The sequence below is a fragment of the Hesperophylax consimilis genome, chromosome 20 (genome assembly GCF_061612785.1).
Source record: "Hesperophylax consimilis isolate HC1 chromosome 20, BYU_Hcon_1.0, whole genome shotgun sequence".
NCBI classification, from domain to species: Eukaryota; Metazoa; Arthropoda; class Insecta; order Trichoptera; family Limnephilidae; genus Hesperophylax; species Hesperophylax consimilis.
In genome coordinates, this window is record NC_142855.1 from 18,926,979 (window position 1) to 19,071,157 (window position 144,179).

Genomic DNA, 144,179 nt, shown 5'->3' on the forward strand with positions numbered 1-144,179 from the left:
TGCTTAAGGTAATCAGCTAAGGTAGCGTGACTCCTTTCTAACGCACCATTAGATTGTGGATGATATGCGCTTGTTTTAATTTGTTTGCTTATCGGAGATAAAGTGCTTAAGGTAATCAGCTAAGGTAGCGTGACTCCTTTCTAACGCACCATTAGATTGTGGATGATATACGCTTGTTTTAATTTGTTTGCTTATCGGAGATAAAGTGCTTAAGGTAATCAGCTAAGATAGCGTGACTCCTTTCTAACGCACCATTAGATTGTGGATGATATACGCTTGTTTGAATTTGTTTGCTTATCGGAGATAAAGTGCTTAAGGTAATCAGCTAAGGTAGCGTGACTCCTTTCTAACGCACCATTAGATTGTGGATGATATACGCTTGTTTGAATTTGTTTGCTTATCGGAGATAAAGTGCTTAAGGTAATCAGCTAAGGTAGCGTGACTCCTTTCTAACGCACCATTAGATTGTGGATGATATACGCTTGTTTTAATTTGTTTGCTTATCGGAGATAAAGTGCTTAAGGTAATCAGCTAAGGTAGCGTGACTCCTTTCTAACGCACCATTAGATTGTGGATGATATACGCTTGTTTGAATTTGTTTGCTTATCGGAGATAAAGTGCTTAAGGTAATCAGCTAAGGTAGCGTGACTCCTTTCTAACGCACCATTAGATTGTGGATGATATACGCTAGTTTGAATTTGTTTGCTTATCGGAGATAAAGTGCTTAACGTAATCAGCTAAGATAGCGTGACTCCTTTCTAACGCACCATTAGATTGTGGATGATATACGCTTGTTTGAATTTGTTTGCTTATCGGAGATAAAGTGCTTAAGGTAATCAGCTAAGGTAGCGTGACTCCTTTCTAACGCACCATTAGATTGTGGATGATATGCGTTTGTTTGAATTTGTTTGCTTATCGGAGAAAAAGTGCTTAAGGTAATCAGCTAAGGTAGCGTGACTCCTTTCTAACGCACCATTAGATTGTGGATGATATACGCTTGTTTGAATTTGTTTGCTTATCGGAGATAAAGTGCTTAAGGTAATCAGCTAAGGTAGCGTGACTCCTTTCTAACGCACCATTAGATTGTGGATGATATGCGCTTGTTTGAATTTGTTTGCTTATCGGAGATAAAGTGCTTAAGGTAATCAGCTAAGGTAGCGTCACTCCTTTCTAACGCACCATTAGATTGTGGATGATATACGCTTGTTTGAATTTGTTTGCTTATCGGAGATAAAGTGCTTAAGAGTGGGTTATAGGGCATAATGGTGATTTGCTGGAAAACAGCTCCCTAAAACGGCTTAATACTACCTTTCGTATGTCATTCTCAGACTTCATATTTTTTTATACCAATTAATGGACTATTATTTTTCAGTCTGCCTATTTTTTTTTGTAGTTGTTGTAGGCATTCGACTATAAAAAATAAAAACATTGATACACCATACAACCCACTTTTAAAACTTCGATCCATGATTATCGCATTAAAAACGCTTTTACACAATATTTTTAATTTAAAATATGTATATAATACACACATCTGTAGAAGTACGGCCTCTTATTATCGTTATGATATCTGTGGATATTAACAATTAAATAAATACTTCATCTTGCACCAAATTTTCAAGACATTTCACAGTATTTTACTTATTACGGGTGAGAAGCCCCCGTGAACGGTACTGAAGCTATCGCTCCCTGTTTCACGGCGTATATATTTCGAAAATGCCATCAAAATGTTTCATTAATGGGTCTAAAACTAGAATACCGACTCACTTGAAGCATTGCAATAATCTAATGAAGCTACAAAAACAGTAATTACTCACAAATTCTCTTTTTTCATGTAAATTTGACGTATTGTATTTTTTCAAGTGTCATATTTTAAAATCCAACATTTAATATGCGTTACCTTTTCCTAACGGTTAGCACTAACGTCATGTTGTTTACTGGCGGCATCTTTATGCAAGTGTGTGTGAGAGAATTCATTGTCTTTACGCGCTCTGACCAAGTGGGAGAGTGAACGTTTTATCATAGGGCACGTTTGGTAATTGAACCAAAAATTACCAATATTATTTTTCTCTTTGTAGATCAATATTATGATTTATCCATGGCAGCCGGAAAAAATACTCCAAACAAGGTATGCTTCAAGTAACGAATAAATGAAAAAAGATTATTGTTTAGTTGTACTAAATAACACAGAATAATTTAACAAATATATAAATAAAAAAATAAAATTTCTTTTATTTCTCGAGGTCAATTTATTAATGATGTTATTAATATGTATAGATATTCTATCAAATATAAAATTAAGAAATTCACCAAATAAATCCACCTTCGATTTTCTCGAAAACGAAAGCTCAAATAAAAAAAGTCATAACCCAAAATTGTCAATAAATGAAAGGTTATTCACAAGTTATCCCTTTATAGGACAACTTTTTTTAAACGATACGCCCTTAATGGTTTTATTTTTGGGTATTCTATATTCATTTTGATGAACAGAAAAAAACTTTTTTTTGCTTAGCTTTTTTGAAATTTTCGATTTTCCAGCGGGTTTTTTTCTGACCGGTGTCCATTTAAAAAAAATGATATAAAATTATTGTTTTCATTACAAAACGACAGGTTGGTAAGGAAAATGTACTTTTATTTATATGCGTTACAGGGGAATAACTGACTTGATAATTGTTCAATTTTGCAGGCTACCGACATCTGTAGTCTAGAAATGTGAAGTTACTATGTTTAACCAAAATGGTGTGAGTCCTTGCTTAGAAAATAGTGTCAATTTGGTCGGTATAGCAGGTTTCATTTTTACTGCTAGACATCACGATGACAAGTGTTTTATTTACATGTAGTGGGTTTTGAAGTCTTTAAAAAGGCTCGCATTATGTGTTTTTTCGTTCCTTTCTCAACAATAACTCGATAATAAACAAGCTCATAAGTCAGAGCGATCGTAGCAGTGTTATTCGCACAGTTCTGTATAAATATTATACCTGTTTTCAATAGTTTGAAATAAATGTAAAGTTGTGTTAAGAAAACCAGTTTTTATTCAAAAAGGATCACCCCCAATTTTTAACATTTGATCCTTCAACCGGATTACGATCAGGAGATTGTATAAAAAAAAAAAAACAAAGAACCAGCAGCCAAAAGGATACAAAATTGATTGAAACTGGAAATCATTAAGGAAAGTGGACCACATCGCAAATCTGAGATAAGTATTCAGTGCTTTCCTTCCTATCATCCATTTTATGTTTATTCAGGTCTCATGTAATTTAAACGAGATTAATCTTAAATAGAGTCAATATTATAAATAAAATCACTACCCACTTGAAAATAAGAATATAATATTATTGAATAGTGTTCTCAAATAGTATTGTCAAGATTGTCGTGGTATTCTTTCAAACGGGTGTTTGCTAAAATAAAATAATTGTCAACCGATATTAACAAAATATAATTAAAAATGGAAAATATGAAGTCATTAATAAACAAACGCGGCGTAATCAAAGGAAAACTAACCCGATTCGCGGATTCCTTAAATGCATTGTCGGTAAATTAAATTAAATTAAGATATGAGCGGGTGAAATCATTGTTAGATGAATTCGAAGCAGTTCAACAGAAAATTGAAATGTTACCGGATTCAGACGAAATTGAAAATTATAGTCAACGAGAAGCTTTCGAAAACCAATATTTCTCAGTTTTGGCAACGGCCAAAGGTGCGATCGAATCCGTCAATCAAAGTAAGGTGGAAATTAAACTACCCAACCTCCAATTACGGGAATTTCATGGCGATCAGAAAAATTGGGTTAATTTCGTCGAAACCTTCAAGACTTTAGTCCATAGCAATAGTAATTTAAGCAACGTACAAAAATTCTTTTATTTGCAATCAACTTTAAAGGGAAACGCATTAAAGATAATTGCTAATCTAGAAATTTCTGAATTAAATTACATTTCCGCTTGGGAATTATTAAATGAACGTTATGCAAATTTAAGAACTACCGTTCATAAACACATCCAAGCTCTATTTTCATTAAAAGACATGAAACAAGAAGAGCCTGTAGCATTGAGGTATCTAATTGATGAAACAAACGTTAGTTTAAAGGCATTACAAAATATCGGGGTCAAGGTAGATCAATGGGATCCATTGGTTATTTATATAATATCAAATAAATTAGACACAGCTACCCGAAAAAATTGGGAACAATATATATTACAAGACGAATTACCGACGTTAAAGGAATTCTTAAAATGTTTATCTGCTAGAGCCCAAGTATTGGAACTGATGAACGCTTCTGAGAAAAAATTTTCTAGCTTACATAAAACACAACTAGGCAACAATAATTGCAAAAAAGATTCATCGGTATTTTTAGCGGTAAAGGCTAACAACTGCATTTATTGTAACGAGAAAGGTCACCATATTTATTATTGTAAAAAATTTCTGAAATTAAAATTACATGAGAGGATTGATGCTACGAAATCAATCCAAGCTTGTTTTAAATGTTTAAAGGTGGGTCACCAGGCACAGAGTTGCAAGGCAACCTTTTCTTGCAGGCGTTGTGGCAAAGATAATCACAACACCTTACTACACAATGAGGTACCTCTGCGGGAGGCCTCCAATATGGATGCTGATAACGAGGTTTCAGTATCGAATTTTTCTGCATCGGATAAAGCAGAAAAAATAATATTATTGTCAACTGCCAACATAGGAGTTGTGGGTAGTAACAATAAAATTTTTAAAGCCCGCATTCTGATTGATTCAGGGGCCCAGTCAAATTTTATGAGAGCAGAATTTGCTAATAAATTAAATTTACCATGTGAATTGATAAACAAACCCGTTTCTGGGATCCATAATAACATCACTCACATAAAAAAGAGAATTTCAGTGGAGATGAATTCGCTTCATACTGATTATAAAAGTGAAATATCATGTCTGATTTTACAGGAGATTACAACAAATTTACCACAAGTGACAATGGCGAAAAAAGACTTCAAGTTACCACGAGGATTGGAGCTAGCTGACCCGAACTTCAATATAGCTGCACCCATCGACATCCTGTTGGGCGCGGAGAGCTTTTGGGAAATCCTAACCAACGATAGATTGAAACTCGAATCGGGACCAACACTTCAACGTACGCAACTGGGATGGATCATATCAGGACCAATCCACATGTACCCAAAGCAAAGGCCTGTATCAGATTGTTGTAATTTATCTATAAATAAAATAAGTCACCAAATAGAAAAATTTTGGAAATTGGAGGAGATTAATCCCACTAAGATTCTAAATCATGAAGAAAAGGCTTGTGAAGCCAGTTTTGCTAGTACTCATACTAGACAAGACGACGGTAGATACGTAGTAAGTTTACCGCGTCGAGCATGCATTGATCAGCTGGGAAGTTCATTGCTCACTGCTGAAAAAAGATTTAAAAATATAGAAAGAAAATTTGTGTCAAATCCCGAATTGAAGACACAATATATACAATTCATGCGTGAATATGAGGAATTAGGTCATATGGAGGTGTGTGACCAGTCAAAGGGGGATCGTGAATCCTATTTTTTACCTCATCACGCAAAAGAATCAAGCACTACTACTAAAGTGAGGGTCGTTTTTGACGGCTCCGCCAAAACTTCAAATGGAATTTCTCTCAATGACGCCTTGATGACAGGACCTGTTATACAAAAGGACTTATACACCCAACTATTGCATTTCAGGAAACATCAAGTAGTACTGACGGCTGACATCGAGAAGATGTACCGCCAGATTAATGTGTGTGAAGCGGACCGTGACCTGCAGAAGATAGTGTGGCGCGAGTCGCCGCAGGAGGTGCTCAAGCATTACCGTCTGAAGACAGTCACATATGGTCTGGGGCCTTCCTCTTTCTTAGCCACTAGAAGTCTACGGCAAATTGGTATGGATAACAATATAAAGTTTCCTAGAGCTAGTCAGGTCATAGAAAATGACTTCTATATGGATGACTTGTTAACCGGAGGAGATGACATGGAATCCTGTAGAGAGTTAAAAGAGCAATTAATCAACATCTTTTTGTCTGCGGGGATGACCTTGAGGAAATGGAGGTCCAATGTCTTGGAGTTGTCAGCCGAGTCGGGCCAAGCTAAGATTGCCGAATCAGGCAATTCTGAAAAAATTATTACTGACAATCCAAAGACTGAGAAAATATTAGGATTAATATGGAATAATGAATCTGATTATTTTTCTTATGTAATAATGAAACCATCAAGTCGAACCGAGAGTAAAAGACAGATATTATCTTGCATCGCATCAACCTTCGATCCATTAGGTCTTCTAGGACCGATTATAGTTGTAGCCAAATTGATAATGCAGAAGTTATGGCAGTCTAAAGCAGCGTGGGATGATCCATTGCCTAGTGAAATATTAGCACCCTGGAGGTCCTACCTTCAAGAATTAATTCAACTAAATGTGTTGAAAATACCAAGAAAAATTATTTGCAGGCAATCTACATATCTACAACTACACGGTTTTTGCGACTCATCTGAGAAAGCTTACGGAGCCTGCGTTTACATGGTGTCAGTGGACCATGTCGGTAAGCGGCATTCACATTTAATAACGTCCAAATCAAGAGTGGCGCCATTGAAGTGTATTTCCCTGCCCAAGTTAGAGCTTTGTAGTGCTGTGCTACTGGCGAAATTAATAAAAAATATAAAACATGCGCTAAATATAGTGGAGATCGACACACATTATTGGTGTGACTCCATGATAACGTTGTGCTGGCTGAAAGGTCAACCTACGAGATGGGCTACTTTCGTTGCAAACCGAGTAGCTGAAATACAAGAACTTAGTGATCCAGATCTATGGAGACATGTATCTTCAGCCGACAATGCAGCAGATATACTTTCAAGAGGAACCACTACAGATAAATTGATAAATTCTGCAATATGGTGGAATGGACCAAGTTGGTTGACCGAGGGAGTCAACGCTTGGCCTATATCAAATATTTCGTGTTCAAACCCTCCTGAACTCAAAGGCAAAAATATTCTATTATCCACAGATATTCAAGAATGGGAGATATTTGAAAAATTCTCATCATTTATTAAATTGAAAAGAGTTACTGCGTATGTATTGCGATTTGTCAATAACTGCAGAAGTGTTAAGGGTAAAATTTCAGACAATTTAAGTGTGGCGGAATTGGAATCAAGCTTGAAATGTCTATTGAGATCAGCTCAAATACACGCCTTTCAAAAGGAATTGAAAGAATTAAAAAACCATGGCATCGTCAACAAGAAAAGTAATTTAAAATCTCTTAATCCCTTCTTACATGATGGTCTAATATATGTAGGCGGTAGGTTGAATTTGGCTACACATTTATCTTACCAACAAAAACACCCAGTTATCTTGCCGGCTAAACATAAGCTAACTGAATTGATAATACGTCACTACCATTATGTAAACCTACACGCAGGACCTCAAGCTTTGTTAGCTGAAATACGATTAAAATTTTGGCCCATCTTTGGTAAAAATACTATTAAAAGGATATTACATAAATGTGTTGTATGTTTTAGATGTCGTCCCCGAACCGGTCATCAAATCATGGGAAATTTGCCACCCGAAAGAATTACGCCGAGTCGTCCTTTCGCTATCACCGGAATAGATTACGCCGGACCAATTCTAATTAAAAGTGGGACGCTGAGGAAGGCTTCCCTCGCAAAATCGTATTTATGTATCTTTATTTGCTTCTCAACCAAGGCCGTTCACTTGGAATTAGTTTCGGATTTATCTAGCAATGCTTTTTTGAACAGTTTAAAAAGGTTTATATCCCGTAGGGGACAACCTGAAAAGATCCTTTCCGACAATGCTAGTAATTTTAAAGGAGCTAGCAGCAGACTCAAAGAGCTGTACACCAGCTTGAGGGAAAACAACGACAATATTCAAAATTATTTAGTGAACAGAGGTATTGAGTGGAAGTTCATAACCCCTCGAGCCCCTAATCAGGGAGGTTTGTGGGAAGCAGCAGTAAAATCAGCAAAATTCCATTTATATAGAATCACTAACAATTCTTCATTAACATTTGAACTCTTATATACCTTAATTTGTCAGATTGAGGCCTGTTTGAACTCCCGTCCATTAACTTCCTTATCCGACGACATCCATGATTACCAACCTCTTACCCCAAACCATTTCCTTATAGGCACTGAATCCTGTATCATTCCTGAGAGAGACGTCCGGGCGATACCGGACAACAGACTAACTCAATATCAGAGGATCAGTTCGCTAATTCAATCTTTTTGGTCTAGATGGAAGCAAGATTACCTGATGGAACTACAAAAGAGAACTAAATGGCAGACCAGCACTCAACGGGCACTGCAAAAAGACGATCTGGTGATTTTAAAGGAAGATCATTTACCTCCACCTTTATGGAAAATGGCCCGAATTCTGCATACACACCCTGGAGCGGATGGAGTAGTACGAGTTGTTACCCTAAAAACACCTCAAGGAGTCTTTGTGAGGCCCATCACAAAGATATGTCTGATGCCCCTGGATTCAGACACTAAACCTGTAATTGACGTCCCGGACCTTACCAAGGATTGATTATGTACATTACACTATGATGCTTATCTTCTCGACTCCACCTTGGATGGATCAAGCAGAAGACCTGAGAAGAAAGAAGAAAAAAAAAGGAACAATAATTGTGTTGTGTTCAGTGTAAACTATATTATTTGTGTTATTGAACTATTTAAATATGTAAAAATTAGTATGCAGACGTGTGTAATTTAGTCATTTTTGAATTTTTTTTGGTTATTTAATAGGATTAATAATTTTCTAGTTATTTTTAGTTAATTAATAGAGTAATTCAACAGCATTTATACAGTTAAATTTATAAGTTTACCAGTAGGGCATAAAAAAAAGGGGGTTTTATTTTGTTAATTTCTGCTATTTTGAATTATTTTGTTAGTATTTTTGTGGTATATTTAGATTAAGAATTTTTAGTTTATTCTGTTTGTTTTATAGTTTATTTTTAAATAGATTATCATTCAAAAATTTAGTGCAATTTTTGAATCCCGCCCCCTGGCAATATGTTCAATTTTGCAGGCTACCGACATCTGTAGTCTAGAAATGTGAAGTTACTATGTTTAACCAAAATGGTGTGAGTCCTTGCTTAGAAAATAGTGTCAATTTGGTCGGTATAGCAGGTTTCATTTTTACTGCTAGACATCACGATGACAAGTGTTTTATTTACATGTAGTGGGTTTTGAAGTCTTTAAAAAGGCTCGCATTATGTGTTTTTTCGTTCCTTTCTCAACAATAACTCGATAATAAACAAGCTCATAAGTCAGAGCGATCGTAGCAGTGTTATTCGCACAGTTCTGTATAAATATTATACCTGTTTTCAATAGTTTGAAATAAATGTAAAGTTGTGTTAAGAAAACCAGTTTTTATTCAAAAAGGATCACCCCCAATTTTTAACAATAATGTTATGGAGAAACTGACCAGGACGCGATTTTCGTAAATTTACTCAACATGTGCGAACTTCGGGCGGTTGGTTCGATTCAAGACCTCTGTGCGTTACCTCAGAATGATTACAACCCAAGGGCTTATAACTTGGAAACATAAAGAAATATAAACCTTAATGTTGCAGGTCTCCCTATAAAGGGTTTTACCGTTTATACCACGAGTTTCCCAACACCGTGTAAAACAAACTATATGTATCGGAAATGTTCCTCAACACTAATGACAACAGCAAGTGAATGATGAAACATTTATAAAAAATGTCAAATTAAATGCTTTACCAAAATAGTAGGTTATGCAAATAAGTCATACCTTTTTACTAAGTTGTTTGTTTTACTTAATATTTCACATTCATATTATACGATCATTGCTTTGCGACAAACGCACATGTGATGTTATATTTTAACATGTTCATTAATGTACAACTACCGCCCTCTAGTGACAAAAAAATGAAGACATTTTGACAGTTTGCGAAATTTCGCTATCATATAACAAGCGCTTAAGGTAATCAGCTAAGGTAGCGTGACTCCTTTCTAACGCACCATTAGATTGTGGATGATATGCGCTTGTTTGAATTTGTTTGCTTATCGGAGATAAAGTGCTTAAGGTAATCAGCTAAGGTAGCGTGACTCCTTTCTAACGCACCATTAGATTGTGGATGATATGCGCTTGTTTGAATTTGTTTGCTTATCGGAGATAAAGTGCTTAAGGTAATCAGCTAAGGTAGCGTGACTCCTTTCTAACGCACTATTAGATTGTGGATGATATGCGCTTGTTTGAATTTGTTTGCTTATCGGAGATAAAGTGCTTAAGGTAATCAGCTAAGGTAGCGTGACTCCTTTCTAACGCACCATTAGATTGTGGATGATATGCGCTTGTTTGAATTTGTTTGATCTTGAAAATTTTTGCAACTTCTTTTAAAATTGAGGACGTAAAATCTTTACCTTGATCCGTGATTATTTGTTTAGGTATTCCAAATTTACAAATAAAATTGTTGACTAATTGATGAGCTATTGTGACGGCTTCGTGATTCGGAATTGCAAATGCTATTTACTGAGATCATCTTGTAACGTAAGGATGTACTTGTTACCGTTTTCAGTTAAAGGTAATGGACCTACGATGTCCAATGCTATTTACTGAGATCATCTTGTAACGTAAGGATGTACTTGTTACCGTTTTCAGTTAAAGGTAATGGACCTACGATGTCCAATGCTATTTACTGAGATCATCTTGTAACGTAAGGATGTACTTGTTACCGTTTTCAGTTAAAGGTAATGGACCTACGATGTCCAATGCTATTTACTGAGATCATCTTGTAACGTAAGGATGTACTTGTTACCGTTTTCAGTTAAAGGTAATGGACCTACGATGTCCAATGCTATTTACTGAGATCATCTTGTAACGTAAGGATGTACTTGTTACCGTTTTCAGTTAAAGGTAATGGACCTACGATGTCCAATGCTATTTACTGAGATCATCTTGTAACGTAAGGATGTACTTGTTACCGTTTTCAGTTAAAGGTAATGGACCTACGATATCCAATGCTATTTACTGAGATCATCTTGTAACGTAAGGATGTACTTGTTACCGTTTTCAGTTAAAGGTAATGGACCTACGATGTCCAATGCTATTTACTGAGATCATCTTGTAACGTAAGGATGTACTTGTTACCGTTTTAAGTTAAAGGTAATGGACCTACGATGTCCAATGCTATTTACTGAGATCATCTTGTAACGTAAGGATGTACTTGTTACCGTTTTCAGTTAAAGTTAATGGACCTACGATGTCCAATGCTATTTACTGAGATCATCTTGTAACGTAAAGATGTACGTAAACAAATACCTACTCCATATCAAGATAGATCCAGAACCAAACTCATATGAAGACTTTATTAAATCACACTATTTAAATAGAAATACAGACTGTCAGAATATCGTTGAAATCAATAATAATTTGCTAACTCGGAAGGATAATAATTGGTGTCATATAATTTCAAACGATAAAGAGATGTCTCAAGGAATCGCTTTTGAAATAAAAAACCTGATAACTAATTTTAATGAAATCGCTAAATCTAAAAGCGACTTAAATGATATATTATATTCTAAATATAATAATTTCAAAATATTCCATTTGATTGCAAAAGAACATTTTTGGGATAAACCCTCATATCAAGATGTATTCAACTGCTTCAGAAAATTAAAAGATATAGGTATTAATCTCTCAAAATATTAACTTTATATCGATCCCGACATTTGGAAATGATATAAATAATTTAAACTCAAATAAAATAAAATCTGTCATTTTTTACTTATTCGCTGGAACAATTTGTAATAATAAAATTTGAATTGAATTGATTCTAAAGTAACAATTTGTAATAATAAAATTTGTAATCCAAATATTGAAGATATACCGGATATCATTAAGGAAAATCATGATTCTCCCCATTCTGGACATTCAGGTACTTCTTAACCTTCCTCTTTCTCATCTCCTTCCCCTCCCCGTACCTGGTACTAGTAAACGTTCGTAACATAACTACATTCCAACAAATTGTCGTAAAATATATAATCTAAATCATGAAACAATCGGACCATGAGATATGCACCTATCAATAGGTACTTATGGTAATATAATATTATCATTTCTGTAATTTGGTAAAAATAATGTCCGATCCCGAATTTGTTTAGCATGAACTTGTCCCAACCAAATATGTAGGTACATGTAGATAGGTACTTTCAGCCAGCAATAGCGATCACGCGCCTAAAACGTGTTATAGGATGGTTCACATATTAACCTAGCTCACAAATAATAAAAATGTACATACTACGAGCTGATTTCTTTTGGGAACTTTCAAACATAATTTTCAAAAATTCTAATTTTAGCCACATAAAGATCGCGAGGGAATTGAACCCTTTTGATTTCAGGAATTACATTAAAATAAATTTTAAATGTTATCTTTTTTCCTTTCTCACATAACTTGAATGGTAAAGTTTCGAAAAATAAAAAAAAATCACTATTTCACCAACAATTATTTCTGGATATATTTAACTTTATTGATATGAAACGTCATCTGATTCTATTAAATTATTTAAAAATAATTCATTGCTTCTTATATCCTATCTACTAACTTTACTTCACCTCCCCGCAGTGTTAGAGCGAGGGTAAGTATTTTTTGCATTCAGATACGATATAGATTGTGTATTTGTTTGGTCCGTACAAATTTAGTATATAACATAGGTACTCTTTGCTATTTCTCTAAATTCCCATATCTTTCTGTACTTTGTATTTATGGAGTTTGTGTAAGTCGGGGGGTAAATGGATATAAAAAAACCATTCTAAGTATAGTTATTGTTATGGTCTAAAACATGAAGATCAAATTAGATTAAATCATGACATAACACCCTTACAACATACTGCAATCCGCCTCGGAACAAGAATACCCAGTGAGGAGGTCTTTGAATAAAATTCTTTGCCTTGTGTTTTTAATATAGCTATTACTAAAAATATAAAAAATAAAATAATAATGAAATGGATGCGACCACTTTTGGTAATAGGCCTAACCCCGAGGTTTGTAAGAAAGAAAAATATTTTAAATCTTGTTTTATTTGAATTTGGAACAAAAAATAAAATTTCCTGCTAAACCAGTGCATTTCTGAACATTTTAGAAGGATACAGAATCTGTTCTATTTGGCCCTTTTGTTATGATGTTTGAATTTTTATTATTTAGCCATGTAAACCTTTTTTACTGTTAACTTTTCGGCTTCGGCCAAATCTGAACTTGACTCGATGCTAGTTTCTTATTATATTTTAAATAAAAGTAAATATTGTCTACTAAAAAATATAAAATGAGGCTTTTATAATAATAATAATAAAAGAAATCATAAGAATTTATTTCATAAAAAATATTATTTGTTTCTGTTATCTCAATATTTCGTGAACATTTGTAAATGATTAAAACATTTCATTAGTAAAAGCTTAGTAAACTTTTTTAAATACTAATTAAATAATTAATTTTAATATTAAAATAAATGCAGAAAAAATCTAATAAAATTACATATTGAAGATCTCTTTGTATGTTTGGAAACACCCAGTGCAACAGTGCCGATGTAGAGAGGATTGCAAACACATCCTGGGTTGCAAACTCTTGGGTTTCTCAACTCAACTCAAGTTTTTTTCTGAATTGGTTATTTTGCGGGAAGGACTTATATTCTGTGTATAGAATGCGGTGGTCTAGACATTTCTCGATTATCCAACAACATTAAAAATACTATTTACAATAATTGTGAGAATGTACTATAATTTGGTTTTCTTTAGCAGTAAATATTCAACGAAATTTCTACTTTTAAAGCCTGAACGAAAGAAAAAAAGCTGAAAATGACTAGATAGTAAAAAAAACTAATTTCGTAGAATTTTGTTTAATTTTGTTTGTCAAATTATTTTATTTTAACATTTGAACTAATATTGTGGGTTTTTAATGCATTTGCATCGGCAACCCTGCACAAAGTATTATGTGCTATTATGCCAACATGGCCTTTTTAGGTTCATGTTCTGCGTGCACAAAGGTCATTGCCCATAAAACCGGCTTTATTATTAATTATTATTATATATTGATTATTATTAAAATTACATACCAAATGTAACCCGCGCAGTATGCATATGGCATACGCTCGTCGACGGTCGGCACGCTTCCATGCCATACCTCCATTTCTTCCATCGTATAAATACCTATAAAACAGCTAAATTACACTTAAGTGGAAACAAGAAAGATAGGCTATGAACCGTTGAAAAGTCGATGAATAGTTTGTGGGTCGTGTCTAGTACTGGGCGTTGACGATAATTCCATCCAACGCCAACGTCGTTAACGTTGGCGATTTTCAACTTTTGAAAATAACGCCGACGTAAACGCAACTATAATTGATTATTTGTAATGATTTATTAGCTCAGGTCTGTTTTCAGTGCTTAATTCTACATACTCGATGAAACCTCGTGCATCACATATGTTATTATATTTTTTTAGATAATTTAGTAATTACGGTTTTTAAATTATTTTAATTTAGAAACGGTTCCGTGTTGACCACATTTGCTGGATATATGTAATAAATATATATATATATATATATAATTGTTACCCTTTGTGCTATGCATAAAATATCTTGTCTTAAAAAAAAACATTAGTTTACCAAAAAAATAATAACTAATAATTATTCTTCACTTAGAAATTAGTTTAGTCATAAAATTTATATCAAAAACTTATGTATTTTTACTTCCTAAGTAAAACAATTAACAAAAACAGATTGAATAGACGCGCGACAAGCCAGTACAATTAAACTAAACGTATAGGAGATCGAAACGATACTAACAAAAAAACAAACAAAAAATAGATCAAAATCGTATTAGAATCCCTATTAACGGGTTGTTCCCCAGATAATTGATGTATTACGATTATTTCTATGCCCCACACACGTAATAATAATCCTATAATAAAGTTGAAAGTTGAAACTGTTGGAAGACGTTCATTTCGGTGTTGAAAACATTACCCTGTTGAAATATTAAAGATATTGAATATATATTTTGCTTGTCGTTGATAAATTTGACTGTCCCTTTGCGAAACGTATCGGCCATATTGGATGGAAAAATAAAAGTAAAACGTCTAGCAGGAGTTACGTAACCAAAAGACCATTTGAAATATCGAGTAATGTTGTTCACGAAGTGCAAACTCTAAATCTTTTTATTTATTAGGCAGTTGAATCTTTGACTGCGTTAAGTAATATTCGCAAGTAGGTATTATATTTCAACTATTGGCGCTAATTATTATCAACAGAGTTGGATGTTGAAACAATAAAACTATTGTTTCCAACGGCTAGTTATATTTTGATACAGTACTAGTCGTGTCGCCAACATAGTTCACCTATACATTTATTTGATGCCAATTGTATCTACGCCCATACATGCCAAACTTATAACCTGTGCAGTATGGACCAAGCTCGACGACGGTCGACACACTTCCACGCCATATCTCCATTAGTATATATGTAGTGACGCCAACATCTTTCACTTATATATTAATTCTATGCAAATCGCATCTTCGCCCCTATATACCAAACTTATAACCTATGCAGTAAGGACCAAGCTCGACGACGGTCGACACACTTCCACGCCATATCTCCATTAGTTTATATGTAGTGACGCCAACATCGTTCACTTATATATTAATTCTATGCAAATCGCATCTTCGCCCCTATATACCAAACTTATAACCTGTGCAGTAAGGACCAAGCTCGACGACGGTCGACACACTTCCACGCCATATCTCCATTAGTATATATGTAGTGACGCCAACATCGTTCACTTATATATTAATTCTATGCAAATCGCATCTTCGCCCCTATATACCAAACTTATAACCTATGCAGTAAGGACCAAGCTCGACGACGGTCGACACACTTCCACGCCATATCTCCATTAGTATATATGTAGTGACGCCAACATCGTTCACTTATATATTAATTCTATGCAAATCGCATCTTCGCCCCTATATACCAAACTTATAACCTGTGCAGTAAGGACCAAGCTCGACGACGGTCGACACACTTCCACGCCATATCTCCATTAGTATATATGTAGTGACGCCAACATCGTTCACTTATATATTAATTCTATGCAAATCGCATCTTCGCCCCTAAATACCAAACTTATAAGCTGTGCAGTAAGGACCAAGCTCGACGACGGTCGACACACTTCCACGCCATATCTCCATTAGTATATATGTAGTGACGCCAACATCGTTCACTTATATATTAATTCTATGCAAATCGCATCTTCGCCCCTATATACCAAACTTATAACCTGTGCAGTAAGGACCAAGCTCGACGACGGTCGACACACTTCCACGCCATATCTCCATTAGTATATATGTAGTGACGCCAACATCGTTCACTTATATATTAATTCTATGCAAATCGCATCTTCGCCCCTAAATACCAAACTTATAAGCTGTGCAGTAAGGACCAAGCTCGACGACGGTCGACACACTTCCACGCCATATCTCCATTAGTATATATGTAGTGACGCCAACATCGTTCACTTATATATTAATTCTATGCAAATCGCATCTTCGCCCCTAAATACCAAACTTATAAGCTGTGCAGTAAGGACCAAGCTCGACGACGGTCGACACACTTCCACGCCATATCTCCATTAGTATATATGTAGTGACGCCAACATCGTTCACTTATATATTAATTCTATGCAAATCGCATCTTCGCCCCTATATACCAAACTTATAACCTATGCAGTAAGGACCAAGCTCGACGACGGTCGACACACTTCCACGCCATATCTCCATTAGTATATATGTAGTGACGCCAACATCGTTCACTTATATATTAATTCTATGCAAATCGCATCTTCGCCCCTATATACCAAACTTATAACCTGTGCAGTAAGGACCAAGCTCGACGACGGTCGACACACTTCCACGCCATATCTCCATTAGTATATATGTAGTGACGCCAACATCGTTCACTTATATATTAATTCTATGCAAATCGCATCTTCGCCCCTAAATACCAAACTTATAAGCTGTGCAGTAAGGACCAAGCTCGACGACGGTCGACACACTTCCACGCCATATCTCCATTAGTATATATGTAGTGACGCCAACATCGTTCACTTATATATTAATTCTATGCAAATCGCATCTTCGCCCCTAAATACCAAACTTATAAGCTGTGCAGTAAGGACCAAGCTCGACGACGGTCGACACACTTCCACGCCATATCTCCATTAGTATATATGTAGTGACGCCAACATCGTTCACTTATATATTAATTCTATGCAAATCGCATCTTCGCCCCTAAATACCAAACTTATAACCTGTGCAGTAAGGACCAAGCTCGACGACGGTCGACACACTTCCACGCCATATCTCCATTAGTATATATGTAGTGACGCCAACATCGTTCACTTATATATTAATTCTATGCAAATCGCATCTTCGCCCCTAAATACCAAACTTATAAGCTGTGCAGTAAGGACCAAGCTCGACGACGGTCGACACACTTCCACGCCATATCTCCATTAGTATATATGTAGTGACGCCAACATCGTTCACTTATATATTAATTCTATGCAAATCGCATCTTCGCCCCTAAATACCAAACTTATAAGCTGTGCAGTAAGGACCAAGCTCGACGACGGTCGACACACTTCCACGCCATATCTCCATTAGTATATATGTAGTGACGCCAACATCGTTCACTTATATATTAATTCTATGCAAATCGCATCTTCGCCCCTATATACCAAACTTATAACCTATGCAGTAAGGACCAAGCTCGACGACGGTCGACACACTTCCACGCCATATCTCCATTAGTATATATGTAGTGACGCCAACATCGTTCACTTATATATTAATTCTATGCAAATCGCATCTTCGCCCCTAAATACCAAACTTATAAGCTGTGCAGTAAGGACCAAGCTCGACGACGGTCGACACACTTCCACGCCATATCTCCATTAGTATATATGTAGTGACGCCAACATCGTTCACTTATATATTAATTCTATGCAAATCGCATCTTCGCCCCTAAATACCAAACTTATAACCTATGCAGTAAGGACCAAGCTCGACGACGGTCGACACACTTCCACGCCATATCTCCATTAGTATATATGTAGTGACGCCAACATCGTTCACTTATATATTAATTCTATGCAAATCGCATCTTCGCCCCTAAATACCAAACTTATAAGCTGTGCAGTAAGGACCAAGCTCGACGACGGTCGACACACTTCCACGCCATATCTCCATTAGTATATATGTAGTGACGCCAACATCGTTCACTTATATATTAATTCTATGCAAATCGCATCTTCGCCCCTAAATACCAAACTTATAAGCTGTGCAGTATAGCCTATACTCGATGACAGTTATTCTAATGTTTCTAATATATATGAATAAAACCATGTAGGTACCTATAATAAAGCCAAATTAATCATGGACGGAAATAATGAAGATAGGTCACAAACTGTTTTTTCGTTTGTGTGTAGTGTCGCCAAAATCTAATATGTTGTTATAAAAATATTATGTTTATGTTTTATTTCTCAGTCAGATATAAAGCATCCTTAGAGTGGTGTACGCAAAATCGGCGCTATAAAAATACTGTTCACAAGAAATGACACAGTAAGTTTTCGAAGCGAAATTACAAACGCTACTGTTTAGATACTTTCTAATTCAGCCATCGGAAATATGAGAACGCAAAAGATGTTCCAAGCTCGTCTATGATAAAATTCTTGTGAAACCAACCGACACGCAAAATACGCGTGATTATTTTTTGCTACAGAAGGTGCTCACGGGCGCACAGTGATTTTATTTTGAAAATTACTGGCCTATACTTTCATGTCTTCATTTTTATGCTTACTATTATTATTGTTTACAAAGCAAATAAAATAAAATAAAAATGATTTGACAGACAAGGAAATAATTTTTATCGCATTTTAAATAAATAAAAAATATCATATTTTGTGAAATATGATATTAAAAAGTTAATGGCAAGAAATCTTGCATTAAAAAGTTTATGGCAAGATTTCAGTTTCTTTATAAAATTTTATCCAATGCAAATAAACCCAATTTAAAAAAATATATTCCGCATATTTTATTTGTAAAGATACATTTCAATAACGTATGTACAATACAACTGCGCATATAGTGTGCTTTGAAATGTCACCAATCGGATACTGATAAGATGCTAACTAATTTGTGAATTACCAATATCTATCATTATTATGGTCAGTTTGAATTATATGCCTGAACATTTTGTGACGGACATTATATTAATTTTAGTCTTCTATTTGTATAAGTAGGTCTACAAGAAAATATTTGAATAGGAAGCAGATACTTTGTGATGTGACATTATAATTCAAAATATAAAAAACAAACTCATTATTTATTGGTAATTATCACAATTCGCCAGTGAATACAGAGCCGCTCTGTGATTCAATCACCTCAATGGCGTATTATTTATTGGTAGCCTCTTCTAGTACTTTTATTATCTTTTTCAAACCAGATGGCTTCTGAACTTTCCAGAGTGGAAAATACTCTTAGTATCACCCTTGTGTAAGACCACCAGTCTTGAAACGTGGCTTGAAATGGCTTTAACTGTGTTTGGTTACCAGATCTGGATAGCCAAGTACTTCCCCACCTTCCTCTTCCCCTCCCCTTTCTTCTAAGCGATGCAATAAACAACATATTATTATAAAGCACTATACGAATATGTATCTTTAGAAATCCATTTTATATAAAAATAACAACAAATACCTACATAAATATTTGACAATAGATGGGAGCTATTTTTTTCACATAGATCCTATTGACAAAGGGGTTTCTCCGGGAATGCAGCTGGTTTTCAGCAGTGCCTTATTAAATGGTAAACAAAATATGAAATATTTAAAAGCCATCACCACATTATAATATATATTATAATGAGTAGATAATAATTATCATGTCATGCGAAATCAATAAATATACCTGCACAAAACTAGTGGTTATGGCGATATGTCAGATGGGTAGATACGCAATGATTATTATACTGTAAAAATGTATTATATTTATCGTAACGTACAAATGAACACAATTAATAATTTGATATACTTACTTGGAAGCTTTAACTCCACGACCGGCTGTGATTTGGCCCAAATAAACGTTTGGCCTATACACCTCTCTCATCTAAACCGACCATCTCTCATGTAATAGAAAGAGATGCACCATAGGTGATCCGTTGTACGTACAAGCCACGACACATGTGACGTCAGAATTCTTTCGACCAATCGTGGAGCCTATTCAGTTTATTGCTATTTAATGCTTTTTCAAGAACGTTTAACTAATTCTAAGAATAATAATATAGAAATATATTTATATATTTAGAATCGATATTTTTTGTTGTGCATGAACATATTTTTTATAAGTCAAAATATTTTTCACTCAACTTCCTTATTAGGGATTTCATAGTCTCACCGGCTACAGATGGTTTGGAGCAGTTGGGGCTCTTATGCGGGTTAATATTAACATAAATAAAAAATAAATTAAATGGCAGGTCATTTCAAGAATTTTAAAAACGTTAAAAATTAATGAAAAAATTAGTTACATCACACCAAGAAAAAAAGTTTCGATCTGCAGTTTACAGAAGTAAGTGGTAATTACTGCAAAAGATAAATTTAAAAAAAAAAATGCTTGGAAGCTACTGCTGCTGCAACAGAAATATAGCGAAGAAAGGAGTGTAAGGAGAATATATGATACAAATGTAGGGTTGCCATCCGTCCCGATATATCGGGACTGTCACCTTTATTGATAGCTATCTGTCCCGACGTCCCGACAAAAGCCTTAAATGTCCCGATTGAAATTACGCAATGCAAATTTTAATTTTCCGTGCGTCCCATACGTCCCCGTACGTGCCGTGAAGTGCCCATGAAGTGCCGTTGGACGCAGGCGGCACGTGGGTGGCAGGTAGGGGAGAGAGAGAGAGAGACGAGAACGCCGCTTCGCCGCTAGTTAGTCGCTCTTTGAATGCCAGCCGTATAGAAATAATTTAATAAATATCAAAATATTTAATTATTTTTCAATATACACTGTTAGGACGGAGAAGCTGAAAGAGTTCTGTTCGTATGTTAATATTAATCATCAGACTCTTTTGTCACACTCAAGAACAAGATGGTTATCATTAATGCCCGCGGTTGAAAGAATCCTGAAACTATGGACACCACTCACAAGTTTTTTGATTCGGAAGAAAATCCACCTAAAATTATTTCAGATTTCTTTAAAAGTCCGATCAGTGAAATTTATTTCCTCTTTCTGCATTCCAACTTGAGTTTGTTTAAAAAAAATACAGTGTGTGGCAAGCCTACGCACGACGGAAGTGAAACTTTTAGTATTCTTCTCTCTCTCTCTTTTCATTTCATATTATTATTCAGAATGCTGTACATTATAGTTTTAAAAAGCATAAATTTATTTATAGGCGTGTTGTTAACAAATGAACGTTTAACTAGATTCCTAATATTGACATATTTATAAGTAGCATGTGATAAAAAAAAATTAAAAGTTATAAAAATATGGGATTCGAACCCGGGTCCTGCATAACGAGTGTCGAACGTTCTGCCTCTAGACCGCGAGGAGAGGTATTTCGCGCGACGAGAACCGCGTATACAACGTGTACTCCTCAATTGACTTGTCCCGCGCAAATTTTCGTTTTCAAACACGGCAAATGAATAATATCACATAACGTCTCGTTAACGCTTTATATAGGGTCGAATCGAAGATATATCGGCAGTGTGAAGTCATATCTGTCGTTTTTAAAAATATTTCCGTATATTTGTCCGTTTTGGAAAAGATCTATCGTGTTTTAACAGTCTCATACCCGTATGGAGTCTGAATTTGAAAAACATTTCTAAATTTTGAAAAACTCACTTACGGCTGTGTTTCTTACTAAAAAAACTTGTCACGCACGTCTGCTTTTAACTGCCGATAATTCTCCAACTTTAAGGATTACTGATTAATATAATAACAAACTTTTTTTTATAAAATTAAATTTTTGTAATTTATTTTAATATGGAAAACCAACATTTATTATATTTTACAATGTATAGTAAAAGGGTGCGTATAAACAGGAAGGTTTTATCGAGTCGAACCACGAATTAGGGAAAGGAACGAAAATACCGCAATTAGCATCAATCTTATAATAGCTCTTTTTTATCTTATCTTCGGATAAATATTATGTTTTCTAAAATTTTGAAATAATATCTTATCTTTTTGAACCATACAACGGTTACAATTTTATTTATTGATGTTTAATTTAAAAGAAAGACGAACAGTAACTTAATTAAAACTGTTTGGCACCACTGTACGGCATACAAGTTCCATGTACCTACTGTGCTACCTTTATGTTAATGTATAGAAAATCTACCACCATAACACGGGCATGTGCCTAGCATGGTGGTCGAAAAATCCTAAATGCATGTAATAAATAATTTCAATGAATAAAGAAACATAAAAAATAAATAAAAAAATCAGGTAAAAAATGAAAACGGAGGTAGGTAGGTATCAAAGATATTAGAAACTCTACTATTAGAACTTATACTTACAAAGATATTAGAAACTCTACTATTAGAACTTATACTTACAAAGATATTAGAAATTCTACTATTTGAAATTATATTTACCAAAGATATTAGAAATTATACTTACCAAATATATTAGAAATTCTTATATCTTTGGTAAGTATAGTGTGGCTTCTGGAAATTAAAAAAAAATGCAATTTGATATTTTATTTGCGTAGTGCGGGCGCAACAACAATATTTAAATAAATGTTGTCAGCAAACTTTCATCAAATTAAATGAACTAGTTATTAAAAACTAAACAAAACCAAAAATGGGATTACACGCATATAACGCGGGTCTACTATTCCTTCGTATATTTTATCGTTTTCTTTCATGCTTACATGGATATTTGTTTTTGTTTTTACTATCTATCTCATTATACTATAAAAACTCATTATTAGACCATAAATGCAAACGTAAGGTATATTTTCTATAAGAAATAAATCATTAAATAGCTAATAAGCAATAAACCTAACGGTTCCGGTATTTTGAAATAGAAAAATCAACCCGTTAAAAGTTCGTCTACTAAATATATGAAACATCGGTTTTTATCAAAAGATGTATTTGAATATATATTTTTTGGTTTGATTAAGGATTGAATCTTCCTCTCCAAGGACTGGAATCAACCGCGCTAACTAACTGAGCCAAATCCCGATTTGGTATGACCGGCATTTATTTTTTATATTAACTGCTGTAATGTCATTCAATTTCAGAGAAATGCAAATATGTCCGCGTGTATTCACGTGATTGCCGCCAGTTCATTGTAATCAACAACGAGTCTATCTGCCGAATTTCAGCTTTATTGGATGTTGGAAAATGGGTGAATTTCCACTTCATTCATACATTCATTTAAGAAAACGCAAGTGAAATTCAAGAAGGTGTATTTAAAAGTATAAAAAAATAATATTTTAAAAAAACACACCCACGAACATATCTTCACAGTTTGAGAACTAATAATAATTGTAGCCAAAAAATGTGAACAACGAAAAAAACAGTAAAAAAAACATCTGCACATCCGGTCATCGTGCATCGGCAGTGTAGTGCCCAGTAGAGGTGGGTCCTGTGAGTACTTTTCGTTACTGGGTACAATGAGTACAGGTACAAAAAATACCGGTGACAAAATACTCAAAAGTATTGATTCAGAATCGCATAAATTCTGCCCACATATTCCCCACAAATATTCTACGGGAGCTTGCTTCCCCGTTTTATTATTCGAAATCCGTGGGGGGGGGGGGTTGTTACAGAATTTCTGGAAGACATTATATTCCCCACAAAAAAATTTCAAAATGAATACTCCCCACGAAATATTTAAAATCCATGGGGGGGGGGTTGTTACAGAACTTCGCTGAAAGAATTTTCCGCACAGGCAAAATCATCATATGTGGTTCCCCACAATAATTTTTCTTCAAAATCCATGGGGTAGCTACGGAATTCCATTTCGAAAAAATTCCCCACATTTTTCCCGTCGCATCAGATCAAATACCAGTCACAAATACTACCCATCAAGAAAATACCTATCATAAATACCTACTAAAAATAGCCAACAAAAATACTCATCAAAAATACGCATCGAAATTACCCATCCAAAATACCTATCAAAAATACCCATCAAAAATACCCATCAAAAATATCCATCCAAAATACCTATCAAAAATACCTACTGAAAATACCTATCAAAAATACCCACCGAAAATACCTATCAAAAATACCTACTGAAAATACCCATCAAAAATACCTACTAAAAATACCCATCAAAAATACCTATTACTTTACTTGTCAAAAATACCTACCAAAAATACCTGGTAAAAGTACCTATTAAAAATATTTAGTCCCAGTATAAAATACTCATGAGTATTTTGGAACCAGGTATTTTAGAGATCTGTCACAAGTACAAAGTATCGCATGGAAATACCCGGTACTTTTACTGGGTACGATAAATACGCCTCACCTCTAGTGCCCAGCCTCATATACTATCGTATTATTATTAAAACCCAGCCTCATATACTATCATATTATTATTAAAAAGGTAAAATTTACAATAATTATCTCATTTGGGTTTCTTTTGCGGCAATTTTTTGAAACAAATGTCTATTATTAAAGCCCGAACGAAACAGAAAATACAAAAATGACTGTTACCAGTTTCTACTTTGAGATTGAGATAACAATCCTTGGCTATAAATTCGGAGGTCGCGGGTCCAAATTACGGCGTGCGAATTTGAATTTTACTTGATAAATTTGTATAATTTCACAATATTTATTAGTTTAAAATAATACGTTAATAACTATATCATCATACATCATGTTTTTCAGATTTCACCAGCATTTTCCACGATGCTTGCTGACGACAAAGCTGTGGAAATTATTGCAAACCCTTGCAGGAGAATTTGAATAACTTCTAGTCCTGTGGCAATAATAATTAACATTTAAATTTGTTATTCAATAATATTTATAAGATAATATAAGATGTTGCAAGTCACCTACAGTAAGCTTTAACAGTGTGGAATTCTCATTTGAAGAAATATTCTGAACATCTAATTTATATTACAGTGAAACTCGCAAGGCGATGCACTATGTCGTGTAATATTTTAAATTGAGCCGCTATCAATAACAACCCTTACGTAGATGGCGATAAGGTTTAAATTCCCACTTAACACCATCCGCCTCTTTTGATTTATGCAAGAAAAAAACATGGCCAAAAAGTGCCTTTTGTTTTATTTTGTGGATGTTCAGGCATAAATATTTATTTTTTTTCGATCATTTTATAAATAACTTAATTTGCCACACTATTCAATAAAATCATAACCGAAAATGGGTTCGGAAGTAGGAGATTTTGAACTTTAAAGCAGTTTTCATAGGCCTTATACATTATTTTTTTCTGGGCTTATAAAAAGACTTATCTAAAAAATATTCGATTATTTCAAAGGCCAAAATGTATTCTACTCGCAGTATTTAATTAAAGCATCTGAAACATTTCTAGGTGACCAAATTTTCAAACCAAAAACACATGATTTTACATTACTACGTATGGCATCGCCTTAAGAAGTTTTGTTTTCGATCCTTACAAAAACTGCAAAAAACACGATTTTTTCCCATTTAAGAAGGTTCAAAAGTTCGGCAGTGAATCCATCACAAACAATAACTAGTGGTGAAATATAAATGTCCCCTTTTTCTTAAAATATTTTTAATTCATTTTCTCTATGAAATTTAATAATACTAATTTAATAACTATGTGTACAATACTAGAATAGTTTTTTCATTGTTTGGTATCTTTTGTTTGAATAGTGGCATTGGCCTCAAATATTGTCTTTTTCTAGATAATAGGAAGGGTATTTTGATCTACATTTGGCCGACGGCAGCCTTTTCTCCCAGGAAACAGAAGTCGCGCTGGGAGATTTTGGGAACCAGGCGGCAGCTGCCATATGTCAAAGGAAACAATTAACTCACTTCGGAAATAAGATACATAACAAGCCCAACAGAATTCAGATCAAAACTAAAAACTTACCTTTTTCAGCTGTTTACCCTTAAATTAAATATACCATTCCTGAGAGAAAGTCCAGTTATATCTAATTTTCCAATTTTGTGATAAATCCTGTATTTAAATTTCCCTAATAAACAATTAGTTAATGTCAATTACGTTTTAATCTCAAGTGACCTACCAGGTAAGTATGGTACTGTTTAATATCTCTATATATAGTCGGTGATAACATGGAACATTGTAGAAATGTATTACATATTTGTACAGCGCCCTTGAGGTGATTTTGCACAAAAATGGCGCTTTATAAGTCATTCAAATATTATTATTATTCTGTACTGAAGAGAAGAGGATACTTACAGTACTTTGCTCGATGTACAAAAATATAACGTGCTATGATTTTATTTATTAATTGTCTTGTACAGATTGCATTAAACTTTATTTCCTTGCGCATGGTTTTGTATCAGTCACCTCTCCGACCTCGAGCTCTGGGCCTGAGACAAGGAGGTTATCACTCATTTTATATTCGCATTGAAATAACAATATTTATTCCTCATGATTTTATTGCGTAAGATGTTAAAATAATAATAAGACACTTATCGGCAAAGTGTTTATTCTTAAATGGGAAAACCAATGCCATGTTATTTCTTTTTCAACACAGTCATATTTATCTCAAACTAACTAATCGCAATAGCAGCTGGGAAAACCAGTGCTTAGTTATCAGGTTAATTGGATTAATTCAAAATACAAAATGGACTAATACACACAAACAAAGGCGGGGAAGTACCTGGCTGTTCAGATCTGGTAGCCAAACACGGCCAAAGCCATTTCAAGCAACTTTTCAATTCTGAATGGTGGTTTTACTGCGAGTATCTTCCACTCTAGAACTAGCAGCACATATACTATTGATTAATTTAACACATTCTTTGTGGGAAACGAGAAAACTCGTCATACGCCTTTTTACAGTAAGACGCGGAGACGAGTTTACTCGTTTTGTTGCGCAAAGCGGTAAGGAGCGGGAAACTTGTAAACAAGGGGATCTAAATGGGTGTGGGGTCATGTGTTTTCTATTGTCGACGGTACCCGATAAAATAAAAAAAAATCGTTTTTTTATTTTTTTTTTAAAGTTGTTTGATAAGTATAGTATTAAAATAATAATGAAATAATAGGTATATGTAATTTTAACTGGTGCCCAAGCCTACTAATATATTTTTTATGAATATGAATAACAAAGAGAAGAAATAGAATAAAATAAAATATCCAATTAAACATAAGATCAACTGCTGCTTGGGTAGCATTCTAGTTTAAAAGTACTAGGTAGGTACATATATACACATAATGATAAAGATTAGAACATAAAGGTATCTTTTACATGTTTTTTTTTTTTGAGTTTTTGTTGTTGTTTTTGGTTTGTGTTTGATTTCATTTTTTGTGTAGTAAAAGTTCACTCTCATTTCTACCTAATTGATGAAACCAATTAGTGGTCAATTTATGGAGAATAGCTGTGTTTTCCTTATTCCAAGCATTAGGCATGAAGTTGTATAGTTTTAGACCTAAGAATGAGAAGTGTCTTTGAGCGAGAGATGTTTTAGTTGTGAGTGGTACAATTGGATTTCTCCGTGAGTGGCGGGTGTCGTGAGAGTGGTTAATAGATGGGTAGAGGTGGCGTTGTTGATGGGTGTTTAAAATTAATTTTCTCATGTATAGTTGTCTAACATTCAGAACTCGGAACTCTTCAAATAGTGCATCGCTATGATATCTAAATGGTTTTTGAGGATTACCCTTAGTAGTGATTTTTGAGCTTTTGCTAATTTGTCCAAAATAGTTTTTGCACACCCACCCCAACCTAAGGATGCATAGTCTAGAAGTGACCCACACATAACATCATAGATGAGTTTCAATTCTTTTTTACGTAAGATATTTCTGATTGTCATAAACATGTACGTAAGCTTTCTAACCTTTGTGGCAACTAGATCTATGTGTCCGTCCCATCTAAGATATTTGTCTAATATCTAATATAACACCAAGGTATTTTATACTGTCTACGCATTCCAATTTATAGCAATTACAGGTAGTGGAGTCAATGCATTTATGTATAATAATATTATATGCTTCCCTGGGTTGGCCCGCTTCTGTCGCACTAAATCGTATAAATTTAGTTTTTTCCGAATTGAGTGTCAACAGATTAAAGTCTAACCAAAGTTTAAGCTGTTTTATTCCACTTTCTGCTTTGTAGTGGACATCGTTCCATGTTTTTCCTTCAAATATTAAGACAGTATAATCTGCAAATGTTATAATATGATTAGAAAAATTGCTGTTACACAGATCATTGATATAAATACTGAACAAAATAGGTCCTAAGGTAATCCCTTGGGGTACACCAAATTCTACAAGGGCCGGATCGCTAACAGTATCATTATTTTTAACTTTTTGGTATCTGTTAGTTAAATAACTATCCATCCATTTGTATAGCAGTCCCTGAATACCTATAGCCTTAGTTTTTTTAGAAGTATTTTATGCGAGATGGTATCAAAAGCTTTGGCAAGTTCTAAAAAGAGAGCGATGGATTTATTACGCCGGTCAATATTATTGGAAATAATATCCGCCAGCTTAGCAATAGCATTTTCTATTCCTAGACCTGGTCTGGTTTTTTTTTAGAATGAGTTGAGTAGAGATATTGGTTGTCGCGTATGTTCCGCTCACAAACTACGCAGTGAAACGCGGTACATGTGCAAGTTTTGCAATGTGCCCCTGCATAAAGGAAAGTGTTTCGAACGCTATCACACATTGAAGCACTATTAGGTTATAGTTTTTTTTATATGTATTGAAAATTTCTAAATAATCTTGTAATTTTGTATGACTAAATTTCGATATGTTATTTCGATTGAGAAATACTGCTTTTTCTATGATTCCCAAGAAAGTAGAAAGTTTTTGTTCATAAAAAAAGGAATTACACATACATTGCTAAGTAAATAAATAGATACATCTTTTTAAAGTAAAACACTGAAAGTTTCATCGAAAAATATCAAATAGATCATAAGATATGAATATTTTGCGGAAAGTCTAATTTTGGCGCTAAAATTAAAAAAAACACCCCAATTTGGCGGTAAAATGCCCAACCATATAGTATTAAATGAGTAATTTATGAAATAACACAATTCAATCAAATGAAATTTACTTGCCACGCCGGGATTTGAACCTGCTACCTCCAGCTTGCTGTCGATATTTGCTTCTCGACCACGGAGCAGTAGTGGCTCGTGACTTTTGGGTGAACTAGGACTAAACAACATTAATAATGTAGAATATTTCTAACTTTGCATTCTATCACACTCAAAGTCAGAGATCTACAATGTCAGGCGAGTGTAAGTGAGACGGAGAGCTGGGCTATTGTGTTAAATGGAACATTTGTTTCAACTCAAATTTGTATGGAAGGCATTTGAGTGTTCTTAATTCTATGCAAACAGTACATCTTCATTGACTAGTTTCATTATACATATATTATGTACCTACCTCAAATGTAGATCTTATACAGGGTGTATCGGCACGTACCCGACAAACTTTAACCAGCTATTCCTTAGCATATTTGGAGTAAAAAATCTTATGTGCACTTTGCTGTCCGGTAACGTTTTTTTTAATAAAAAATTTATTATTCATATTTTCACCACATGTCACCACTGTTTTATCCTTTGTCAAAGTTTGAAAACCCATCTGGCAAATATTTTATTCGAATTCCGTTGAATAATGCACGTGTGTACCTATATTGGCGCACACTTACAATCACAACGAAATGGCACGGCACCATTCGTCTCATTTTTAACTATTATTATTTAGTGTGTGCGAAAGAGCGAAGACGCTTTTTGACATACTTGCTTATAACAGCTGTTGAACACGAAACGCAATGCCAATGACAGTGATGTAGTGTAGAAATTTTAAATTTTTTTGTTTTTAATTGAAAAAAAAATGCTACCGGACAGCAAAGTGCCCATAACATTTTTTACTCCAAATGTGCTAAGGAATAGCTGGTTAAAGTTTGTCGGGTTAGTGCCGATACACCCTGTATATTATAAAATAAAGTCGCTATCTGTATCTGTCTGTTTGTGCGCTTAGTTCTTCTAAACTACGCAACGGATTGAGATAGGGTTTTCAATATCGTTCAGAGAATTTCATCCGGAAGGTTTACATATATATATAATACATAAACCTTCTTATAGGATGTAAAGAATAGTCGATGTTAAGTATGCAAGTAGTAAAAAAAATATTTTCAAGCGTTTACATTGCTAACGCTGGCTAAACCTTAAGAGATACATCAAAATAATGTACTACGGAATTGTAGATCTTAAAAAGGCCTAAAGAAAAGTCCTGGATGGTATATGTCTATCTATTAAGGATAACCCCTAGCAACGCCGGGTAGGGTACACATCAGTTAGTATTCAATAAAAATGTATTAGTTTTCCCTCAAATTAGGAAAGTTTGCAGTACAACTTTTGATAAAATAAAAACATTTATTTGTAATTTTTTTATGTTAATAAATATAAGGTTTTTTTAATTTGTAAAATTCTAAACAGGGTGTCTGAGGGTAAAGTGCACAAACTTCGAGAGGTGATTCTAAATGATGGTACAAGTAAAAAATGTTCATTGTTATTTTCCCATACAAAAATATTGTCTCTTAGAAGAATGTTATTTTTTCCATACTAATAATTCAACTTTTGTAACTGAAAATTACCTTGAAACATTGCTGACATTTCGGAAAAAGTTATTTATCTCCGTGTAGAATCATCCCACAAATATAATATCCCGTGATTTTTCACGAGTGAATCGCTATTACCTAACTAATTTATTAAAAATAAATTAATTATTTAATGAGTAAAACCTCAAATTGTAATATTCAATAAAGACAATACATACTGCCACGATAAGTAAAAATACAGCATCTTCTCATTTGAGACGTTCATGGAAGATACTGCGGTTTTACTTACCATTGCAGAAAAGCCATTATCTCAAAAGCAGTATTTTTGACTTATAAGTATAAGTGTGTTGTGGAGGTGTTCGTCTACCTAAAGTAAGCTCAATTTTACCTGACTTCTGCTAATATTATTGAAATATTTTCTGCAAACAAACTTGAACAAATAGCATATTTTCGGGGACCAAGGAGTATCAAACATAGAATACATTGAAGACATAAAGATCACATTTCTAGGGATTATTCATCTGTTCAGTGCTTTTAACGCATGCCTCATTCATACTCTTATTCTGTCAGATGCTTTTAACTCACGCCTCATCCTAACTCATATTCTTTTAACTCATGCCTCATTCTAACTCATATTCTGTCAGATGCTTTTAAATCACGTCTCATCAAAACTCATATTCTGTCAGATGCTTTTAACTCATGCCTCATCCTAACTCATATTCTGTCAGATGCTTTTAACTCATGCCTCAATCCAACTCATATTCTGTCAGATGCTTTTAACTCACGCCTCATCCTAACTAATATTCTGTCAAATGCTTTTAAATCACGTCTCATCAAAACTCATATTCTGTCAGATGCTTTTAACTCACGGCCTCATCCTAACTCATATTCTGTCAGATGCTTTTAACTAATGCCTCATTCTAACTCATATTCTGTCAGATGCTTTTAACTCACGTCTCATCAAAACTCATATTCTGTCAGATGCTTTTAATTCACACCACATCCTAACTCATATTCTGTTAGATGCTTTTAACTCACGGCCTCATCCTAACTCATATTCTGTCAGATGCTTTTAACTCATGCCTCATTCCAACTCATATTCTGTCAGATGCTTTTAACTCAAGCCTCATCCTAACTAATATTCTGTCAAATGCTTTTAAATCACGTCTCATCAAAACTCATATTCTGTCAGATGCTTTTAACTCACACCACATCCTAACTCATATTCTGTCAGATGCTTTTAACTCACGGCCTCATCCTAACTCATATTCTGTCAGATGCTTTTAACTCACGTCTCATCAAAACTCATATTCTGTCAGATGCTTTTAACTCACGCCTCATCCTAACTAATATTCTGTCAAATGCTTTTAAATCACGTCTCATCAAAACTCATATTCTGTCAGATGCTTTTAACTCACACCACATCCTAACTCATATTCTGTCAGATGCTTTTAACTCACGGCCTCATCCTAACTCATATTCTGTCAGATGCTTTTAACTCACGTCTCATCAAAACTCATATTCTGTCAGATGCTTTTAATTCACACCACATCCTAACTCATATTCTGTTAGATGCTTTTAACTCACGGCCTCATCCTAACTCATATTCTGTCAGATGCTTTTAACTCATGCCTCATTCCAACTCATATTCTGTCAGATGCTTTTAACTCACGTCTCATCAAAACTCATATTCTGTCAGATGCTTTTAATTCACACCACATCCTAACTCATATTCTGTTAGATGCTTTTAACTCACGACCTCATCCTAACTCATATTCTGTCAGATGCTTTTAACTCATGCCTCATTCCAACTCATATTCTGTCAGATGCTTTTAACTAATGTCTCATTCTAACTCATATTCTGTCAGATGCTTTTAACTCACGCCTCATTCCAACTCATATTCTGTCAGATGCTTTTAAATCACGCCTTATCCTAACTCATATTCTGTCAGATACTTTGCAACCTGTTTTAGAAAGGTGATGATACTTTATTATAACTATAATTACTGATAATAAAAACTTATTTTACTACACAAATATATAACAAACATTATCGTCAACTCTTTTTTTTATTGTTTCATATAAAAATAATTAATAAAAGTCTCAAATTGCAGTCGATACCTTTGATTTAATAATCGCGCCCATTTTAATTATTCTGTAGTTAATTTCTAGATTTGAATATAAAGTGTGGTGTTTTCTCCTTCTTACACCGTTTAGTTCATATTACTCACCACAACAGTAAGGGACCATACAAGTTAATTATCCATAGGGTTTAGTGGATAAACTGAATGCGCCTTCTGAAATTAACAAAATAAATAAATAAAAAACCAATATATATACCAGAACATTTTTAATCAAATATTTTTATACATTTATTGAAACATCAGTCGTAATACGTACTAGAAGTATACAATTTTTTTAAATTAATCTTAAATATAAAACTACATAACCGATAAAAAAACAAATTAATTAATTTTATAACTTTATATACATTCATCAGGAAAGAATTTGTTAAGTCAGTTCAATCGACTCCAAACGTGATGTGGATTCTCAGGTTGTCCGGCACTGTGTGTCTACAAGTTTCCAGACACTCTGTATAACAGTTTTTTTTTCTATGCCCACCCTTGCGGAGAAATAGGGTGATAGTTAATTACAAGCAAGAGTTTACCAACTTGCACTCATAAGACTACAGAGTGATGTTTGCGTCCAGTGGTCGCCCACACCGGGGTCGACAGCCCGTAGAGAACTGCCGGCAATAAGTGATGTAATAAAACTGGTAACATTTGACCGGTCAGCGGCTGAGTTGGTATTGCGTCTGGGTCCCACCCAGGCGTCGTACGTTCAATTCCTCAACTGGCTATGTCCTCCGTTACGACGCAAGCAACATTTCTCGCTTATTGTGGTGGTAGTAGATTTTCGAATATTGTCAGGTTATTCGTAACCCGGGAATGTTTGTTTTTTCTTTAAAAAGGACCAAAAGAATGACTAGACGAATAATCAGCGCCATTTTGAATCTTTCACATTTAATCCCCGATAAACTTCAATTCTCGGTACATTTAATTGAGATCTAAGTGTGAAGATTGCCGTCTGACCGACCAACCAAATGTAACGGAATATCTCAACATAAGTATACAATATAAATAAAACCAAGCCTTCGTAGCTCAGTTGACATAGCATCTGCTGCCATGTTCAAATAAGGATTTTTGTGATACATTTTTTTAATAATTCATTTAACAAATAAATAAAATAAATAAGTGTAATTTGCAAAAAAAAAAACATTTGGCTTCCATTTTCTTCGAAATATGACATATATTTTGTACTAGCGTATTATAAATTAATTAATTAACTAAAAATTTACCATTTAAGTTATTAAAACTAAGAAAAGAAAAACATAAAACATTAATGGCAGAAACACTCTGCAAAATAATCACTCGTAATCATAGACATTCTAATTGATAAGACAAACCAATCGGGAAACGGGGAACAAACAAATTTGCACGGGGCGCGAGAGGCGACGTGACCGTTCCAATTTCGGTGATTTCTCAATAAATGAATCTGACAGTATACAGGCAACTCGAAAATAAAAACTGCTTAAGAATTACTAGTCCTTTTTACAAATACAAATTGCTGGCTGCGTAAAAAACTTACTAAAAAACTACATATACCAAATCGGGTATTCAAAAGTTAGGATTTGTTTCCAAAATTTTATAATTTGTTACACTATTTAGTTAAGGCGATGCACTACGTCGTGTAATATTTTAAATTGAGCCGCTATCAATAACAACCCTTACGTAGATGGCGATAAGGTTTAAATTCCCGCTTAACACCATCCGCCTGTTTTGATTTATGCAAGAAAAAAACATGTCCAAAAAGTGCCTTTTATTTTATTTTGTGGATGTTCAGGCATAAATATTTAATTTTTTTTCGATCCTTTTATAAATAACTTAATTTGCCACAATATACAATAAAATCATAACCGAAAATGGGTTCGTAAGTAGGAGATTTTGAACTTTAAAGCAGATTTCATAGGCCTTTACATTATTTTTTTCTGGGCTTATAAAAGTCTAAAAAATACTCGATTATTTCAAAGGCCAAGATGTATTCTACTCGCAGTATTTAATTAAAGCATCTGAAACATTTCTAGGCGACCAAATTTTCAAATCAAAAACACATGATTTTGCATTACTACGTAGTGCATCGCCTTAAGACACTCTTGAAAATGTGTTATAATTTACCCATCTCACTCAATTTTAGTGTCACTGATTCAAGGGAGTTCAACTTTTCCGCGCATGTTCTGATTATGTCAATGTCGTAGTTTATGGTACCAAAAATAATACGATCATATTTGCCAGTTTATTGAAATGATACCCAGATTTAATGTTATGGCAAGTCTTTTAATTCGGATGTCTATATTGTCTATGCTCTTAATTAATATTAAGCTAAGTAAATTAACCTGTTATTGTTACAAACCGATTTGCGACTGCTCAGCTATTGATTTAGCTTAAGCCACCTCGCTGTTTCCAACACCGTTTAGCGTTACTTACACATCGGTGCACGTAAGTTTTAGAAATCTAATAAAATGTAACTAAAAATCGCCATTACTGTGGCAACATCGGGTAACACAGATTTTAGAAGAAAATATAGTAGATTCAAATGTGGGGTTATGTTTGAGTGCCGAATCTGACATATTATCATTGACGGGAAAAATGGCATTTAAACTCAAATTTTAAATGCAAGGTAACTATTTTTTTTTTCATTTAGCGCCAAGATTGCTACGTAAAACAATATCAGGTCACAGATTGTTTCGCATTGCGCTGAATAACATTCGTAAGTAGTTATCATGTAATAATTTCCCCTGAAATCTAAGTAGGTATTTATTTGTAAGTACCTTTTAAGTTTCTTTGTAACTTTTTTAAAACCTTCTTCAGGCAGATAGGTACCGTAATACAGAAAAGCTCAGTCGAATTTAGCCATCTCGTCACAGTAAGACTTGCTTAAACAGAAAAAAATGAATGCCGCAGATTTTCGAAACCGGAAATGGAACGTACAAACAAATTTACTAGACGGTCCAGTTGCTCAGTTAATTATCTACAAGCACATAACAGGCCGTTGGACGTTGGAGTCATCTAGCTGTTGTGATGGTTAGTTGGACCACGTTATGCAGAAGCCATCTAACTCAAAAAATCCTAATTCGTTTACTTTAACCCTTTCAATACCAGTGTTTTTCCTGAGGAACATGAAAAAAAAAATTCTTTCGATTTTGTGAAAAAAATCGCCACATATTTTCCGTATCGCTTGTGAAGGATTAAAATTAAAAAAACTGTTGGTGTGATTGATTTTTTGTCCTTACTAATAAAAAATAACGCTTTGAGACCTAAAAATAATAAAAATCAAATTAGAAATATGTAATCTAAATTGGTTAAAAAAAAAAAAAAAATTCCTACACTAAAAATTTTGTGTTATCAAGCTTAAAATATGGTCTGAAAGGGTTAAGTGACATTTTCATTTACTGAATACACCTAACACAAAAAACTCCAAATTAGGAACATTCACGCGGGTTCACATTGTTATTTTTAAATAAAATATTGCAGAAAATATCCACGTCGTTTGGATGATGTGATATTTACAGTGAAACTTACAGTGAAACTGACAGTGAAACTTACAGTGTAACTGTCTTCAGAAGTTTTCCAAGGGACCAGGCGAAAAAAAAACTTCTCAAGTGGGTTCTAAATTTTGCAATATTTTTGATTTTTTTCTAGTTTTGTACACACGGTTATTTTTTGTGGATTTTTCAATTTCTTTAGTAAAATTAATTAAAAAGATTTAATTGTTTCCGGCTGCAACTACATCAATATTTAAGTATTTTTTCAATCGTGGCAAACACAAAAATGTCGAGCTGCCACTTTCACTGTATAGCTCTCGTAATCTGTAAAGTAGTACATTGTATGACTGCTGAAAAAGGGTTCATTTCAGGTACCTATGTTGTGACAAAGCATACAAACGCTTTGAAAAATTCCACAAACTTGCTTATTTATTGTAAACGTATAAAATCTAACCATTTAACACAGTGACGTAATATTTTTAAAATTCCGCAAGCATTCAATATGCTTATGCGATAATCTCAGGTTGCCAGTATGCGGGTTGGATGGTTTCTGCACAACGTGTTGTAGTAGTATGATATGAGCAGGAGAGCGCGAGTGCGAGTGAGCAGAGCAGTGGCCAGTGCGCGCAGTGTGTCAGTCCCCCAGCAGGCCGCGAGCCTTGGGCGTGAGGCGGCGCACCCTGCCCCGGCTACTGACGCTGAGGGGGGTGGAGGAGGTGGCGGGGTGGTCGGCCCATGGCGGCTGGGGCTCCGGCGGGGCGGGGGGCGCCAGGGGGCGCTCGTCCGAGCCGGGGTCGTCGCCCCACCACGGCTGCGGCGCCTGGGCCGGGGGACGCGCCCCTGCAGAAGGAGTGGACAGCCGGGACTGCAACATTCACCAAAACAAAAGTTACTATGGGTAGCGTGAAGAAAGTATAAACTATTAGTTGCGCTAACCCCAAGTGTGCCCGCCATGTGCCAGCTGACATTTCTTTCATAATAACTTACTTATTTTTTGCACAACAATGTTTTTGTAAATTATTATTATTATTTAATAAGTAGGTAGTCTTCTGCTGATGCGCTCTGACCAGATTTCAATCGATTGAGTTGTTTTAAATTAAAAAATAAGTTAATCCTTTCTTCTTTCTAAATAAGAATGCAATTGATCTTTAAAATAGGTTTACATTAGTAGAATGGATGATATGTTGTGGAAGTTAGTTCCACGCTTCGACTACTCTATAATGGATGACATGTTATGGAAGTTAGTTCCAAGCTTCTACTACTCTATGTAAGTAGAATGGATGACATGTTGTGGAAGTTAGTTCCAAGCTTCTACTACTCTATGTAAGTAGAATGGATGATATGTTGTGGAAGTTATTTTCATGCTTCCAATACTCTAGATTTATATAATTGTTGGTAGTGATATTTCTGGAATACATCATACTCAATCAAGTCACCTCTTGCACTTCTTTATTTTAACTTTGTTAATCTTAGTTCTTTGATTCTATCTGCATATTGCTGGTCTTCCGAAGATGTTGGTATTTTTGTAAAAGGTTTCTGTACTCTCTCTATTATATCTATACCATTTGCAAAATATGGACTCCATATTTGGAAAGCATATTCAGGGAGAGAATGTGTTGTACCGTCCTACCAAATAATGTGTTTAAATTTATAAAAATCCTAATCCTAAATGTAGTTTCCCCAAGACATTTATATTGAGATAAATATTTTTTTTTTCTCTAATATTATAAAAACAATATTATTTAATGAGGAAATATGACAGCATTTTTATGTTTTATTATATTTATCAGCTAATTAAGCATTCTTCACAATAAAATTAGGTCATATGAGACTTTTCTGTAAATAAATACAGTATTTTGACTTTGACATTTGACACGGACTTTGCATTGTGCTTTTTAAAAATCAATGTTTGCAAGTGACGAAACGATAAACTAGAATAATATTAAGATTCATCATTTCCATGCCAAGCGAATACAAGTTATTTAAGTATGCTGTCAGCAATTTTTAAGGTTCAAAATACCATAAAATCGAGGCTAATGCGGTAAGTTTCTAGCAAATTTGTCACGGATTAACTGACATTAAAACCGTTAATAAAGGGTTTAACAATAAGAGGTGTTATTTTGAATAGCCCGCTATTTCGGTAGATGTTACTTTTGAAGCTGTCATTTTTTGACATTTGACAAGTAGAAACTACGCCATTAATAAAAATGGAACGATACACGCTTCAACAACGCATTGAAATTATTAAAATTCACAATTATTAATTATTAAAATTCCATCGAAAAATCATCTTGAGTGATGAGGCCCATTTCCACCTCGTTGGCTTCGTCAACAAGCAAAATTGTCGCATCTGGGGCTCGGAAAACTCAAGACTTATTGTTGAAAAGCCTCTCTATCCTCAACGTGTGACTGTTTGGTGCGGTTTATGGTCCGGCGGAGTCATTGGACCTTACTTTTTCGAAAATGAGGCTGGAGCAACAGTAACGGTGAATGGATTGCGCTATCGAGAGATGATTAATGATTTTTTAGGGCCGGAATTGGATGGTATTGATCTGGACAACGTTTACTTTCAACAAGACGGCGCTACGTGCCACACAAGCAACGAAACCATTGATCTTTTACGGGAAAAGTTCCCGGACAGTGTTATCTCTCGAAGAGGTGATCACAATTGACCACTGAGATCTTGTGATTTAACACCTTGCGACTTCTTACTTTGGGGCCACGTGAAAGAGAAGGTCTACGCCAACAGCCCAGCGTCGATTCAAGACCTCAAAGATGGAATTCATGAGGCTATCGAGGACATAAGGCAGCCACAGCAGCGATTTGGTTATGGAAAATTTCATGAAAAGGATATGGTCCTGTAGGCGTGGTCGTGGTGGTCATTTGACTGATGTTATTTTTCATTATTAACGGCACACATTCCTCTTTATAATGAAATAAACATTCGATCATTTATATTAAAAAATGGCATTTTTCTTTGAAGATCAAAATAACACCTATTATTGGAAAACCCTATAAATCAAAACCAAAAGATTTGTAAAGTAGGTACTTAAATGCCTACTTACTTAACTATAAACCATATAATTTATGTAGGTTTCACTTATTCATTATTTCAAATGAGGAATTATACAATTTATCCAAAGAAGCGTCGCTATCTCAATGACAATTCTTTTTTTCAAACTTTCTTCCGGCAGGAAGATACCATCATATTGAAAAATGATAATTCTTTACTGAATCGTAGTCAAAAGGAAGGCTTGCTTGAATGATAAAGAGGATGCAGAAGATTTTCGGAAACGGATTGCTCAAATAAATTTACAGACAGATGCAATGCCAAACAAATTAAAACAGGACTCAGTCAACAAATTGTCGGTTTATGAAAGATCGCACATTACACAAAATGGATGGATGTTGTGTGGGCGTCCTTACCTGGACGGTGATTGGGTTTGCGCGGGGCCGCTGGTGCGCGCGCAGTCGCTTGCTGATGGCGGCGATGGAATCCTCCTCACTGTCCTCGTTGTAGCGCGGCCGCTTGGAGTTGTCGCGGGCGGGACGTCCACTCGACCCCGACGGACCCGCCTGCAAACCAAACAAAACTCAACAAGGGCAACAAGCATTACCCCTCCAGCTTTTTAGGACCATCCATCGTCCATATTTTATATTTTTTTTCACGTTTAACGGGACAATGATGCTCCATCTTTGCGTCACCCCGACAGCATGCTTGGTAATCCAGTGTAGTCTCCAAGGAATTACTCTTCAAAACACTCACAAATAAAACCATTTTTTAATCCAAATAACTGATTGTATATTTTTATCTCACCAAACAACAACACTCGAACAAAGAACAGGCCGATCTCACACAGGAGTCAAAACGTTAGTTTTATGTTTGGTTAGTCTATACGGAAAGGCTGTATCCTTCAACATTTCAATCTCACCGAACAACCACACTCGAACTAAGAACAGCTGATCTCGCGCAGGAGTCAAAACGTCTCTTTTATGTTTTGTTAATTTACACGGAAAGACTCCGAAGGATCGGTTCATGGTATCCGCGTGATCTTTTTCATTATTTTCAATATCCATTTTTTCTCGCGTATTGTTCCCGATCTGCCTAACCGCGTTATTTTTGCCCGCGCGTCCAACCGATCGCAGGGCAGCCACCCGAAAAACTCTCAACAAAACAATAATCGGGCACTGCCCTGGCAATCCAAACTTGCACAATTCTTTAACGTTACACACTCTAATATTAAAAATAAGAAGAAGATGGTTTGAAAGGGAGATATGTAAATACGAATGTTAGAGGGAGCACTCTAATATTAAAAATAAGAAGAAGATGGTTTGAAAGGGAGATATGTAAATACGAATGTTAGAGGGAGCACTCTAATATTAAAAATAAGAAGAAGATGGTTTGAAAGGGAGATATGTAAATACGAATGTTAGAGGGAGCACTCTAATATTAAAAATAAGAAGAAGATGATTTGAAAGGGAGATATGTAAATACGAATGTTAGAGGGAGCACTCTAATATTAAAAATAAGAAGAAGATGGTTTGAAAGGGAGATATGTAAATACGAATGTTAGAGGGAGCACTCTAATATTAAAAATAAGAAGAAGATGATTTGAAAGGGAGATATGTAAATACGAATGTTAGAGGGAGCACTCTAATATTAAAAATAAGAAGAAGATGGTTTGAAAGGGAGATATGTAAATACGAATGTTAGAGGGAGCACTCTAATATTAAAAATAAGAAGAAGATGATTTGAAAGGGAGATATGTAAATACGAATGTTAGAGGGAGCACTCTAATATTAAAAATAAGAAGAAGATGGTTTGAAAGGGAGATATGTAAATACGAATGTTAGAGGGAGCACTCTAATATTAAAAATAAGAAGAAGATGGTTTGAAAGGGAGATATGTAAATACGAATGTTAGAGGGAGCACTCTAATATTAAAAATAAGAAGAAGATGGTTTGAAAGGGAGATATGTAAATACGAATGTTAGAGGGAGCACTCTAATATTAAAAATAAGAAGAAGATGGTTTGAAAGGGAGATATGTAAATACGAATGTTAGAGGGAGCACTCTAATATTAAAAATAAGAAGAAGATGGTTTGAAAGGGAGATATGTAAATACGAATGTTAGAGGGAGCACTCTAATATTAAAAATAAGAAGAAGATGGTTTGAAAGGGAGATATGTAAATACGAATGTTAGAGGGAGCACTCTAATATTAAAAATAAGAAGAAGATGGTTTGAAAGGGAGATATGTAAATACGAATGTTAGAGGGAGCACTCTAATATTAAAAATAAGAAGAAGATGGTTTGAAAGGGAGATATGTAAATACGAATGTTAGAGGGAGCACTCTAATATTAAAAATAAGAAGAAGATGGTTTGAAAGGGAGATATGTAAATACGAATGTTAGAGGGAGCACTCTAATATTAAAAATAAGAAGAAGATGGTTTGAAAGGGAGATATGTAAATACGAATGTTAGAGGGAGCACTCTAATATTAAAAATAAGAAGAAGATGGTTTGAAAGGGAGATATGTAAATACGAATGTTAGAGGGAGCACTCTAATATTAAAAATAAGAAGAAGATGGTTTGAAAGGGAGATATGTAAATACGAATGTTAGAGGGAGCACTCTAATATTAAAAATAAGAAGAAGATGGTTTGAAAGAGAGATATGTAAAGATAAATACGAATCTTAGAGGGAGCTCTTTAGCTTTCGTAACCTCACCCACAATTGCCTTAGTTGACATTTTCTATTGACTGTCGGACGCATTGTCACGAAATGTCTGAAAGAAGTGACGACGAGATTATCATGATTAGATATTGTTATAAAGTTAACGGATGCACTAGAGTGAAAGGGTTACCCCGCTAAACAGATAAGGGAAATCATAAGAGCCAAATCTACCCCAAACGAAGACAGAATTGAACAAGAGCTAAAGCTAAAAGTCTGCGCTTTCTTGCCTTATGTTCGCAATGTGACGGATAGAATTGCCAAGCCAAAGGAAAGCATCAAGACCGTCTTCGGAACCACAATAAAAATACAAGACTTACTGAGGCCGCAAAAACCAAGTTTACGCTTGAGACGGCTGGAGTTAAAGTAAATAAACTCAGCTGTTCCGGTTATGACAAAGTTTATGTACACCAGACAGAACGGACAATCTCCATAAGGATTTTAGAACACTTTCGAGCATGTAAACTCGGCCAACCTGTTGAATTGGCATCTGCCGAGCATTTAATTGAAACCGGCCATTACTTTGGATTTGTTCTGTTATCGATGGTGAAGTCCTGCGAAGACCCAAAACGCATAGAGCGTGCCTAATTACGGAGGCAATTGAAATTCAAAAAAATTCCATGAATAAAGATGACTAAGCTTAATAGTTCTTGGTATCCGGTAATTAATGGCAAAAGAATGTTTAAAGTATTACTGTAATACCAGGTCTTGAAGGATTGAAGTTGGCAACACGGAATCACATCTACGTACATAAGAACAAACCCTCCACAATCTTCGATGAAACATCTGCCCTGATGATGGACACTGCGACGCTGTCCAAAACGTTGACTTAAGAAGGATGTAGTGCAACATGGCAAAATACCCCAAAAATAAATCACTATAATATCATATTGTTAATTGTTCCGTCATATTTCGACCAGTTGAGTGGTAACGACTTTGATGCAACCAACGAGTTTACAAACTGTGTACGTATCTTCGCGCAGATGTATGACAGTAGTCATATAGACAGTATCGGATACTTGGGTATCCCTGTAGAAGAAAGGCCTAACAATATCGTCAAATGGCCAATCATTAGAATTATAGTCTTTTTACATTTAAAGGTTCGCGTCAAACGTCGATTCCAGGTTCGTTTCCGCTTTTCAAAAGTGTAAACAGATTTAAATAGTTATGTTGGAAGTTTGGTTGGGAACAAGGTTGGTTGGCTAATGTTAGAGATATGGAAATGAGCAGGGATGATCGGCTTACCCTGGATTCATCAGAATGCATGTTGAACCGTCCGCTGTGCCGCTGCGAAGAGGTGGACGGAGCGTCATTGCCAGACCTCGACGTCTCCACTCGCCTGCAAATAAACAAACAAACAACATGACCAAAGAATCACTGACTAGATAATAATTACTTGCCGTAACTTCTGGGCATATCAGTCGTAAGTTGACCGCCGAAGAGCGAACATTAAAATAACCAGACCCTGCGCAGACAAGTAAAGATCACTAAATAAAGGCAATGGTTTGCAGCATAGTCCATTGTGGGATTTTTCTGCTCAGGTTCTGAATCTGTGGGTATATTGTAACACATTTGTAAAAGTAAATAGTAGTTGGAAACAAGCCCAAACATTTGTTGAAATTCGTAAGCAGACTAAATAGTGATAAGGCCTCTTCCCTCGTGGGACCCTCAGGGAACCAAGGAGGAGTGAAGAGGAGCGACGAGAACCTCTTCCCTCGTAGGGCTTTCAGGGAACCAAGCAGGAGTAGACTCCTCCGTTGTGGGGCCTACAGGGAACCAAGGAGGAGTGGAGAAGAGAAACGAAACCCTCTTCCATCGTGGGGCCTTCAGGGAACCAAGGAGGGATGGAGAGGAGAGACGAAGACCTCTTCCATTGTGGGGCCTTCAGGGAACCAAGGGGGATTGGAGAGGAGAGATGAGACCTGAGAAGACACATTCTGGAACCAGAAGACATAGCTACATATCCAATGACAACCCTGGTGAACTTAAAAGGGACCGGGTGACTTGTTAAAGGAGTGAGGTAAAATGGGGGATAGCGCATTGGGCCTATGGCCTAAGTGCTCACGGGAGCTATATGTAAACCGTCTCCGCTCTATAAATAAAATAAATAGTGATTATTACAATGCGAGTTGCCTGTATACTGTCAGATGCATTTATTTACAAATCACGGAAAGGGGGATGGTCACGCCACTTCCGTTCCCCTTTCCCCGATTTTTTGCCAGTGGCTACGAGTTCCTCCAGGTTTGAGTTGTTAGTTTGATATTTTAGGCAATGTTGTAGGCAGACAGTTAATTGATCAATTATTCAATCAATGTGAAATATAAATAAGGCGTAATGGTGTTTACCTTATGTTACCGAGTGGGGTATCACTGTCACTCTCACTAGGCGAGGGTTCGCGCAGCTGGAAGGAGTGGTCGCTCTCGTAGCGCCGCTTGGCGCTGCCGTTGCTCGCTACCGAAACCGCCGTGTCAGAGGAGCTGCCCGCCGTGCTGTTGGCACCACTGCCGCGCTTGCTGATGACAGAGACAATGTTACATAAAGGAATTTGTAACAAGTTGTGTGGATATGGCTTCAGTGTGTTGCACTTCTATCAATGAAGAATTACAATTGCGCATTGGTCATTTTTCCAACATGGTCGCAGTGGTTATGAATGGCTGCGAACTAGCCGCATTTCTCGCACGGTAGTCTAGAGATATGGGCCACCTCTAGATTGACGGATAATAATGCCATCATTATTTTGATCAAGTTTTGTGAGACTATGGCATCCCCAATTGGGGTATGTTGTGTGGCTGAAGGTGTTGGGGAGGGGAAGGATATGGGGAAGAGGAAGGTAAAAGAGTAAATATTAAATCTGGGTTAAAAATCTAAAATATGTTCAATTTTGCAGGCTACCGACATCTGTAGTCTAGAAATTTGAAGTTACTACGTTTAACCAAAATGGTGTGAGTCCTTGCTTAGAAAATAGTGTCAATTTGGTCGGTATAGCAGGTTTCATTTTTACTGCTAGACATCACAATGACAAGTGTTTTATTTACATGTAGTGGGTTTTGAAGTCTTTAAAAAGGCTCGCATTATGTATTTTTTCGTTCTTTTCTCAACAATAACTCGATAATAAACAAGCTCATAAGTCAGAGCGATCGTAGCAGTGTTATTCGCACAGTTTCTTTATAAATATTGTACCTGTTTCAATAGTTTGAAATAAATGTAAAGTGGTATCAAGAAAACCAGTTTTTATTCAAAAAGGATCATCCCCAATTTTTAACATTTGATCCTTCAACCGGATTACGATCAGGAGATTGTATGTAAAAAAAAAAAACAAAGAACCAGCAGCCAAAAGGATACAAAATTGATTGAAACTGGAAATCATTAAGGAAAGTGGACCACATCGCAAATCTGAGATAAGTATTCAGTGCTTTCCTTCCTATCATCCATTTTATGTTTATTCAGGTCTCATGTAATTTAAACGAGATTAATCTTAAATAGAGTCAATATTATAAATAAAATCACTACCCACTTGAAAATAAGAATATAATATTATTGAATAGTGTTCTCAAATAGTATTGTCAAGATTGTCGTGGTATTCTTTCAAACGGGTGTTTGCTAAAATAAAATAATTGTCAACCGATATTAACAAAATATAATTAAAAATGGAAAATATGAAGTCATTAATAAACAAACGCGGCGTAATCAAAGGAAAACTAACCCGATTCGCGGATTCCTTAAATGCATTGTCGGTAAATGAAATTAAATTAAGATATGAGCGGGTGAAATCATTGTTAGATGAATTCGAAGCAGTTCAACAGAAAATTGAAATGTTACCGGATTCAGACGAAATTGAAAATTATAGTCAACGAGAAGCTTTCGAAAACCAATATTTCTCAGTTTTGGCAACGGCCAAAGGCACGATCGAATCCGTCGATCAAAGTAAGGTGGAAATTAAACTACCCAACCTCCAATTACGGGAATTTCATGGCGATCAGAAAAATTGGGTTAATTTCGTCGAAACCTTCAAGACTTTAGTCCATAGCAATAGTAATTTAAGCAACGTACAAAAATTCTTTTATTTGCAATCAACTTTAAAGGGAAACGCATTAAAGATAATTGCTAATCTAGAAATTTCTGAATTGAATTACATTTCCGCTTGGGAATTATTAAATGAACGTTATGCAAATTTAAGAACTACCGTTCATAAACACATCCAAGCTCTATTTTCATTAAAAGACATGAAACAAGAAGAGCCTGTAGCATTGAGGTATCTAATTGATGAAACAAACGTTAGTTTAAAGGCATTACAAAATATCGGGGTCAAGGTAGATCAATGGGATCCATTGGTTATTTATATAATATCAAATAAATTAGACACAGCTACCCGAAAAAATTGGGAACAATATATATTACAAGACGAATTACCGACGTTAAAGGAATTCTTAAAATGTTTATCTGCTAGAGCCCAAGTATTGGAACTGATGAACGCTTCTGAGAAAAAATTTTCTAGCTTACATAAAACACAACTAGGCAACAATAATTGCAAAAAAGATTCATCAGTATTTTTAGCGGTAAAGGCTAACAACTGCATTTATTGTAACGAGAAAGGTCACCATATTTATTATTGTAAAAAATTTCTGAAATTAAAATTACATGAGAGGATTGATGCTACGAAATCAATCCAAGCTTGTTTTAAATGTTTAAAGGTGGGTCACCAGGCACAGAGTTGCAAGGCAACCTTTTCTTGCAGGCGTTGTGGCAAAGATAATCACAACACCTTGCTACACAATGAGGTACCTCTGCGGGAGGCCTCCAATATGGATGCTGATAACGAGGTTTCAGTATCGAATTTTTCTGCATCGGATAAAGCAGAAAAAATAATATTATTGTCAACTGCCAACATAGGAGTTGTGGGTAGTAACAATAAAATTTTTAAAGCCCGCATTCTGATTGATTCAGGGGCCCAGTCAAATTTTATGAGAGCAGAATTTGCTAATAAATTAAATTTACCATGTGAATTGATAAACAAACCCGTTTCTGGGATCCATAATAACATCACTCACATAAAAAAGAGAATTTCAGTGGAGATGAATTCGCTTCATACTGATTATAAAAGTGAAATATCATGTCTGATTTTACAGGAGATTACAACAAATTTACCACAAGTGACAATGGCGAAAAAAGACTTCAAGTTACCACGAGGATTGGAGCTAGCTGACCCGAACTTCAATATAGCTGCACCCATCGACATCCTGTTGGGCGCGGAGAGCTTTTGGGAAATCCTAACCAACGATAGATTGAAACTCGAATCGGGACCAACACTTCAACGTACGCAACTGGGATGGATCATATCAGGACCAATCCACATGTACCCAAAGCAAAGGCCTGTATCAGATTGTTGTAATTTATCTATAAATAAAATAAGTCACCAAATAGAAAAATTTTGGAAATTGGAGGAGATTAATCCCACTAAGATTCTAAATCATGAAGAAAAGGCTTGTGAAGCCAGTTTTGCTAGTACTCATACTAGACAAGACGACGGTAGATACGTAGTAAGTTTACCGCGTCGAGCATGCATTGATCAGCTGGGAAGTTCATTGCTCACTGCTGAAAAAAGATTTAAAAATATAGAAAGAAAATTTGTGTCAAATCCCGAATTGAAGACACAATATATACAATTCATGCGTGAATATGAGGAATTAGGTCATATGGAGGTGTGTGACCAGTCAAAGGGGGATCGTGAATCCTATTTTTTACCTCATCACGCTGTAATAAAAGAATCAAGCACTACTACTAAAGTGAGGGTCGTTTTTGACGGCTCCGCCAAAACTTCAAATGGAATTTCTCTCAATGACGCCTTGATGACAGGACCTGTTATACAAAAGGACTTATACACCCAACTATTGCATTTCAGGAAACATCAAGTAGTACTGACGGCTGACATCGAGAAGATGTACCGCCAGATTAATGTGTGTGAAGCGGACCGTGACCTGCAGAAGATAGTGTGGCGCGAGTCGCCGCAGGAGGTGCTCAAGCATTACCGTCTGAAGACAGTCACATATGGTCTGGGGCCTTCCTCTTTCTTAGCCACTAGAAGTCTACGGCAAATTGGTATGGATAACAATATAAATTTTCCTAGAGCTAGTCAGGTCATAGAAAATGACTTCTATATGGATGACTTGTTAACCGGAGGAGATGACATGGAATCCTGTAGAGAGTTAAAAGAGCAATTAATCAACATCTTTTTGTCTGCGGGGATGACCTTGAGGAAATGGAGGTCCAATGTCTTGGAGTTGTCAGCCGAGTCGGGCCAAGCTAAGATTGCCGAATCAGGCAATTCTGAAAAAATTATTACTGACAATCCAAAGACTGAGAAAATATTAGGATTAATATGGAATAATGAATCTGATTATTTTTCTTATGTAATAATGAAACCATCAAGTCGAACCGAGAGTAAAAGACAGATATTATCTTGCATCGCATCAACCTTCGATCCATTAGGTCTTCTAGGACCGATTATAGTTGTAGCCAAATTGATAATGCAGAAGTTATGGCAGTCTAAAGCAGCGTGGGATGATCCATTGCCTAATGAAATATTAGCACCCTGGAGGTCCTACCTTCAAGAATTAATTCAACTAAATGTGTTGAAAATACCAAGAAAAATTATTTGCAGGCAATCTACATATCTACAACTACACGGTTTTTGCGACTCATCTGAGAAAGCTTACGGAGCCTGCGTTTACATGGTGTCGGTGGACCATGTCGGTAAGCGGCATTCACATTTAATAACGTCCAAATCAAGAGTGGCGCCATTGAAGTGTATTTCCCTGCCCAAGTTGGAGCTTTGTAGTGCTGTGCTACTGGCTAAATTAATTAAAAACGTAAAACAAGCGTTAAATATAGTGGAGATCGACACACATTATTGGTGTGACTCCATGATAACGTTGTGCTGGCTGAAAGGTCAACCTACGAGATGGGCTACTTTCGTTGCAAACCGAGTAGCCGAAATACAAGAACTTAGTGATCCAGATCTATGGAGACATGTATCATCAGCCGACAATGCAGCAGATATACTTTCAAGAGGAACCACTACAGATAAATTGATAAATTCTGCAATATGGTGGAATGGACCAAGTTGGTTGACCGAGGGAGTCAACGCTTGGCCTATATCAAATATTTCGTGTTCAAACCCTCCTGAACTCAAAGGCAAAAATATTCTATTATCCACAGATATTCAAGAATGGGAGATATTTGAAAAATTCTCATCATTTATTAAATTGAAAAGAGTTACTGCGTATGTATTGCGATTTGTCAATAACTGCAGAAGTGTTAAGGGTAAAATTTCAGACAATTTAAGTGTGGCTGAATTGGAATCAAGCTTGAAATGTCTATTGAGATCAGCTCAAATACACGCCTTTCAAAAGGAATTGAAAGAATTAAAAAACCATGGCATCGTCAACAAGAAAAGTAATTTAAAATCTCTTAATCCCTTCTTACATGATGGTCTAATATATGTAGGCGGTAGGTTGAATTTGGCTACACATTTATCTTACCAACAAAAACACCCAGTTATCTTGCCGGCTAAACATAAGCTAACTGAATTGATAATACGTCACTACCATTATGTAAACCTACACGCAGGACCTCAAGCTTTGTTAGCTAAAATACGATTAAAATTTTGGCCCATCTTTGGTAAAAATACTATTAAAAAGATATTACATAAATGTGTTGTATGTTTTAGATGTCGTCCCCGAACCGGTCATCAAATCATGGGAAATTCGCCACCCGAAAGAATTACGCCGAGTCGTCCTTTCGCTATCACCGGAATAGATTACGCCGGACCAATTCTAATTAAAAGTGGGACGCTGAGGAAGGCTTCCCTCGCAAAATCGTATTTATGTATCTTTATTTGCTTCTCAACCAAGGCCGTTCACTTGGAATTAGTTTCGGATTTATCTAGCAATGCTTTTTTGAACAGTTTAAAAAGGTTTATATCCCGTAGGGGACAACCTGAAAAGATCTTTTCCGACAATGCTAGTAATTTTAAAGGAGCTAGCAGCAGACTCAAAGAGCTGTACACCAGCTTGAGGGAAAACAACGACAATATTCAAAATTATTTAGTGAACAGAGGTATTGAGTGGAAGTTCATAACCCCTCGAGCCCCTAATCAGGGAGGTTTGTGGGAAGCAGCAGTAAAATCAGCAAAATTCCATTTATATAGAATCACTAACAATTCTTCATTAACATTTGAACTCTTATATACCTTAATTTGTCAGATTGAGGCCTGTTTGAACTCCCGTCCATTAACTTCCTTATCCGACGACATCCATGATTACCAACCTCTTACCCCAAACCATTTCCTTATAGGCACTGAATCCTGTATCATTCCTGAGAGAGACGTCCGGGCGATACCGGACAACAGACTAACTCAATATCAGAGGATCAGTTCGCTAATTCAATCTTTTTGGTCTAGATGGAAGCAAGATTACCTGATGGAACTACAAAAGAGAACTAAATGGCAGACCAGCACTCAACGGGCACTGCAAAAAGACGATCTGGTGATTTTAAAGGAAGATCATTTACCTCCACCTTTATGGAAAATGGCCCGAATTCTGCATACACACCCTGGAGCGGATGGAGTAGTACGAGTTGTTACACTAAAAACACCTCAAGGAGTCTTTGTGAGGCCCATCACAAAGATATGTCTGATGCCCCTGGATTCAGACACTAAACCTGTAATTGACGTCCCGGACCTTACCAAGGATTGATTATGTACATTACACTATGATGCTTATCTTCTCGACTCCACCTTGGATGGATCAAGCAGAAGACCTGAGAAGAAAGAAGAAAAAAAAAGGAACAATAATTGTGTTGTGTTCAGTGTAAACTATATTATTTGTGTTATTGAACTATTTAAATATGTAAAAATTAGTATGCAGACGTGTGTAATTTAGTCATTTTTGAATTTTTTTTTTTGGTTATTTAATAGGATTAATAATTTTCTAGTTATTTTTAGTTTATTAATAGAGTAATTCAACAGCATTTATACAGTTAAATTTATAAGTTTACCAGTAGGGCATAAAAAAGGGAGTTTTATTTTGTTAATTTCTGCTATTTTGAATTATTTTGTTAGTATTTTTGTGGTATATTTAGATTAAGAATTTTTAGTTTATTCTGTTTGGTTTATAGTTTATTTTTAAATAGATTATCATTCAAAAATTTAGTGCAATTTTTGAATCCCGCCCCCTGGCAATATGTTCAATTTTGCAGGCTACCGACATCTGTAGTCTAGAAATTTGAAGTTACTACGTTTAACCAAAATGGTGTGAGTCCTTGCTTAGAAAATAGTGTCAATTTGGTCGGTATAGCAGGTTTCATTTTTACTGCTAGACATCACAATGACAAGTGTTTTATTTACATGTAGTGGGTTTTGAAGTCTTTAAAAAGGCTCGCATTATGTATTTTTTCGTTCTTTTCTCAACAATAACTCGATAATAAACAAGCTCATAAGTCAGAGCGATCGTAGCAGTGTTATTCGCACAGTTTCTTTATAAAATATTGTACCTGTTTCAATAGTTTGAAATAAATGTAAAGTGGTATCAAGAAAACCAGTTTTTATTCAAAAAGGATCATCCCCAATTTTTAACACCTGGCTAAAGCCATTTCAAGCAAAGTTTCAATTCTGAATGGTGGTCTTACACCAGGGTGATGCTGAGAGTATCTTCCTCTCTGGAACGTGCTGCAAGTTTACTATACATTATTTAAAATGGATAAATTGTAAAATAAAATTTACTTGCGCACCCCGCAATTTCAGCTTGCTAGACGAGAGCCTTGTCCCTCGACCACATAGGCTCTCGTCCGCAGGGGTATGCAGAGGGGATGGGCTGCCACAACAGCCTTATCACGATAATGAGGGCTCGCTATAGTTCAGGCACCGTGACTACGAGATGCCCCACTAATTGTGCCACTTTCTGTACATTATGAGGCCATTTCTATTCCAACTAACTAACCACCTAGCTATATGTCCGCAGGGGTATGCAGAGGGGATGGGCTGCCACAACAGCCTCACCTGCACACTCCTCACTTCAATCCACATTCACACATTCTAATTCCTACACTTTTATAAATACTTTGAGTTTTAATTTAATAAGAGTAATTGCAGAATCCTTACCGCGTCTTGGCCTTTGGGCGCCGCCTTTTGCTGTGTTTGGACTTCCCACTCCGACGTCTGCTTTTGGTTTCATGCTTTCGCTTGCCCTGAAACCAAAATGGCTACAAATTAGGATGCGCAAAACAACTGGAACCAAACAAACCACTTATTTCCGCTTTACAATTAAATCCAAATAAATGGAATATTTCTGAACTTATCCAAAAACTGAAAACAGTTTTTGAAAGGTGATGAAATACATAAATTATCATATTGTAAACATTAAATTTTTTTAATGGTTTTATGTTTTTTTGATAACGAAAAAATACATAAAAAACACCTATTTTATTTAATTTTTGGAATAACTTTTATTGAGTAATACCTCAAATTGTAATATTTAATTATTGAAGACAATATTAGCGATTTTTAAACGAAAATCTGAAACAGAAAAATCAGAAAAGGATACGGTCACATCTAGGACACGAACCCAGGACCCTTGTCTTTCCGGGACACCGCTCTACCAACTGAGCTTGAGCATGCGTGTGTTTCCCAAAGTAGTAACTGACAAAAAGGATGATGCGTGTGTTCCCCAGAGTAGTAACTGACAAAAAGTATGATGCGTGTGTTCCCCAGAGTAGTAACTGACAAAAAGCATGATGCGTGTATTTCCCAGAGTAGTAACTGACAAAAAGCTTGATGCGTGTGTTCCCCAGAGTAGTAACTGACAAAAAGCTTGATGCGTGTGTTCCCCAGAGTAGTAACTGACAAAAAGCATGATGCGTGTGTTTCCCAGAGTAGTAACTGACAAAAAGCATGATGCGTGTGTTTCCCAGAGTAGTAACTGACAAAAAGCATGATGCGTGAGTTCCCCAGAGTGGTAACTGACAAAAAGCATGATGCGTGTGTTCCCCAGAGTGGGAACTGACAAAAAGCATGATGCGTGAGTTTTCCAGAGTAGTAACTGACAACAACGTTTGACATACAACGGTTCAATCAACCAAATTGATTCGTCTGTGGAGAGGTAAAGAAATAAAGAAAGTTGAAGAGTCCAAATGCCATATATTCAGAACCAGTGGCGGCTCGTGACTTTTGGGTGTACTAATGTGCTAATATTACAAAAAATTGACATTTCTAAAATTGGATTTTTTGTATGAAGATTATCAGGAAATCCATGCGAAAATGCGAAATCCACGGCCAAACTGAACTTTCCTGAAAATTTACATACAAAAAAATCTAACTTTCGAGAAAAAAATAAAAATCAGTAATGTCGAATTTTTCAAACTTAGCACTCAAACACACGACATTTGGGATTGTGGCGTGCGATGGGCTGATTGACATGGGTGCGATGTACATATTGGAAATCAAAGTCACCTTCTTTTTCCTCCTGGGGTCGCGCCGCGCCCTCGACGGCTTGTAGCTGTCTCCGCTGTCGTCGTCCGTGCCCCCTCCTCCCTTGTGGCTGTGTCCGGACACGCTGCCGTCCGTGTCGCGCCCGCTGCCGCCGTACGCTGCTATCCCCCCCCGCTCGGGCAGCGAGGTAGTGAGGGGGCGGCGGCGAGAGAAGCGGGTGGGTGGGGCGGGGGTCGCCGCGCTCGGTGCGGAACGCTTGCCCTTGCCTTTGCCTGTAACATATCAACCAACCATTCATCACTTCTGACCTGCAGATGGTTCATTCCGAGCATGCCCAAGAGAAAGTCAGTCATTTCTTCTGGGAATACTGCAGTCTATCCTCTCTGCCTACCCCAGTGGATACATGGTGGTTAAGTAGTTAGTTATTTAGTGTAATGTAAAGTGTGAACGAGACAGTCTGTAAGGGATTGAATAAGACAGAATCTGTTAACCCTCTTGCATCTCAGTAGTCAGCCAGTATCCATTGAACATTCCTATAAATACATAGCATAGAATTAGTTAATCTTGCGTACCTTTATAGGGCGTGGGAGGTGCTCCCCTCAGGGGTGCGTCGCTGTCCCAACTGTCGTCGTCATCACCGTTGTCATTGTGGTGGGCGGCAAAACCGTTGCCACTAGCAGAAGCGGCAGTTGCGGCCGAGCCGTGGCCGTTCTGCATGGAACGGCGCGAGGACGGCCCGCCACCATCCTCCTCTGACTGACTGTCATCTGAAGAATCTGACGCTGAAACAATCAACGAAATACATTAAATAATAAAGGAAATAACACATTATAGTGAGGCCTTCGACAAGATCGACTACAGCGTCCTGCTTAGAAAACTAGCTATCCGTGGCATTTATTGAGAGATCTCCTTCGTTGGATAACTTCATATGAAACAAAACACCACTTCCGGTGTGCCTCAGGGGTCTATCTTGGGTCCGTTGCTTTTCTATATTTCCACAACATTTTCCATAAAGCTAAATAAGTGACATAAACAATAAAAATAAAGAAAACACTAACTACTGTGCGTTAGGCGGGCACGTTGAAGAATGACGCTAACTTAACTAACTTTGTTACTGTTTTAAAATGTCTGCCCTTGTGCCATATCTTTCAAGAATTACGGGTAATAAGGAATTAAGGACCATCTGGAGACGCCAAAGGGTCTCCCTAATCTGGCCTTTCCCGATCCTGCCGGTGGACGTAGGTACATCCACCGCCAAGACCTGAGGTGAATCCGGGCACCTTGCCAAAAATATGGGAAAAATTTACTTGCAAGAAATTTGAAATATGACGATTAATAATTATTAGGTCCCAATGATCGAGTGGTAAAGACGCCGGTCCCGGTAAGACAAGAGATTCTGGGTTTGATTTCTAGTTGTGACCGAGATCTTTTTTATTTTCTGTGTATTGTTCTGTTTCATGTATCTATTAGATTTGTTAAACATTGATGGCAAACAAATCAATGACATTGTTTATTTTGTTGCCAATCGAATAATATGTATTTATTTTACTAATTTACAAACATTTAATGTGCAAAAAATATCATGAAAAGAAGGCAAGTTTTGATGGAATCAGCTACTGCGCCGTTCAACGGGTACAAATATTGTGTGCCAATAGCCACTTCTGAATACTGTAGAAAAGAGATCCCTGAGGTGTATGTGTGGTAAAACCATATATGATCGTGTGAGAAATATGGAGATCCGCAAAGAGTGCAAGGCTGATGTAAGCGTAGTGAGCAAGATTAAGAAAGGAATGGAATAAAAGAGTATGTATGAATGTAAATGAGGCAACGAGTGTGTATCAAGACCGAGTTATTTGGCGGTCCGTCCTCTCTGCCTACCCCTGCGGAAACGGCGTGGTGGTTAGTTAGTTAGGCTCTTCTAACGTACAAAAGGTTTAAAAAATAACGAGTGTTTCATTATCTTCCTTTTTTGTAACAAATAGAGATAATGATATCCTCACTGGGATCTCCCGCGCTGAGGATTTCATTTACGTATTGTTCAAATTTAGTAGTGTGGATAATATAAAATTATTATAAATAGTATTTTTTCTGAAATAATCTATATACAGGGTGTATCGGCACGTACCCGACAAACTTTAACCAGCTATTCCTTAGCACATTTGGAGTAAAAAATGTTATGGGCACTTTGCTGTCCGGTAGCATTTTTTTTTCAATTAAAAACAAAAAAAATTTAAAATTTCCACACTACATCACTGTCATTGGCATTGCGTTTCGTGTTCAACAGCTGTTATAAGCAAGTATGTCAAAAAGCGTCTTCGCTCTTTCGCACACACTAAATGATAATAGTTAAAAATGAGACGAATGGTGCCGTGCCATTTCGTTGTGATTGTAAAAGTGCGCCAATATAGGTACACACGTGCATTATTCAACGGAATTCGAATAAAATATTTGCCAGATGGGTTTTCAAACTTTGACAAAGGATAAAACAGTGGTGACATGTGGTGAAAATATGAATAATAAATTATTTATTAAAAAAAAACGTTACCGGACAGCAAAGTGCACATAAGATTTTTTACTCCAAATATGCTAAGGAATAGCTGGTTAAAGTTTGTCGGGTACGTGCCGATACACCCTGTATGTAAGTATATATAAATAAAAATGTTAAATCTACGAAAGTTTTTCACAATTGAAATTTCAAATTTTGACACAATGTTGCATACAAATACTCATGTGTTTATATTTACCTATATTATATAAGACCCAAGAGAAATTATTTTCCCCAAGGCCTCCTGTGTGTGGGGGTTAATGTTGTGACAGTTAAAAACAGCGCCATCTGTAGGACGTAAAAGCAACACGCGCTATTGTTTCTCTATCTGCACAGACAGACTGAACCACAGCAACGCGTGGCGGGGTACAGCTAGTCTACATATATAAAAATTCAGCAAAACTCTAAAAGAAAAACTCGACCGATTTCGATGAAAATTTCAAAGTTTGTTCTTATTAGTGCCAGGAGTTTTTAGAGAGTGGTATGAATGGTAGAAGAATTCGGGGACGTCGGAATACTTGATGCAATATCTTTGCACTGGAATGAGATACGAAGTCAATGTAATGTACAAAATAACACGAACAGACCAGTTAGACAAGCGTACAAAGAAAACATAAAAACTCCGAGAGTAAATTCAAGCTTTGGACAAAGACACTACCAATACCATGCTATAAAAGCTTTCAACAGTCTAAAAATTGAAATTAACATTGAGGAAAATAAATATAAATTCACACACAAAATTACAAAATGGATTAAAGAACAAAAGAGACAATATTATCAAAATGTCATAGCATAAAATAAAAATAAAACCTACACGTAACACACAAAACCAATATAAACACACATCACTCACAAACACACAAGATTTTAAATGTTTTATTTTCTCTTTAACCACTCAGAACATTAGAACGTCAAAAGACGTAAATATGATAATAGCGGTCAAGACATTAGAACGTCTTTTCACGTAAACGCGCGAGATTTTACAAAAATCGATTTATTTCCATCACTAGTAGACCAAGGCTGCCCAACCCCAGTTTAATTATATTTCTTCAATAAAGAAAGTGTTATTTCTTTATGATACTCAGAAAAAAGTACATTTTTCACGGCTTTGAAATAATGGTTATCGATTCTTACATATTTTTGACGTTTTCATAAAATATATATTTAGAAACGCAAATATTTACTTATAACAACACAATGCGATAGTGGATTTCATAATCTTTCCAAAACATTTTTTAGAATGAGGCTACGTTTCCCAAGACGTGAGTTATGATGCTTTTAGCAAAACTCGTAAATAACACAAAAATTATCACGTTTTGACAGTTCTCAAAGAAACACATAGTATATAAATGTCTTTGTCTGAGAGGTTAAATGTATTATGTAGATTATATTTTCATATTATAAAATGAAGGCCCCAGCACGGGCAAGCCACCCAGTGACTCCAACATTACTGGAAAACTTTGAAATGTAAAAAAATATTGTACTAAATAAAAAAAAATTAAAAAAATGTAGTTTTTTTAACAGTAACATTGTGGCATACAGTAGTGAATGGTCGGTGAAGTTTGAGACACTATTGCGGGGTCTACTAGTTATATTATAAATATATTACATGGTATTGTTGAGTGGTTTAGGTTTCAGTCTGTATTTGTTGTCGGTATATTATCTATTTCTGATCTTCCTTCATTATTTATTTGAGATTTAAATGTTATAATATTGTTGCGAGTTTTGAATGAGAGTGGGATTTTGTTGTAATTTAAAAATTCAAAGCAAACCTTTAGCGCCATTCCTTCTCCTTGCAGACTTCCAATGTCTGTGCACCGGTCCGTAGAGCGTCTCAAACAAAGTCTCCAATCTCAGCGTCATGGCAAATATCTAAAACACAAACAAACTTCATATTGCGACATCGCCTCCTTTCCTATATAGATCCCGCCTATAGAGCTAACATTAGCATAACTATCTAACTTAACCTCAAATGTATACAGACTGTCAAGGGATGTACTCGACTCACTTTAAGAGGAAGCTACAAGCCAAAAATGTGTATATTCTTGGTGTACCTTATATTGTAGGTAATAGGCATTAAAATCACTTGACAAACTGAGGCTAGAAACGTTCGATTTCAAGCACAAAACTTGGTATAACTTATATTGTAGGTAATATGCATTAAAATCGCTTGACAAACTGAGTCTAGAAACGTTCAATTTCAAGCACAAAACTGGTTTTTATTTATTTTGTAAATAATTTTATAAGAAAGCAAAAAAGTTAATCAAGTGAAACTGTCACAGATAATCTTAGCTATAATACTGTATTTTTAAAAAGTTGTTTCCTTTACGCGTTCATACATTTCTATTGAAAAAAAAAAATTTTTTAGTAGTTTACATTTATTTTTTTATTTGTATTCTACTCAAGCAAAACGATAGGAAAACCTTCAATTTATCTAAATCATTTATCTGATATTCATAATGTACACCAATTCGTTATAAAGATTAATCAAAATAGTGATTTAGCATTAAGCTTCGCTTTAACCAGTGATTCCTGACATTATTTGGAGTAAAAAGAGATAAATGAAACATTGGTTTCCGGCGACATTTTTTTATGTTCGACCATCAAAAAAATCAGTAGTAATTGGAAAGGTAGGGTAAATGTGAGGGTTTAGGAGGATACTCGGCTGTCGATGACAAATGAAAAAAACATCAAAAAAGTCACCAAAGACCAAAGTTGAATTTACATTTTTTTACTCCAAATAATGTCACGGATCACTGGTTAAAATAAGTCAAGTATGGCCCTCAACACCCTGTGTATGGCATATATATTAATATATCTTTGCATTATAAATAAAATCTGTTTGTTTCTTAGACATATATAAATAATTCATTACTTTTTTAATTGTATGAAAATTTTATTAACTCCACGGGAGGTCATGTCTATGTCATCTTTGAGGATGCTGTTCGGCGGGTCTTTTGTGGGGAGGAAGGAGTGAACAACTAAAGAGTATGGAAACACAGATGCAGCAAATAGTTCCATAGTCACGCGGATTCCATTCTCATATGACAAATGTCAACCGTATACATATGTTGGGCGTGTTTACGCACCGGTGCTGATGGTATCAATGACGCCAGTTCCTTGGAGCATCTTCCATTGAAATACCGGTAGAACAAGGACAGAATTCCCACCTGACGCACACACTCTAAAGATTGCAATACGTTTGTTAAGATAGGGGTTTCTGCGCAAAGTCAAGGGGTACGTTGTAAGCTTGAAGGGAGTTGAGAGGAGAAGGAGAGGGAGAGGAGGAAGATTGCTATATTTCCCCTTCCGCTTCTACATCTCCGTTCATTTTTTTTTATCAGTAATGGTGGATGATTTAAAGCACGGTTTCGATTCTGATTGGCGGTCTTTCACCGGGGCGATGCTGGAAGTATCGAACACTCGCTAACGCATCGTAACACTGATGTGTTTTAGTGAATACCGCGCCGGGGTTCCAACTGCTCGGAGATAGCAGGACAAGGGCTCCCAACCACCTGGAACCAGTGAAACGACGGCATCCCTAATAGGGATATATTGCGAGGCTGAAGATAGTGGGGAGGGGAAAGAGATTAGGAAGAGGAAGGTGGGTAAGTATCTGGCCACTCCGATCTGGTTACCAAACACGGCTAAAGCAATTTCAAGCAACGTTTCGATTCTGAGTGTTGATTTTAAACCACGGTCATATTGAAAGTATCTAGCACTCTGAAACGTGCTGCAAACATACTACAAATTATTCTAACCTTTCAAGCCTCTGGCGCATTCTATCAGAAGAGTATTTCTGCTATTAAATAAAATTCAAATGAAAGTTATAATACTGGACTTATCCGAAAACTAAAAACTGCTTTTGAAAGGTGTGAAATATGCTTTCAAATTTTTCAAAATATTAAAATATTGAACGCAAAAAACTTTGAAAATGGCTTATGCTTATTTCATCTGAGTGCTTAACTAAAATTAATGATAAAGAAAAGCACACATTTTACTAGACAAATGTGTCATAAACATTACTGACGACTCATAATTCACTTAATTTTCTAAAATTGCCGTTCGAACCTTTGTTTCATAAAGGTGTACATTTAAATCATTCTCTGGTAACTTCTAGATTTGAATATAAAGCTTTGTGTTTTTTCTTTCTAACACCGTTTAGATCATATTTCTAACCACGACAGTAAGGGAGATGCAACGATTTCTCTACTGTTCTCAAATGCGAACAAATTATTCCGAGGAGTTTAAGGGACTGTAACGTTTCGTGCTGCTTACCATTGACCGTGTGACCGAGTCGAGGGTCTTCTTAAGGAAAGGAAGGAGAGGACATCTGGAAAGGAAAACAGTACAGCAGGAACCTAAGGGTCAGTGTGTCCAGGAGTGATGGACGAATGAATCCATCCCTCCCGCTGCGGTGCTATGATAGCTCGAGAGCGAGACCAGCAGGAGGGGTCAAAGGGTCTCCCCAAACCCGACGTCTCCTCATCCGGCCCGCCACGCAGCTGGTGGCCAAGACCTGAACACACCATGAACGCGGGCACCCTTTCAAAGTCACCAAACCAAAAGTGCAGGCTTCCTCAATATAATTAATTTTTATTTTGATTTAATATCTAATAAATGGCTTCTTTGATAATATGCAACATAATTAATGTACGTTAAAAAATAATAACATAGATTTAAATCCCTTTGTGAATTACCCCTAATATCTGAACACCATACAATGTCATCGTGAAAGGTATTACTTGAACCAAAGAGCTTTTTAAAAGTTACTATCTACTACTTGGCATAGTACATAAATGGCATTCAAATCATTTGTATAAAACATAAAAAATATTAATATATCGCTAAATAGTTGTGCAAAATAACGTAATGCGCGATTGACACTAGGCAATTTTTGATAAAAATAATTTGCCTAAATACATGGCAAATAGATGATTCGACAGACCGCAGGTGACTGAAAGCGCTAGCACCAAAGTAGACTAGCTATCGACTGTCGCCGTGCATGCGTCGGGAGAAAACAGTCAATCGCAGGCGACCGCACTCCACAATTTTTAAACAACTGCGATATTAATTGGCTGCGAAAATGGAGAGGCCGTGCGGTGAGTCGTTACGACGCGACTACATTAATTAACAACTTTCGTAATGTGCGGTGGATGGTACACAATAAAATACACTTAAATAGTCTTCTGTAAGATTTAGTTTTTGCCAGTTACCATTTGACTTAGCAGGGGTACCCAGGTGGTTCGTAGGGTGAGGTTTATCGAGGTCTTGGCGACGGATGAGTATGCCCACCCGCTGCGTGGCCATCGCCTTGGATTGCAGTGGGAGGGATGTGCATCCGTCACTCCTGAACACATTGAACGCCAGATTCCAACCCACCCTGATACCTTTTTCCTTCCCTGAACTTCTCCCTAAAAAGACCTTCCACATAGAAAAGATGACATAGGTCCTGAGGGAATGTATTCTTCCTTAGAACCTCCCGTGTGGAGCTAATGTAAAATAAATATAAATATATATATATTTGGTGCGATACAATGGGTGAGATGGGACTGGGGTAACTAGGTAACCCTCAACTGGTCTAGACTACTCTGCAATGAAGACGGTAAACTTACCCCGTTGGGTGTCTTCGGAAAGTAAGCAAGAACACGAGAAAGGGTTTATTCCAAAAACAGTAATACCAACATAACATGCAGACTGATTAATAATTATTCATGATAACACTTCAAGACACAGTTGGCAGACAACAGAAATATGTTTCCAATATTCTTTGGGAAGTAATAGTCACCCGTTAAATCAAATTTTATAAGTTATAAAACTATATTGACATTATAACATTGAAAATGTGTAAAGAAGGCACGAAGAGGAATAATAACAGAAAGTAATCAATCTACATTGAAATTGAGGGGAATCAACAGAAAGTTATAAAACTATATTGAAATTATAACATTGAAAATGTTTAAAGAAAGCAGGGAGAAGGGAGTTAACAGAAAATCATTAAAATATGTTGAAATGATTACATTGAAAATGTGGGAAATTAAGGGGAAATAAAAAAATATATAAAACTAAATTGAAAATGTGGGAAATTTAGGGGAATTAACGAAAAGTTAAAAAAACCCTACATGATATAAAGAACTGCGAAATGTAACAAATTGTCGTGATAATAACTATATTGAAATGATAACATTGAAACTGAGGGGAATTAATTTATAAAACTACGTTGAAAAATGTGAGTAATTGGGGGGAATTAATGGGAAGTTATAAAACTATATTGAAATGGTAACTATTTAAATGTGTAAAGGCAGGGAAAGGTATATTGACTTAAGAGGAACAGCTGTGCGGCCTTTTTCATACACAACTTAAATTTAGATTTGAGGCCAAAATACTAGACTAAATACAGATATGTGCTGCTTTAGTTATATGTATTTTAAATTAGAAAATATAGGCCTTTAGAATTCAATTTTTTAAATTATAAATATTTCCAAATTTGCCTCTAAATTGTGCAAAATCGATTTATTTAACTGCCCATATTTTATAATTTGAAACATAAATAAATAAAATAGCACATAACCGTACTAGATTTTTGATACACCCTTTGATTCAAAAAATTATTGTTCAGTTTGGTTGGGCATTTTGGCCTAAATTCTAAATTTAAGTTTTGTATGAAAAGGGCTGCGCAACCATTCCCCTTAAAGTTATCAAATAATATTGAAATGATAACAGCGAAAATGTGGGGAAATGAGGGAAAAGAATGGAAAGTTATAAAACTAGATTGAAATTATTACACTAAAAATGTGGATATAATGAAAAGTTGTCAAACTATATTGAAAATGTGGGGAATTTAGGGAAATGAATGGAAAGTTATAAAGATTGAAATTATAACACTGAAAATGTGGATATAATAATGGAAAGTTGTCAAACTATATTAAAAATGTGGGGAATTTAGGGAAATGATAGGAAAGTTATAAAGATTGAAATTATAACACTGAAAATGTGGATATAACAATGAGAAGTTGTCAAACAATATTGAAAATGTAAAGAAGGTAGGAATTATAATTGGAAAAGAAGGCAGGGAGAAAGACTCACCCGACTGCGTTTGTTGGTGTTGTAAGTTTTGGAGTTGCTGAAGACGAGGCGCACCTCCTGCGCAAAGTGGGCGGGGCCCGAGTAGTGCCCCGCCTCCAGGCGCTCGCGCACCGTGCCCAGGTCCATGGGCCGCGCCACCACCTGCCTGTACTCTGCAACACCCCACATTAACTACATTCAACTAGACCAGGCTTTTATCTTGTTCCTACATTGCTCTTAATTGCTACAATCTGGTCGGATTTGGAGAGACTGCTTGAGGGAGATCTTTTTTACCTCACCAGATTCCCATTACCCTCCACACAGCATCCACAAAGATGACATAGGCCCTGAGGGTAATTATTTTACTCAGGGCCTCCTGTGTGTAAGAGAATGTAAAAAAAAAATGCTCATGCCAGATGCAAAATGAGATGTTGCCAATCAAAAAAATAGAGTTGATTTTTTATTTTGTATTAAATCGAATCTGAGCTTGTTGTCTTTATTCAATATGTAAAACACCGTTTAGCGGTTGGGAACTGATTTTTTGTTAGTAAGACTGTTATTGTTTTATTCTGTCGTTGTATAGTTGAAGTTGACACAACTATGGTTGGAGATGGTGAACATGGAGTAAGGAAGGAATCCGACTTACCTCTTTGATGTTCTTCAAAGATAATGATGGTATGATTTCACTCACAGGAGATATGACTTCATGGACAAGCTTCCATAACATCCAGGTTGGATACGAAACACACTGAGGGAACCGAATATGTTCACTGCACAGGCCTTCTACCCTGAGTTGATATTAATAACAGCACTGATAACAGCAGTTGTTCAATGTCACACAAACACGTGGGTATGGTCAGATAACGATAGGTACTTGTAGGTAAATAGGATGGGCAAGGACAATGTTAAAGGAAGATTAATAGTTGTGTCAACAACACTATTATTGGACGGTTGGTAGTTATTCTTTATAATTAAATAAAAAAGCGGCTGAACCGGTTGTCGACTTACCGGGCAGCTGGTCGATGGGCACCGACTCCCGAAAGGGCGCCGAGTCGGATACGGCAAACAACCCGTTGAGCACGCGGCGGCAGCGTGACACCCAGTCCCGGGTGGACGCCTTGCCGAGAGACGTGCTCTGCAACCAACCGCAACATTCACATTCAAATTAGGGTTTGCAATTTTACATTTTGTAATACAGCATTCTGCAATCCCGCAGGATTCCAACAATATGTTATGCGGGATTTGCGGGATTGGAAAAAATTACACAAACAGATGGTGTTTTGATTGACATGCTTGCGATTAGCAAGTTAGGTTAGGTTAGGATTTCTAAATTCTATCCTACAATCTCGAGGGATTTATAATTTCTATTACGCAATCCTGCAGGATTTCTAAATTCTATCCCGCATTCTCGTGGGATTTCTAAATTCTATTATGCAATCATGCGGGATTCCTAAATTTTATCATGTAATCCCGCGAAATATATAAAAGAGAGCAGGAATTGCAAAACTTATTTACAACTATAAAAGCCAGTACAATAAGACTATACGCACAACGAATTCGAAATCTTTCTTGAACAGATAACAAGAACAATTTCACTAGCCTGTCTGACCAGAGAGGAGTGGGAAAGTTGTGACATCAGTTTTAATTTCAAATCAGATCACAGTTCTAAGTATTTTGTGTTGGGTGGTAAGGATGGTACTGACCTGTTTAGCCAGGGGGACATCAGAGTCAGAAGATTGGTAACTGTCCATCAGGCTGTGATAGGCACCCTGAACGTCAATTTCAAATGGGTCACTGAAACAAATAAACAATAAATTACATAAACTGATCACTCACAGAAAGCGTCCATTCAACAAACGGATCAGAATCAAACATAACTTTCATGACTGAGCACTTCTGGGAAGACCCAAAACGCATTGAACAGCAATAAGGCTACGACTAAAGAAGAAAAAACATAATTCAGAGCGTAGAATAAAGAATAACACCACAGGGACCTTCAATGTTAATTTGAAAGGAAACAAATGTTCCATTTATTCCAATAGCATACCCATATTACGAATACGGGTACCGCCAAGTGGTTCATTATTAATCATCAATGAAGTAAAATATATCAGGGACCTTGGGGTAACACTGGATGTTAAATTAAACTTTATCCAACACACTGATGACATCATACAAAGCCAATAATATGCTGGGATTTATAATTCGCATAGCAAAACCCTTCCACAACATAAACACTCTATATTCCCTTTACACCTCATATATTCGCCTGCACCTGGAACACTGTACACCGATTTGGTCTCCTTTATACCAAGCCCATATAGAAAGAATTCAAAAAAAAAATTTTAAACACATAAATTTAATTATAAACTAAACTTACACTTCTCAAATTATACCGAATCCATTAAATTTCATAATTTTAACTCCCTCCAAACACGACGTCTAATTTTTGATCAAATCTTATTATTTAAAATCCTAAATAATTGTCTGGACTCACCAGAACTTACCAATTTAATAAATGTTCATATTCCGTCTAGATCAACCCGACAATCTGATTTATTTTATCTACCCTCGTGTAGAACAAACATTCGAAATAATTCCCCAATTCCTCGTATATGTGCACAATATAATACAAAATTTTACAGCATTGACATTTTTGGTAATAACCTAAAGAAATATCGATATGAAGTAATGCGTACAATCGATTATTAATATGAGAGTATGGAATGTATCAGGAGCATCTCCTATCATCTTCCTATTTTCCTCTTCCCCTCCCCTTCCTTTAACACCAAATTAATTTAAAGATATTAAAACTTAATTTCCAATGAACTTTAGCATAAGAAACTTCTGTGGCTTGACTTCAGTTAACTTGTATATTTATATCTATCATTGTATATTTAAAAGCTGTTTGTTTCTTATGCCGGCGCCAGACATATTTTCAAATAAGTGAACACTTATTTGAAAACTTTGTGTGTCTCTGCCAGATATGTGTTCAAATATTTGATCACTTCTTTGAGCTCACAGTTTTCAAATAGACCTCACATAACATGGACGACGATTTGGTCGACACAGTTTGCTTATATTATTTATGTGCTAGTAATTTTGTCAGGCTCTCCTTGTAATAATTCAATGAATTCAAACACGCCCTCATTGTTCCACTCCATCGCTAGTTCGCTTGGTTATGGCTTGTTTGTGTACGCACGCGGCACGACAACTCTCCACGGCGACGCTCGCGCTACTGGGCTTCGCGCAGTGTGGCAGGCATGCAAACATTTTGACTTTGATCCCTTTGATGTGCGCCAAAGAAACCGACACGGAACGGCAAAGCGCACTTAAGTGCGCAAATAAGTGAACACAGTATCAAATGCCCGTGCAACACTTACATGTGAACACTTATGTGAACACTTCTTTGAACACATGTCTGGCGCCGGCTTTACAAAATAAATAACTTATCAGGGCTGTCCAGGTGCATGGGATGAGATGGATGCGTTTATATCGACTGATATAAACGCATGATATCGCCTTGCACCAGGTAGGGGGAGGGATGGATTCGTACATCCGTCACCCCTGGACACATTGACCCGAGATTCCTACGCACCCCTCAACCCTCATACCTTCCCAGAACTTTCTCTCCTTCCTAGCCCAGCGCTCCGTCACAATTACACTCGTCTGACATCATAGATCATAGAAAAGTTTTGTATTGGCTATTTAAATTGACATCGATCAGGCAAATATTTGGTTCATGAAACATGCTTCAGAGCAAAAGCTACTGAGGGTTGTTAGGTCTGATTATGTTTACCTGATGACCTGAAGACACAGGTCGGTGATGATGCGAGCCTGTTTGATGATGTGCGAGTGGGTCACGTTGAACTTCTCTGCGTTGGTGGCAAGGTAGCGAACGTCGAACTGTGCCGAGGTCACGCGTCGGTAGAAGTGGTTCTCGAAGCGCGCCTGAATCAAATACATAAATAGCACATTTCACAAACATAGTGGAATCTTTACACCATATTTTACCGATACAAACAGAACATCAAAGAACCCAACTTAATTCTGTTTTTACACGGCTCATTTAAAAAATCATGCCGCCTAATATTTATACGGAAACATACAAACTGCTAACTGTGGTTTAAAGTCAATGAATTTACTGACTTATACCGTTCATCCCATATTTTTAGGTTTTATAAATTTTAAAAAAAAATTCAATTTATAAATGCGTGACAATTCTGGATGTAATTTTACTAACTTGTACTTATTTTGGGCAATATTGAAGACTAGCAAATGTATACCCGGCGTTGCAGGGGGTTTATCCTTAGGAGATAGACATATACCATGGTGTACTTTTCTGTAGGCCTTTTTAAGATATACAATTCCGTAGTACATTATTTTGAAGTATCTCATAAGGTTTAGCCAGCGTTAGCAATGTGGTGCTCGAAAATATATTTTTACGACTCAATTGTAAAACATCGACTTTTCTCTACTTTCTATAAATATAATATGCATGTATCATATATGTGAACCTTCCGGAAGAAATGCTCTAAATGATAGTGAAAACCCTATTAAAATCCGCAGCGTAGTTTAGAAGAACTAAGCGCACAAACAGACAGACGCGGATGGCGACTTTATTTTATACTATTTAGGGATTACTATTCTGTACATTGTCTAGTCTGCTGGAAATGTCTGATCACAAAACACTTTTAAAGTACGCCCACAAACAGACTTCATAATAAGTACAATATTCCACAATAGGAAAATTAGTGACATCAATGGTATTCGATAAAAGCTAAATTCATAAAAACACCCAAATTTGGTAAAACGATAGTTACCTTCACAGTAGACAGGTCTATTGGATACTCGACGATGCGGGCGTAAGTAGGGTACACATTCAGGTCCACCGGCGCCACAAACGGTTCCGCTATCGCAAGCAACATAACCTGCAAACATACCAAAACATTATAGTATTATAAACTTCAGAAACCTCCACTTTCACAGTCGACGGCAATTTAAATTTAAAAAAAGCAAAAAAAAAAAATACTAAAAATAAAATAAAATAAATAATAATTAAAAATAAATAAATAAAAATGATAACAATTTGCAGGCTTTTTAAGACAGTTAAAATACAGTTAAATTCATATAAAAACTATAGCAGACTTATGCGATGACCAGTGTTTTTTGATATAGTGTCCTCTGCGTGCAGTTTCATCTTTTATAAGCATAAACTTTTTAATATAAGTGTGTTTGTTGGAAGTGACTTGCCAGGTAAGTATGTTTTGGTATCTTTTCTAAATAACAAATGTAGATCCTAGGAAATAAATTGTACAGCGCCCTTGAGGTGATTTTTCACAAAAACGGCGCTCTACAAATTATCCAATTATTATTATTATTATTATATGTCACCGAGGAAAAGCATTTCAAAATCCAGAGCTGTTTTGGAAAATTAGGATACACATTCAGAATTCTTCCCCTAAATGAATGAACTGCGCTATCACTCAAGCCAAATCCTAATTGGACAGTTTCGAGATTAATTTCTTAGATTATATTTCAGAGAAATGCGTGAGTGCCATTAAAAGCTGATAGAATGCAATGTCATTGACAACGAGCCTATCTGCCGAGTTTCAGCTCGATCAGATGTAGGGAAGTGGGTTAATTTTGACTTCCAAGATTCCATTTCAATCAACCATTAAAATATCCACATCAGGTTTGCCAATTCGTGGAGAATTTCCCGAATTTGAAAGATTTTGGGGTTTTTTATGGAGAAAATACGGGAATTCTGGGCATTTCTTGACCTAACCAACTGTATTGAAAAATAATTGTGAGAACTTAACAGATAATGTTTAATTTTTTTTTGGCAAAAAACGAAAGATAACAAATTTCAATAAAATTGTTTAATTTTGTAGGTAAAGGAATTTTGGGGATATTGTGGGGAATTTTAACATCTTTCATCTCTTGTAAATTGGCATCTCTGGTCCACATATACATTAGAACCGATGAAAATGTTCTAATGCAGGTTTTTAAATACCAGTTAATTGTTGATCAGGTGCAGTTGTGGATGTATTTTTGCACTTTGGTTAAATACAATAACATTAGTCACAAGATGCTAACATTTTACCCAATGTTCTTCAATGTTAAAAACGGGAAATCTTTAAAATAAAAAACGTCTCGCTCCCATTTTTTTTTTTTTTTTTATATTAACTCCACACAGGAGGCCCTGAAGAAAATAATTTCCCTCAGGGCCTATGTCATCTTTGGGGATGCTGTGTGGAGGGTCTTTTTGAGTCAAGGGTTTTTTTCAGGTATTTAGGGGCTCCGGACCAGAGATGGCTGCCAAATTCGACAGTAGGGCGCACTTGCGATTTGTACAGGGTCAGCAGTTGTGTACTATTAAAGTATCTGCGGGCCCTGTACAGTACGCCCAGCTTCTGAGAGGCCAACTTTACTCTGGCTTCGATGGAGCCCCCGTACCTGAGCTGGTCACTTATAGTTACACCAAGCATATCAATGGAAGGCCTGTTCGGAAGATTGCTTCCGTTGAAGGAGACTAGATTGTCATTTGGATCCCTTTTAGACGTAATCAGACAGGATTGGGTCTTTGAAACATTAAATTCGACGAGATTATTTTTACCCCAGGAGGAAATACTCTCGAGATAATCGTCCATTCTCTGCTTCAAAGCCCTCCGAGCCGTTGGAGTTTGTGTGCCCTTTGGGGGCTTGTCAAACAAGAAGCTATCATGAACTGTACTGTCATCTGCGTAACAATGAATCGGTGCACATGTCAAAAGGTCATTGATGTGCAACAAAAACAAAGTCGGAGACAGAACCGATCCCTGTGGGACGCCAGCATTTATGGAGTGTGAGGAAGAGGTGAAACCGTACAAACCATACAAAAAACATAGGTTTTTTGAGACTGGTGACATCAACACTACAGATATATCCCGTGAGGGCTCAGGCCTCAGGCCCATTGTGCTATCTCCCATTTCACCTCATTCCTTTGAGTTGAGTTTGTTTCCAGGTCCCACATTGCATTGCATTTTTCCGCATATGGATCCCCTGGAGGATCCTGTAGTGGTTAGAGTTTTCCCATTGGAAGTCCCTCCTTGTTTAGGTTTCCCGGGAAGAGTCCAGAGAGGTATAGTGGTCCTCAGCTCTCCTAGGTTTTTTTTTTGTTTGAATGTTCCGTTATTATTATTATTATTATTATTATAATGTGCAGAGCAGGCAGCATTCTGCTGATGCGCTCATATCTAATTTCACAACAAGTTTGACAGTAATTGAGTTGTTTTGAGTTTGAACTAAGTCCTTTCTTCTCTCCAAATGTGAATCCAATAGAGCTTTGATCGATGACATGTTGTGGGAGTTTGTTCCAAGCATCCACTACTCTATTTGCAAGGAAGTGTTTTCTAGGATTAGATGCAAAAGGCGTTTTGGTAATAGTGTCCACGGAGATTTATATTTTTATTAGTAGTGAAGATTTGTTGGATGCTAGGGCAACTGTAATGTCCAGATAAAAGTCTCCATCAAGTCACCCCTTTCTCTTCTTTCTTGTAAGGTTGGTAATCTTAGTTCCTTGAGTCTATCTTCGTATCGTAGATCTTTCAGAGCTCTTGGTATTTTGTCTCTGTACTCTCTCTAACAGATTTATATCCTTTGCGAAGTAAGGACTCCATATTTGGAAAGCATATTCCAGGAGAGGTCGCACATATTTTTTATATATTTTTAACATCATGTCCGGTGTTAGGTCAAGGAAGGTTTTCCTGATTAGATATGTTAGTGAATTTGCTCTTTTCACAATTCCAGCGATGTGTGGTTCCCATTTCAAGTCCTGTGATATGGTAACTCTAAGTCTTGTTGTAATGTCACTGCTTTTAGAGGTTTTAGATTTTTGGTCGCACAAGTATCTAGGGAAATAAACGGTTCACCCCAGCAGTGTCCCGAGTGCTCGGGTAAGGTATAAATACAGGGAGATGCGACCCTGTATCTCGGAAGCACCATTGGTGACACTGTTCCCCGTTGACATGCAGCCAGAGCACGGCTTGGTTGAATAAACACCGTGGATTAGGATGGCTATTGCAAGTAGCTCCCGGAGTGATGTGTTCACCACACTCCCTACGCAAGTCTATAAAATAATATTTAGCAAATGGGTCATGTCACCTGGTCCAGACCGCTGGCGATCATCTGGCAGGCGGCGGCGCGGTCTCCGCCGGGCCACTCCTCGCGGCGGGGTCGGTACAGCACGGCCTCCAGCTCCGCGGGAAGCACCGACACCCAGCCGCCCACTTCCGAAGGTAATCCTGCAATCATAATCAAATCACTGTGTCAACATAATCAATTAAAAGGCTTTTAAAAAAATATAAAAAATGTTATCAAGTTTAATTTGTAGAACTCCATTTTAATTTCAAGTTTTTCTCTAATACATTCAATAAAATTATTATTCAATGTATAAATAAACACCTTTTTTATAAATTGAATTGTAATATTATGTTATATAAGTTGATTATATAGTTTTTTAACAGAAAAAATGTGATACATAGTAGTGAATGATTAAGCTATTCAATCAATCAATCGGCAATATAAACCAACGAAGTGTGAGAAATATAAAAAGATTATTTACGTGTTCTGATCGTCGCACTAAAAACGTTCAATTACTGAGGTGGTAATAGGGCATTTTAAAATTACTGTCAGGTTATTCGTAGCCCAAGAATGTTTGATTTTAAAATGATGACATTGTGATGTTCATCAAGCGCGCCGACAAATTGAAATACTCCAACCTTGAATCGCATATTAGAGTGTATTGAAAAAAAAACTTTTTTTTTTGGTAATTCACAATTTTAAGTTGATTAGTTTTGAGGTATATCATACCCCAAAGAAAATTGGCCCCATTCAAAAACTTTAGGTCTCGCCCAAAAATTTTTGACATTGCAAAAAAAAAGAAAAGCACAGTTTATCACTAATTTAGATTCTGTTAGATTTGTCGTACCCAGCACCATTGCCACTAATTTGTGAAAATTAGCTAAACTTGTGAAAATTAGCTAAATTAGTGAAAATTGGCTAAATTAGAGAAAATTAGCTAAATTAGTGAAAATTAGCTAAATTAGTGAAAATTAGCTTAAATTGTGAAAATTAGAAAATTAGTGAAAAATAGCTAAATTTGCGAAAATTAATGAATTAGTGAAAAATAGCTAAATTTGCGAAAATTAGAGAATTAGTGAAAAATAGCTAAATTTGCGAAAATTAGCTTAAATTGTGAAAATTAGAGAATTAGTGAAAATTAGCTAAATATGTGAACATTAGCTAAATTTGTGAAAATTTGCTAAATTTGTTAAAATTGCCTGCTCAATTTTAGGCCAAATGCAAGAGATTTTGCTTAAATTTTGAATAATGTCAGTAGAGATAACTTCAACTAGATCAACTTGAAATCTTGAATTTCAAAAAAGAGTTTTCGATACACCCTGCGGAACATGGGGGTAAATGAAGTGGGGGAAGGAATAGGAAGTTAACGTTAAGTGATGTATGTACTCACGGGTGTCGTCGATGGGCTCCAGATCCCAGGGGCTCATGCGCTCGTACTCCCCGTTGTCCCAGCGCACCCGCAGGCTCAGGAACTGCTCCCCCGCTGCCCCCCCGCCACCCTCCACAACGCAGCCCGTCCACCAGCCGTCGTCTATCATGCAGCGGAACCTAATACATATAACAATGCACACACAATCACTTCCAGATACCGTTTAGAATCCAAACCATCTCTAAAAGCAGTGACGTTACAACAAGACCTAGAAGATATCATATCACAAGACATGAAATGGGAACAGCAAGTTAAAAATATACAAAACATTGTGCGACCTCTCCTGGAAAATGCTTTCTATATAAGATCTAATATGTTTTGTACAGAGACGATTTACAAAAACACCAAGAGCTTTGAAAGAACCAAAATATATACTAAGTTTGGTGATCGCGCTTTCGGAGTATCTGGGCCGAAGGCTTGGAATAAACTCCCCCCGGAACTAAGATCCATAACAAGTCCAACAGAATTCAGGTCTAAACTAAAAACTTACCCTTTTAAGCTGTCATAACCCTTAAATTAAATATACCATTCCTAAGAGAAAGTCCAGTTTTATTCAATTTTCCAATTAAGTCCGATATCCTGTATCTAAATTTGGCTAATAAACAATTAGATAATGTTAATTAAGTGTTAATCTCAAGTGACCTACCAGGTAAGTATTGTACTGTATATTATCTCCATAAATGGTTAAGTAATAACATAGATCACTGTAGAAATGTATGATAAGTTTGTACAGCGCCCTTGAGGTGATTTTGCACAAAAACAGCACTATACAAGTCATCCAATTATTTTTATTATTATTATTCCTAAGATAGAATCAAGTAACTAAGATTACCAACGTTAAAAGAAAAATAAGAAAGGGATGACGTGATTGAGACTTTTATCTGGACATTATAGTCTATGTATATTATGTCTGGTGTTCAAGAAATCGTCACCATCAACAAAAATGTAAATCTCACACTAAAAATATAAATCTACATAGACACCTTTTGCATCCAATCCTAGGAAACACTTCCTTGCAAATAGAGCAGTGGAAGCACGGAACTACCTTCCACAACATGTCATCCATTCTACTAACGTAGAGTAGTGGAAGCATGGAACTAACTTCCACAACATGTCATCCATTCTACTAACATAGAGTAGTGGAAGCATGGAACTAACTTCCACAACATGTCATCCATTCTACTAATATAAACCTAGCTTACAACTTAGTTCAACGTTTGTTTACCTGTCGCCGGGCGCCCACTGTCGTTCCTCGGCCGTGAGGTAGGTCTGGCGCAGCACCAGGAAGTCCAGAACGTCGGGCATGTCGTGGTAGCGAACCGTGAAGTGCGTGCCATTGTCCAGCAGCAGCTTCAGGCAGACGAGACGTGGCGGTCGGATCATGTACTTGATGCCCACTATTTTTACGCTCTCGCACTCCTGAAATACAGACAACACTTGATAATATATACTTTGTTACATAGAAAAGGAAATGATTAACATAGAATGAGATGTGAGGATTGCACAATTTAAGTAGAATTACGACAATAGCTTAATCCAAGTTGAATGACAAAAGTGGACAAGGATTGCAGTAAAATGGCGAAAATGGCTTATTTGAAGTAGAATGCAGTAAAATGAAATGAAGAATTGCAGTAAAATGACGAGAATGGCTAAATTGAAATAGAATTACAAAAGTGGACATGAATTGCAGTAAAATGACGAGAATGGCTAAATTGAAATAGAATGACAAAAGTGGACACGAATTGCAGTAAAATGATGAGAATGGCTTATTTGAAGTAGAATGACAAGAGTTGACAAGAATTGCAGTAAAATGAAGAGAATGGCTTAATTGAAATAGAATGACAAAAGTGGACAAGAATTGCAGTAAAATGACGAGAATGGCTTATTTGAAGTAGAATGACAAGAGTTGACAAGAATTGCAGTAAAATGACGAGAATGGCTTAATTGAAATAGAATGACAAAAGTGGACAAGAATTGCAGTAAAATGACGAGAATGGCTTATTTGAAGTAGAATGACAACAGTTGACAAGAATTGCAGTAAAATGACGAGAATGGCTTAATTGAAATAGAATGACAAAAGTGGACAAGAATTGCAGTAAAATGACGAGGAGAATGATCATAAAAACGGAATTAAAAGCGAACTAATAAATAATAAATTAGCTTCCATTGCGACTTACATTCAGGCTAAGTCTCTCCCAGGGTTTGTCCCTCACATTGACTTTGTACACGTTCTTATCTGTGACCGCATCCAGGTACCTCGAGTGACCCTGGAATAATCATTCATATCAGACCTTGCGGAATTTCCTGCTGTGGACATGGACGGAACATAAAACTCAATGTGGCCTTTGAAATCTTGCATTTATTCTAATTATTTCCAGTCAGTTGGCACTCTGGAGTCGGTATGGGGTATGTGTGATGCTGAAGGTAATGCGGAGGGGAAGAGGAAGGTGGGGAAGTACCTGGCTGTTCAGATCTGGTCACCAAACATAATCAAAGCCATTTCAAACTATCTTTTAATTATGAATGGTGGTCTCACACCAGGGCGATACTGAGAGTATCTTCCACTCTAGAAAGTGCGGCAAATATTTTTTTTTAAATTAGGCCCATGTTATCTTTGGGGATGATTTGTGGGGGGGTCTTTTTGAGGAGAGGAAGGAGTTATGGGTTTTGAAGAGACCTGTATTGTACGAGGGAGGGAACACAGAGGCTGGCAAAATGTTCCACAGCCGAGCTGTTGAACTCAAGAACGAATCGTAAACACAACGGGTTCTTTGGCGTTTGCCATATTTCCTGACTATAAATCAGTGCCAAAGGGATCAATAACGCTAGTTCATCCGATATGCATCTTCCATTGTAATATCGGTGGAACAAGGACAACATTCCCGCCTGACGCCTGTCGTCTAAAGATTGCGCTTGTTAAGATGGGGTGGTCTTCGTGAAGTTAGAGTACGCACCTGTTTAAAGTACACGCATTCGTCGCCCATCTGCGGATGGTACGGCGCCTTCCTGGGCTGCACGGCGCACAGCCAGTCCGAGGGGCGGTAGGCCTCGGGGATCTCGGCTGGCGGGGCACCGCTGTCCCCGCCTTCACCCCCCTCCTGCGCACGCCCCGCTGGGGATGCAGGTGAAGGGGAGGGGGGGGCGCGCGCGGCTGACTTGCGCGTGGGCGGGTGGGGACTATACCTGTAGAGTAAAGGTTCTTCTATGTAATCTTTTATGTTATTTGTAAAGTGTGTTTGAGAGACATACCCGACTTAATTTGATCAATGAATAGTGCTTATTTAGAGCAAGAAATGTGCATGACATTTTGGTGTCCGTTGACGTTGATAAAGAATCTTTTGTATTTGAAAAAAAAAAAAACATGGAAATAAAAAAATGTCACAGACGAGTCGTTTGTGAACGAGTCACAAAATTGAGTTAGCTCTTTTTGTTGAGCCATATTCGTACGACTTCCGATAAACTGTACAATGGCTTGAACGAATTAAATTCTTTTTTTTTCTAAAGAAATTTTAGAAATAGCGCAATTAAAATTATCCAAGTAAAAAATTTTACTACATACTCAAAGACGTGAATTTTGAGCTGGTACTGTTACTATTGCCACATTAGACCAAAATATTGAGCTGGTACCGTTACTATCGCCACATCAGACCAAAATATTGAGCTGGTACCGTTACTATCGCCACATCAGACCAAAATATTGAGCTGGTACCGTTACTATCGCCACATCATGACCAAAATATTGAGCTGGTACCGTTACTATTGCCACATTAGACCAAAATATTGAGCTGGTACCGTTACTATCGCCACATCAGACCAAAATATTGAGCTGGTACCGTTACTATCGCCACATCATGACCAAAATATTGAGCTGGTACCGTTACTATCGCCACATCAGACCAAAATTTCATTAACATATTGGTGGGTGAGTAACACAAAAGGCAACTACAAAAAATGTAATTTTTCAAATATGTATTCAAATTTTCAAACCAAAAACATATGATTTTGCATTACATCGTAGTGCTTGGCTTTAAGTAAGAATTGGCGATGTGGAAATTTGGTTTTTGAGTTCAGTGGATTTGAAATCAACAGTATCATGCATAGTATATTTATAGAAAGTAGAGAAAAGCCAATGTTTTGTAATCAAGTCACATAGCTAACGCTGGCTAAACCTTATGAGATACATCATACTTATAAGATACATGGGATGGTCCGATGCTCTGTAGGGAACCCGCTTGCACAGTGCGGGTGTAAACTGTGCACCCTAAAGTTTAAGTTTAGACTTACGGAATTCAATTCAATACATCATAATAATGTACTACATAATTGTATATCTTAAACAGGCCTGCAGAAAAGTCCACGATGGTACATGTCGTATACATGGTACAGACAGCTTGTTCTGTTATACAAAACCAATTATACTTATTAACAATTGTTGCCACCTGATCCACGGTGATCCCACAAATAAGAATTTTGTATTCAGTAACCATGTGTCAGAACTTACTTCTGTTTGGCGATGGGCTTTCTCTTGGAGCGCTTGGGCGGTCTGAGTGGCACGTTGGGCTGATCGGCCACCCAATCCGAATAGTCTGAGGAACTAGATCTGGAAAAGAGAGTTTACATTTCAATAAGTATATTTCTACCCCACACGGGAGGCCATCAAGAGAATAATTTCGCTCAGAGCCTCTGTCATATATGTCAGCTGTGTGGTGGGGAGTTCTGGGAAGGTTGGAGAGATGGGTAGGAATCTGGTGTCAGTGTGTCCAGGAGTGACTGGATCCATCCTTCACCAAGACCCGCCTGGGCAAACCTCACCCCATGAACTCGGGCACCCAGCTTGCTGACAGTGTCGGTTAGCCAAAGAATGGTTCCCAAGGCGGCGGCCCATACCTGCCTCCAAAATTATATTAATTTTTCTAAAATCTGCACATAATCTTTTTTTTAAATTACGGCTCATTGCAAATAGGCCATCTTATACAAAAACGAGTTGCACTGCACAACGAAGCCGACATCAACATCATGTGAATAAGTGTTGCGGCAATGGGTCCATTAATAAAAATAGATGTATTATAGTAAAATAACTTTGTTATTAACATTAGCGATAGCGAAGCATTGGAGGGTTCACTCGTAAATTATAAATGTTATAAAATGAAGTTTTAGGAAGGAAACATACCCGCCGGAATGGTCGTTCTCAAAGTGATTATCGCTTGACGAGGAGTTGGAGGCACTGTACTCCGTCACGGACATCCTCACCGAAGAGTCCGAGTCTGAGTGGTGCGACGAGGCGTCCTCCGGGGGCTCCTGAGACACACAGAAACACCAGAGATACAGTCAATCATAGAAACACCAGATTTAATAAAGTCAACTATGGAAACACCAGAGATACAGTCAATCATGGAAACATGAGAAATGATTAAGTCAAATATGGAAACACCAGAGATACAGACAATCATGGAAACATGAGAGATAATAAAGTCAACTATGGAAACACCAGAGATACAGTCAATCATGGAAACATGAGAGATAATGAAGTCAACTATGGAAACACCAAAGATACAGTCAATCATGGAAACATGAGGAATGATTAAATCAACTATGGAAACGTCAGAGATACAGTCAATCATGGAAACATGAGAGATAATAAAGTCAACTATGGAAACACCAAAGATACAGTCAATCATAGAAACACGAGAGATAATAAAGTCAACTATGGAAACACCAGAGATACAGTCAATCATGGAAACATGAGGAATGATTAAATCAACTATGGAAACGTCAGAGATACAGTCAATCATGGAAATATGAGAGATGATTAAGTCATCTGTGGAAACACCAAAGATACAGTCAATCATGGAAACACGAGAGATAATAAAGTCAAATACGGAAACACCAGAGTCAATCGCGGAAATACGAGAGACACAGCCAATAAAGGAAACATGTGTGATACTGTCATAATATGCAAACATGATAAATATCGGCAATCAATTAGATGCAAAAGGTGTTTTGTTAATTTGTTTGAGTGTCCACGGAGATTTACTTGTGTTGGTGGTGAAGATTTGTTGGATTCCAGACCAACTATAATGTGCAGATAAAATTTTGAAAGTCTCAATCAAGTCACGCCTTTCTCTTTCTTTTAATGTTGGTAATTTTAGTTCAATTTAGTAATAATTTTAGGTTATGTTTGTTTGTTTGTCTTTTGTCTTCACTTTTCTTCAATGTTCTGTTCCGTTTTGTCATGTATAAAGTTTGTATACTCACACTGTATACCCGTGTGCTGGGTGCGGGCCGGCGCACTGGGGCCCTGGGCCCGCCGCGCCGGCCGCGCGCTCCCTCCGGCGGCCCAGCCGTCCCCGCCGCCGCTGTGCAGATCATGACGGGGCGACGGCGCATCTCGCGGCGGTACCACGCCATCTCCAGCGCTGTCATCTCCTCCCTATACAATACAACATTACGACTATAATAATCAGAGGTCAGTTCGGTGCAACAATCTCTATTAGGCAAACCACAGCATGACCACGTTGTTGGTAATACAGTGTAACTGTCTTATATGAATGGTGTAACAAGACGTATCGAAGAGACATTAACCAGCGATTCTTGGTTTATATATCAAGTTAAAATTTAGATGGCATTTTACTCTCCAGTTTTTATTTATACTTAAAAAATAAAAGATCTCTAGTTATTGGAGTCTTAGGGTCAGGGCAGGAGGTAGAACAGATATTTTGATTCCGGTCGCTATTTGATAAATAATAATGGGCTTTGAATCAGCATTTGACCCCGACCGTTATAATGTGATTTGAGAGTGTCGAATGTGACAACATCAAATGCAACAAATCCTAAAATGTGATGACAATGTTAATTATGACAGTGTCAAATATGATAAACAAATGTTACAATGTCAGGTGTGACAATGTCAGGTGTGACAATGTCAGGTGTGACAATGTCAGGTGTGACAATGTCAGGTGTGACAATGTCAGGTGTGACAATGTCAGATTTGACAATGTCAGGTGTGAAAATGTCTGATGTGACAATGTCAGGTGTGACAATGTCAGGTGTGACAATGTCAAGTGTGTCAATGTCAGGTGTGACAATGTCAGATGTGACAATGTCAGATGTGACAATGTCAGATGTGACAATGTCAGATGTGACCATGTCAGATGTGAACATGTCAGATGTGACCATGTCAGATGTGACCATGTCAGATGTGACCATGTCAGATGTCACATCTTGATTGTTCTAATTTCAAATGTGTCAAACATGTGACAACGACGGATTTTGCAATGTGACAATGTCAGAAGTAATAACCGCAATAATTGCAATGTCATATGTGACAATGTCAAATGTGACAACATCGAATTGTGCTTACGTATAGAGACGACGGTGCAAACTCTCGGCGGGCGACAGCGGCTGCACCATGGCGCGACGGCTGCGCACCAGCTGTTCGCCGCGCTGCCACTCGCCTGCGCTGTGGCGCACGCCCTCCGTCCGCAGCCCCATCCTCAACGAACCCTTGAACACACAACAAACACTTATTGCATAATACATAACATTATGGAAACACTGGCTTCAATTTAAGGTGGGGGATCCAATAAAACTGTCGATGAGAGGTGGCCAGGTATTAAATAGAGGCGAAAGGGGACTCACGTCGTATCCCGGCAGCTCAAACTGGCCGCGGTAGTTATACTGCCGCGCCAGGGCCTCAATCATGTAGTCTATATGCGAACGGGGCTCCTCCCCATCCTGCATCAGCATTTCTCCTGCATCAATAATTATTACAAGCATAAATAAGTATTCTTTCTATTTGTACTATCTTCGACATTTCATTATACGACCCTAACCAGGAACACTCTTATCCGGTTGCGTCAGGTACACCAGACATGGAACACAAGCGATGGGAAGGACGTTAGAGTTATGCAACATAAATGGTGGCCGGAATTTGTAATACAAGCAGTGTAATGAATCTACATCACATTTGGTGTCAATTATGTGGTGCATATATGTAACATTGTTTTGATTTGACCTTTCGTTTTCGAGTAAATAGAGTCCAAAGTTTTTGGGATAATTTGAAAAAAAATCAGTCACTAGGAAGTTTAATCAGCTGTTTAACATAATGTGTTTTAAAATATGCCGAAGCGTAGATATTTTTTGAACAAAAAACAACATAAAAAAAATCAAAATGCTAAGATCGAAAAATAAGAAGTGTTAACCAGTTTTCCGCTTCTACTATGAGTTTTCAGACACCGTGTACACGAGTAACATGTCCAGGAAGACCACAGATCCACAAATGAGGTATAACTTTATCTAAAATTTATCTAAATTTATTTGTTAATGCCGGGATTCAAACCCATATCTGCATTCATAGTTGAGCATCTTAACCTTTATTAACCTGAAGGTAAAAATTATGTATCGCACCAAAGGGGGTTCACTAGGGTCCCCCATATATCGCGTCCATTAATACTCTTTTCATCCTTTCCAGTAACATGCAGATATTAGTCACTACTTTTTTTAAGACCTACTGTTTTAACCGGGCAATGCCCAGCAGTCAATCAAGGATTAACGTATTTTTAAAATTAAAACAACTTAATTACTGTTAAACCTATTGTGAAATCTGATATGAGCGCATCCTGATGATGTGAATTACTCCCCTCCGGCGCGGGAAGGTTAACCGCTCGAGCACGGAGGCGGTCAAAGAGAACACATACCGGCGGAATTGTCGGGCACCAGCTGGTCCATGGTGGCGTGCTCGCGGCCAGGCACCAGGCGCTGCAGGCGGGGCGAATGGGGCGCTCCCTCCACGTCCACCAGGAAGGGGGGCGGCATGAGGTGGGGCGGCGCTCCAGTCTGTTCGTCACACACTCCCCCCAGGGCGTCGCGAACCAGCGGCCGGTAGTCCGTGTGAAAGAACAGCTCCGTCGGCAGCTGAAACCACACAAATTTTTTTTTTACAAAACAGCTTTTGCATCCAATACCACGAAACACTTCCTTGCAAATGGAGTAGTGGAAGCATGCAACAAATGGGGGAGCGGAACCATCGAGTGTAATTACCGTCTGCAGCAGAGGATGCCCCCGGCCTAGGCCCAGCATGATGATGTGGCCGTGGGAGTCTGTGGCCGCCACCTTAGAGCCGTCTGGAGACCACTTGGCGTCAAACACAGCGCCATGTCCTTGCCCGTCTATGTGATTCTGGAAGGATCCCAGAGATATCTGGAAGATACAGATATTATAGTCTACTTGGCAATAAGTCAGTTGGTAAAAATTCATGAAATTGGGGGAAAAGATTTTCTCTTCACTTAAAGACGGAAAGAGACATTTGTGTATGAATGAGATGGCATGATTATGCTGAGGTATAAATGTATGTCTGCTTCATCTCTCGTCTTTTACATTATCACCTTCTCAGACAGAAATTGGCATCTAGTACAAATAATAAACAGTTTACATATATATACTACCCACATGAGTATTCACTGACTACTCATCAATAAGATATAAATTTACATGGTGATCCAGCTCATCGCAAAACCAGCCATCACCATAGTTGACAATGGAGGAAAAAATTCAACTGACACAAATTGATATAAATGGGACAAATAGACGAGAATGGGGGAAAATGGCTTCAACTGACACAAATTGATATAAATGGGACAAATAGACGAGAATGGGGGAAAATGGCTTCAACCAAAGATATTAGAAGAACGAGATATGCTATGTTGGCCGCCGGACCGTAGGCGGAGTACTACCTAATTAGGGTACTTTGAACGGTATCGGGACGTGTACGCACAGAAATCTGTTCTATGTATTAGTGCGGATACCTTAGCGTAAGCGAAGGTGTGCAGTAGTATTGGTGAACAAAACCGGCGACACTGGGCAAAACAATTACACACAGTATGAACTGCTCATAGCACATCTCGTTCTTCTAATATCTTTGGCTTCAACTGACACAAATTGATATAAATGGGACAAATAGACAAGAATGGGGGAAAATGGCTTCGACTGACACAAATTGATTAAATGGGGAGAAATGTTTTCAAATCATTCACATTCACAAGAATAGGGGAAAATGGCTTCAAATCATACACATTGACAACAACGGGAGAAAATGGCTTCAACCGACACAAATTAACATAAATGGGGGGAAATATCTTCAAATCATTCACATTCACTAAAATAGGGGAAAATGGCCTCAACTGACACAAATTACCATGAAAGTAGGAAATGTCATCAATTGACACAAAATGACATGAGGAAAATGGCTTCAACTATCCCCTAATTAGAATAAGTGAATGGAGTAAAATATTGTCCATTGATGTAAATTGAAAAAATCGTTAGGTTCCTGCTCTGGATCCAAATCCAAGGATCTTAAGGAGATTGTTTCAACTAGTTTCTTGGAGATGTAATAAAACAGGGAAAACTCACCCCCTTAAGTATGTCCCATATGAATATCTGTCCGTCGTGTCCGGCCGAAAGCAATACGGCCGGATGTTTGGGATGCGCCTCCAACACGTATATTTCATCGCTGTGCCCACGCAGAACGCGTACCAGTTTGCCGGAACTGCTGCACCACACCTGCAAATACATAAATAAATAATACGGTCACATCGCGGGGGCCGCTGCAGAAGCTATAACATAGCATTGTCTTCTGAAGAAATTGCACAGAAGAAATAAACCTATAGAATTGTTTTGTGGGCTTACTACATTCATATCGATGTTCTTTCTTGAACAATCAATTTCACTGGATTGTTTGGGGCCTAAATAGGAGTCGAAATATTTTATTCCTTTAAATCGGCATAGGAAATACCCATTATCGTATGCGTGAGGCTTTAGAGAAACAGTGAGATAGCAAGGAGAAAGACACAGTTATATTTTATTCCTTTAAATCGGCATAGGCAATACTTATTATCGTATGCGTGAGGCTTTAGAGAAACAGTAAGATAGCAAGGAGAAAGACACAGTTATATTTTATTCCTTTAAATCGGCATAGGCAATACTTATTATCGTATGCGTGAGGCTTTAGAGAAACAGTAAGATAGCAAGGAGAAAGACACAGTTATATTTTATTCCTTTAAATCGGCATAGGCAATACTTATTATCGTATGCGTGAGGCTTTAGAGAAACAGTAAGATAGCAAGGAGAAAGACACAGTTATATTTTATTCCTTTAAATCGGCATAGGCAATACTTATTATCGTATGCGTGAGGCTTTAGAGAAACAGTAAGATAGCAAGGAGAAAGACACAGTTATATTTTATTCCTTTAAATCGGCATAGGCAATACTTATTATCGTATGCGTGAGGCTTTAGAGAAACAGTAAGATAGCAAGGAGAAAGACACAGTTATATTTTATTCCTTTAAATCGGCATAGGCAATACTTATTATCGTATGCGTGAGGCTTTAGAGAAACAGTAAGATAGCAAGGAGAAAGACACAGTTATATTTTATTCCTTTAAATCGGCATAGGCAATACTTATTATCGTATGCGTGAGGCTTTAGAGAAACAGTAAGATAGCAAGGAGAAAGACACAGTTATATTTTATTCCTTTAAATCGGCATAGGCAATACTTATTATCGTATGCGTGAGGCTTTAGAGAAACAGTAAGATAGCAAGGAGAAAGACACAGTTATATTTTATTCCTTTAAATCGGCATAGGCAATACTTATTATCGTATGCGTGAGGCTTTAGAGAAACAGTAAGATAGCAAGGAGAAAGACACAGTTATATTTTATTCCTTTAAATCGGCATAGGCAATACTTATTATCGTATGCGTGAGGCTTTAGAGAAACAGTAAGATAGCAAGGAGAAAGACACAGTTATATTTTATTCCTTTAAATCGGCATAGGCAATACTTATTATCGTATGCGTGAGGCTTTAGAGAAACAGTGAGATAGCAAGGAGAAAAACACAGTTATATTTTGTTTATTTAATTACTAGCTTTACCCCGCCATGCGTTGCTGTCGCTCAGTCTTTCTGTGCAGATAGAGAAACAGCAGCGCGTGTTGCTTTTACATCTAACAGATGATGCTGTTTTTCAAAAAAACATGTTTGTCCAACAGATGGCGCTGTTTTATATTTTATATATAATAAAAACTTTTACTTATATAGATTGACATCCTTTTTGGTCAGTGAAAATACTTCTGTGATCTGATTTCAGATCATTTAAAAGTGTAACAAAATTTGCTGGAATACCCATTTTAAAACTTGGAAAGCGTAAGAATAGTGATAAAGAAAATAACCGAGCGCAGTTGTTTTCTGTAGTGCTTTAGAATTTTTTTTTAAGGATTATGACTCTACAGTACTATGACTAAAAGCACAAATATTTATTTATTGACGCCCTATTGGGCTTTTAAGTACATAACAATTACAAATTTCATTTTTAACAACAGTACAAAACAAACAATAGAAAATCGAAATAAAATAAAATGATTTCTCATACATTATTTACATTTAAAAAGTGGTGGACTAATTTGGCTTTAAATGTATTGAAGTTTAAATTAAATATGTCAGCGACATCACTTAGTTCATTGCCCAACCTGTGTATTCTTTCTAACACAGAATTCGTAGCGAAGTTATTGTTGTAGAATAAAATATTCCGTCTAGTATATTTTGGAGGTATATGTAAAGACAGCAAGTTTATAGTGTCAGGGCAGTCCAACCTTGAATGAACAATTTTATATAATAAAAGGAGATCAAATATTTTTCGCCTTTCAGATAATTTCGATAAGTTAAGTTTACTGCGTAAATTGACATAATTGATTTCAATAATAGGAATACCAATTTTGTAATTAATAAAACGTAAAAATTTATTTTGAATTTTTTCAATTTGTAAACAATGAGAGTTGAAATGAGGACACCAAATGGTTGCATTGTATTCAACCTGACTAATAGATGATTTAAGAAAAAAAATAAAGAATAATCAACTCTTACCTTGAGAGTATAGTCGTTTACAGCGGTGATGACATAACTATCTGTGCAGTCCCAGCCGACCATGGTCACCTTCATCTTCTTCTCGTCAGATTCCACTTTTTCCCTGCAGTCATAAAAAATACAACAATATTAAGTATATTAACCTTAGGAAGTATGTTCTAGAGAGATGGGAAGGCTGACAGAGATATTGAAAGAAGGGTAAATGCAGGTAATTCCGTTAATGGAGGACTGAACGCAGTTGGTGCTAACAAAAAATTGTCCAAAGAAGCGAAGTTAGCAGTCCACAATGGAGTGCTGGTACCTACCCTGATGAATGGAAGTGAGGAATGGAACAGGCAGAGAAAGGTTGAAAGTAGACTAAATGCTTTTGAAATGAGATCCCTGAGGCGTATGTATGGTAAAACCATGTATGATCGTGTGAGAAATGTGGAGATCCACAAAGAGTTTGTAAGCGTAGTGAGTAATATTAAGAAAGGGACGCTTAGACGGTTTGGGCCTGTAGAGCGAATGAGCGAAGACAGGAGTGTAAGGAAAATATATGATGCGAATGCGAATGGTAGCACAAGTCGGGGACGCCCGAGGAAGACATGGCACGATCAAGATAATTAGAAACTCGAGTCGGGCCATATCAAGAGTCAGAATAATTAAAGAGTATGTTTGAATGTGAATGAGGCAAGGAGTGTGTGCCAAGACCGAGTTGTTTGGCGGTCCGTCTTCTCTGCCTACCCCTGCGGAGAAACGGCGTGATAGTTAGCTAGTTATTTTTCCCTCGTTAGAAGTCAACTTGAATACAATAATTATCCCGTCTGGAACCCACATTACAATATTCGCGTACAAGCTATTGACAGAATAGAAAATAGGTTCTTACAGGTAAGTTTTTAGATTATTTTAAATAGATTCTTACAGTTTTAAAATGAGAAAGGAATGTAGAACTTAGTTCTATATAAAATTCTAAATGACGCATTTGATAGTCTGAAATTGGTTGCCTTGATAACTTTTCTGATTCCACTACGTAATACTAAAAGTAGGGTTTTATTTCGGTGCAGAAATTCTGGGACTAACTACCATATGTATTCCTCATTGCCCAGGATGGTAATGGAGGGAAATAATTAAATTATCACTTAACAAATACAAAAGATTATTACTGAGGCAGTTTAGTAATGTACAATAAATATGTACTTTATAATTTTTAGTACTCATATGTGCGTTAATACATTAGATAAATAAAAAACCATCTGCAAGTCAGAAGGGATGTGTACTTTCTTTTTCTCTGCAGCAAGAATCCTAGGTGGTGAAAAAATTGGACCAGCTGCTGCAGCAAGAGAGTCCATGATTCATTCTTGCATCATATCATACATTCTCTTCTGTTATTCCAACTGTTATTGACTTGACCGCATGAATAACCTGTTGGGAGAAAAGGGACTTACCCGGGCAGAGTATCGGACATGTTGAGCTTGAGGTGGCGCCACTGCATGGCGTGCAGCGTCCACAGGATGGCCGTGCCGTCCTTGGAGCCCGACACGAAGCGCAGGCCGGTGTGCGCCCACTGCAGCGAGTCCACGGCCTCGCAGTGCGCCGCCGTCTCCAGGATCCTCTTGGGCCCGTTCTCGGCCATCATGTAGACGCGTACGTGGTGGTCGGCCGAGCCCGCCGCCAGGAAAGCGCCGCCCGGCGACCACGCGCCGCAGATCATCTGGCACGCGCCCGGCCGCATGCGCTCTACGTACTGCACCGGCTTGGAACTGCAAACAACGCAATGCAAACAAACGGGCAATTAGTTAGCCTCTAGAGATGTACACATTTTCAACTGTAACTTGAGAACATATAAAATGCAACTTACTAAACTGATAACTTCATTTTTTATTTTGTGAAATAATCCTATCATCTTAGTTTATTTTTTTTTTTTTTATAATCATGCGAAAACTGTATTACTACTAACTACTGTCTTTAATTGTTTTTATAACATTTTGTAATTCCTTGATAATGTTTATTCTTTATATTTCTTTGTCATTTATAAATATATTGTATAGGTGCAAATATTGAATCAACGACTAGAATTAATGGAACATTATTGGTCTAATATTGTAAATAATTGCTGTTTATGATAAATATATAAATGACTGTTTGTTTCCTAAATAAAAAAATTAAAAAAAACCTCTTTTGTACTTTTTTAAATTTTAAATTATTGTTTTGTTCAGAAGGGGCGCAAATAATGGAGCTATATTCCAGCTTACTGCGAAAAGAGGCTTCATATGTCCTCCGTGTTGCGATATTTTGAATGTACACAATATAATAATCAGACACTTGAACTAATTGGAAACTCGCCCAGTTTTTAGTTTGGCGGATTAATGAGAGACTTACTGCTAATAAATTTTGAAAATATATATGTACATATACACTAGTGCCACTAGCGGAAAACTGTCAAAACTGAAAAATGGTAATTGTAACTCTCTAGTTGGACGGGCTGCATCTCTTCATCATGTTTGCTTTACTCATACATCTAAAATACGAATTGTTAACATTAGAGGTTAGGTTGACAGGACAATGTGGACTCACATGAAGCAGGGTTTGCCCCCGTTGCTGTGGCTGTAGGTCCAGAATGCCACGGAGCCGTCAGTGGAAGTGGACACCAGGCAGCTCAGGTCTCCGGAGCGGGCGGGGCAGAAGTGCACCGAGGTTATCATGCCGTTGTGGCCTGCCAACACATTCAATTCAATGTCAGTTACAAGCAAAATAACCCATTTTGCTCCCAACTGACATCTGACAATTGAAAAATCATTTTTTTGTCATTACAACGGTAGGTGAAGAACACACTCAAAAATGTTTTTAATAAGAACACTCAAAATCGATCATTGGGAGGTGAAAGGACTAAATATTCTAAATCACAAAGGTTCAAGTACGTTCGGCGGCGATCCCAGCAGGCATCTCATGATGACGATGGTATGACCTACCTTGCAGCACGGCGACGGGGGCGGCTGTCTGCATGTCCCAGACCCGCACCAGCCGGTCAAGCGAGCCGGCCGCCAGCAGGTGGTTGTCCGTGTCCACGGCCATGTCGGTGATCTCGGCAGACGCGCCACGCAGCGTGCCCAGCAGCCGCCCATCGATGGCGCTCCATATCTTCACCAGCAGGTCGTCGGCGCCCTGCAAATAACACAAGCATGTCTTCAACTGCACGTTAACCTTTTAACTTCAGAGCAGAAAATACCCTTGATAAATGTTATTAACCTTTTGAACGCGTTAATTTGCTCCGTTTTATCTATACCCGTACGCGGTACATATTTTCAAATACCTATGCACGCAATTAAATGTCAAATTATAGGATTCTGGCATGATTTATTGGACTATATAGACAGAACAGATTATTCTCCACAATATGAAAACAAATCCTCGTGTGTCAACACTCTTAGATGTTTATAAAAACAAAAACATAAAATTTCATACAAAGACGTACCGTATCTTTTGAATGTGGTCACATGTGGCCATTCACTCAGCGTGTGTGTGTACTTAGGTGAGAGACACAAGTGGGACACCATGAGCACTTATCATTTTTTGCTATGAAAACTTTTTCTAAAACTGGACACTTAAATTTTATGTCACTTAATATAATAACAAAATTGAACTAACGCCATCCGTTGACAAAATTGTAAACTATAGCACTCGAAGGCGCAAAGAAGCTCACTTGATTATCGATGTTTTTTAATGAAATACAATTTTATTATCGAGAAATTCTTGTAGATGTCAGCATCGTGATAGTTCTACGAATGTTCAAGTGAGCGGGAAATAAATTTGTGTCAAAAGACCGCTGGAATGTCGGCATTCAAAGTTTCCGTATCAACTGTTGATACAGCCGCGTGTGAGTATAGACTTTTTGCCGTAACAACAGTTGATACGGCCGCGTGCAAAGAGTTAAAGAATCAGAATTGTGATTGTTTTCCGCTTACCAGATAATATATCTTATTATGCACAATACATATTTCATGTTCATATCTTAAAAAGTTTCCTCATAATAACTATCTTTATCTAAAAATAATCTCTCATTTGGAAGTCATCTGTCAAAAATATTTATTTATACGAACATATAAAAACGGTCAGTGGCTGAATTGGCATTGCGTTTGGGTCCCACCCAGGCGTCATACGTTCAATTCCTCCATCATTCCATCACGATACAAGCAACATTTTCCGCTTACTGTGATTTTCAAATAATGCCCGGTTATTCGTAACCCGGAAATGTTTGTATTTCTTAAAAAAAAAATTATAATATTTATACTATGTAACGTCAAAGAATTTTGCAAGTTTGGATTGCCACGGTAGTGCCTGATTATTGTTTTGTTGGGAGTTTTTCGGGTGGCTGCCCTGCGAGCGGTTGGACGGGCGAGCAAAAATAACGCGGGTAGATTTAGATCGGGACAATACGGGAACAATACGGGGGACGACGATTCCGCGGTGCGCGTGGCGTTAGGCGAGAAAAAATGGAGATTGAAATTTTGAGAAAAAGATCGCGCGGATACCTTGAACTTATCCTTCGGAGACTTTCCGTTTAAATTTACAAAACACAAAACCAACGTTTCGACTCCTGTGTGAGATCGGCCTGTGCTTGTTCGAGTGTTGTGGCTTGAAGAGATGAAAATATACAATCGGTTGTTTGAAATAAAAAATGGTTTTATTTGTGAGTGGTTTTGAGGGGTAATTCCTTGGAGACTGCACTGGATTGCCAAGCATGCTGTTGAGGTGACGCAAAGATGAAGCATCATTGTCCCTTTAAACGTTCAATGGATGCTGAATGATTGAGGATGGCCTCGCGCACTCTATCCCACGAATCTCTACCCGGCGCAATCTGCTCACCGCTGGCGGACTCTCCAAACACCTTCAAACATGATCAAGGTTCTTCAATGCTTTTATACATTATGTCTCCTTGCCTTAGCCCCATAATAGCCCTGGTGATTGACAAGGGTCCATGCTCATCAGACGGGAAATCAGACGTGACATCAGACGTGACAACTACTCTACACGAATATAGTCAAAATGTGTATTCAAAGAAATGATAACCATGACACTCCTTTGAAGAATCAAAAATTTTAACAAAAACAAACTTCGTTATGTAAAATGTAATACTAAACAGTCAGAGAGGCTACCAGAGGTTCCCAAAGTGGTCTATATGGACCCCCAGGGATCTAAATCGGCTTGCCGGAGGTCTATGTCAGCGAGAGGATCCACGAGATTCAAATGGGGGTACACCCCCATTTACATCGGGTCATCAACATTTAGGAGTTCCGTAAATGACACAATACACCTAAAACAAATAACACTCAGCGTAGTTGGACTAAGGTGGGTGTGGGCCAATGTTCCGATGGTTCACAGGTGTCTAACTGACCGTGACAATGTGGCGGCCGGTCCTATCGAAGAGCACGCAGTAGACGGCGCTGAGATGGCCAAGCGTGCGACGCTGCAGCTGCAGGGAGCCGTACGCCGCCGATGGCAGCAGGCGGCTGCACGGACCACCCGACTGCCGCAATACCATCCGGTCCACTGTAAGAGAGACAAATAGTTAATAATGATATTATTGATTACCACAACTACTCCCAATTGTCTGGAGCCTGTGAGACTATGGAATCCCCAATTGGGGTATGTTGTGAGGCTGAACGATATGGGGAGGGGAAGGAGATAGAGAATGGGAAGATGGAGGAGAAGGTACCTGGCTGTTTAGATCTGGTCACAAAACATGGCTAAAGCGATTTCAAGCAACGTATCGACTCTGCAATGATGGTTTTCAAAGAAAGTTACTGAAAATATATAACCATTCTGCAATTTCGATCCCCTTTAGACATAATCGGACATAATGGACACTACCGTCATTTATTTATTGGACAATTTGTATAGCGCCGCTTTTGTGAGATATGACCTCAGGGGCGCTTTACACTTGATGCAGGTATTACAAAAAATATAAATATTACAAAAATAAAGTGAAGTTAAGTTAAGTAAAATGAAGTACAGGAACAGGTGACATGAAGATAGAAGATGGAGACTCTGCAGCAAGAATCCCAGGTGGTGAGGAAACTGGTCCAGCTGCTGCAGCGAAAGAGTCCACCGCGTCCACCACCAGCACGAGATTCGTCATCCGTCTGCTGCTAACAAAGCGCTGACACAATATCCTCTCGCAGATACCAGACCTTGGCAGCACCGCTGTGACGTTCGACGAATATAGAAAATGGAGACTACAGCAAGAATCTTTGGTGGTGAAGAAACTGGACCAGCTGCTGCAGCGAGAGAGTCCACCGCATCCATCAACAGTGCCAGCACGGTTCTGCATAACTAAGAATAACACACGACAAAATTTCATTGATGTACAACAAAAACAAAGTCGGAGACAGAACCGATCCCTGTGGGATGTCTGCATTTATTGAATAGAGTAAGAGGTGAAACCATCAGCAACCGTCAGAATCGACCTCTCCGTCAAAATGGCAATCCACATACACGAAGGTGCGCAAAGTCCGTAAGAAGACATTTCGTTGACATATCCATGCTGCCAAACCCGGTAAAATTACGAGTTAGCCAAGCACTTCAATGGAAGGCATGATGGGAAGATTGCTTCGTCGAAGGAGACTAGATCATCATTCCAATCCCTTTAAGACGTTTGGGGATCTGACGAGGAGGCACGATTGAAAGAGGTCGTGAAGGTCACAGTGTTTTATTTGAGTCAGCTTGCCGTATGTGCAGAGGCGGATTTGCCCTTAGGCCTATGTAGGCCCGGGCCTAGGGCGGCCAGATATAAGGGGCGGCCAATCGTGACAAAAAAGTCACAGATGATAACAAGAAATTATGAACAACATGAATACATCCCCCCAACTGCGGTGCAAGGCGATGGGTCAAGATAGTCCGGCTGGAAAGGTCAAAAAGCCTCCCTCACCCAGTCTCTCTCAATCCGGCCCGCCACGCAGCAGGTGGGCAGACGTATCCGCCGCCAAGACCTGGACAAATCTCACCCCATGAACCATGAATGATAATGGCAGGAAAATTAAAACGGTTTTTACCCTAGGAACTTACTGAAAAGTTTGGATACTCCTGGTCTGGGGCCTAGGGCGGCCAAGACTGCAAATCCGCCTATGCGTATGTGAGATGACTTAGGACCGATGTTGAACACTCCTGATGCAGGCGGTGGTCAAGTGTGGGTCAGTGAGTCGACGCCGCTGCTGGTGACCGGACTCGTTGACGGTCAGGAACTGGTGAAGAGCGTGGGTCTTCAGGTACTCCACTGCTGACAGGAAAGCCGAAGGTGCGGTGGACATGGTAGGCGTTTGTACGGGAGGTGAGGATGACCAGGGTGGATGCCGCGTGGTCTAGGTGCGCGGATGTAGCGCTGGTCAGATATGCTGGAACCAGGGCGCTGTGATCCGGTGTAGCGCCGGCCAGGAACGATGGCCGGGGCCAGGGCTCTGTGAAGATATCCCGATGGAGTCGATGGTTGGACCGTGCAGAGCCGGGAATATTTTCCTACGCGCGGGTTGTCACTCGTTGAGCCTTGTTAATTGTTGGCTGACTGATGGCTGACTGACTGACTGCTCGCTGCGTCGGGCCTATTTATACAGACCGGCTGATGGCATCAGTAGGTATGCGAGATCGCAGGTAAAATGGAGACAACTCGCTCAGTCTGGGTCCTACTGGAATTTTCGTTGGTGCTAAAATTATGTCTAGGCAACAGGCTAGAACCTTCTAGTGAGTTCGCGTAATGTGCTAGACCAACTTGCAACGTATTGTCGTAGGTAGTTTCAGACGTCGGTAGCTCATAGACAGGTAGCTCGTTTTGTTTACCTTTAGTGAGACAATCTAGATGAATCTACGATCGCTACAGACGTAAACACAAAAGATATGTACAGTACGCACAGAGAGGCTGATTGCCTGAGCTGGTCACTTAGACTTGCACCGAGCATATCAATGGAAGGTATTTTGAGAAGATTGCTTCCGTTGAAGGAGACTAGATTGCCATTCCGATCCCTTTAAAATATAATCAGACAAAATGTGTATTATCTCGAGTATCTGCGGACCCTGTACAGTACAGGTTGGTTGGTAGGTAAGGATGGCACTCACAGACATTGCGGTACTTGTTGCGCCGGATCCCGGAGTTGAAGAGACTGCAGCACAGCAGGGAACGCTTGGGCTTGTCCGCTTCGGTCTTCAGCAGGGCCGTGCATACCGACAGTAGGTGGTCCTCTGACACATTGGGGTACTGGATTTCCTGTAAAACATTCAATAGTCACCTTATTCAAATAGCTGATGAAATTTTAACGGAGTTTGAAAGAGAGAGAAATAGTGCTCAGTACTACACATACTCTTCTGTTATTCCTCAAGTATCTGGTTCACTTGATCGTTCCATTTCGGGCTTTCTTACAAAACAGTTTTCGGATACGTTCATAAATATTACATTTATTTGGATTTAACTGCAAAACAGAAATACTCCGACCTTCCAACAGAATATGCCAAACTCAGGCCTCTGGCTGGGTTTAAAAAAATTTGAAACATGTAGATTATTTTCATCAAAAAGTGAAAGGTTTGTGTTATCATAAAATTAAAATGACAACACAAAATGATTTTACATTATTAAAAAATAATAAATTAATTACATAACGTATTTATTTATGTTATAATCAAAAGGAACCGAGAATTACATTTCACACAGAATTAAAAACGTTATAAAATAATTGATTTTGTTTCGCAAAAGGCTTGGAAAGTCAACATTTTTATTTTCTTATATCAAAGTTTCCTCTGAATGCATTCAACCCCGTCTTCAACAGACCAACATTACTGAAAAGTGGAAACCACTTATCAAAGGATAAAACCAAAATAAAATAAATTATAAGAGCGACGTAGAAATGATCTGACCTTTTTTTCATGGTGGAATAATTTATGCGTATTATTGTGCCTGCCGTGACCGGAATAGAACACAGCTGCTGGTTCGCACGTAATTAATTCTACCAAAATAATAAAAATGAAGGAAGCTACTTTCATTTATTTACCATCTAAAAGAAACGTTTCTAACCTAGCGGAGTAAAACAGAACTAAAGGTAATCATGCGCTGTGATAGTGACACAGAAAAAATTATATGAAATTTAGTTTTAGTTTTCATTCACGCCGCCAGGTTCGCCGTTGATCCAATGATAATATTGTGAGGGAGAGCTTTCGTGCCGTTTGGTTTGCCCAATCACAGAACAGCAGCGAGAGTATCGGCCAATCGCAGACATCTTCCCAGCCCCACAAGCGTCAATAACGAGAGACAGTAGAAAGAGATGAAAATACGATTTCAACACAAGATAGACAGGGACGGCACGAGATCCATATTCGATAATTAGGTGAAGTCAGGAAAAATGTCCATATTGCGCTAATTAATTACGCAAATTTTCACTAATTATCCAAAAAAATTGCGAAAATGCGTTTTTATCGCGTACATCGAACTCCTCATCCCAAATTTACCAAAGTCTCACACAAGAATTTTCATCACGATTTTCGCGATTCGAAACGTCTTTAGGGGTTTGTTATGATGAAAAACAATAGCAGAAGGGTTGAAATGTGCAATTTACCAATTCCTCGAATGTCTGCTCGTGGAGATTCCCTTCCCAGTCGAGACGCTTCGGCAGAATCTGCAATGGCGAAACATCGTGTCAATTCAGATAAGAAATAAAGAAAATACAACAGCGGGGGTAGATTAACCACTGTTTCGGTGTTTTGACAGTAGACCCACGTGTGGAAAAACAACATTATGCATAGTAAGCACGAAATCTGTCATCAAAACATAAAACTGCTCACCTTGCATTTCTCGAGCTCTTGTCGCAAAACCTGGACAAAAAACACCAAATTAGACTTAAATTCGTGTAGATTATACTTCATTGTTTCATTACTGATCGATATTACCTCGTTTGTCTCCTTCAAGGGTCCATTTGACAGGAATTTCGCCAGGAGAAAATACAACTCTGAAAGAATACGAGAGGCCATTATTTGTGCACGTAAATTTTGGCGTTTTAAAATTGTGTCACATTGTTGTTTTATAATACCTGGGGCTACCCTGGACTGCTCCGAGGACGGCCCGGGGTCCATTATTTAATTCAAGTCGGACACTGCAGGAATCGGTGCACGGATAAAGTCATAATTTAACGAAAACCCTCGGTGCGGGCACTAGCATTTTGTTGATAATACGTCCTTTTGTGATGGCATTCTATTGCAAGATGGCGGACCGTCGGTAAGGAAGATTTCTGCGCGCGCATCTCGTGGCTAATGTTTATACTGCTGTCACACAGATGGCAGTACATGGCACCAAATTCAAATTACTTGACAAGCTAATAGATTTTATGTATACCAAAAATGATTCGTCAGTTTCTAATTTTTTTTGTTTTTTTTTGTAAATTCTAGATAAATTTAATATCTTTCCCAATAAAAAAATGTCCTACAGCTTGACCCGTTAAACTTTGTAGGTTGCTAAATTAAACATTATTAAGGAAGCAGAATGAAAACATATTTTTATTTCATGAAAAAACTGAACAAGGGTTGAAGATTTGTGATAGATTATGAATATTCCGATTATATAAGCCGATAAAATTGATTATTGACCACAAGAGATTAGCCGATAAAAATGCGTTCCGGACATGTCTGTGTGTCCAAGATAAACTAAATTTTCCTTCTGCTGAAAACGATCGAACTTTTTTTCTGGGAAGAAAAATATGAGGGTAGGAATCTACCTAGGGAATCTAGGATCAGTGCGTACAGGAATGAGTGATGTATGAATCAATCCCATTCAATTCCCATGCAAGGAGATGGGTCAAGAAAGTCGGCCGGAGAGGTCAAAGGGTCTCTATCAACCGATCTTTCTCGATCCTGGAGACCTGGACAAACTTCACCCAATGAACCCGGGCACCTCTGCTAAGTCACCAAAGGTTATCTTGCCACTTGGGGTGAACTTTTTTTACAATAACTCCACACAGGAGGCCCTGAGGAAAATAATTTCCCTCGTGCCTATGTCATCTTTGGGGATGCTCTGTGGAGGGTTTTTTTTTTGAGGAGAGGAAGGGGTGGGCTTAAGTCTTGAAGAGACCCATGTTGTGGAAGGATGAAACACAGAGGCCAGCAAATCGTTCTACAGCCGAGATGTTGAACTCAAAACTCAAGAACGAGTCGTAAGAGCGACCAGTTCTCATGGGACGTATGTTGGGCGCGCGTTCGGCGTGTTTCCCGACTATGCACCGGTGCCGAAGGGAATAATGACGCTAATTCCTTGGAGCATCTTCCATTCTAATACCTGTAGAACATGGACTGCATACCCACCTGACGCTTGTGCTCTAAGGGTCTAATCCATGGAGGAAAGAAAGGAGAGAAGGTGGTCGTATGAACATTTTCTTCAAGACTTTTGTCGCCAATGCCGGTGACGAAGTATGAAGTGCGGGGGCCTTTGGGTGGATGCGGCACACCGGAGAAACATTAAGGTTAAACGTAACGCTCGTTGTATTCTACGTGTTCACAGATGGCGTTAATTAATTAATTTTGTTTAAATACGCTTTTGCAAGGTAATTGCTTTACAATATTAAGACAAATCATTTGTTTGCGCCCGTATATACGCAATATGAATATGAATCAATAGTTTTGTTCGTTTAAAGACTTAATTCTTTCGAGAAAGGCACACAAATACAATATTTTACCGATGATTCAATCCAATATTGTATTTGTATGCCTTTCTCGATAGAATTGAGTTTTTATATGGACAAAACTATTTATTCATATTCATATTGCGTATATGAGGGCGCAAACAAATAATTTGTCTTAATACTGTAAAGCAATACCTTGCAAAAGCGTATTTAAACAAAATTAATTAATTAACACCATCTGTGAACACGTAGAATACAACGAGCGTTGCGTTTAACCTTAAGCCAGCGATTAGATAGAGAAAATTAAAAATTAAATTTGAATTAACCTAACTGTTACGCGTAACAAAAGAAAAACACAAGATTTCATTTAAATAATAATAATTTTCAAGCCACGCGACATCCATCAGATAGTAAAAAGGTTTATTTAATTTAATTTATGTATTTACTAGTGCCATCTAGCGATAAAAAGAAATATTTAAATCAACACGATATGCCAACCCTTTGGAATAACAATGTCCCATATGACAAACCAATGCAACGCGATTGAGAGCTCTAAAGTAAATATATTCAATGCCCAATATCGCATAACATTGTTGTATCATGTATTCCGAAGGAGTCTGCTATCACACAACGTGAAACAGAAACTCATTGCGGAAACGAGCGATTTATTATTTAAATCAGAGGTTCCCAAAGTGGCCTATATGGACCCCCAGGGGTCGATATCGGCTTGCTGGGGGTCTATGTCAGCGAGAAAAAAATTTGGGGGTCCACGAGATGGGAATGGGGGTACATACGGGCGGACCCCCATTTACCTCAAGTCAACATTTAGTAGTTCCGTAAATGACACAATAGACCTAACACAAATATAATAGACTGAGGAATTACTTATTTTATATTTGCATTTTTATATTTCGTAAAGTTGTTAATTGAGGTATATAAATAGAGTCTACGTTCCTTTTCTCGTCAGAATTAATATATTGAAGCAAAACATTTTTGTCGCGAATTTTCCTAATTCCCCAACTTGTTTTTGAAAAACGTCCAGGGTAATAATGAAGTTCAACATAATGCACTTCACACAAACTTCAAAACTAAGTTTGAGGACATTTTGAATATTGAAATGGAAGGTTGAAGAATCGGATATCATGTGACAAGAAGGTAGTTCTGTAGGGCCAGCTACAGAAAAAAATTCTCGTTGCTTATCCTGCTTCATTTTCATTTGATGTTATACCTCACAAGGGTGCCCCTGTCTGCACAATGTAAAGACAGAGCAACTATAGGTACCGACACCCGGTTGTTGGACAGGCAAGAGAAGGGAATCTTTTTACTAAAAAATAAATGATTATCACATGGGACGTTAATAGTTTTAGGAAAATTCAATATTCGGCAGGCAGGGGGTCCACGGAAAAAATATATTTGGCAAGTGGTGAACATTCTGGCCTAGAAAGCCTCGCCCATTTGTGCAAGGTTGACTTTATTTGACGTGTTTTGCCTGGTTGACCTAGTGCCATCTCTTCTTCCTTCGTTCCCTCATGATCTAATCCGTCTCTTTCAAACGGTCCGCCCGTTTCTGCAGTCACTTGGCAGAGGTGTTGGTTATCCAATGAATGGGTCCAGGGGCGGCGGTACCCACACCCGCCTCCCAAAATGTTAAAATAACAAACAAAAAAATTGATAAATATTTTAATTACATGCATGATAAATGTTGGACATTACAGCACACAAAATCATACACCCAATGCTTTCATTTGTTTATTGCATACCTCTCACAAAACACTAAATAATCTAATGAAATTAAAATAATCATAATTGATGAACTCTGTGAGCGAGTGGTTCATATCCCGGGTTCATATCCCGGGTTCATATCCCGGGTTCAAATCCCAGCGACGGACTTGCTAACCATTTTTATTTATATACAATTTTATACACCAAACAGAATTTAAATAAAATAATTTAAAATATATTTGCCACACATTCCAGAGAGCAAGATACTCAGTATCGCCAGTGACCAGCTTTGTTCCTATTCACATTATTGTGTGTGTGAGAGCTACACATATGCGAGAAAGAGACATAGTTGTTTTATAACCGCCCTAATCTGTGTAGGTGCACAATGATTGGTCGCTCAGCAACCTTGGAATAGTACACCGGGGGCAGTCGTTTTCTGTCATGCTTTAGTTTTTTTTACACAAGAGAAAGATGTATGTTTTTAAATAGCATTATCTAGTGAAAGTATCGCCTGTGACTGCGCAGTGTTTTGACCGAAAGTAAATCACGACGCTAGAAGATATTTATCACAAACTTGGAATATATTATCACTTAGTTAGAAGATATTATCACGAAATTGGATAATTATCATCACGAAGTTAAAAGATCTTATCGCGAATTGTAAAATATCTCTTATCACGAAGTTAGAAGTTATTATCGCGAAGTTAAAAGAAAATATCACTAAGTTAGACAATATTACCACGAAGTTAGACAATATTATCACAAAGTTAGACAATATTATCACGAAGTTAGACAATATTATCACGAAGTTAGACAATATTATTCCGAAGTTAGACAATAATATAACGAAGTTAGACAATAATATAACGAAGTTAGACAATACTATTACGAAGTTAGACAATATTATCACGAAGTTGGACAATAATATAACGAAGTTTGACAATATTATAACGAAGTTAGACAATATTATCCCAAAGTTAGACAGTAATAAAACGAAGTTAGACAATATTATAACGAAGTTAGACAATATTATGACCTACTCAACTCAGTTTACAAGATCTGTTACAGTAAATCCAGCCAAAAACAAACATTATGAATAATAATAAGAGCAAGAAGGTGACATATACAGACATTTTTTCTTTTTTTGGTGCGTCATTTTCAAGTGAGCGATGTGGTATGATGTTTGTATAGATGGATGTCCACTTTTTGATATAATTTTCTCCTTTGACGTCCCTCGGAACTAGAAAAAAAAACAATATTATAAGAAATAATGATTTTATCTTTACTCTACGCTATTGCTAATGTCTTCCTCAGGCGTCTCCGACTTCTTTCACCACTCACTACTGTATACCACAATGTTGCTGTTAGAAAACTATATTGCATCAATTTTAATTCAACCCCGTATTTCATTCAGGTGCAGAGATATTGCGTTAAGTATCCCTCGGGCGTCCCCGACTTGTTCTACCATGCAAACCGCTCTCTAAACACTCCTGGCACTAATAAAAACAAACTTTGACATTTTCAGCGATATCAGTCGACTACTTTTCGAGTTTTGCGAGCACAAACATACGTAGGCTTAATTTATATATGTTACTAGCTGTACCCCAACACGTGTTTCTGTGGCTTTGCCTTTCTGTGCAGATAGGGACTATTGCTTTTATATCTCTCTCTCTGGTTTCAATCCTGGGATTGGTTTGCAGCACATACATAGGAATTAATAGACGAGAAGATAATGGCGAGGGGTAAAATCAACTGTTGAAGAACGAAGGGAGTAAGGCTGACTGTGATTCGTCAATAAATCAATCTGACAGTAAATAGGCATCTCGCATTATAATATCACCATTTACTTCTTAAAAGTAAAATCTGCTTTTGAATGAATAGACATGTTTACATGGGAGCGCAAATTACTCGCCACGTTATGAACAAATTTGCGAAGTCCAAATTCGGCAAAAAAATTCGGTTCTATTTTCAGAGTGGAATATTTCGTTTAAGTATTTAGTTAAGACACTTTTATAAATGTTCATAATTTACTTCCCAGCAACCAACCAGCTTTGTGTTTCGCGTCCAGACGTTTCTCGATGTGATAGTAACAACTGATTCATATTATACGATGTGAATATGCTTAAAATAAAGTAAAATAATGCTTATATATGGAATGTAATACGACAATTGGGTTTATTCTCTTTTTCACATCTATTTTTACAAGTTTTCATAGTACAAGTCAACATTTTGCCGTGTTATTTCGTAAAATGAACCGATGATGCCTCGACCATAGTTCGCACAAGAATGATGACGTCACGTTTTCAAATTTCACTTGAGGCCATATGCGAGCCCAGCCGGCTCAATGGAACCGGTATGGGGAGTGGGGATAATACGCTTTTAATCACTTAGGGCAGGTCTACTAATATTCATATGTCTATGATAAACATAGATAAAAATAATATAAAACAAAGTAGCTATCCGCGTTTGTCTCTTTGTGCGCTCAGTTCTTCTAAACGACACAACGAATTTTGATAGGGTTTTCACTATCATTTAGAGAATTTATTCTGGAAGGTTTATATATATAATACATGCACATTATATTTATAGAAAGTAGAGAAAAGTCGATGTTTTGTGATAAAGTCGTAAAAATATATTTTCGGGCGCTTATACTATTACTAACGCTGGCTAAACCTTATGAGATACAACAAAATAATGTAAGACGGAATTGTATATCTTAAAAAGGCCTACATAAAAGTCCTGGATGGTATATGTCTATCTCCTAAGGATAACCCCTAGCAAGGCCGGGTACATGACGTTTAAAAATAAATCGATCGTTTGAAAATTGCATTTAAACGTATTAAAATAGTTTTTGTAATAATTGTAGCTGAAGTCGGGGACGCCCGAGGAAGACATGGCACGATCAAGTGAATCAGATACTTGAGTCGGACCATGTCAAGAGTCAGAATAATAAAAGAGTATGTATGAGACGAATGTTTGAATGTGGATGAGGCAAGAAGTGTGTGCCAAGACCGAGTTGTTTGGCGGTCCATCCTCTCTGCCTATCCCTGCGGGGAAACGGCATGATGATTAATTAGTTTAATTTCATTATATTTGCGTACTAAAAAAAGGTAAGATTATTTTTTTTGTAATTACCATTAGGTAAAAAATTATTTATTTATTTATTTAAACGCCATAAAATGGCTTTTACAATAGAATGATACATCGGATTATAAGCATACAGTGGTATACAGGAGAATATTATTAATAAATTACAGAACAAGTAATGTGTACACAAAAGTATTATTGCAAGTGATAAAGTTGTTAACACTATATGGTCAGGCATTTTACCGCCAAATTAGGGGCGGGTGTTTTTTTTAATTTTAGCGCCAAAATTAGACTTTCCGCAAAATATTCATATCTTACGATCTATTTGATATTTTTCGATGAAACTTTCAGTGTTTTACTTTAAAAATATGTCTCTATTTATTTACTTAGCAATGTATTTGTAATTCCTTTTTTTATGAACAAAAACTTTCTACTTTCTTGGGAATCATAGAAAAAACAGTATTTCACAATCTAAATAACATATCGAAATTTATTCATACAAAATTACAAGATTATTAAGAAATTTTCAATACACATAAAAAAAAAACTATAACCTAATAGTGCTTCAATGTGTGATAGCGTTCGAAACACTTTCCTTTATGCAGGGGCACATTGCAAAACTTGCACATGTACCGCGTTTCACTGCGTAGTTTGTGAGCGGAACATACGCGACAACGATTATATTTTTATATTTTTTGTTGTGTTTAAAACTCATTGTATTGACAGGTAGATAGATCGGGTACCGCCGACAATAGAAAACACATGACCCCGCACCCATTTAGAACCCCTTGTTTACAAGTTTCCCGCTCCTTACCGCTTTGCGCAATAAAACGAGTAAACTCGTCTCCCGCGTCTTACTGTAAAAAGGCGTATGACGAGTTTTCTCGTTTACGGCAAAGAATGTGTTAATAGAAGTGCAGTGAAACAATACGTAATTAAAATAAATATCTCCTAGTGTAATAATAGTCTAATGAATACTAGGTTTGTATAAGACCTGACATAATGGAGGTATGAGGTGTTTATGATAATAGATAGTAAATAACAGAGAATATTTTGTTCGAACAGAATATTAATATGTTTATTAATAAAAAGTGACTTGTTAAGGCGATGCAATATGTAGTAATGCAAAATCATGTGTTTTTGGTTTGAACATTTTGTCGCCTAGAAATTTTTCAGATGCTTTAATTAAATACTGCGAGTAGAATACATCTTGACCTTTGAAATAATCGAGTATTTTTTACATAAGTCTTTTTATAAGCCCAGAAAAAAATAATGTATAAGGCCTATGAAAACTGCTTTAAAGTTCAAAATCTCCCACTTACGAACCCATTTTGAGAAATGGTTTTATTGTATAATGTGGCAAATTAAATTATTTAAAAATGATCGAAAAACATTTTAATATTTGTGCCTGAACATCCACAAAATAAAATAAAAGGCACTTTTTGGCCATGTTTTTTTATTGCATAAATCAAAACGATGGTGTTAAGTGGGAATTTAAGCCTTATCGCCATCTACGTAAGGTGTGTTATTGATAGCGGCTGGATTCAAAATATTACACGACGTAGTGCATCGCCTTAACATGTATAATCTAGCAAAATATTATAATAAAGTAAATTGACAAACAAAATCGTGTAAAATCGTTTTCAATAGCTCATTCAATATTGGGAGCATAATTTATTGAAACAAATGCCAGTAAGAATTTGCAATTTATATAAAATAATTAGTATTAAAAATCTTCCAATTAAAAAAATCATTTAAGGGTCATTCCGCCGTTTCGTTCAAATTTGCCTGTTTCCGCGGATTTTTTTTTTTTTGCCTTTTTACTATATATTTTTATAGAAATGGGTTCCCGTACCTATCAGATGTATAAAAGTGAAAAGGGCACCTTTGTGCGACACTTGGATTCGAAGAAAATTGATGGAAGGTAATGAAGGTGTGGATGGTAATGAAAAACTGTTGGATGGTAATTTAAAAATTTGGATGGTAATGAAGTTTGGTAATGAAATATTAATAGATGGTAGTGAACATGTTTAAGGTTCTTAAAATGTCTGTGAATAATGAAATTTGAATAGAAATTGAATAATAAAATAGATTTCAAATCATGCTAAGTATCATTTGACGTGGTCAGCGGATTAGGAAAAAGAAGAAAAACCTATTATAGTGAAAAACTAAATGCTTTATTCAGACTTTTGAACATTGGAGACAAGAAATACATTTTTTCATACGTAATCAGTTCTGCTTACTTATGCTTTTGCAATATCTGTGTGAATTGCTAAAAAATAATGGAAAAAAAATATCAAAATACAAATTAAGAAAAGGCAGCTGGAACATCAAACCCAACACAACTAAAATTTTCCTATTATACTACTTACCCAGAAATTATAAGGAATAGTCAAATTCTTTATAATTACGTTTTATAAGTAGGTTTGTACACAAGAAATACAAAATTTTCACATTCCTAAGCAAACATTGTAATATTTGAAAAATAGAAATAATAAAAATAATAATTAAAAATAATAAAAAATCAGAAGTCAATTGAAATGCAGTTTAAAATAAAATCAGAGATACTTAAAACAAACACAACATATGTAACTAATAAGTACAAGATGAAGGTCTTACATCTAAATAGGAACATAATATTTAAGGAACTTGAGATCATTCTTGTGAAAGTTTTTGCTGGAAAACTATTTCAAATCAAAGTTCGGCAAATTTTTGAAAGTGAATTGTCCTCTTTCATTCTCATCTGGATCTTGCAAGCGCTGAAGAATTTGTGATTCCAAAATGAAATCGTCGTCACTAATTGTTGGCCAGACAAATTTTTTGGAATTCCCTTGAGCTTTTTTCAAAAAAATTACTTTGTACTCTAGTGTGTACTCATGTTTTCCAATAATTTTCCCAATGAAATGATGTGTCGTGTTAGTTATTTTATATTGAACCATTATCCAGTAATCTAAGTAGTATTTGGCGCCTCCTTATCCTCTTTGTTGGTTTCCTCGTCAATGTCCATGTGTGGGAGTTCCACAGTTTTGGGGGACTGCTGTTTTGATTCATCGAAATCAGGATATTCTACTCTTAGGGATCGGATGAACTTCTCGAACTCACATTGATCGAAAGGATTGAATTCTTGCGTACTATTTTTATAAAGGGAATAATGCTGATAGTCGAACGGGACGTTTGAGAGTATTTTCACTTTACATTTCTTTTCTATAGTTTTAGCAGGCTCTGGCGTTGAAGCAATAGTATCGTCCAAAAACATGGAGCCGTCGAATTCGCTCAATAGCATATTGTCATCAATATTATTGAAAATAGTAGGCGAGTCAATTTGTAGGCTTAAGTTTTCAATATTCATGTCAACTGTGACATCTATACAGGCTTCGTCATTTTCTACATTCAGTACTCCCAGATGTTTGCTGTGCTTACATAACAGATTGCTGTGTTGGCAACTGAAACAGCTGAGGCTTCTTAAAACAACACTGTATGGCAACGACGAAGACCAAATCACCTGATGTACTTTGATTGTTCCTTTAAATCCGGGAAGTTTTTCTGGAAATTTATTCCGATATCTATTCGATTGGTCTATTTACGTTTTGTAGCTGCAACGCCTTCAATTTCTTTTGTTCGTTTCTTTTCTCGTTCCTGAGTTTGCTTATCTGGTCCTGTAACGTCTTAATGATTTTCAATGATCTATACCTCAATTTTCTAACATTCGTTAGACCACGCACATTTTTTTTAATGATTTGTTGTTCATTCTCGACTGCGAGAGGGTCAGGATCTAGAGTATTTTGCACATTATTGGGTACTTCCTTGACATTTTCATGAATTGGAGGCATATTTTCTACTGTAATCGTTTCTATTTTACGCTGCTCCTCTTTTATCTTCCAATAATTTACAGAGTTCTTTCGCCATCTTCGTCTTTGCTCTCTCTGGGCTCTTTCACTCATATCTTCAATGCTGCAAATCTTTTTTTGCGCTTTTCGCATTAAGTATCTTTTTTTTTCTTTCGCTTTCTGAAGACTGTACAGTTCCGGATTGTTTTTAATCTCAGCATATTTTTGTTGCTTATGCAGCCTGTCCTTGGATAACTTTTCGTCTTTTTTCAGTTTTTTATTTAACTTTGCCATTGTGGATTATGGTGTTTAGCCTGTAACAAATAATAAAGAAAAATTATCATAAGTATCGGATCAAGTGAGAAGTTGAATAACAAATATGGATAATTTCAATTTCGTTACTTTTACAGGAGAGCCCAAAAATTGTTACACTACTTTTATATCTTTGTTTAATATTTTTTTCCCTAAATGATTTAAAATCTAACAGTAATGATATGGTTTTTCAATCAAGAAATTTGCGTTGGACTCTTAATAATGCCCTTTATATAGATTTTTGTTCAAATCTGGATTTGTTTAGAAACTTGAAATTTTGTAAAAATTCATCTGTTTTAATAGACAACTGAAGTAATGAAGATAAGTAATGAAAATAATTGTGACTGTAGGGGAATAGTTAAACCATTTGTTTAATATATTATTCGTTTACATTTGAATAATTATAATTATATCATTGAATAAAAAAAATCGATTTTCAAATAAAAATTCGCAGGGTAAATTTTAACATATTGCTTTTCCATATCAGTAAATAGATAAAACGAAAATATGTATTTCACCAAAACTGAAATTGTCCGACGCTAGAACGCAAGAAACTGCTTTTATTGATAATATTAACTTTTATGAACCCCCAAACATGGTCCCAGATGCACGTAAAAATAACCCTTACAAATTTATCATTACCCTCCACACCTCTAAATTACCATCCGGCAAAAAATTTTACGATACGGAAGGTAATGAGACGGAGGGTAATGAGGTTTTGACAATCTTTCCTTAATAACTCGCTTAATAATGACATTACAAATCTTTATGTTTCAATAAAAAATAGTCCGACTAATTATAGTTTATAGGTTCATGATTCGAATTTTTAAAACATGTACTTACTTTAAAAAATGCTGGAAGGTAATGATGCCTGGTCGGTGACAAAGTCGTTTTCGAGCACGGAGATCGCAGATATTTCTTTATTCAGCGACGCACGTCCTCCCCCGTCCAGATATAGCGGTACACTGATTAGTAACGGAGGCGCGGGGTGGGGTACAGCTGACGAACAGTGACAAACACGGTCACAATTTTAATTACCGCTTTGGCGGAAGACGACAGCGATTTTTTCTGGACAAAAACAAAATCTCAATTCTTTCTATGATACAGTAACTTTAAAAATAAATTAAACACCAATAAATATGCAAAATTAGTTGTACATTCAGGTCGATTAATGAATGTAGTGATTTTACTAGTGTAAAATGTTCTTATTTATTGATCAATTTACCGGTCCCTCATTTACACGGGGAAGGTAATGAGATTTTAGCATGTTTTTTGTATACCATAAAGTTATTAAGTAACAAATGCCTAATCCGGTAAATACTACTTTTTCCTTTTTTAAATAACTACATTTTCCAATAAAACTTTCTTGAAAAACATTATTTTTCATATGACTTTTTTGCAAGAACATGCGATTTGAACGAAACGGCGGAATGACCCTTAACTGTCCATATTTTATAATTTGAAACACAAATAAATATCCGTATTAGATTTTTGCTACACCTTTGTTTTAAAAAGTTATTATTCAGTTTGGTTGGGTATTTTGATCTCAAATTCAAATTTAACTCACATATTTATTTATTTATTTAGACGCCGTAAAAGGCTTTTACAATATACATGATTTATGTTTACAGTGGTTCACAGGAGCGAAACAGTATTATGTTAAACAGAATAATTACTGTGAAATTATGTTGAAAATTAAACAAAAATAACATCTGGTATACATAGGTACAATAGCATTTTTATTTTCAATCCGTACAGTAGTTTAGTATTGAGGTTATTGTTACCTTCAATATTGAATTTGGTTGAATTTGCTGAGAACTAAGAGTTAGCTCTATTGAATCAGGGCTGTCAGTTAGACATCTCATAACTATTTTGGGAAAAATTATAGTTTTAATTAAGTATATAAAATTATTAGATAACACTCTTCTGTCTGATATCTGATGTAAGTGCATTGTTTAGGTTCTGTGATAACTTATGAATAGAATGGTATTATGCCTAATAACATTGATAATTACGACAGAGGTATGTTATTATAGCCTTCTTATAGCTATATTCCGTGCAGTTGAACACATCTACTACTTCTGAGAAAGCATTGCCAACTGCATGCAATCTAGGTATAAGGGAGTTTCTAAATGACGCAGTCCTGATATTGGTATTAAAATTAAAAAGAATTTGGGATCGAGTGGTTCTAGTGGGTATATGGAAGGTAATTAGGCTTAATATATCAGGGCTGTCTATAATACCTGTATAACTTTGGATCCAGGTAGAAATTTAAACCCACTTGTTTCGCCAGAAATGTTTATTGCAGAAGAGGAAGAAAATTATAAATCAACCTATTTATTGACTTTTAGCAGGGGAGAATTTATGGCGACATCTATTGAAAAAACTATCAACTTATTTATTAACTTCAGTCCGTTGGAAAGGCAAGCATCTACACACAGCGACATCTATGCAAAGCCAACCAAACTCCAATTTCTAACATAAACTCCCCCCGAAAAAAGGATTGGAGGTCATTTTTTCTGAAACAAACCCCAAAACATAAGAATAAAAATTAAGCAGCTAAATATCTACATATATGCCAAAATTAATTTGGAAGAAACAAAAATAGTAATTATTTACTATTACTGTTAATACAAAAAAAATTGATTAACAATAAATATTTGAAATAATAGGTAACCTATTTCTAAGCATAAGTTTAAACATAAGACTACTCTAAAAACGAAATGACAATTTCAAACTAACTAAAATTATACAAATTAATTATGAGATTAAAATTATTACTTTCGTTCAAATCAAATTCATGCAATTCACTAAGCTATTCTATACTATAATTTAACAACTAAGATAATTCCAATAACCTTGTTCTAACAGAAATCATAACAATAATCAAACATAAAACAAATAATATAGACAACACAACATGGAGCGCTGGTTTCCTGGTCATCCTTCTTAAGGGTTTGTGTTTTTCTATAGTTCATTACCACATTTATAATTAGTTTCTTCAGATGTATTTGTGTAGTTTGAAATTACATATAGCCAGCAGGCTATCTCGGTTTATAAGCGTTCATTTTTAAAGTGTTTTTTTTTTTTTTTCTTGGTATATACGGATCTACAATCCTTTTTTTTATTTTGTACATTTTTTATCAAACTCGCAAGTTTTATTGTTATCCACTTTTTTATGCACTGTTTTTACCTTTTATTTATTATTATTTCTTCCTTATCTTCTTTTAATTTATTATTATTATTTTTTATTTTTATTTATGATAATACACAAAAATTTTATATTGTTTTTATCACGAAACTTTTTATATTGTTTTGCACAAAACCTTTTTTTATTTTGCGCTTACTCAGCGTCTGGTCCGTTGGGTGGGGGTGTCGACATTTTCAGCTCCTCGTTGTCATCTATTGGCAACAGACAGATCTTTGAAATGGCCCTCTGGATGATGCCTTTCGACGTGATGATGGTCGCCACGCGAACTCTTCCATCAGCGCCAGGATGAACGGCGCTCACACGTCCCAGCCTCCAGTAGCAAGAAGGGACGTTGTCCTCCTTTATTACGACCATGTCGCCAGACCGCATCTGCCTTTGATTCCTATTGGTCCATTTGCTTCTGGTTTGAAGTTCTGCTAAGTACTCCTTCCGCCACCTCGACCAGAAAAATTGTACAATCTGGATTAGTTTTTGGTAATTGTTTAATCGATTGAATGTGATATGTTCCAAATTTTGTTCTGGAATCGCCGCCAAACTAGTTCCTATTAGAAAGTGACCGGGAGTCAAGGGATTAAGGTCATAAGGATCATTTGATAAGGGAGACAGTGGCCTGGAGTTTAAGCAAGATTCAATTTGACACAACACCGTATTAATCTCTTCATAAGTTAATGAAGCGATACTGGTTATTCTTTTTAAGTGATGCTTAACTGACTTTATCCCAGCCTCCCAGAGCCCCCCAAAGTTCGGCGCACGAGCTGGTATAAATTGCCATTGTATTCCTAATGTGGATAAATAATTATCAATTTTATCATTAGACATATTTAAAAAATTATAAATTTCTCTTAGTTCATTATTAGCCGCTTTAAAATTGGTTGCATTGTCCGAGAACATTTTGCTTGGTCTACCACGACGCGAGATAAACCGCTTCAAAGAGTTTAAAAAACTCTCTGCGCTCAAGGACAGCACAGCTTCTAAGTGCACGGCTTTAGTGACCATGCATACGAACAAGCAAATATATGATTTAACGCTATGTGATTTTCTGTGAATACCCGACTTTATTAATATTGGTCCACAGTAGTCCACTCCTGTTATCTGAAATGGCCTACATTCAGTTATTCTTTCAGCTGGCAGGTCGGCCATCAACTGCTGTTCGGATTTGGGATTACATCTATAACAAATTATACATTTTTTTATTATTTTTTTTACAACATTCCTTCCCTTAATCGGCCAAAATTTCATTCTAATCAACGCCAATAATGACTGCGTTCCCGAGTGTAAGTTCAAGTAATGATAGTGTTTTACAATTAACTCTGTTAATTTATGATGCGAAGGTAACAAAATTGGGTGCTGCTGGCCTTCGGTTACCATTTTACCTTTGGAGAGTCTTCCCCCCACACGAATTAGATCCCTTTCAATAAAAGGATCTAATGACTTTAGTGCACTATTCCTAGGTATATTACCTCCATTATTTAAAGCTCGAATTTCGTCTCTGAAACAGTATGATTGCGCCCGAGATATTAATTTGTTTACTGAATTTTCCAACTCACTAACTGTTAATTTACTATAGCGGCGCTGCGAAGAGTTTCTACAATTAAAAATAAATCTATTAATGTATGCTGTTACTCTCTGTAATTTGGAAAAATTGGAATATCTATCAAAAATGTCCCAGTCCTGTTTCACAGCAGACAACAGTGCCGAGCTTGTTTTGATCTCTGGTGGATCAATACAAAATGAGTTGGAATTTGGCCAGCACGCTGAATCCAACGTCAGCCATTCTGGACCATGCCACCAAATGCTGGAAATTAATAACTGTGAAACGCAGATTCCTCTGAAAAGCACGTCTGCTGCATTGTCTTCAGACCGTACATGGTTCCATTGCTCCGGCTGACTGGCTTCCTGGATTTCCGCCACTCTATTAGCAACGAAAGTGTTCCATCTTACCGGATGATCCCTGTCTTCGGGTCGCACCAATATTTGACTGTACATTTTCTCAATGTCGGCTGTTATCGCGTACTGGTGTTTTCTGAAACATATCAATTGTGCGGCTAAATCTTTCTGTAAAACAGGTCCTATCATGAGAGCATCGTTTAACGATATACCATTGGATGATTTTGCTGAACCGTCAAATACCACTCGAGTCTTAGTGGTAGTGCTCGATTCTTTCAATACTGCATGATGTGGCAAATAAAAATAACAATCTTCATTAGAGGGTGCTTCGCACCGGGTCATGTGACCCAAGTCTATATATTCCTGCATGAATTCTTTATATTTTTTCATCAGGTCAGGATTTGAAGAAAATTTCCTTTGCAAATTGCAAAGTCTTTTTTCCGCCATGGGCAGCGTTTCTCCCAACTGTTTAACACAGGGGCGCTGTGGTAAGCTTACCATGAAACGACCATTGTCATTCCTTTTATAAGTGTCCTTGAAAATCTCCTCGCACGCTCGCTCCTCATGGCTCCGGTGCTTCACCGGTTGGAATTCTTCTAATTTCCAGAAGTTTTCAATCTGTTTATGGATTATATTTAATGATAGTTGACAAGATTTTACTGGCCTTTTTATTTTTGTTGTGACGATGGGTCCTGACACCAGCCATCCGAATTCAGTTCTCTGTAATATGGGTCCTGAGTCTCCATTTCGAAGTTGATCTTGCTTCATAATTTCCCAAAAGATTTCCGCTCCGAGTAGCATATCTATGGAGCTTGTTTCATAGAAGGCAGGATCCGCTAACTGAAGACCATCAGGTATGTTGGCATCCTTTTTCTGTAAAGAAATTTGCGGCAGATGACTTGTTACTTCTTTCAAAACGAGACATTCTATGTCTCTTTCATACGGTGAATAGTTCGAGAAAATTCTTAAATTTATGCTATTTTTAATATTCAATATTTTGTTTTGGATTCCGGTAATCGGTATGTTTGCCCTTTTGGGTTTTAATTGCAACCTTGTTGCAAATTCTTCTGTTATAAAATTGGACTGAGAACCACTATCCAATAAAACTCTAGCCTTAATCAAATTTCCGTTATTATTCAACACTTTAATAACGGCGGTAGATAACAAAACAAAACTATTAGATATTTTCGTAGAGTGATTTGTAACTAAAGGTTCATTATTTGATGTTGATGGTGAATCCTTATCCTGAGACTTCGAATTATCTGTTTCCTTTTTTAAATGCAACAAAGTATTGTGCGAGTTATTTTCGCATATACGACAATTGTATTTACTTTTACATTCTTTTAGCTTATGACCCAAGCACAAACATTTCAAACACGCATTTACTTGACGTATCTTTATAATTCTATCCTTAGTATTTAATATTAAAATTTTTTTACAATTATAAACCTTATGATCGCCTTTGCAAATAATACATTTTGTCATTTGAGGCGTTAAAGAAATCATAGCTTCTTTTCGGTATTTGAAAGGAAAAGTTTTATTTTGATTAAATTTTCCTTCAGTAATTCCAGCAAATTCTAAAATCTGAACTCGATCTGATAAATATTTTATAAACTCTTTATATGTGGGTAGATTTTCTTTTGTGGCAAATACTTCCCAATGATGTCGAGTTTCACTATCTAGTTTTCGCGACAATAAATATATTAACATGATATCCCAATTTTCGGTGGGTATATTTAACTTTTTTAACGATTTTAAATGTAATTCGGATTCATCGATAAGATTCCTTAATGCTACGGAATTTTCAAATTTTATTTCAGGCAATTTGAATAATGCTTCAACGTGCTTATGTATAATAATTTTTATATTTTGATAGCGAGAAGTTAACATCTCCCATGCAGTATGATAGTTCTCCTGGTTATTTGGAAGTGAGGTTAATAATTTAGCTGCGTCACCTTCAAGGCATGATCGCAGATAATACAATTTTTGAATAACTTCTAAAGATGGATTATTATCAACTAAAGCAACAAAAGTATCCCGAAAATTCAACCAATTTTCGTAACTCCCATTAAATTTTGGCAACTCAAGTATAGGCAAACGTATGTTATGTGATGTTGTATTCTGAACTTTATTTAACAATTTATCTTTAGCCTTAGCAACAAGATTATAATATAAATTTTCAAATGCTTGCCTTTCTGTTTTGGTTAATTCTTCCGGCGAAATTGCTTCTATGTTATCTTGTAATGAGTCGAAAGTGTCTAAAATTGGTTCAAGTTTCTTCAATCTGACTTCAATTTCAGATTGCGACAAATTATCACCGTTTATATATTCATTGAACCTAGTTAATTTCGCCTTGCAAATTCCACGCTGGTTAATCAAAGTTTTGAGATCCATTTTTAAATATCAAGAAAAGAGGTATTCACAGAACGTATTGTCAAATGATAATCACTTGTAATCAATCACTACACGTGCACTGTCCTTGATCACAGAACTTTACTAATTAACCGATAAACAATGAATTTTATCTGAATTTTATAAATGCAACAGCTCGATGGCTGTCAAAAAGAAAACAATTTGACACTATTGTTATTCTCTCCACAATCTCCACCGCGCATGCGTCAGCTTGCTTCGCGGCTGGGTTGGTGTTTTTACCGACTCGCGGTAACTTTCGAAATTTAAACTAACGGATTTTCAAATATAACCGCTCGTAATAAATCTTTTAAGAAATTTAAAATACTTGCTTTGTATTCTAACTTCTTTTTATATTGTTGTAACAATTATTATTGCTTACTACAATTTCGATGATGGGTATGAAATCAATTCAAACAACACTTGGTAACAATCAGCCCGATTCAATTTTAAAACAAACAAAGAAATACGGCTGTGTAATAAATCATGCTCTCCTGCCTGGGAAAATAAGGTAGGTATATGGGATATGGTCACTTGCCCGTTTTTCTGAAGATCCCCTCTGATGTTGGATGTTGAAGATGTTTGCTGGTTCTTTTATCATCCGCGATTCAATCGATAATACGGATGCGGCACGAAGGTCCAATGTTTAATTTTGTATCCAGGTAGAAATTTAAACCACTTATTTCGCCAGAAATGTTTATTGCAGAAGAGGAAGAAAATTATAAATCAACCTATTTATTGACTTTTAGCAGGGGAGAATTTATGGCGACATCTATTGAAAAAACTATCAACTTATTTATTAACTTCAGTCCGTTGGAAAGGCAAGCATCTACACACAGCGACATCTATGCAAAGCCAACCAAACTCCAATTTCTAACAATACCATTGACAATTTTAAAAATAAAAGTCAAATAAGTCTTCTATCTGAGAGTTTAAGTAGGTTTAATTCTTTCATCAAGTGATTGTAATTTATTGATTCTATAGGTAGACCGAGTTTATAGTTAATGTATCTTAGGAATTTATGCTGAATTTTTTCAATAGAATCGGAGTGGATTTTAAAGTAAGGACACCAAATAGGAGAATTATATTCGATTTGACTTCAAACAAGTGAGGAATATAAGATTTTTAGTGTTGAAATATTTTTAAAGTCTCTGCCATTTCGGAGAATGAAGCCGAGCATTTTTAATCCTTTGTTGGTGACTGTTTCTACATATGAAAAAGGCTGCGCAAACGGTCCCCTTAAAAGCGCTATTTTTTTTAAATATCTCCTGATATAATATATCTCCTGATATCCTGATATCTGATATATATATCTCCTTTAAATATCTCCTGAGTAACCGTTAAATTTAACTATGATACGGTTAACCGGGAGTCGTACGAATTATTCAGCTCTTCAAAAAGAGCTAACTCAATTGTGCGGGTGGTCCGTGAACGACTCAGTATGCTCGCTAGTATGAAAGGGTTAATAAAAACTAAAATAAATATTCGCAGGTCCTTATTATACAGGGTTTCCAATAAGAGGTGTTATTTTGATATTCAATCGTAAAAGATCAATGCTTTCGTTGCTTGTGTGGCACGTAGCGCCGTCTTGTTGAAAGTAAACGTTGTCCAAATCAATACCATCCAATTTCGGCCATAAAAATACATTAATCATCTCTTGATAGCGCAATCCATTCACCGTAACTGTTGTTCCAGCCTCATTTCCGAAAAAGTAAGGTCCAATGACTCCGCCGGATCATAAACCGCACCTAACAGTCACACGCTGAGGATAGAGAGGCTTTTCAACAATAACTCTTGGGTTTTCCGAGCCCCAGGTGCGACAATTTTGATTGTTGACGAAGCCACCGAGGTTGAAATGGGCCTCATCACTCAAGATGATTTGCATTTGATTCACTCAAGTGAATTTTAATCATTTCAATGCGTTGTTGAAGCGTGTATCGTTCCATTTTTATTAATGGCGTAGTTTTTACTTGTCAAATGTCAAAAAATGACAGCTTCAAAAGTAACATCTACCGAAATAGCGGGCTATTCAAAATAACACCTCTTATTGGAAAACCCGTATATCCTGAAATAATGACAGATGACTGGATACTGTAGGGGAGGGGAAGCAGCGCCAAGAGTTGGACTGAAGAAGAGGTGGATGAGGTCAAATCCCACCCCCACAGAGGCGGATTTGCCCTTAGGCCTATGTAGGCCCGGGCCTAGGGCGGCCAGATATTAGGGGCGGCCAATCGTGACAAAAAAGTCACAGATGATAACAAGAAATTACTACCTAAGTACCTAAATATTGTACGTACGAAATAGCTATATGCAAGAGCGTGTTCACACACAGCACACAGCGCGCCCCCACGCCCCGCAGCCGCCCTCGCCACACCTATAGCTGGGTCCAGACATGTTCTTTTCTCCGTACCGTACCTCCGTTTCGTATCAGCGTCGCGATCAAGAACGCTAGTTTGGACGCCCGTTCGGTACGGTACGGTGGTACGGCGTCTCGATACGGATAGAGGTACGCTCCGATCCATCGCGAGTCGGTTTTTCGACCCGTTCAAAGGCGATACGGTACGGGTCTGCACCAGTCTGGACGTGTTCGCGGCGTGCGACATCTTTCTCTGTTTTTGAACAATTCTAACTCCCACCAACGTCGCCTTTTTTGTTTTTTTTTCGTTATATTATTGTGAATAACAATGAAGGACGCGCAAGCAATCGTCAAATTCTCAAACACTTCCGCAGTCGACGACATGGTGGGAGGAAATGAACACGCGATGATCGCAGCGACGTTACGGAGATACGGGCTCTTGATCGCGACGCGGATACGAAACGGAGGTACGGAACGGACAAAAGATGATGCGTCCAGAGTTTTTGGATCGCGACGCTGGTACGAAACGGAGGTACGGTACGGACAAAAGAACTTGTCTGGACCCAGCTTATCATGCTCCGTCGCTCGCCCGCTCGCGTATTTCCAATCCCTACCGTGATTCAGTTGCGCTAGTGACTGAACCGCGTTAGGTATTGTTATGCATAATAGCGTGTTCACACACAGAGCTATAATGTGCGTGGGATGGCGTATTTCAGCATATCGCTCGCCATACTTTTCAGGCTTTGAGGAAAATATTTTCCCTCACGACCTATGTCATCTTAGGTGATGCTGTGTGGAGGGTCTTTTTAAGGAAGGGAAGGATAGGAAGTTCTGAAAAGGAAAATGTACGAGGGGTGGGTAGGAATCTGGGGATTAGTGTGTCCAGGAGTGACATACGTATGAATACATCCCTCCAACTGCGGTGCAATGCGATGGGTCAAGATAGTCCGGCTGGAAAGGTCAAAAGGCCTTCCTCACCCAGTCTCTCTCGATCCGGCCCGCCACGCAGCAGGTGGGCAGACGTATCCGCCGCCAAGACCTGGACAAATCTCACCCCATGAACCATGAATGATAATGGCAGGAAAATTAAAACGGTTTTGACCCTAGGAACTTACTGAAAAGTTTGGATACTCTTGGTCAATATGATGGGTACTGAGAAAGGGGCGGCTACATGGTCTGGGGCCTAGGGCGGCCAAGACTGCAAATCCGCCTCTGCACCCCCAGCTGTACAATGTATAGTGTTGACAATTATTTCAATCTTACTTACCATTCTGACAGAAATTCCCATCTGATAACATGTGATCGAGGCACCCGCACTTGCCATTTATACAGTGTGCGTCATTTGGAGGTTTTAATTCATCTGCATATATGCAGTCTCCGTCTATCTTGCAGTTCCGACCTAAAACTGGTGAAAACGAAAACAAATTATACTTAAGAGGAGCTACAAGCCAAAAATGGGTATATTCTTGGTACAACTTATATTGTAGGTAATAGGCATTAAAATCGCTTGACAAACGGAGTCTAGAAACGTTCGATTTCAAGAACAAAACTGGTTTTTATTTATTTTGTAAATAATTCTATAAGAAAACTAAAAAGTTTATCAAGTGAAACTGTCACAGATAATCTTAGCTATAATACTGTATTTTTTAAAAGTTGTTTCCTTTACGCGTTCATACATTTCAATTGAAAAAAATATTTTTTTAGTAGTTTACATTTATATTGTTTATTGAGTAATTTATTTTTTTATTTGTATCATACTCAAGCGAAACGATAGGAAAACCTTCAATTTATCTAAAGCATATTTTTTGGTATTCATAATGTACACCAATTCGTTATAAAGATTAATCTAAGTAGTGACCTAAAATAAGGTCGGAATCTTAAAGGCGTAAGTGAAGAAGTAATGCACGAATATATGCAACGCGCGGCCCTCGTGTATAGGGCAGACCTACGGTGGAATTTGCCCTAGCAAGCCTAGAAAATTGATGTTTCGTGGGGTTTATTTGAATTATTTCTGATGAACGTATTACTAAAATCTCAGATACAGTCGATGAAGTGGGTGCAAACATTTTAAATTCTGTGTATTCGTTTGACAGTGATGTCGAAAACAATAACGCAAACTCTTCAAGAAGTGAAGTTATGACTACGATAAGATTTTGATGAATTTCTAACCTGTATCCTGTAAAGGATGATAAATGTTTTCATTTAACAGTTTTTATACGATACAAATTTAATTGATTTCAAAAAGCTTTTAATGGTATCTACTAGAGGAGAGGCGTATTTATCGCACCCAATAAAAATACCGGGTATTTTCATGCGATACTTTGTACTTGTGACAAATTTCCAAAATACTTGGTTCCAAAATACTCATAAGTATTTTATACTGGGACTATTTATTACTTTCTGTCCCCAGTCCCCAGATGGGTATAAAATACTTGTGAGAATGTTGTAACCGGTGTTTTTTTGTACCTGTACTCACTATTCCCAGTAACGAAAAGTACTCACAGAACCCACCTCTAGTATCTAAATGCACATGCCACTGATTACTTGAAAATATTATTATTCAATGGCATGTCATGTTATCAATCAATTTCATCTTCTGTGATTAACGAGGGTCCAGATGATTAATCGCGGTATATTTGGAGCACTATAAATAAGTTATATACCATAAATTGATTCGTGTGTTCATGCGAAGGATGGTAACCAACATTTTTTTCCCATTTTTAAAGTTTAGTTACTTTAAATCATATTACTACAATGAACTTTTTGTAATCATAATATAAAAGTTTATTGAAAAATAAATTAAAAAACACTCCTAATTTAGTAAGATTATGTTATTTTTATGCATTCAAACATTCAAAATGCTTCTCATAACTTGTTTTTGTCAGTTAACATAGATTACACCCGAGCAGACTAGACTGTTGACTTATCTGCAAGTCTAGGGTGAATAAAAGTACAAAAAAGATGATTATAAAACGTGTATGTGTTATTATTATGCACCAGAGTCTTGACAAAATCTGTTGGGAGTTATCTTTCTGTTTAATAGTTAGTATTTCAAAATACCTGGGCTTGGTTTGCAAGTAGATCCCTCCAGATGATACTTTTTTGAACACTCGCAAATGTGGTTTTCGTTACAGACCGAGTGTAATGCCATGCAATCTTCATTGGAACTACAACGATCCCCCAAAACGCACTGTAAAACAAATAATGTGACATGTTAATTAAATGTCAGTACAGATGTTTAAAATTATATTTATATTATATGAATAACGGATAAACATCCAAAATTGCTGGACACGGCTTAATCGACACTGTTCACTGGCACGTAACATGCCAGATACGTAGCGTGCCAGATATGATTACTAAGTACGTACAAATTATTATATAATATTGCTTAATGGGTAATATCCCGTGTACAGTTATTTAAAATGCATTATTTTGATTTTCTGTTGACTGAAAGCTGAGTGTAGGTACTGTACAGAGACAGTAGATACTTTAATAGTACGCAACTGCTGACCCTGTAAAAAATCGTAAGTGCACCCTACAAGAGCGAGAGCCCCAAAATACCCTTGACTCTGTGCAGATGCTGTTTCATTTGATAGATTCCCTTATCTTAACAAGCGGATTGCAACATTTAGAGCACATGACGTGTCAGGTAAGTATGCTGTCCTTGTTCTACCGGTATTATAATGGAATATCCACTTGGCATCGGTGAATAATAGTAAATCTTTTGTTTTTATATGTATATGTTCCTTAATACATATTTAGCTTTCCGTAATCCACAATATTAATTTGAATTTACCTTAATTTAATCAAAAATCTTAATTTATTGTAAACTATGTAACACAACTGTATTAACTACTTTTGTAAAAGCCCATTAGGGCGTAAATAAATAAAACACATCAAACGCTCGCCAAACGCGCGCCCAATATATGTAGGTACACTGTTGAAATTTGTCATATGAGAACGGGTCGCTTCTACGACGCGTTCTTTAGTTTTTTGCGGGCCTCTGTGTTTCCTACCTCCTACAACATCGATATCTTCAAGACCCATGTTCACCCTCCACAGAGCATCCCCAGAGATGACACAGGCCCTGAAGGAAACTATTTTCCTCAGGCCCCCTGTGTGCAGTTAATGAAATAAAAAACTAAGTTTTTTTAATAATTTGTTCGTATAATGCTGCGTATAGACACGAGAAAAAACGCTATCCAAGCCACCCTTCCTTAAGGTCCATTCATATCTCCCGGTACGTAACAACGTAACGTGCCAGTCTCGTAGCGTGCCATACGCGACACATAGGTTATTTTGTGTTGTTAATGCAGTTATAACGGCTTATAATTTTTTGGCTATTTCGTGAGACAAGGAAAGGGATATATTATGTCGTTAAAAAAGCCTCCCCTCTCCCTCTCTCACCTCTCACTCTTCATCTCTCCCCACGGCTTCAAATTGTTCTGTTGAATAGCTCGGTCCAGAACTTTTTAGGTTCAACGTGTACCGAACATAGATATTATTTTCAAACAGATTGCAAAATCAGCAGAAAAAATATTCTGACTAGAAACTAGACGAATTACGAAATTTTTAACAAAGGCATATTTTTTTAACCTTTTCATTTCCAAGTTGTGTTCTTCCAGGAATGCATTGACATTTTTTGTTTGAGCACACGGCCCCTTCCGAACAGTCCATATCTGATTCACATTTCATTCCCAGACCTACAAATAAAATTGAAAACATTGAGGAATATTATAATACTAATAAATCTAAGCAAAACATGAAACAGAACGAGTTAAAGAAAAATAAAAAGGTAACGGTCTCAACATAAAATTGAAGCCAGGATTTCTGTCTTATTGAGATAACGCCATTGGGATTATTTTATTTTGCATTATTTTTGTCGATCTCACATTTCAAATTCAAAGTTAGCAATATCATTAAAAAACTTAAAAAAATGTTTTGTAACCTAGATAGTATCTTGGAATAATATATCTGATTTTTATTTATATGTGATACTTATTGAATTGTTCTATTTTATTGGAATATTTTTTTAAGGTTATAACTATCAATGTTATATGTATATCATCAAAGAAAAAGATAATACTAATTTAACCTTAACGAAACATGATACGTAACTAGACAAAATAAAAGGTACCGGTCTCAACTGGGAATCGAACCCGGGATTTTTGTCTTACCGGGACAAAGTATCTTACCAGGGTCGGCCCTACGCGGGCGCAATTGGAGCAGTCTGCTCCGGACGCCGAAATGTCAAGACGCCAATGCGCTGATACCTAACAGTTTATTTATTTATTGATTGGACAATTTGTATAGCTTTTGTGAGATATCACTTCAGGGGCGCTTTACAGTTGATACAGGTATTACAAAAATAAAGTTAAATAAAATGAAGTAAATGAACAGATGATGAAGTACAGGAACAGGTGACACAAAGATAGAAGATGGAGAGTCTGCATCAAGAATCCTAGGTGGTGAAGAAACTGGACCAGCTGCTGCAGCGAAAGAGTTCACCGCGTCCACCAACAGTGCCCGCACGAGGTTCGTCATTCGTTCAGGTATGTGTCTGCTGCTAATAAAGCGCTGACACAATATCCTCTCACAGATACCAGACCTTGGCAGCACCGCTGTGACGTTCGACGAAGATAGAAGATGGAGACTCTGCAGCAAGAATCCTAGGTGGTGAAGAAACTGGACCAGCTGCTGCAGCGAGAGAATCCACCGCATCCACCAACAGTGCCAGCACGAGGTTCGTCATTCGTTCAGGTATGTGTCTGCTGCTAATAAAGCGCTGACACAATATCCTCTCACAGATACCAGACCTTGGCAGCACCGCTGTGACGTTCGACGAAGATAGAAGATGGAGACTCTGCAGCAAGAATCCCAGGTGGTGAAGAAACTGGACCAGCTGCTGCAGCGAAAGAGTCCACCGCATCCACCAACAGTGCCAGCACACAGTCCTACCAAAGATATTATATTCTAATACCTTTGGTCCTAACACATCGCCCTTGACATTATTTTTCACGAAAACGACGCTACACAAATATACAAATCATCCAAATATTATTGATTACAGTGATCACCTACCACCTACCACCTAGGCTTCTACTGGTTTTGCCTCGCGCCAGGCGCCGGCGTCGTTTCGCTCAGGGCCCGCGTGAGTGTTTTATTTATGGGGCCGGCCCTGCCTCTAACCTCTCGGTTATTGGGACTTAACTAGTTTACGTCATTATTGTCGATCTTTTTATATAATATGAAGCAAACGTGAATGGTACAAGAAGTCAAGGAACACTGAGAATGACACGACGCGATCACATGAATAAAATACTACGTGAGTCAGGTAAGGTCAGTCAGAATAACAAAAGAATGTGCATAAGACAATGTATGACTGTGAATGTAGGAAAAAGAGTATCCCAAGTAGAGTGTTTGTGCTCCATCCTTTCTATTTGTTACCCGGTTATTAAGTTACATAAAATGTTACTTTCCTGCGTATTTTGGAATGTCTTTGTAATCCAAAATTGAATTAAATATCGCATTTTGGTTTTTCTCCGAATCTTCAAATCTGTCCAAATAATCGTCTCTCTCTCCAAAGTCACAAAAAATAAAAGCAAATAATGATGTAAACACAATAAAACAATTAATTAATAACATTTTGAATAATTCTGATTTGACATTGTACACTGTCCGCACAAAAAATATAAATAAATGAATTATGTTGTATTTAGTATGTAGGTAGAGTAATATTAGTTTTATTTATACAGAAATGTTGTTAACAATTTTTTAAACTTTGTTATTTTTTCCAGTAGATAATATAGGTAGCAACAAATAAAAAATTAGAAAGAAAAGGTTGAAAACAAACTTTAAAAAATATTATGAAATTGAGTAATCCGAGGGGTACCTACCTACTTTGTAAAATATTTATTTAAAATTTTTCAAAATGGCAGCACCTTAAAAACAAAGATGGCCGAAAGCCGCTCCGGTTAGCTGTCAATTTACGACTTTTTCATGTACAAAATATCATAACCTGACCGTATCCATTGTTTTCTACATTTCCGCCAATTCTATCGTGTAAAAACAATTATAAATTACAATTAGAGTGTTGTGATAAACACTGTTTTACTGTGGAAGTAGGTGTCAGTGAAAATTTGCGTTGAAAATGTCGCTTTTTCGAAAACCAAAGAAGCGCATGCAGATGAGATCTCTGGCTAATGACGATGATGAGGAGTTGAACGGGGGCGGGAACTCGATGGACGTGGACGAGAACATGCCCCAGGCCCCGCCCCCGCCCTGCCTGCGACCCAAAAAGGACAAAACGAAACCCAAACAAACCCTGCTCAGTTTTGGCGATGAAGGTAGGAAATTGCTCTTAATTTTTAAAATCTGGAGTGTAGACTTTACCAAAGTTTTATTAAGTCGTTTCTGACCTCAGACTAAATGGTAGGTCATTGTAGGAATGTGGAACCGACGCGTTGAATGACCTGTCACCAAGTTTGGCGCCCTTGAAGCGATTTTACACAAAAACGGAGCCATACAAATTGTCCAATTATTATTATTATTCATACTCGAGGGTTCAACCAGTCTGTCTAGCATGATAAGTTAGGGTAAAATTTCGATCGCGCTGGCCTCGCTTATTATGAATATTTTTTAGATAAAACCTTTAGATTCACCTTAATTACTGTACGACACAACTTTTAACCTTCGGGGCGGTGGAAAATATTGCAATGAAAATTTCAATTACGTAAAATTAAAATTAGCTTTCGTTTTGTGAAACGAGACCGTCCATTTTCAAACTTTATTTGTTTATTGTCAAATGTCATTTTGTTTTGTTGGTATTTCTGTTACTATAGGACGAAACGAACGGCTAGAAGTAGCTAGAGACAATCGCGCGGGCGTTTTTTTTAATGTTCAAAAATTCCGTCAAATTAGTATTTACCTAATATGTGTGCGTTGTGATTGAATTTTATTAGCTGGATTTTATTTTTTTACGTTCAAATTTTATTTAAGTTAATTATTTCTGCGATGTTGAGCGGCTACGCTAAGTTTTTGTAACATGGTTTATGATGAAAAAGAAAATGCCCCCTTTATACCGCCTGCTCGCGTCAAGGCAAGAAAAACATCCCAGTTTTCAATTAGTTTAGCGGCTACGCTAGGTTTGTGTAACATGGTTTTTGAGATATATATATAACATGTTACACAAACCTAGCGTAGCCGCTAAACTAATTGAAAACTGGGATGTTTTTCTTGCCCTGACGCGAGCAGGCGGTATTAAGGGGACATTTTCTTTTGAATCACAAACCATGTTACACAAACCTAGCGTAGCCGCTAAACTAATTGAAAACTGGGATGTTTTTCTTGCCTTGACGCGAGCAGGCGGTATAAAGGGGGCATTTTCTTTTTCATCATAAACCATGTTACAAAAACTTAGCGTAGCCGCTCAACATCGCAGAAATAATTAACTTAAATAAAATTTGAACGTAAAAAAATAGTAACAGAAATACCAACAAAACAAAATGACATTTGACAATAAAGTTTGAAAATGGACGGCCTCGTTTCACAAATCGAAAGCTAATTTTAATTTTACGTAATTGAAATTTTTATTGCAATATTTTCCACCGCCCCGAAGGTTAAAAGTTGTGTCGTACAGTAATTAAGGTGAATCTAAAGGTTTTATCTAAAAAATGTTCATAATAAGCGAGGCCAGCGCGATCGAAATTTTACCTAAGTTAGTTCTGCACAAAAAGAAATTTCGTTTAGTTTATCAAATACCCTATAATATTAATAATACCTCCAACGTGGCCAGCGATCCCGAATAATTACCATTATTTATTATGGTAAATATTTACCTACATCTCCCGTTTTTAATACGCATTTAAAAAAAACAATCATTTGATCAACTTAATGACAATAAACAACAACTTTTTGCATTTATGATTTTGAAAAGTATTGATAAATAGTAGTAAAATTAGTTTTTAGTCTATTTATTTTATCTTTTTTAATTAAACTCAAACTAAGAACCTATTTTTTAGGTTTAGTTTGGGTTTCTATAAGAAATATTGTTTGTTTTCTCTTCGTAGGGTCTAGTTATTTCAACGTGCGTCTTTTGTCGTAGTTTATTCAAAGTATACTCCAACCTCTTGAATAAATTTAACTTGAGGTAAAATGGCCGAATTCCGCCTAACGCACGCAATTTAAATAAAAATAACTCTTGATTTTAGCGTAATTACTAATGGAAACTTAAATAAAGTCCAAGTATCATCCCATCAAAACCTGTTATGCCTCAATACAAAGTACCATCCCATCAAAACCTGCTTTGCCTCAATAAAAAGTACCATCCCATCAAAACCTGCTTTACCTCAATATAAAGTACCATCCCATCAAAACCTGCTTTGCCTCAATACAAAGTACCATCCCATCAAAATCTACTATGCCTCAATACAAAGTACCATCCTATCAAAACCTGCTTTACCTCAATATAAAGTACCATCCCATCAAAACCTGCTTTGCCTCAATACAAAGTACCATCCCATCAAAATCTACTATGCCTCAATACAAAGTACCATCCTATCAAAACCTGCTATGCCTAATACATAGTACTTTCCCATCAAAACCTGCTATGCCTAATTCATAGTACCATCCTATCAAAACCTGCTATACCTAATACATAGTACTTTCCCATCAAAAAGTGCTATGCCTCAATACCAGAGATGTGCAAAATGGGTACCCAAAACCATTTGAAATGCAAAATGGAAATGGGTCAAAACTTTTCCATTTGAAAATGCAAAATACCTATTTTCAAAATGCATTGAAAATGCAAAATGGTTTATCAGGTCCAACAATTAAAATAATTATAGAATTTTTAAACAATTTTGTCATTTAATAATGGACATCAATGTAGAACAAACATATTACATGATGGTAAATCCAAAAACACCACGACTACAGATTATGAAACCACAAAAAAATTGCACGGGACTAATGTTGCCAACGTAAAAACATAGAAACTGCTATCTAACATTTAATATTACAGCGTCATGGCCCCATGTTCAGTATTTTTTGTAATGGTATCACTCAATTGCCAGGGCTCCTACCAGGGAGCAACTTGACAAATGTAAATTATCTCTCATAGCGAGGTTGAGAACCGACTGATATTTGGGGCTTACGAAAAAAAGATGAGTGGAGATAGTAGGAAGAATGTTGGAAAAAAGCATTTAAAATGGAAAATGCATTGAGAAAAGCATTTAAAATGCAAAATGGTTTTTAGGAAAGCATTTAAAATGCAAAATGGAAAATACCCATTTTGCATTTTGCATTTCCATTTGAAATGGATTTATTTGAAATAAAGCACATCTCTGCTCAATACAAAGTACCATCCCATCAAAACCTGCTATGCCTCAATACAAAGTACCATCCCATCACAGACATAGGAATTAATAGACGAGAAGATAATGGCGAGGGGTAAAATCAACTGTTGAAGAACGAAGGGGGTGAAGCTGACTGTGATTCGTCAATAAATCAATCTGACAGTAAATAGGCATCTCGCATTATAATATCACCATTTACTTCTTAAAAGTAAAATCTGCTTTTGAATGAATAGACATTTTTACATGGGAGCGCAAATTACTCGCCACGTTATGAACTAATTTGCGAAGTCCAAATTCGGCAAAGTAAATTTCTTCTGTTTGCAGAGTCGTAGTTAGTTTCAGAGTATTTAGTTAAGACACTTTTACAAATGTTTCATAATTTACTAACCCCAGTAAACAACGATGAGCATACTTGAGAATCGCTACATTGTGATGTGATAGTATATGTTTCTAAAACTGATCCATATACTACGGTGTGAATAAGCTTAAAATAAAGTAAAATAATGCTTACTTATGGAATGTAATACGACAATTGGGTTTATTCTCTTTTTCACATCTATTTTTACAAGTTTTCATATCACAAGTCAACATTTTGCCGTGTTATTTCGTAAAATGAACCGATGATGCCTCGACCATAGTTCGCACAAGAATGATGACGTCACGTTTTCAAATTTCACTTGAGGCCATACGCGAGCACAGCCGGCTCCAATGGAACCGGTATGGGGAGTGGGGATAATACGCTTTTAATCACTTAGGGCAGGTCTACTAATATTCATATGTCTATGCATCCCATCAAAACCTGTTATGCCTCAATAGAAAATACCAATCTCCCCCAACATAAATAGTTGTTTCTTGTAGTAATTAAGTTGAAAAACCAAGTGCTATTTTAATACCATTTAATACCATGCTATTTTTTTTACCAAGTGCTATTTTTTACTAAATAATTCGTATTAAGCGTGAGGCAGAATTAGACAAATTTATTGAATTGTGACTCGAAGTCAGTGTAGCCTTACATACTTAAGTCGGGTCCTGTCAAGAGTCAGAATAACAAAAGAGTATGCATGATTGGACAGGAGTGTGTGCTAAGACTGTGTTATGTGTATTATTGTTAGTAATATTTAAAAAATGTATTTTTTTCGCAGTGGAAGAAGACGTGGAGATATTCCAAGTGAAGAAATCCTCTCAGAGCAAGAAGCTAACGAAGCGGCTGGACCGCGAGCGCCAGGGCTCCCGGAGGTGTGACGGCGGGGAGGGACCCCCGCGTGCGAGCGCCCCCAACGGTTTCGGCCCCATGGATGGCGACCCCACCATTAACAGTAGGAAAAATGATTCTTACCATAAGGTATACACTTGTGAAACTGTAATAAAAAGATGGCGAAATGAATTGATTTGTGCATATTTTTTTTCAGAGTTTTCGATTGTTTTCAATTTGTCAGTTTGTTAAAAAAGAATTTCGATGGAAAATGTTATGGGTAAATATTCAGAATTACTGGACACAGTTAGTACTCACAAATTATTACCGTTGAGTTAACCAGTTGAGTGCTGGTAACTACCCTGATGTAAAGAATTGAGGTGAGGAGGCAGGAACGAAGAAAGTAGACTGAATGTTGTACATGTTAGATCCCTGAGGCGTTTGTTTGGTAAAACCATGTATGATTGTGTGAGATTCGCAAAGAATGCAAGGCTTACGTAAGTGTAATGAGTAAGTCCGCCGTCCGTCCTGCGCACAAACTTAAGTTCGCTATAGTACGGTAGTAGTCTGCAGCGCAGTTCAGTGTGGAACTTTTCTGCTCTGTGTCTTGCGGCATTCGGTTTATGTCGATTGCTTACCGCGCCGCGGGACGACGGATTAAGATTAGGAAAGGAACGCTCGGATGGTTTGGGCATGTAGAGCGAATGAATGAGATCAAGTGAGCCAGATACTTGAGTCAGTCCATGTCAAGAGTCAGAATAATAGGAGAGTATGTATGAGACGATGTACGAATGAGAATGAGTTAATAACAATGAGAAACAACTGCATCAGTCATGGGAAAAGGAAAATAATCAATTTTAATAGTTATTTCGTTACAAATACGGATAATTTGACATTTTTTGATCACGCCATGTTTTGACATAATAATATGAAAATAGTTTATTTTCTTTTTCAATTAAACCAAAACCAAGAACCTAATTAAGGTTCCTATTTTAAAACTTTTATACTAAAAATAATGGCCTTCCAGTGAACAATCAATTTTAATTTGAACTAAATTACTATTAAACTCTCAATGCTTTTGCGTTCCAATTTCTGCTAGCCCGAGTCACGCTCGCCGGTTTCGACTAGCAGCGTTCTATTTTTAGCTAACACGAGTAAAGGGTGGTACACACGCAAAGCTCACATCAACAGATAATATAAAGCACAATAGCGCTCGCCATACAATCCCATACAGACCCGACACACGTAAAAAGATAACGCGCTATAATTGTGGTTCTGAACTTCGCTAACCGAATTTATTTTACGTAACCGCTCCCAACGCGATATTTGAAAAGTTATGCGTCCCCCTCTCCGCCGTAAAAAGGAGAGGGGGTCATTTTAATTACGGAGCTACCAACTAAGTTCCGTGTTCCCTTTGACAGCCATGACATAAGCAGCCTAATAATGCATTTCTTATTTATTATGTTAGCTCATATCGTCATGTGTGCTAGTCCAACAGATCCAGCAATAGGCGACAAGTATCATCCATTTCGAAAACGTGCTCAAGCTGTCAGTAAGTAAAGTTGTCACTTTGACAGATGAAATTATGTTCCTCGGCCGCTCTCGAATTCAACTGACCCCCTCTCCTACCATAGGAAGAAATATTTGATAGCGTCGTGTGTCGGTAGAAAAGATGATGCGCTGTACATTAACTTTTGATGTGAGCTTTGCGTGTGTACTAAACTTAAGGCTCATCAAAAGTTATTGATGTATTTTACGAAGTTTGCCTCAGAGATCGGTCGTGCTTTTGAGCTGCTTATTTCGTTTTTACTAAATTGTTCTCACATTTTCGTGTATCGTTTTATTTAACCTGAACCCTAGTTTTAAGTGTTTAACTCTTTGCACGCGGCCGTATCAACTGTTGTTACGGCAAAAAGTCTATACTCACACGCGGCTGTATCAACAGTTGATACGGCAACTTTGACGGCCGATATTCCCGCTCTCTTTCGTCATAAATGTATTTCTTGCTCACTTGGACATTTGTAGAACTATCACGATGCTGATATCTACAAGAATTTCTCAAAAATAAAATTTTATTTCATAAAAAAAGATCGATAATCAAGTGCGCCTCTTCGCGCCTTTTAGTCCTTTAGTTTACATTTTTGTCAACGGATGGCGTTAGTACTAGTATGTCATTCACAACTTTTCATAACTAAGAATGATAAGTGATCATGGTGTCCCACCCTTTGTCTATAAACACAGTGGCCTAAGTACACACACACCGAGAGTGGTTTATTTATGACGCCGAGTGATTGGCGGGACCACATTCAAAAGATACGGTACGTCTTTGTATGAAATTTTATGTTTTTGTTTTTATAAACATCTAAGAGTGTTGACACACGAGGATTTGTTTTCATATTGTGGAGAATAATCTGTTCTGTCTATATAGTCCAATAAATCATGCCAGAATGCTATAATTTGACATTTAATTGCATTCATAGGTATTTGAAAATATGTACCGCGTACGGGTATAGATAAAACGGAGCATATTAACGCGTTCAAAAGGTTAAAATGCATTATTTTTCATTTAACCTTTCCCTTACTGTGCTAAAAAAAATCCACGCGTTCCGGTGCTGTGTAGTCAATACACATCTCAAAATAAGCGATTTAATATCGGAAAAATATGAATATTCATAGCTAATCGATTATGTTTATTATATTTTATATCAAACGTGATAAAAATTGTAATTTAATTGCTAAAAACATGAAAAAACCATCGGCAGATGCTAAAGAAACGTGCGAGGGGTCCACATCTAACGACGGTTCGCGGGCGACTGGCTAGCGGCTGGCACAAACACAGCTTATGCGGTCATAGGTATCGATGGTCTAAATCAAAATACAACTGCGGGACATCAATAGCGTGTCATTTCCTCTCACACTCTTCGCATATTAGTATCACACGGTTGATTGTATTGGTGTATTTGTTCCCGATTTTTAACAAAAATCTCTGATTTTTAATTGAATTTGAAAACTATGTAAAATATTATTTTTTAATTCAGTGCATAAATGTATAGCGGAGGAATACCTTAAAATCTGAACCCAGAATTTATTATGTTTATAATAAAGTTATTAGAAGCATTGTATAGTAAATACACACCACAGATAAGGAAAGGTTAAGTTGATTTTTTATTATTTTTTAAATATTTTATTCTTCATTAAAAGCACCCGCTAAACTGCCAAAGCAGTTTGTCAGCAGGTCATGTTCACAATATTAATTATATAAATAAGCACCCACAAAAATAGAAGCCACAACATAGAAAATAGATACAGAAGAATAACATTTCAAGTGACTACAATACAAAGGCATACAATATACAGATAGATATATGTAATACATACAATCAACATATGTCACACACTTATACACTTACTCATTCTCTAATTTTTGTGTATTAACCGTGTCCTGCAATTCTGAATATTTAACGTATTATGATTTAGGCTGGGATTTTTCGACTTCCTCATTATTATTAAACTGTTATCTAGTGTTGACAGCTCTAAAGAACTGTGTAGCAGATTTTGAGCAAAAAAGTTAATCTAAAACTACTTATCTTGGGGTGTTTCAGTCATTTGTCACATTTTGAAGATTATCAAATGGTCGATCAGGACCATTTTTATGTTTCGACTCTTGAACGGACTCTGTTAAACGTCGATTCTCGGTGCGTTTCCAATAATTTTTTGTTTGGCCAAGAATCGGCAAGTTAAATTAAAGTTCAAAATGGCGCTAATCAATTGATCAAATGCTGAAATGCACCCGAGAATCGACGTTTCACGAAATCCGTTTGGAAGTCAAAATATACAAAATTGCGCCGATCGACGATTTGATGTTCTTGAAGCGACATTCATTAAAATGGACGAAAGTTTTAAACAACCAACGCAGCTAACTTGACGATGTGAATGATAACTGATTTGGATACATGTGACACTACGCACGCCTCGTCGAAACTCACCCGTGGAATTCTGTAATCTTAGTTTATTTATTAATTAATTAATTGATTTTGTTGGTTTGTTCACTACAATATGTGCCTTTAGTTATTCGGCACACATTCAACTTAAAGTCCAATTCTTCCCACGCTTTGGTTAACAAGTCCTGAGTAATGGAAACAATAGCCTCTTCTAATCCGTGTCTCAACTGGCAAATCTGGCGGCAGAACATAGACACGATCTTTTATAAAGCCCCAAAGGAAAATAATCGCACGGCGATATGTCAGATGAACGTGGAGGCCAGCAAAAAAGACATCTGTCGTCTCGACCCTTACGACCAATCCAACGGTCAAGGATTTCGATGTTCAACTACTCTTGTACAGAGAGATTTCGATGGGGGAGGGGCTCCGTCCTGTGGCCAAATACAGTTTAAAGGTTCGCCTACTACTAATTGGGGAAAGAGCCATTCTTTTAACATATCCAGATAAACCACCCATGTTACTGTTGACGCCGGGACACAGCGCTCGGGAGTCGCCATTTTGCGTATGTGGCGCTGCAAGCGAGAAAACAAAAAAGCAGTACTCGCGCATGCGCTTATCTATAACTAGGTTAGTTGACTGTTCAATTTGATGTATGATTTGTTGTAAATAGTCTAAATTAAACTATTATAATATGCTATTGAAACTGGGGCGTTCTGTTATGGATGCCCTGTATTTGAATTTCTTCTACTACAGTCAGCATGTTGCTTGTGCAATGTTCGAGGACTTAGCTAACACTGAGGACTGAACCTGCTACGCTGCAGTGGGAACCTATGGTTTTGGAGCGCTCTTCCAACTGTCTGGTGTGACTTGGAGGGTTCTAGCCACCTATTGGAAACACCTCAACAACTCCTGCTGTTCTCCTTTTGTTTCTCTTCAGTTCCTCATGCCTAAGGCTGCATTGTTAGGTTCCACACCATCCAGCCAACCAATTGTATAATCTTACCTTCAGTCGAAGATCATCAATATTTTCCGTGACCGCCTTTGTTTAGCTTTGGCGTACAGTCCAAAAGACTCTGCCCTTGTTTACCTTTTCCGCACAGTCCAAAATTACCTACTCCGAACATTCCAAAAGATTCTGCCCTTGTTTACCTTCTCCGAAAAATCCTAATGACTGCTTTTAAGAGACTGCCTTTGTTTATCTTCTTCAGACAGTCGAAAAGACTGCTTTTATATGCCTCCTCTGGACAATCCAAGAGACTGCATTTGTTTATCTTCTCCAGACAGTCGAAAAGACTGCTTTTGTATACCTCATCCAGACAATCCAAGGAACTGCCTTTGTATATCTTCTCCAGACAGTCGAAAATACTGCTTTTGTATACGTCATCCGTACAATCCTAGAGCCTGCCTTTTTTATCTTCTCCAAACAGTCGAAAAGACTGCTTTTGTATTCCTCTTCCAGACAATCCAAGAGACTGCCTTTGTATACCTTCTCCGGACAATCCAAAAGACTGCCATTGTTGGTCTTCTCCAGATAGTCCAAAAGGCTCTGCCTTTATTTATCTTCTTCGGACAGTTTGAAAGGCTGCCGTTGTTTACCGTCTTCAGACTATAGAAAAGACTCGGCCTTTGTTTACCTTCTCCGGATAGTTCGAAAGACTGCCGTTGTTTACCTTCTTCAGACTACAGAAAAGGCTCTGCCTTTGTTTACCTTCTCCGGACGATCCAAACTACTCACACGTCCGTCTCTGGTTGCAGGAGAAGGAGAAGCGTCCACTGGAGGGGATGGTTCTCAGCGGCCGGGCTGCCATAGCCGCCATCCGGGAGGGGGATGTGTCCGGCTCGGACGGCTCGGAACGGGAAGGAGAGGCTGAAGGCGCAGACTCTCCGCCGCTGCCCACGGACGGGACTGGCAGGTTCAAGCACGCGTACGTCCGTCATTCGGGACGCTCCGTTCGGGCCCTGCTGGACAGCGGGGCGATACCGGACGCTGCCGTGATACATGCGGCAAGAAAGAAAAGGCAGCAGGTATGTTATATTTAATCACCATCCCCCATGTTTCTTTTCTTTTATACACTTTATTCTGTTTATAAACGGTAGATAAGTTCTAAAAAACAATACTAATATATAGGAAATTGGGCGCGAGAACGAGACTTAGGACGCCCGGTCTACACAATTTATAATTTATACATCTATGGTCTTCTTCAGCAGTTTCTAAGTTCCCGATGGTTATCTCCGTCACCCACGGCACAGACTGTTGAATAGAATCAATTTGGATAATGACATATTTAGCATCGTTGAAGCTGCTTTTAGTCTTACCGCTACTAGCTTTTAAATTTTATTTCATCCTTATACTAAAAATAGCTTTTACCCGCAGCGTCGCTTGCGTGGTATTAACCACTTAATGCTTGTGAACGAGCGGTGTTCGCGGATAGCGCGTGTATCGTACCGCGACAACCCGAAAACTGCTCGCGTCTTTTGACTTAAACAAACAAACTGCGCTCGCCAGATTTTTTTATTGTTTTTATTTTTTACTATAGTTAGTCTTGTTTTATTTTTTTTGAAAATGGTTAAGTTTTTTTTACATTTTTTATTGCTTATGTTTTGTTTTTTTTTTTGAACTGGTCAATTTTAAGTTATGTTAACTCTTTAAAAAAATTAAATAACCTGATGTTTTTAGTTTCATTTTTGTTAAAAAAACGAGTATTAAGTGGTTAAGGAGAAATTACTACACAAAGAATTTTCCCAGGATGAAACGCAGACTATGTCATTTCCCTGTCTTTCAATTATCCTTATGATAATTATTAATATCCTTATATAAAAAATTGTTAAGGGGTCGCTCCGTTGCGACGTGAAAGAAGGACAAACAAACATACAGACTTTTGCATTTATAATATTCGTCAGGATTCCTTTATATATACAGAGTGTCCGGGGGTAAAGTGCATAAACTTCGGGAGGTGTTTCTACATGATGGTAGAAGTAAAAAAGATAACTTTAAATTATGTTTTTTGTATCTTGAAATTTCGGAAAAGAACATCCTGTGTATTTAAAAATAAAAAAATAATATCTGAACCTTTTGCATCCCATCCCAGGAAACACTTCCTTGCAAATAGAGTAGTGGAAGCTTGGAATTAATATCCACAACGTGTAATCCATGCTGAGAAGAAATGGTTTACTTTAATAAAAAAATTGATTTGTTAAAAGAATCGTATCAAATTTATCCGATTTACGTATTTTGCAGGCCCGCGACGGTGCAGACTTCATACCCTGCGTGTCGGGCGGTGGAGCGGAGTCGGGCCAGCCTCCGGCCCCCTCGATACGCGAGGCAGGGGGCGGCGGGGGGGGTCGCCTGGTGCGCGAGGACGGCGAGGGCGACGGCTCTGATGAGGACCCCGACCGCATCCTGGTGCGCGGGGCTGGACCCCAACACTCCAAGAGGGAGACCATCAACATGGCCGTGCGGGACCATGGTAAGCTTTTCGTCTTACTAACAAACCTAACCTGATTTATTTATTTAGAATTAACGGCACAAGTGTCATTCATTTACATACAGGATAGTTATTCACGGTCACGGTACATAATATAAAACATAGAAAAATAGAATAATTATAAGATTGATTATACAGGGTGTATCGGCACGTAACCGACAAACTTTAACCAGCTATTCCTTAGCCCATTTGGAGTTAAAAATGTCATGGGCACTTTGCTATCCGGTAACAATTTTTTTTAATAAAAAATTTACCATTCATATTTTCACCACATGTCACCACTGTTTTATCCTTTGTCAAACTTTGAAAACCCATCTGGCAATATTTTATTCAAGTTTCGTTGAATAATGTACGTACGTACATATATTGGCGCGCTTTTACAATCACAACGAAATGGCATGCCACCATTCGTCTCATTTTTAACTATTATTATTTAGTGTGTATGAAAGAGCGAGGACGCTTTTTGACACACTTGCTAATAACAGCTGTTGAACACGAGAAACAATGCCAATGACAGTGACGGAGTGCGGATTTATTTATTTATTTTTTGTTTTTAATTGAAAAAAATGTTACCGGACAGCAAAGTGCCCATAACATTTTTTACTCCAAATGTGCTAAGGAATAGCTGGTTAAAGTTTGTCGGGTACGTGCCGATACACCCTGTAAAAGTAAATAAAACGAAAGAAAAAAAAGAAAATACATTTGTACATTGAAATCAATAAAGAAGACAAAAAAATCTTTTATATATTGTGGTGATCTGCCGTGCCGATCACTCAGATAATTTGTAAATAAAATACGTTTGGTATTCCATACTATTTGGTTTAATTAGGTTGCTTCAAGTATTTATACAAATGGACAGTATTCGAGATGTTATTGCAAAGAGAGGACGAGTTACAACAGACACGCCTTTTTATACGTCTCGGTCATGCTGTCTCACTCAGATATGCCTGTCTCTTTCATACCGACAGACATACGTTCACCACATTTAGTGGCCTCGTTAAAATATGCACTGCGAAAGTGCAGCTTTATATTACCCTGCCCTCTACGACTGCCCCACTACATGGTGTCAAAAGCAGTAACTACTTACATACTCAATCGTTGACCAACTAAATTGAATAGTTGGTTGGTTTATGACTGTGCGCTATATTTGCAGGTTCGGATGTGGACAGCGGAGGCGAGGAGTGGGAGTCGCAGCAGATCCGGAAAGCAGTCACACATAGTCAGGTAAAGATACCGACATTTTGTTTGCATTAACTTCTGGTGTGCCGGTGTTGTCTATCGGGTATACAAGGTTTGTATCTGTATGCTGAAGTTGCCACATGGCAACGGCATCCAGCATTTTATGCTTTAAAACAGTGATTCTCAACGTGTACCAATTGGAATGTTTTGGGTGGCAATGCACAAATCGTTAACTATTACATATGTAGAAGTTGTTAACAAATCAGATCTCCCAAACGCACCAAATCTATAGACATGACCCGTGACGTCACCGGTAACCGACGCTATATTTGTACGGGAGTCGAGACGTTTTTATTCTTAAAACTAGCTGTACCCCGCCACGCGTTAGCTGTGGCTCAGTCTGTCTTTGCAATAGCGCATATTGCTTTTACGTACAACAGATGGTGCTGTTTTTCGAAAAAAGCATGTTTTTACCTGTCACAGGTGATATCTATATAATATAGGTATATAAAAACCCACGTTTATTTGAATGCAACATTGTGTCAACATTTCAAAGCAATCGTTGAAGAACTTTAGAAGATTTAAGACTTTGAACAAACGAACATTCCCGTTGACGGCATTTATTTTTACTCGGGAGACATGTTCAATTAGTATTGATATTTCAGGCAACTATTTATTGCTTATAGTTATTTGTTATCCTTGTCTTAAAAACATTAGTTTAATCATAAAAAAAAAATAAAAAAAATAGAAATAAAATTCTATTGAAATTAGCATTTTTTTTTATTATCTAGTCATTTTCGGATTTTCTCTTTCATTCAGGTTTTAAAAATAGACTTTTGTAAATTTGCTGTGAAATTAAAATGAAATCTCACAATTGTTTTTCAATATTGTTGGATAATCAAAAAAAATGCCCAGAATCCCCACATTTTCCCAACGAAAGGGCAAAAACCCCGATTCTTGAAGAATTTAGAAATTCCCCGCAATATGGGGAATTCCCCACGAACTGGCGACCATCACTTACAGTTTTTTCAACCAAACGGTGTGTTTTATTCGTTTTTATATGATGATTTATAAATTCTACATATAATAAAATATTCAGAATCTCCATGAATATGTAAATTTTTAAGTCATAATATTTTTCACTGGGTTTTTGCTATTTTCGCGTTATTCTCTTGAAAATTGCAAAAGTTTTGTTCACATAAAGAAAGGTTTCTAGATGTAGGGTTGTATGTATTAATGATTTGTGTGTGTTTTGTTGCAGATAATGGCCGCCCAGCAGGAGTCATATTACGGCGCTGCCTACATAATGCCCACTATTCAGCAGATTGGAGGTAATTCATTTATTTATTAGTCCCCAGCGTTGCCCAGGCTTGAGAGACAGTGAACTTTCTTTTGTTTTCAAGGTCAGATGTGCAAAATTTCATCAGTCTTGCTATAAAACTGTAGATATGTATAAAAATCAAATCCACCCGCCCGCCCGCCACAGATACTCTTCTTTACATAAAGAGACTCGTGGATCGGTCCTTAAGAGGTTAAGCTATATTTGTGCCCGTCACTGCATCTTGTTCAAATACTGCCATCATAACCAACCTTGTATTGAGCATCTCCTTAACACTAACTCAAGCCTTACGCATTGCAGACTCTGCGGAGATAAACCCCTTTGCGGTGGCCCCTGCCCAGGTGTCGGAGGCATCCCTGTCCCGGGAGCACCTGCGCCCGCTGGCCCCCGCCGGGCAGGGCCCCTTCACCGCGGCACAGCTCGCCGAGGCGCTAAAGATCAGGTGAGAGCTGACCTAATTGACACTTGCTGAATCTTCTTTATGAGCCGTCTGTCCTGGGCAGCCTGCAGATCTCCTCAAATTACAAGCCCATCACATGCGTGGGCGACTTGTGCTTCTCTTTTGGATAAGAAGCTGTAGAGAACTTGTGAGAGAACTGCTTCATGAGAACAGGTCATTTAACTGCCTTGTTTTTGTGTGCGCTGCAAGATTTGCTTATATCAAGGTCCGCATTAACAAATCTCTTCCTTAACCCGCCTCGCTTTATTGCCCAACAAGGTGGCGACATAGTTCCATACGTTCCGACAAGAAAATTTACAAATTTAAAAATTGAAATTTTTTTTTTTTATTTCTCTGGCAACAATTTACAATTTGGGATGTTGGTATGGGTACCGTCGCCCCAGGAACTATTTATTGGATAACCAACACCCCTGCCACAGGTGGTTCACTAGGTTTGTCTAGTTTTTGGTGGCGGATGCATTTCCACAAGTACTGCGTGGTGGGAGGGATGGATTCAGACATTCGTCTCTCCTGGGAGATTTTTTAGAGATAAATTCCACTAATACGGGGAATCGTCTTAAAATATAAACATGAAATATACAGGGTGTCCTTCTAGGTTTTACTTCTGCCATCATATGGAATTACCTTCCGAAGTTTGTGCGCTTTATCTCTGGATACCCTGTATATGAATAATAAGATAATATGAATACAGTAGAACCTCGTTAATTCGAAATCCACGGGACATCAAAAATCAAATTTCGAATTAACGAATTCCCACGTAATTCGAAATTTTATGAAAAAAAAAAAAAAAAAACGCCGAAAATCGATTTTCTCTGCCGCCTCTTCAAATCCAGGTGGTATTTTAGCTGTAAATTCGTATTAAAACCAATTATTTATTTATTTTCGCGGCCGATTACCACAGCGGCGAGCCCTTTAACTTCAGATATTCGCAATAAATTCGTAAAAATGCTATATATTTACGCGTAAATCGAGATTTCGCTGCCGATTTCGGTCGCAGCCTACCCTTTAAATTAAGATATTCGTAAAAATACGATATATTTCCGCGTAAATCGAGCATTCGCGGTGATTTTTTCCGTCGCGGCCGGCCCTTTATTTCAAATATCTGAATTTAAATTCGTAAAAACACGATATATTTCCGCGTAAAACGGGAATTCGCGGCGGTATTCCTTCGTGGCCGGCTCTTTAAATTCAGATATTCTAAATAAATTCGCAAAAATGCGATATATTTATGTGTAAATCGAGAATGCGCGGCAGTTTTTCGTCGCGACCGGCCTTTTAAGTTCAGATATTTGAAGTAAATCCATAAAAATATGTCATATTTCCGCGTAAATCGAAATTTTTCGGCCGATTTCCGTCGCGCCGTATTTTTTAACTCGGATATTCGAAATAAAGTTAGTAAAAATACGATATATTACCGCGTAAATTGAAATTTCGCGTCCGATTTCCGTCGCGGCGGGCCCTTTAAAATTCAGATATTCTAAATAAATTCGTAAAAATACGATACATTTACGCGTTAATCGAAATTTTGCGGCCGAGTTTTGTCGCGGCCGACCCTTTAAATTCAGATATTTGGTGTAAACTCGTAAAACTACGACATATACCTGCGTAAAACGTATTTTCTCGGCCCCTCAAACTCGGATATTCGAAATAAATTTGAAAAAATACGACATTCCAGTGTAAATCGATTCAGATTTACTAAAAATAATACTAATTAGGACGATGTATAACCACGTAAAAATACATTTTTAGGCGGTTTACCGCCACGGCTGACTTTTAGATTCAGATTTACGAAATATTATGATTTATTTTCGCAAAAATCAAATTTTTTCGAATTACACGAACAAATTTTCGTGCGCGGACAAAAATAAATTTCGAATTACGAATTAACGAATTTCGAATTAAAAAAAATTTTGTATGAAAAAATTTTTCAGCGGAAATTTTATACATTAAATTTGATTTTTGCGAAAATAAATCATAATATTTCGTAAATCTGAATCTAAAAGTCAGCCGTGGCGGTAAAACGCCGAAAAATGTATTTTTACGTGGTTATACTTGAATGAATGGTAATTACGAATTAACGAATTTCGAATTAAAAAAAATTTTGTATGAAAAAATTTTTCAGCGGAAATTTTTTTGGCGAAAATTTCGAATTACGCGTTTTTTCGAATTATCGGGGTTCGAATTAACGGGGTTCTACTGTATATTTTCTGCAAATTCTCGCTCAACAGTTGTGGATTTTCCTATTCCGACGTTCAAGAAGTTAATGTAGTAAAAAACTAATGAATTTTTCTATTTGGTCAGATTGACCGCCCTACGGTCTGCGCAGACCGTCAGGAAGCTGGAAGCGGAGCAGATGGGTGAGGAGCTGTGTAAGTTGCAGCGGAAGAGGGAGGGCAGTGAGAAAAGAGCGCCACAACTAGCTTCTCGGTACGAGTTCTACCAGAGGCTAAGGGCGTACATCACAGACCTGGTGGAATGCCTTGATGAAAAGGTGACAAATATATTTTTTAAAACATTCCGTCCGTGAACAAAAATAATAAACAAATAACAAATTTAACCTAACCTCACCTAAACATACCTTGCTAACTACGATAGAATTAATTTCTAATAGTTAATTTATTCACTTTTAATTCATTAATCCCCGTTAATTAATTAATTCCCGTTAATTAATTAATTCCCAATAATTAATTCCCGTTAATTAATTAATTCCCGTTAATTAATTAATTCCCGTTAATTAATTAATTCTCCTTAACTTCAGTAGAATAAATTCCCGTTAATTCGAAATCCACAGGAAGCCCAGTAAGTATTCAAATTAAAACCATAACGACCATCGAAATTTCGTGGTCGACCCTTCAGATTCAGATATTCATTGTAAATTCGTTAATATACGACATTTCCAAGTAAACCGAAATTTCGCTGCCGATTACCGTTGTGACCATAGACATATGAATATTAGTAGACCTGCCCTAAGTGATTAAAAGCGTATTATCCCCACTCCCCATACCGGTTCCATTGGAGCCGGCTGTGCTCGCGTATGGCCTCAAGTGAAATTTGAAAACGTGACGTCATCATTCTTGTGCGAACTATGGTCGAGGCATCATCGGTTCATTTTACGAAATAACACGGCAAAATGTTGACTTGTACTATGAAAACTTGTAAAAATAGATGTGAAAAAGAGAATAAACCCAATTGTCGTATTACATTCCATATACACGGTGTCCGGAAACTCGTAGTACAAGCGGGGAACTGGAGAATCTACACCACATGGGGAACCCAAAAAAACATAAAGTTTTTTTTTTTGAGCATTTTCAAAAAAAAAAAAAAAAAAACCAAAAAAAAAAATTTTTCGGCTATTTTAGGGTTTAAGTTTTTTCTGGTGTTTAGGGTTGAATAACAGATGTTTTAACCCTGCAGAGCAGAAATATTTTATGATTACACCGGGTTAAATGAAGGGTGATTTCAAAATAATGCTTCAAATCCGAGTTTCTTCATTTGTTTTACTTTCAAATAGTTTTAATTAGTTGGGTACTTTGATCTTCAGTAATAATTTATAAGAATTTGATTAAAAAAAAAAAAAAAAAAAATCAACTTCAAACTCGATTTACTCGATAACGAAAGCTCAAATAAAAAAAAATTATACTACAAAATCGACTCCAAATGTGATGTAGATTCACCAGTTTCCCGCTTGTACTACGAGTTTCCGGACACCCTGTATAAGCATTATTTTACTTTATTTTAAGCTTATTCACACCGTATTATATGGATCAGTTTTAGAAACATATACTATCACATCACAATGTAGCGATTCTCAAGTGTGCTCATCGTTGTTTACTGGGGTGAGTAAATTATGAAACATTTGTAAAAGTGTCTTAACTAAATACTCTGAAACTAACTACGACTCTGCAAACAGAAGAAACTACTTTGCCGAATTTGGACTTCGCAAATTAGTTCATAACGTGGCGAGTAATTTGCGCTCCCATGTAAAAATGTCTATTCATTCAAGAGCAGATTTTACTTTTAAGAACTAAATGGTGATATTATAATGCGAGATGCCTATTTACTGTCAGATTGATTTATTGACGAATCACAGTCAGCTTAACCCCCTTCGTTCTTCAACAGTTGATTTTACCCCTCGCCATTATCTTCTCGTCTATTAATTCCTATGTCTGTGGTTGTGACCGACGAGTGAGATTTGAGTTTTATGAAATGTTTACGAGAGTTTTAGCTAACCTGTCATATTAAGATTTACAGAATTATAAAATTTATTTTCATACAGATAAAATTTTTTTAAAATTACATGCTATATTTTCATCAACGGATTAAAATAAATTTTGAATTACGAATTAGAAATGAGTTTTTTTTGGAAAAATTGTGAATTCTGGATGTCCGAATTAACAGGGTTCTACGGGGTAGACAGAGAGAATAGACCCCTATCTCATCGCACACTCATGCTTCATTCACATGCATACCTTTCTGTTATTTTGATTGGCTCTTCTTGAGATGGTTCGGCTCCAAGCATTTGATACATTTGATCGTCCTGTGTCTTCCTCGGGTGTCCCCAACTTCTACCAATCACTTTTGCGTCATATATTCTCCTTGCATTCTTTTCTTTGTTCTTCTGCTCTACATGTCCAAACCTTCTTTATCTTGTTCACCATGCTTACATCAGCCTGGCATTCTTTTTTAATTTGGATATATGTATTGTAATATATTTTCTCTTGTCTAGATGCCGGCCCTTTGCGCGCTGGAGGCCCGCGCCATGACGCTGCACAAGCGGAAAGCGGCGTACCTGACGGAACGCCGCAGGGCAGACGTCCGGGACCAGGCGCAGGAGGTCATGCAACCAGCTCAAGGTCAGTCTGCCTCTTCCTCTTCTCCACAGGTCAACCAACTACTGTCCGGACTTTGCTCAAACACCTTTCTCTGGTCTGTGTGGTCTGTTGATGTCGGTATAGTCTCGTAGTTTTTACACGCCTGATGTCTGTATTGTTTCCAGTTTGTAGTGTGTTTTGATTGTTTTGTATTGTCCCTTTATCTCTGCCTGGCTTTATGTCACTCGCTTTCCTCTAGTCTATTTATTAATGTCTGTATAGTCTCTTAGTTTTTAAGCCTGATGTCTGTATTGTCTCTTTATATCTGTCCGGCTTTACGTCACACGTCTTCCTCTTGTCTGTGTGGTCTGTTGATGTCTGTATAGTCTATTGATGTCTGTATAGTCTCTTAGTTTTTACATACCTGATGTCTGTATTGTCTCTTTATATCTGTCCGGCTTTACGTCACACGTCTTCCTCTTGTCTGTGTGGTCTGTTGATGTCTGTATAGTCTATTGATGTCTGTATAGTCTCTTAGTTTTTACATACCTGATGTCTGTATTGTCTCTTTATATCTGTCCGGCTTTACGTCACACGTCTTCCTCTTGTCTGTGTGGTCTGTTGATGTCTGTATAGTCTATTGATGTCTGTATAGTCTCTTAGTTTTTACATACCTGATGTCTGTATTGTCTCTTTATATCTGTCCGGCTTTACGTCACACGTCTTCCTCTTCTCTGTGTGGTCTGTTGATGTTTGTGTAATCTATTGATGTATAGTCTATTGATATCTGTATAGTCTCTTAGTTTTTACATACCTGATGTATGTATTGTCTCTTTATATCTGTCCGGCTTTACGTCACACGTTTTCCTCTTGCCTGTGTGGTCTCTTGATGTTTGTGTAATCTATTGATGTCTGTATAGTCTATTGATGTCTGTATAGTCTCTTAGTTTTTACATACCTGATGTCTGTATTGTTTCCAGTTTGTGTTGTCTTTTGATGTCTGTATTGTCTATGTCCGGATTTATGTCACCCGCCTTCCTCTGGGCGGTATGATTTTCTGTTGTCTGTATAGTCTGTATTCTGTTAATGCCTGTATATTCTGATGTCTGTATTGTCTCTTTATCTGGTTTTATGTAACCCAACACTTTTCTCTGGTCTATATGGTTGATTGCTGTCTGTATTTTTGGTTGGTAACATTCTAATCACACTTCTGTTGGTATCGCTTTGGCAGTTGTCGGCAAGAAGGACGAGGAGCGCAGCCGGCGGATCGCAGAGCGCGAGGGACGACGCCTGCGCAGGCGGAGAGCGCGCGAGCTG

The 144,179-nt window shown here is 37.1% G+C and overlaps 4 protein-coding genes across 6 annotated transcripts in view; 2 read left to right on the plus strand and 2 right to left on the minus strand.

The window, feature by feature from the left end:
* Positions 1-5,557: 5,557 nt before the first annotated feature.
* LOC149414257 (uncharacterized) lies at positions 5,558-9,406 on the plus strand. The gene is made up of 2 exons (XM_089643682.1): positions 5,558-5,888; positions 7,519-9,406. The coding sequence occupies exons 1-2, from the start codon at positions 5,639-5,641 to the stop codon at positions 7,605-7,607; spliced, it is 339 nt and encodes a 112-aa protein (XP_089499808.1). The 5' UTR covers positions 5,558-5,638; the 3' UTR covers positions 7,608-9,406.
* Positions 9,407-36,899: 27,493 nt separating this feature from the next.
* On the minus strand, positions 36,900-95,861 carry BRWD3 (bromodomain and WD repeat-containing protein). The gene is made up of 36 exons (XM_089644055.1): positions 95,706-95,861; positions 95,566-95,624; positions 95,461-95,490; positions 95,235-95,294; positions 93,748-93,895; positions 91,037-91,191; positions 88,614-88,806; positions 88,219-88,357; positions 87,090-87,404; positions 85,663-85,765; positions 83,158-83,307; positions 81,790-81,948; positions 81,447-81,663; positions 80,389-80,501; positions 80,111-80,253; positions 79,006-79,180; positions 77,921-78,048; positions 77,252-77,350; positions 75,705-75,933; positions 74,928-75,017; positions 73,976-74,169; positions 72,712-72,869; positions 71,343-71,482; positions 68,021-68,128; positions 66,997-67,148; positions 64,901-64,991; positions 64,206-64,332; positions 63,219-63,370; positions 57,905-58,004; positions 54,160-54,369; positions 53,609-53,859; positions 52,262-52,347; positions 44,451-44,618; positions 43,351-43,444; positions 39,800-39,949; positions 36,900-37,238 (listed from the first exon to the last, which is right to left on the minus strand). The coding sequence occupies exons 1-36, from the start codon at positions 95,746-95,748 to the stop codon at positions 37,008-37,010; spliced, it is 5,160 nt and encodes a 1,719-aa protein (XP_089500181.1). The 5' UTR covers positions 95,749-95,861; the 3' UTR covers positions 36,900-37,007.
* A 13,198-nt stretch (positions 95,862-109,059) lies between these two features.
* LOC149414259 (uncharacterized) lies at positions 109,060-114,464 on the minus strand. Of its 2 annotated transcripts, none has more exons than XM_089643825.1 (2): positions 113,524-114,397; positions 109,060-110,613 (listed from the first exon to the last, which is right to left on the minus strand). In XM_089643825.1, the coding sequence occupies exons 1-2, from the start codon at positions 113,724-113,726 to the stop codon at positions 109,578-109,580; spliced, it is 1,239 nt and encodes a 412-aa protein (XP_089499951.1). In that variant the 5' UTR covers positions 113,727-114,397; the 3' UTR covers positions 109,060-109,577. The 2 variants fall into 2 exon arrangements, 1 of the variants encoding a protein (XP_089499951.1); XR_016304025.1 differs by lacking the exon at positions 109,060-110,613 and adding an exon at positions 111,662-112,205 and having other exon boundaries at positions 113,524-114,464.
* An 8,598-nt stretch (positions 114,465-123,062) lies between these two features.
* The window catches only part of LOC149414260 (PAX3- and PAX7-binding protein 1), a 32,760-nt gene continuing 11,643 nt past the window's right edge, over positions 123,063-144,179 (plus strand). The window contains exons 1-10 of one of the 2 annotated variants that reach the window (XM_089643815.1): positions 123,063-123,446; positions 127,598-127,797; positions 133,344-133,613; positions 134,827-135,055; positions 136,227-136,297; positions 137,514-137,583; positions 137,877-138,033; positions 140,353-140,542; positions 142,778-142,904; positions 144,094-144,179. The exon at positions 144,094-144,179 is cut by the window's right edge and continues 88 nt beyond it. In XM_089643815.1, the coding sequence (XP_089499941.1) occupies positions 123,251-123,446; positions 127,598-127,797; positions 133,344-133,613; positions 134,827-135,055; positions 136,227-136,297; positions 137,514-137,583; positions 137,877-138,033; positions 140,353-140,542; positions 142,778-142,904; positions 144,094-144,179 (1,596 nt within the window). In that variant the 5' untranslated portion in view covers positions 123,063-123,250. The remainder of the gene's footprint in view (positions 123,447-127,597; positions 127,798-133,343; positions 133,614-134,826; positions 135,056-136,226; positions 136,298-137,513; positions 137,584-137,876; positions 138,034-140,352; positions 140,543-142,777; positions 142,905-144,093) is intronic. The other variant, XM_089643816.1, reaches the window with a different exon arrangement.

Bases quoted from the DNA above. Each gene is read 5' to 3' on its own strand.
- LOC149414259 (XM_089643825.1), bottom strand. From the start codon at position 113,726: ATGGATCTCAAAACTTTGATTAACCAGCGTGGAATTTGCAAGGCGAAA. The intron at 110,614-113,523 runs GCAAGCATTTGA...AATTTGTTATAG, and splicing joins GAATTAACCAAAACAGAAAG to ATGTAATCCCAAATCCGAAC.
- LOC149414257 (XM_089643682.1), top strand. From the start codon at position 5,639: ATGACAGGACCTGTTATACAAAAGGACTTATACACCCAACTATTGCAT. The intron at 5,889-7,518 runs GTATGGATAACA...TGTATGTTTTAG, and splicing joins TAGAAGTCTACGGCAAATTG to ATGTCGTCCCCGAACCGGTC.
- BRWD3 (XM_089644055.1), bottom strand. From the start codon at position 95,748: ATGGACCCCGGGCCGTCCTCGGAGCAGTCCAGGGTAGCCCCAG. The intron at 64,333-64,900 runs GTCAGTACCATC...GGTTGGTTGCAG, and splicing joins ATGTCCCCCTGGCTAAACAG to AGCACGTCTCTCGGCAAGGC. The intron at 63,371-64,205 runs GTAAGTCGACAA...GGGGTGTTGCAG, and splicing joins GCCCATCGACCAGCTGCCCG to AGTACAGGCAGGTGGTGGCG.